The sequence below is a fragment of the Solanum dulcamara genome, chromosome 7 (assembly GCF_947179165.1).
Source record: "Solanum dulcamara chromosome 7, daSolDulc1.2, whole genome shotgun sequence".
Classification (NCBI taxonomy): Eukaryota; Viridiplantae; Streptophyta; class Magnoliopsida; order Solanales; family Solanaceae; genus Solanum; species Solanum dulcamara.
In genome coordinates this window covers 69,162,306-69,306,484 of record NC_077243.1, presented here as the reverse complement: position 1 = coordinate 69,306,484, position 144,179 = coordinate 69,162,306, and the positions used below count along the sequence as shown (strand labels likewise).

At 35.8% G+C, this 144,179-nt stretch overlaps 5 protein-coding genes, 1 long non-coding RNA gene, 1 other non-coding gene and 1 pseudogene across 10 annotated transcripts; 2 read left to right on the top strand and 6 right to left on the bottom strand.

Moving 5' to 3' along the window:
• Positions 1-10,732: 10,732 nt before the first annotated feature.
• LOC129895325 (uncharacterized) lies at positions 10,733-12,545 on the bottom strand. The gene is made up of 2 exons (XM_055971028.1): positions 12,200-12,545; positions 10,733-11,389 (listed from the first exon to the last, which is right to left on the bottom strand). The coding sequence occupies exons 1-2, from the start codon at positions 12,481-12,483 to the stop codon at positions 10,900-10,902; spliced, it is 774 nt and encodes a 257-aa protein (XP_055827003.1). The 5' UTR covers positions 12,484-12,545; the 3' UTR covers positions 10,733-10,899.
• Positions 12,546-55,033: 42,488 nt separating this feature from the next.
• Positions 55,034-58,481, top strand: LOC129895348 (uncharacterized). 3 transcript variants are annotated; one of them, XR_008767768.1, is made up of 4 exons: positions 55,034-55,280; positions 55,807-56,458; positions 57,500-57,887; positions 58,057-58,481. It is a non-coding gene; the product is annotated as an uncharacterized LOC129895348 (long non-coding RNA). The 3 variants fall into 3 exon arrangements; XR_008767766.1 differs by having other exon boundaries at positions 55,045-55,280; positions 57,500-58,481; XR_008767767.1 differs by having other exon boundaries at positions 55,074-55,280; positions 55,807-56,205; positions 57,500-58,481.
• Positions 58,482-59,259: 778 nt separating this feature from the next.
• LOC129894328 (4-hydroxy-tetrahydrodipicolinate synthase, chloroplastic-like) lies at positions 59,260-65,170 on the bottom strand. Of its 2 annotated transcripts, none has more exons than XM_055969969.1 (3): positions 64,801-65,170; positions 64,605-64,688; positions 59,260-60,477 (listed from the first exon to the last, which is right to left on the bottom strand). In XM_055969969.1, the coding sequence occupies exons 1-3, from the start codon at positions 64,860-64,862 to the stop codon at positions 59,550-59,552; spliced, it is 1,074 nt and encodes a 357-aa protein (XP_055825944.1). In that variant the 5' UTR covers positions 64,863-65,170; the 3' UTR covers positions 59,260-59,549. The 2 variants fall into 2 exon arrangements, with proteins under 2 accessions (XP_055825944.1, XP_055825943.1); XM_055969968.1 differs by having other exon boundaries at positions 64,605-64,691; positions 64,801-65,163.
• A 7,268-nt stretch (positions 65,171-72,438) lies between these two features.
• Positions 72,439-72,510, bottom strand: TRNAK-UUU (transfer RNA lysine (anticodon UUU)). Its single transcript has one exon. It is a non-coding gene; the product is annotated as a tRNA-Lys (tRNA).
• Positions 72,511-97,305: 24,795 nt separating this feature from the next.
• On the bottom strand, positions 97,306-97,893 carry LOC129894840 (uncharacterized). Its single transcript, XM_055970463.1, has 2 exons — positions 97,560-97,893; positions 97,306-97,364 (listed from the first exon to the last, which is right to left on the bottom strand). The coding sequence occupies exons 1-2, from the start codon at positions 97,891-97,893 to the stop codon at positions 97,306-97,308; spliced, it is 393 nt and encodes a 130-aa protein (XP_055826438.1).
• Positions 97,894-121,415: 23,522 nt separating this feature from the next.
• On the top strand, positions 121,416-126,294 carry LOC129895214 (patatin-like protein 3). The gene is made up of 6 exons (XM_055970896.1): positions 121,416-121,661; positions 122,641-122,822; positions 123,435-123,618; positions 123,731-123,892; positions 125,069-125,371; positions 125,884-126,294. The coding sequence occupies exons 1-6, from the start codon at positions 121,485-121,487 to the stop codon at positions 126,100-126,102; spliced, it is 1,227 nt and encodes a 408-aa protein (XP_055826871.1). The 5' UTR covers positions 121,416-121,484; the 3' UTR covers positions 126,103-126,294.
• Positions 126,295-126,525: 231 nt separating this feature from the next.
• LOC129895215 (probable pinoresinol-lariciresinol reductase 3) lies at positions 126,526-131,048 on the bottom strand. The gene is made up of 2 exons (XM_055970897.1): positions 130,893-131,048; positions 126,526-129,072 (listed from the first exon to the last, which is right to left on the bottom strand). Exon 2 carries the CDS (start codon positions 128,996-128,998, stop codon positions 128,069-128,071), a length of 930 nt encoding a protein of 309 aa, XP_055826872.1. The 5' UTR covers positions 128,999-129,072; positions 130,893-131,048; the 3' UTR covers positions 126,526-128,068.
• Positions 131,049-134,240: 3,192 nt separating this feature from the next.
• Positions 134,241-135,306, bottom strand: LOC129894839 (L10-interacting MYB domain-containing protein-like; annotated as a pseudogene).
• Between the last annotated feature and the right edge of the window lie 8,873 nt (positions 135,307-144,179).

Sequence of the window (144,179 nt, the reverse complement as noted above, 5' to 3'; positions counted from 1 at the left end):
ATTAGTTGCTCCTCTTGGCTCGTGGTTTTTTCTCTTATTTAAAAGAGTTTCCACATAAAATTCTTGGCGTCATTTTCAACTATTGTTATTTACACTATTTTTGACCATATATATTTTTGTGTTAGTCCGTATTTTTTCCAACATATTTCATCTTCTAAGCTAAAAGACTACTCGATCAATCAGTTACCTCTTTTTGAATAATTTTCTATTTATGTCCTCGATTGTTTAGAGAAAATTGATCCAATGATCTAGACATGATTAACGTATAGTTTCTTTTGTCTTTCTCAGCTTAAAAACTTTTAGCTGAAGCACTATGTTCTACTTGAACCGAAGACGACATGAAGTTATTGTTCATTACATTGTAGGCAATGTGAAGGTGACATTTTTTGTGATGTACAACTTGTTTTGGGCCTTAACTGTAAAATACCCCCTTTCCTTTAACACTTTGATCTACCTTGCACTCATACCAGTAAAAATCCATGGTAGTTTTTCTCCATTTTTATGCTTATAATACATAAATATGTCTTTTGGTTCTGACTATGTATGAATTTTTAATATAAATTGAGTGTTGCAGCAGATAAACTCACTCCATTTCTACAACACTCAATTGACATATGAAAACATGCTTCTAATTCAAATGTTGTTAACTAGGGAGTTAGTTAGGCAAGCTACCATAGTTAGTTAAACTAACTAAGTCTGTTAGGAAGTTGTTAGAAGTTAGAAGCAATTAGTGGAACAACTTCTACATGGACTCTATAAGTACACATGTTACACACATGTATTAAGTGAATAAGAAAAATGAGGTACTGAAGTTCTTTCTCTTCTCTTTTTCTTTCTTCCCTTCACTCTTTTCTCTTCAATTTTTGCTCACAATCAAACTCCATCAATAGAGTTTTAACATGGTATCAGAGCTTCACTATGTCCTGCAGTGTAGTGCACTCAATTATTGAGATTCGAAGCCAAGAAGCAGTAAAATCGATAGTCAGCAGTTAAGAAGAAAAGCAAGTCTCGAATCTATGAAACAATGGCAATTACAGCTGAGTTTGATGCTGGATCAATGGAAACCAGCAATCCAAAAACAAACACAACAAATACCACCATCGAAGTAGTACATTTCAGTGCTCTGATTATAGATCACAATCATCCGCTTTATCTTTAACCTAATGACACTCCAGGAAGTTCTCTAATCACTTTGCAACTCACAGGATCAGAGAACTGTGCAATATGGAGTAGATTTATGCGTATTGGACTACTAGGTAAGAGTAAACTAGGGTTTATTGATGGTAGGTTTTCTAAATCTAAGTTTGGCCCTGAGTATTTTGATATTTGGGAAAAATGCAATTCTATTTTTTTTATCCTGGATTATGAATGCTATGAGGCCAGGTCTGCTTAGTAGTATAATGTACAGTGATGATGCTCACAAAGTGTGGTGTGATTTAAAGAAGAGGTTCGACAAGATTAATGGTGCACATGTGTTTCTCATCTTCATAAGGAGATTCACAGCCTCAGCCAGGGAACTCTGTCAGTAACTGATTACTACACTACACTTAAGAGTCTATGGAATGAGTTCGACTCTATCATGCCCTGTCCAGGATGTTCTTGTGATGAGTGTAGGAAATTCAAAGAACATTGTGAGTATCAAAGACTACTTCAGTTTCTAATGGGATTGAATGAGTCCTACTCAGCTGCTAGAGGCCAAATTCTACTTCAAACTCCTACTCCTAATCTAAATAAAGCCTTCTCAATCATCTTAGATCATGAAAGTAGAGAAATCTGATTCATACAAGCTCAGATGCTTCTCTTCATAGAGCTATTGAAAGTATAACTCTATTCAGTTAGAAAACTTATACTCATGAGAGTGGTAATTCTGGACATCAACAAATAGGTGGTGATAGTCATCCAAATAGAGGATATTATGACCCTCAATACAAGTCACAGTCCCAGAAGCCTCAGAAAGTTGTGTGTGAAGTGTATGGATATAGGGGACACACTAAGGAGCAATTCTTCAAAGTTAAAGGCTATCTTGTTGGCTGGAGATCAAAGAAGGAAAGTGGAGGCACCAGCTCCTATGCCAATCATATTAAAGCCTCTCAACCTACTGACAATGCTACTTCCTCTCTGAATCCTCCAGCTCTAGCAACTTTCTTCACACAAGATCAATATCAACTAATTATTAAAATGTTGGCAAAAGAAAGTGAAAATGCAGGAGAGCATTCAACCAATGCAGCCACTGTAGGTAGTACCTTATCTGCTTTAATCTCCAAATATGTGCCTATGAACTGGATAGGTGACACTGGAGCCACAGACCATATGACAGCTAGACTTGATGTGCTTGAAATAATTCAAATAGTGCCCAGCTCTGAGATGAGAAAAGTTCATTTACCTACTGGTAATGTGGTGTCAGTCTCACATACTGGAAGAACAAAAGTATTTGATGGGCAAAGTATTAATAATGTGCTGTTTGTTCCAGATTTTAAGTGTAACTTGCTATTTGTGTCACAACTTACCAAAGAACTTCATTGCATGACAACCCTTTTTCCTGATTTTTATATTTTTCAGGATCTCTCCACTGGACTGATTAGGGGAATTGGTAGAGAAGATCAAGGTCTCTACATCCTCAAGGAAGGCTTCACTAACTCAGTTCCAGTTTCTCCTCATTCAGCACATTCAACCACTAGCTCTTCCTCTTCATCAAGTCAATTTGAGTCAATCTGCTTGTAACACAGAAGACTAGGACATGCACCCATAGATATAATAAAGAGATCTACTAGTCTTCATATTGTACATACTACTAGGCATTTACCTTGTACTGTCTGTCCCTTATCTAAACAAACTAAGTTGTCTTTTCTTGTTAGCTGTCATGCCTCTAAATCTGTGTTTGAACTGGTTCATTGTGATATATGGGGTCCTTACAGAGTACCAACTCATTATGGAATAAAGTACTTCGTTACTATAGTAGATGACTTCTCCAGATTTACTTGGCTATTTCTTATCACATCTAAAGCTGATACTATACTTGTATTGAGAAAGTTATTTTCACAAGTTCACATTTTTTTTTCTACTACTGTTAAAACCTTTAAGTGTGACAATAGAAGTGAGTTTCTTAATCATGATGTTCAGTCTCTTTTGTCCACTCTTGGCATTCTTCATCAGAGTACATGTGTTTATACACCTCAGCAAAATAGTGTTGCTGAAAGGAAACATAGAACTATCCTAGATATGGCTAGAGCTCTTAGATTTCAAGCCAGCATTCCTTTGAAATTCTGGGGTGAATGTGTCACCACAACTGTTTATCTTATTAATAGACTCCCTTCTAAACTGCTTCATTACAAGTCCTCTTTTGAAAGGCTATACTCCTCACCTCCTACACTCTCACATATAAGAACCTTTGGGTGCTTATGTTATGCTGCATGTCCAAAGGTCTTGGACAAGTTCTCTCCTAGAGCTATCCCTGCAGTCTTGCTGGGGTACTCTCTATCACAAAAGGGCTACCTCTTATATGATTTACATTCCAAATCTCTGTTTGTCAATAGAAATGTAGTGTTCAAGGAGGATGCTTTTCCATTCAAAGACATGTAAATCTCCTCTGATCCTATTTTTCCTGTTCTCACTCTTTCTACACAAGCTGTTAATTCTTCTCCTATTCCTCAGTCCCCTATTCCTGTGGTATCACATTCATCTTCTCCCGCTACTTGTTCTCTATATCTCCCTTGTCCAGACTCCTCTCCCTCCTCAGACCTTCCTTTTGCCTCTTATATATACCTTTTCTTCCTCCTAGAAAGTCCTCTAGCCAAACTAAACCTCCCCTTTGGCTTCTGGATTTTGTCACTGCCCATCACAATACTTCTCTCTCATTTCCCATGTCTGATCATCTGTCCTATGCTCATTTGTCCCCCTTATATGTCCATGCTCTAGCGGCCTACTCAGTCATAACTGAACCTACTTCCTACTCTAAAGCATCTCTTGATCCTCAATGGGTTCAGGCAATGGAACTAGAGATTGCTGACTGCAGGATAATCATACTTAGAATGTGGGGGACTTACCTCTTGGCAAGCACCCAATTGGCTGCAAGTGGGTCTACAAGGTGAAGTACAAGGCTTCAGGAGAGGTAGAAAGATTTAAGGCAAGGCTAGTGGCCAAAGGATACAGCCAAAAAGAAGGTTTAGACTATAGTGAGACCTTCAACCTTGTTGCCAAGATGGTTACTATTAGATCCATTGTTTCCCTTGCTACTTCTAAAGACTGGTGCATTTATCAAATGTATGTTCACAATACCATCCTCAATGGTAATCTCTTGGAAGAGGTGTACATGACTATACCTACTGGTTTTGCAAGATAGGGGTAGCATGGTAAATTTTGCAAAGTCCCTTTATGGCCTCAAACAAGCTCCTAGACAATGGAACCTGAAATTAACAAAAGCCTTGGTACAACTAGGATTTATTGAGAGCCACTATGATTACTCATTATTCACTAGACAAGTTGAAGGTGACATAGTTATTGTATTAGTCTATGTAGATGATCTCTTAATCACTGGCAATAGGCAACCACTTATAGATTGCACCAGAACAGACCTGCAACAACAATTCAAGATGAAGGATCTAGGAGAACTTAAATTCTTTCTAGGCATTGAAGTTGCTAGATCCAGTCAAGGTATACATTTGTCTCAAAAGAAATATGTATTGGAGTTAATAGTTGAGGCTGGTATAGGGGGAGCTAAGCCTGTAGGTACACCACTTGAACAAAATCTGAAGCTAACATCTGTAAAGTATGATGAACATGTCTCTCCTAAAAGAGAACATGCAGATCTTGTACTGAAGGACCCTGATAGATATCAGAGGCTAGTTGAAAGACTTCTCTATATTACAATGACCAAACCTAACCTTGCATTCTCAATTCAGAAGTTGAGCCAATATATGCATTGCCCCAATGAGTCACACATGGATGCAACACTCATGGTGGTAAGATACATTAAGGAAGCTCTAGGCCTTGGACTCTTCATGCCAGCAGAGACTTCAGATCAACTCCTTGTATACTGTGACTCAGACTGGGGAGCATGTATAAAGACTAGGAGGTCTGTCACTAGATACTTAATCAAATTTGGTGGAGCTCTCATCTCTTGGAAGTCTAAGAAATAAGAGACAGTCTCCAGAAGTTCAGTAGAGGCTGAATTCAGGAGCATGGCAAACTGTGCAGCTGAGGTAACTTGGTTAATTGGCTTAATCAGAGAGCTTGGTATTCAATTTGATCTACCAGCTAGAATGGTGTGTGATAGCAAGTCGGCAATACAAATTGCAGGAAATCCAATCTTCCATGAAAGGACCAAACACATAGACATAGATTGTCATTTTGTAAGGGAAAAGATCTGTCAAGGAATTCTGAAAACTGAATTCACCCACACTAAAGTTCAGCTTGCTGATCTACTCACAAAGAGTCTTGGCAAAGCACAATATCAACTACTCCTAAGTGGTTTAGGAGTCATGAATTTGTTTAAACCATGAGCTTGAGGGGGAGTGTTAACTAGGGAGTTAGTTAGGCAAGCTACCATGGTTAGTTAAACTAACTAAGCCTGTCAGGAAGTTGTTAGAAGTTAGTTAGAATCAATTAGTGGAGCAACTTGTACATGAACTCTATAAGTACACATGTTACATGTATTAAGTGAATAAGAAAAATGAGGTACTGAAGTTCTTTCTCTTCTCTCTTTCTTTCTTCCCTTCATTCTCTTCTCTTCAATTTCTGCTCACAATCAAACTCCATCAATGGAGTTTTAACAAATGCCAAGTTATGGTCCTTCTGCACTATTACCTTATGAGTTAAATGGACACGTGAGCTGAAAAATTAGAAATCATTGTTTCAAAATTTTGAATAGAAGGATAACACAATGGTATCCAAGACAGTAACAACATATGAATGAAATAAGAGAGATCTGTTGATTTGTTTTAATAATCATGTTGGGCCATTGCCTTTTCTGTTGGTTATGGAATTGTCATTTTTTATACTTTTCTGAAAGAACCAAGGAGTTATGGTTATTTTTGCTTTTGCACCTCAAGGAAATCAGTTAATGCTAAGTCAAGTTGCGAGCGATATTGGATATATAGTAGTTATTATATTACTAATTGTTGGAAGAACTTCTCATTCTTGATAACAAATTATAGTAGAATTTATCCCTTTATGGACCTATTAATGTGTCAACTAACCTACTTGAGAGTTTTTTTGCGGTTATATTGAGAATGATATTGATAATTCATGCCTAAGGCAATGCCTTTTTAATGTATCTTTCTTAGTATCGTAATTGAATGTAATAATATTTGATTTTTGCTATAGTAGGTTTGAGCAAAAGTGGGAACTCTATGAAGGCGCATTCATTTCATCGTTTCAGTCTTTTTTTTAACAAAGAGGTCGAAAGACTTTGTTGATAGATGATTCTTTCCCTATCTTTTGAATTGATAAGCTTGAGCCTTGAAATATAATGTAACTTAGACTTTTCTTCTTTTCTAAAAAATTCTGACTGTTTTTATGTTGTCCAATCGCAGAAAATGTCTTACTAATTATTTTGAATTTTTTAGTTACTAAAAACAAAATCTAATTAGGTTTCTTAGATGAATGATACAATCTCGCTCAGTATTGGATCATGATCAATCATTAGGAACTATGTAGGATGGACTAGAAAAATATGTGTGCTACTTATTTAAGATTTTTGCTGCCTCAGTGGCTGATTTAACAACATCAACAACATACCTAGTGAAATTCCACAAGTTGATTCTGGGGAGGGTAGGATGTACGCAGACCTTACTACTATCTCATGGAGATAGAGAGGTTATTTCCGAAAGACCCTCTGCTCAAAAGTCACAGTCCCAAGTAAGAGAGAAAAATAATATATATAGCATAATGGCAATAAAACGAAAAGCGATTGCAAATTTTACAAGACAAGAACAATAACGATATCAAAGTAATGTGATAAACAAAGGCAATAACAACACAACTATAAAAGCACGCCTAGACCTATGACCACTCTAAATCGACACACGGCAAGACACCATTCTATCCCTACTAGCATTCTACCCTAATCCGCGATCTCCACTCCTTTCTATCTAAGGTCATGTGGTGATACTCCATATCTTGTCTAATCACCTCTCTCAAATACTTTTTTGGTCTACCTCTACCCCTCCGCATAACCCCCAAATCCAACTGCTCGCACCTCCTAACTAGGGCGCCGACACCCCTCCTCTACACATGCCTAAATCATCGCAGTCTCGCTTCTCTTATCTTGTCGGCCACAGAGGCCACTCACATCTTCTCTCAAATAACCTCATTCCTAATCTTATCACTCCTAGTGTGTCCATACATCCATCTCAGTATCCTCATCTCCGCACATGCGTCTTATGAACATGAGAGTTCTTTTCTGGCCAGCACTTCGCTCTATATAACAACGCCGGTCTAACCACCATTCTGTAGAACTTACCTCTAAGTTTAGGTGGTACTTTCTTATCATACAAGACTCCAGAGGCAAGCCTCAATTTCATCCATGCTTCCCCAATGCGATGTGTGACATCATCATAGATTTCTCCACTATTCTGGATGATGGATCTAAGATATTTAAAGCTTTCTATCTTGGGTATAGGTTGAGTGACAAGCCTCACTTCCATGTACTCTTCATCTATCGCAACACTAAATTTGCACTCCAAGTATTCTGTTTTGGTCTTGCTTAATCTGAACCGTTTGGACTCCATAGTTTGTCTCTAAACTTCTAATCTATCATGAACTTTGTCCTGAGTCTCATCAATCAAAATTATGTCGTCCACAAATGACATACACCATGGAACCTTCTCCTGAATAGACCGTGTCAGCTCATTCATCACCAAGGCAAAAAGAAAAGGACTCAGCACAGATCTCTAATGTAGTCCCATCTCAATAGGAAAATGCTCTGAGTCACCTCCCACCGTTCTAACCCAAGTCTTGGCTCCAGCAAATAGGTCCTTTACTGCCCTAATATACATCATCGGGACACTTTTAGCCTCCAGACACCTTCAGAGAACATCCCTCGGAACTTTGTCATAAGCCTTTTCAAGGTCAATGAACATCATATGGAGATTTCTTTTTCTTTCTCTAAATTTCTTCACCAGTCTTCACATAAGATGGATTGCTTCAGTAATCGATCTCCTCAGCATGAATCCGAACTGATTCTCTAAAATTGACACTCCCCTCCTCACCTCATCTCCACCACTCTCTCCCAAATCTTCATAGTGTGGTTTAGCAATTTGATACCACTGTAATTATTACATTTTTGGATATCACTCTTGTTCTTGTACAATGGAATCATAGTACTCCACCTTCATTCATCGGACATCTTAGCAGTCTTCAAAATAACATTAAACAATTTAGTCAACCACTCCAAACCTGCCTTGTCAGTACTCTTTCAAAAGTCCATCGGAATCTCATCAGGCCCAGTTGCTCTCTCCCTCCTTATCCTTCTAATAACATGTCCAACCTCCTCAACCTTAAAATACCTGCAGTACCCAAAATCTCGAAGACTATGAGAGTATGTCAAATCACCCAATATAATATCTCTGTCTCATTTTTTCATTTAAGAATTTGTGGAAGTAAGCCTGCCATCTTTGGTGATTTACAAGTAAGTTAATATACCACTTTTTGTTAGATTATCTAAAATAACTTTGACTTTAACCAAATGAGATTAGTTGATTTTAGTAGATATTTGCGTCTATTTAGATTTGATGTTTCATCTTATTATGACAGTTGAGAATTATGAAAGGCTACTATTTCAAATGCTCTGTATAGTGTTATAATTGGATAAGATGGTTTCATTTGGATTATGTGAAATTTTTTCCTTTGCTGTGTGAATCCCAATGTCCATTTGGATATGAGAACTTATTAACAAGTGAGTATATTTTTGTTAGTACTGGACCATGTTCTATAGTTAGTACTTTGAAATTAAAAAAATTCATTCTCAAACTGATATTTTCATTCCAAGTCTTAAAAGAAGAGAGAATCAATGAAAAGATGAATGTGGGTTTGTATTGAGGAAATTGGGCCGGGTCTTGGCCGAATGAGATTGAAATGGTCTGACTTTTGAGCTAAATTCAATCACTTTAGAAACAAGGCCGAGGGACCAGGTTCTTTAGCTGTTTTTATTGATAATTTAAATTCGATGAAATAAAAGTGAGATGAATCACAATTAATTATGAACTTTTTAATTTTAATAAAAATAAAATAATTATCTAATTATTTGAAATAAGAAACTAATTAAATTACTAAGATTGCAACTTAATTAGTTTGAAAAGAAATATAATATGTACATAATCTAAACACTTTTTTTAGATCGTTTTCTAAGTATCTATAACAATGAAATCCATGTATGAAATATATATATATAACAAAACTACCTTGAAATAAACTTGAAAATATTTTTGGATTTTCAAAAGTAATTATTTTAAATTGTATGAAATTGAAGAAGCTCGTTAATTAATTTATGTTGTACAAGGTCAAAATTTGGTGTCAACAAGATATTTACTTCAACTTGTTGGTTTTACTATCGAGGCTTGATTATTTCGAGAAAAATACCATTTTTATGAGAAATCGAGTAAAAAGGAGGATTTTTTAAAAATATATAGACTCCTACGGATTTTTTGTTGGAAGATAGATTGTTTTACTTGATAACGTGAGCCCAAAGGGTTATTCTTGGTTACAGTTCTTGCATACTACATATGTTGATGAGCTCCAACTGTCCGTAAATTATATATTGTGTTTTACTATTGTACATATGTTGATGAGTTGAGGCAGGTCTACGGAATGCTTGGGAAACCTACAGGGCAGTCGATGAGGCGATTTCAGGACCTTTTACTTTATATATACATTGGCCACATATGCATTGCATCGCCTTGCGTTATATATTTGTTTGTGATTGATTTGGATTTGTATGCCGAGTGTCCATTATTATTATCTTCACTATCTGCCAGCGTTGGTATGTATATTTCTAGTTAGCTATTGTTCCATAGTATTAGCACTATCATGCTTCTTCTTGTTATATATATAATCTTTCTGAGCTCGATCATCCTATGATGCCTATAGAATATTCCGTATTTGGTACTTATACTACACTTCTATATATTTTCCTGATGCAGTTCCTAGTACGAGTCATTCTCGCTCAATTTGGATCTCCCATGGCCGTTACAGATTTGGATCGTGGTGAGCTCTTGACATTCAGAAATTTGTTGCTTTTCGTACTTAAATGCTCTTGTACCGGTGACACCAGGTCTGAGGTTGAATTTCTATGTATAGTTTTGTCTTTCTCGATCACTTTCAGACCCTTTTTATATATTTTGTTTCATTTTATATATATCTATACTATGAGCCCCTCTTATCCTTATAATTGTTTTCACATAGTTTTGTTTAAGTATTTTTACTACTTTCCCTTTCCCTTTGGATTTTGATTTGCCTATGGGGGTTTCTCGTAGGTGCCATTATGATATATTTCGGATTGTGATAGCGAAGTTCATAAAATAGGTGGAAAGTGTAGAGAAGGGGACACATAGGAAAGAAAAAAACTAAACGACAAAAATAAAGAAGATTGACGATCAATAAAATACGAGATATACAATCATATTTTTGAAGCAACTGAAATCTTTTTCAAAACAAAAGAAAAAAGAACTAATTCCAAGTTGAAAAGAAAAATAGACAAAAAAAGATACGGATAAATGAAAGGATGAGAGAGAACATGTCAAGTATAGTCACAAATTTCAATTAATAGTTTAACTATAAAACAAGATATAAAATGAAAGAAAATGTGTCATATAGTTGCGTGAAACTCAACTATTTCAGCTAGTATCTGCTGCTTTTAATCATCATAAATACTGAATAATCCTGATCAGACGAAAATTAAATGTGTCAAATATACTCCAACTCCTTAAGATTTTCTTCAGAAGCATCAATAGTTGGAAGTTTTATCCTAAGTTGTTCTACATTTTCATGATATTTTCCGTAAGAGAAAACAAGATAGCAATAATCATCTTGGTAATTATTACTAGCCAAGCTATAAAGTTGTTGTCCTGCTGCAAAGCCACCAAGAAGTTGATATGATCTTTCTGATTGATCCATAGTTACACAAATATCATCACCACAAGCAGCAACTTCTATTTGTGTTGTATAGATGAAATCCAAAACTTGAGAAATTTCTTTCTCAAACTCATAAAATGGTCCATTTTCAAAGTTAAATTTTCTAAGCTTACATAGCCCTTCTCCCAATTCCATCATTGCTCCTTTATGATTTTGGTTGAATAAGTGATGGAATCCTACTGCACATTGAAGAATTCCATGAAGTAGAGTTCGAATTGGCTCTTGGGATTCATTCCAAAGGGCTTCAAGAACGTCGTGACATCTATTAGAGGTGGCAAAATAAATTCATCTTTAGTAACATGTTTAATCCGTCTAAGTTTAAACGGATTGAATTGGGCTTATTTGCATCGAACTTCAATTTTTAAAGAGAATTTAGATTTGGTGCCTGTTACCCTAGTTACTAATTTTGTCTGAAATAAAAGAAAAATCCATCAAACTACTTTTAAAGACTAAATTTATAACCTGTTTGACCAAGTTTTTGAGAGGTCAAATAAGTTGATTTTTTTTTTTCAAATTCAAAAACTGCTTATTTTTAAAAAGTGAGGTGTTTTACCAATTTTTGGGAGAAAATAAATATTTTTGGCGAGTAACATCAACTATTTTTCAGAAGTTAATAGGTAATTTTTCTCCAACTTAGAAACACTTTTATAAAGCTTGGCCAAACAATAATTGCTGCTTATAAGGACTTTTAAAATTTATTGATCAAACATAAACAACTTCTTACCAAAAGTTTTTTTTTTAAAATCTCTTTCAAAATAAATTGATTTTAAAAAATTAGCCAAACAAACTACTAATCTCTATTCCTAACAGTTCAAAACGCAAACCCAGTCCAGACATACATTATCAAATTCTGAAATTGGGAATTGTGTAAATTTAAAAGAAATTAAACTAATAATTAAGAGAAAAAGTAGATTAACTTTCACATTTTTTATTTTAAAATTTTAAAACAAGATAGATAAGGAAAGAAGAGTGGTCATATAATTGGACGGAACCAATTTTTACCTAAGAAAACTTCAAACACGTTACGTAACGAACCATTTAATAATTTGACTCGTTCATTTGTAACCTTTACCTGTAATAATCTCTACTATTAAAAAGCTCCACAGCTTCTTGGAAATTGTAGGTTTTCGAATTAAGATCGTCTTCTTCATCTTCGTCTTCCATAAAACTCCTTCGAGAAAAGAGACGATAACCATATGATGATGTAGTGTAATTGGTCTCCTTTTTGAATTGATGATAATATTGGTTATGTAAATGAACCTTTGAGTATGGAAAATTAGAGAGTGAAGATAAGTTGGTAAAGGATATTAGAGTTTGATTGAATTTTGGGAGACTGATGGAAATGTTATTTGCCATAGAAGAAAGATTTTTCCCATCTACATCTTTTCCTCTATTTTATTGTGATGGTTTTTATTTGTGGTTCACTTTTTCTCTCACTTCAAAAATCACACATTTTTTTTATAAAAATATCTCCCAAGATTTTCTTTTTAGTTCATTTTAAAAAGAATGTTGCTTTTCTTTTTCGACATTTGTTTAATTTTAATTTTTAACACTACAAATGCAATGTAAGTTCCTTACTTCTTTTTTCTTTTTTAAGAAAATAATTATAATAATTCATTTTCTATGAAAACAATATACGACTTAGCTTATGTTTATGAAAAACAATATCTTTTTCGTATCAATTTAAGTGTCTTACTTTTCTTTTAGAATATAATTATAATAATTTATTTTTTAAGGCGACTAAAAATATAAGATTTGGCTTATGCATATGAAAACTAATATCTCATTTGTATTAATATAAGGGTCTTACTTTTCTTTTGAAAAAATAATTATATTCTTTTTTAAGACAATAAAAAATATAAAATTTAGCTTAAATTGATACAAAAAAAACCTTAGTATCAATTTAAGTATCTTAGTTTTTTTTAATTATAGAAAATAATTAAAATAATTCATTGTATAAGTCAACAAAAAATATATGACTGAGCTTATGCTTACCAAAAATAACATCTAGATCGTACGTATCAATTTAAGTACCTTACTTTTCTTTTTAAAAAATAAATTGTAACTATTTTTTAACACAACAAAAATTGAAAAGACATAAATTCCCCCTTGAACTTGTTTTGAAAAGTCAGTTACACGCTTAAACTATTATGGTGACCTATTACACACTTAATTTTGTTCATAGTGATATTAATACCCCCTTCTGAACACAATCTCAATTTTGTGTAAACATTGTTATGCATGCGTTTTGACGTGTAAATAATATTATTTTAATTTTTTTAAACCTATTTTCTCTATATTTTCTTACACTTTTCCAAAACCTACTCCTTGGGCGTTCTTCCTCCTCTCACCATACATATCCCTCTTTTTTAAAATTTCTTTCTTCATCCTTCTTCATTTTTCATAAATTGAAGGAAAAAAGAGAAATTAAAAGAGAAAACAGAGTACAGTAAGACGATTATGAAGTATAAAAATATTGGCGGCAACATAGGGTGGGCAACACTATTGTTGCCGGTGAAACAAATAAAAATTTTCAAATCTGTAACATTCTTTATTTTTTTTGACAATTATGGATGAAAGTCAAGCATTTCATTTGTATTTTTTGTGTGTAATGAATAATCAAATATGCTATTGGGTGGCTTGAATCAAAAATGACATAGTGATAGTTGTGGGTGGTGCTCCGGCGATTTTCTTCGATGAATTTTTGATAAATTTAGGCAATATAATCAGGAATTTTATGCATAAATGTCATAGAATTTTCAATAGAAGCCATTATCTTTTTCATGAAATTTTTCGGTGATCTTCTCCGGTGGATCTTTCTCATGGGTGATAGCATTGGAAGTTCGGCACATAAAGAAGTTGATACAGATTCATGGTGTGGAGGTGCTTCATACACTCAGAGAAGGGAACAACTTAGCAGATGTTTTTTCTAAAATATCTGTTTATTTTGCAAGTACAAATAGACAACAATTTCATAGCATGCAAGAGGTTCCACGAAAGGCTAAAGCTATAATACAATTGGATAAGGAAAAGTATCCTACTTTGAGAAAAAAAAGGTTCAAAATAAAGCATACAGAAATTGAAGAGCAGATTCTAGTTAATTCAGCTACTTTAGCAGCCTAATTGAACCTTCATCTTCGAAAAATACTTTTTTAATTTCCTCTTCAGCTTGATTGTTCGCATCATCTGGTACTTGTTGTCTTAGACAGTGGTATAACTCCTTGTGGGGTTCAACCTGTTGAGGCAATGAGTTAAGGATTGTGTATCAAACACTAATAGAGAACTAAAAAGGTATGAACACTTACAGTGGTAGATCTTGAAGAGGAAGACAGATGACCTATCAATTTTGCAGATATGAGCTTCTCAAGTCGTCGAGCTGCTAGTAGGAGCCATTACATTCACTCACTTGTGTATCTAGCTCACATCGATAGTTTCCAAAGTTGAAGAAGTCTTCAATGGCTTTGAATCATGACATCGGTGAGAGGTTTGATGTAGAAGTGATTACAACCCGCACTTTGGATCTTTTCTCGATAGTGTTTTGCTTATCAGAGGTGTGTGATTTTGCTGAAATGCTGGAACAGATTTGCTTCATCTTAGAAGATGGGAGGCTTTGGTTGTTGGTGATATCGATTTACAACTGAGAAGTCTCTAGACATTCCTTAGCTGATTTTTTGTTGCTTTTTAGAATAGGATTTTTTTGTTTCCTTTTTAGTTTGGGTTGGGCTGCTTTTAGGCCTAAACTCTTATTTTTTTTATTGTGTTTTTGATTTTCAATAAGAAGCTCATTTGGGTGATGCTTTGACTTAAAAAAAAATCTTCCGATGAGTTTGAGCAAAAAGATTATGAACTATGAGTCGAAATATTATTAACTTTTCAATGAAATTCGTCGTCTTCTCCACTCCTTTTTTTTATATAGAATTCCTCTTTATGGATAGAGTGTTGGATATACTTCCATGGGAATAAAGTGAAGAAATAATCAATAGTGACAAATAACAATGAATTGTTGAAGAAGAAGAAGAACTCAAAAGAAAGAAAATGTAAAAGCTTTAAAAAATGGGGGCCACCAATAAAAAATAAAAAATAAAAAAATTGACATCATTAATATATTAGAAATTATAATATTTAATTATATAATGACCAATAAAATAGTGCCACAGATTCAAATTTGTCATTTTAACAGATTTTTTTCTTCTTCTCCCGCACCTTAAGAAAGGTACACTTTATCTGTCATGTCACCTTCTAAGAGCGTATTAATATCACTTTGAACAAAAGTAGATGTATAATAGATAACCATAATAGTTAAGCGTGTAATTGACTATTCGAAACACGTTCAGGGATCTTTTCCCACAACAAAAGACATAAGATTTAGTTACTAATTAAAGTCCGTATAAATCTTATTAAAATTTTAATCTAAGCACAAAACTAGATATAAAGAATATCTGCATTTCTATGTCATTGAAAATTGAAATACTTTGAAATATATTTGCATTCTATGTCATTGGAGATCCTAGTAGTTTGAAATGTATTTGCATAGCCCACAAATTCTTCAGATGAACACATATTTGGAGAGGACTTGAAACCCTAACATAAGAAAGGCCAAATATTAACTTATCTTATTTTAGTTTTTTCAAGAATTTCAGTATTTCATTGTTGTTTTAAGTAAAATCGGGGCGGGTTGCGAGTTGTTGCAGATTTATGCGGGTTTAAGGTATCAAATAGAAACTCGAAGAAAATTAAATCTTTGTAATTAGTAAAAATCAAATATATAAACTTTTATATTAAACTTTGACTTTAATTTTAACTTTTTTAAAAAAAATTTAAACTAGACAAATGTTAATTAAAGTTAATTAGCGATTAAGAAATAATTATTGAAATGTTAATTAGAAACAATTAATTAGCGAAAAATGAAAAAAATAATTATGTGGGGCTGGTCCATATGGGGCAGGGCGGGGCGGGTTGAAAATGGAAAAAATTATTATGTGGGGTGGTTTAAAAAATTAGCGAGTTGAGGTCAACCCGCCCCGCCCCATTGCCATCCATAAGTCATTGTCCTTGTCAAGCTACCCTCTCCGTCTTCTCTAATAATTTTTTAAAGTCAAATTTTAGGTTCGAAAACCAATTTTATTAAGGGATAATAGACAAGTACCCTCTCAACTATAATCGAAATTGGTAGGACACATCTTAACTATACATGAGTCCTATTACCCTTCTAAATTATTTTAAAGTGTAATAAACACACCCTAAAACCTATATAATAACTCATATGAAGGGAGGTGTTTTACACTCGCCTAGACATCAGTGCCACGTCAGCGCATCGTTAGATCTAAAATAAAATTAAAAAATCATCAGATCTAAAAAAATAAATTAAAAAATCATTAGAGCTAAAAAAATTAAAACATTATTAGTTTTTTTTAAAAAAAGAATTTAATTTAAATTGTGCTCACCATATATTACCTAAACAAAATCTCTAATATGTATTTTTTTCCGAATTTTATGTTAAGTGTTTGAGTAAAAAAGAAAAAGAAAAAGAAAAATTCTTTCGATATTATATAAATTGATGAAATATCTGAACAAATATCACAAGCAATTTAAGTGTAACAACTCGAAAATTTCTATGCCAAGACCCGAACCATTCTTCGAAGGCGTATAGGCTTGAACTCATCAAATTCTAATTTTACATATGAGTTAGGATCCATTTCTAAGTATTTGACATGTATTAGATGTGTTTTAGGGTCATCAGGAATCTCTAATACCAAGCCAAGTTCAAAAAATTTCCATCGGCGAAGTTTTCGTATGAGTCTGGAATAGGGTAAACTTCAAACACCCATATCTCCTATTATAAATGGAATTAGGTGTTCCATAACCTATCAAATTAAAAGACTTTGAGTCCTCTTTCCAACGCCACTAAGTTTACCTTATTCCGAGTTCGAAGTAAAATGTTATGATCATTTTATCAAAGACTACCGCTGCAGCAGTTTTGGGCTTGGAGTGGCGCGTTAGTGGAGCGTCCGAAACTAGATGCAGTAGTTTGGGTGATGGAGCGGCGCTCCACCATCGCGCCAGCAAGGTTTTGAACCCATTTTCCAGATTTTTCTTATGAAGGGAATTTTGGACAATTACCTAAACAAATATATACGAATTTGGACATGTTTGGGGGTCATTTTTCAGTCTTTTACCTCCCCAAAATCCTAAAATTCATCTTCCTCTCTCTCAAATCATCCCCTCCAATTTTTCTCTCAAACTCAAAGGATTCAAGGTTCCTCATTGAAGACCAAGAATCAATCTTTCTTCAAGCTCCTCTCTAAGGTATGTGGGTTTTCATCCATTGGTTCTTCTACCCATAGAGCCTAAATGTTTTTCTAAACCTAGCATTTCAATTCAGAATGATGAAATCTTATGGTCTTTTACATAATGGTTCCAAATGCATAAATTATATTATATTTGAAGTTTATTTACCTATGTTGGTATATATATATATATATATATATATATATATATATGTATATATAGACTCTCAATTCCAAATGATGAGTTTTTATGGATTTTCATACTACAATTTCAAATGTATAGATTCTTGAATATTTGATGTTTGTTTGTCTATGTTGACTTATGGTGATACTTATTTATGTGAAATGGATGATTTATCAAGGTCCCTCTATGAAGGCTTGATAGTAGTTTTAAATTATATTGGTGGGTTGTTTTAAGATGTTTAAATGATAATTTTTTTCACTCTCATGCATGCTAGCATTGATTTAAATGACTTGAAGGTTGATTACTTTGAACCCACCTAGTTTCCTATGATAAAGTAAAGTTGAAATGAAGTTTAACTCTAATGAATATTATGAAGCAAATGCTTATGAAGGGGAGTCTTTATGAAATGATTGGCTAATGAAAGGGCTTCTTAGTCAAAGTAAGGTTTCAATGTGAAAGGACAATTCTTACATTGAATCAAATGAAATGTTTAAAGTTGTGATATGACATGTATGACATCCCTATAGGCCGCCAATGCTTTTGAATATTTTTCCAAAAAGGAAGTTCCGATTTGCATGGTACTCGGAATACCATCACCGATTGTAGACCTAATGTTCTTATAAATCAAGGTTCATTAGTAGAACGTAAATAGGGCATGACAGTCATGATGATATTATAAACCAAAGGTTTTAGTGAGCTATTCTATCGATGATGATTTGATTTCTAAAGTTATACAATGCTTATGTTATTATGATATATAAATGTTATTCTATAAGATTGACTTATCACCGGATGTAGCATGTAGATGGGGACTAAACCTAAGGGGTTCTTAAGTAAAGTCTCATGTTGAATTAACTATGTGCCACCATATGAGCCCTTGTCATCTAGGACTTTGTAGCCACCAAATGTTAAATAATATAATATAATTTGAATGGAGTTCTACCCAACAAGTAGTCCCCCTATGCCAATGTAGGGGCTTATGTTGGATTCCATGTAATAGCTCGCATGGTCTTAAATGTTGGTTATGGTCACTTTCCCACAAAATAAATATTTTAAGGTTTCATATGATGATGTCTAATACATGCATTCACTTATGCATATTGCTTACTCAGGTCTCTCTTATGTTCATCATTTCATAGCATACTCACATACTTAGTACATTCAAAGTACTAACACATATTTTTGCGTACATGATATCACCATGTAGGAACCGACGTCGCTCCTCGACCTCTCCACATGGCTAGCTCGAATTAGTTTAAAGATTGCTTGTGGTGAGTTCCCATGGTTCGGGAACAACATTCTTTTTATTCTAATCTTATGTTATATAGAACATTAAGACTTTTATTAAAGTATTTCTTGACACTTATTTTTAGGGTGAGCTAGGGACATGTCTTAGCCCCTGCCAAGTCGTTAATGTAGAAGGTATGGTTGGACATAGAAAAATATGTTATGTTGTCTTTGATTCTTATTAAATGTGAAGCTTCTTAGTCCCTACATCCCTTTTGTTTTCTGCTTGATTGTTTATCATTACTAATAAAATGCTTAATGAATGCTAAAAGGCTTGGGTGAGGTACCTCCGGGTGTCTCATTCTCCATGTCACGTCTAGGCCCTAGGCTTGAATTGTGACAAATTTGGTATCATAGCATGAAGTTTTGAAATGGTCTTCGAAGTCCAACATACCGCATCAAAAAGGGTCTTATTCATGGTTGTGAAGTGCGCCATAATTATGAATAGGAGAGTATGAGGGGTTTAGAAAAGTTTCCCCTTCTTTCATGATTCACGTCGTCCCTTAGAGTTGTCCTAAGACTTTCATTATCTAACAAATTATTTCGTGTTCTCTAGATAGTACCTCGAAGAAGAGTACCTTCACCTAGAGCAATGGTTGCTATCAAGGACCGAGTTACTCCAGTTCTGGAGGCTCCAGTTCAAAGAGGGGTTGATTCTAATGGGGAAAAAACTCTAATGACCCTCTAGCCGAACAAGTGACTAATGCAGAATTTTGTGATGCCATCATGTTATTGGCTCAAAATATGACTGTTCAGTTGAATCAACAAAAAGTGACTCCTATAAGCGCGGGTAGTAAGAAAAGGAAATGGGTGAAAAAAAGGAATGCTATAAAGGAGAAATATAGGGACTTCAAAGGGGAGCGAACCAATAGTGGCTCATCTTGTGCTAATTCCCAGTGTCTAGGCCTAATAAGGAAGAACGTCCTTTTTCCCCTTGTGGAAGATGTGGTAGGACTCACCAAGGAGAATGCATGGCTGGAAAGGAGGGTTGCTACAAGTGTGGTGATATGGGGCATAAGATGAAGGATTACCCGGTGGCTACTAAAAGAGGAAGGGAGATGGCTCGGGCTGCTTCATCCGATAAGTGTGGAAGCCCTTCTTTGAAATGGTAATAATTGGTATCGATTGGTTTCATGCATCTTATACTTCTATAGATTATAGAACTCGTTGAGTCAAGTTTCAATTCCCAAATAAGTCTATTCTAGAATCGAAGGGTCATGATTCCGTAGTTAAGGGTAGGTTATTTCTTGTCTTAAGTCCTGAAAGTTGATTCTAAGGGTTGTATTTATCGTACTGTGTAGGTTAGGAATATTAATTCCAAAAGTCCTTCTCTTGAGTCGACTCCTGTGACTAATAATTTTTATGACATGAGTGTGTATTCTCATCCATGTAAGGCCAATGTGTGGCCGGTGCACTTAGTAGGGTGTTTATGGAGAGTGTGGCTCATGTTGATGAATGGAAGAGGGAGTTGTAAGGGATGTCCATCGGTTGACTAGATTGGGGGTGAGGTTGAGTGGTTCTGATTATTATAGTGCAAATTTGGTTCGAATCATCTTTGGTAGTAGATGTTAAGTCAAACAAGACCGTGATCCATCATTGGTAAAGTTGAAGGAATTGGTGGGAAATAAAAGAGAAGAAGTCTTTCCCCAAGGGGGAGATAGAGTACCTAGTTATCAAGGTCAGTTATGATTCTGTTGTTGATGATATTAGACGAGTCATGATAAATAGAGAAGGAGTAGGTTTTACGTATTGTGATGATTGAAGTATGCTTATTCCATTTAAGGCTATGGACGTAGAGAAAGAGATACACAAGATCTTGTTGTGTGAAATAGATAGGTAAGAGTATATTGGTGTTCTCTTGGTAGGATTTAATGAAAATATGGATGTAGAGATATTAAGGTAGGCATGAAAATTCTTATTGATTACGACTTCAAAGGAGCTATAAAATGGTTAAAATGGTAGGCTTGAATACGTGGTTATAGGTATACGGGTTTCAAATGAGTATATTAGAATGGTTATGGAACTAAATTTGAATGTGGTATTAATGGCATGTGGGTGAATACAATATATTGGGTGTTTCATTATTAGGTCTCGAGGTTTGTGGAATATGATAGTAAGGGGTAATACTCCCGGGATAGATTTTCCTATAGAGGTATAGGATCCTAAGGCTTTTTGGTAAGGTGGCCTATGAATTTGATTTTTCATTGGAGTTTGTCCCGGTTCATTCGGTATTCCATGTGTCTATGTTGAGGAAATGCATGGTAAATCCTAGTTTCATTGTTCCATTGGAGATAGTGAATATTGATGATAATTTGACCTATGAAGAGGTTTCAGTTAAAATACTAGACCGGCATGTCAAGAGATTGAGGAATAGGGAAGTTCCATCCGTCGAGTCCTTTGGAGGAATCAACAAGTTGAAAGTTCTACATGGGAAGTTGAAACGGATATAACGAAATATTACCCTCATATTTTTCACTCTACTCAACCCTAAGGCACTAAGTTACTCATTCTCAATGTTTAAGACTCCTACATTTTAGTTCTTTTAAGTCCTCATATGCATGCATGTTAATGAAGTTTAATTTTAAAGTCATGTTTTGTGCTAAGTTTAAAGATCTCATGTTTTATGCATTGCGACTGTCATTTTGTTCTTGTTGGGTTGCTATTCCTCGTGCCATGTCCCCTTCTAGGCTAATGATTCACATTCGAGGACGAATGTTCCTAAGGGGGAGATATTGTAACACCTCAAAAATTTCTATGCCAAGACCTGAACCATTCTTCAAAGGCGTATAGGCTTGAACTCATCGAATTATAATTTTATATATGAGTTAGGATCAATTCCTAAGTATTTTACATGTATTAGATGTGTTTTAGGGTCATAAGGGATCTCAAACACCAAGCCAAATCCAAAGAATTTCCATCGGCTAAGTTTTCGTATAAGTCCAGAATAGAGTCAATTTCAAACGCCCATATCTCCTATTATATATGGAATTAGGTATTCCATGACCTATCAAATTAAAGGTCTTTGAGTCCTCTTTCCAACTTCACTAAGTTTGCCTCATTCTGAGTTTGGAGTAAAAAGTTAAGATCATTTTACCAAAGACTACCGCTACAACAGATTTGGGCTTGGCACGGCGTGCCAGTAGAGCACCCGAAACTAGCTGCAATAGTTTGGGTGATGGCACGGCGCACCACCATCGCGCTAGCAGGGTTTTGAGCCTGTTTTCCATATTTTTCTTATGAAGGGCATTTTAGACAATTACCTAAACAAATATATACGAACTTGGATGTGTTTGGGGGTCATTTTTCAGTCTTTCACTTCCCCAAAACCCTAAACTTCATCTTCCTCCCTCTCAAATCATCCCCTCCAATTTTTCTCTCAAACTCAAAGGATTCAAGGTTCCTCATTGAAGATCAAATATTTTCTCAACCTAGCATTTCAATTCAAAATGATGAAATATTATGGTCTTTTACATGATGGTTCCAAATGCATAGATTATGTATATATATATATATATATATATATATTGACTCTCAATTCCAAATGATGAGTTTTTATGGATTTTCATACTATGATTTCAAATGTAGAGATTCTTGAATATTTTAAGTTTGTTTGTCTATGTTGACTTATGATGATTCTTATTTACGTGAAATGGATGATTTATCAAGGTCCCTCTATGAAGTCTTGAAAGTAGTTTTAAATTATATTGGTGGGTTTTTTTAAGATGTTTAAATGATAAATTCTTTCACTCTTATGAATGCTAGCATTAATTTAAATGACTTGAAGGTTGATTACTTTGAACCCACCTAGTTTCCTATGAAAAAGTAAAGTTGAAATGAAGTTTGACTCTAATGAATATTATGAAGCAAATATTTATGAAGGGGAGTCTTTATGAAATAATTGCCTGATAAAAGGGTTTCTTAGCCAAAGTAAGGTTTCAATGTGAAAGGATAATTTTTACATTGAATCAAATGAAATGTTTAAAGTTGTGATATGACATGTATGACATCCCTATAAGCCTTCAATGCTTTTGAACATTTTTCCAAAAAGAGAGGTCCGATTAGCATGGTACCCAGAATACCATCACTGATTGTAGACCTAATTTTCTTATAAATCAAGGTTCATTAGTAGAATGTAAATAGGGCATGACAGTCATGATGATATTATAAACCAAAGGTTTTAGTAAGCTATTCTATCGATAATGATTTGATTTCTAAAGTTATACAATGCTTATGTTATTATGATATATAAATATTATTCTATAAGATTGACTTATCACCGGATGTAGCATGTAGATGGAGACTCGACCTAAGGGGTCCTTAAGTAAAGTCTCATATTATATTAACTATGTGCCACCATATGAGCCCTTGTCGGCTAGGCCTTTGTAGCCATCAAATGTTAAATAATTAAATGTAATATGAATGGAGTTCTACCCGGGAAGTAGTCTCCCCGTGCCAACGTAGAGGCTTATTATGGAATCCATGTAATAGTTCGTATGGTCTTAAATGTCGATTATGGTCACTTCCCCATAAAATAAATATTTTAAGGTTTCATATGATGATGTCTAATGCATGCATTCACTTATGCATATTGCTTACTCATGTCTATCTTATGTTCATCATTTCATAGAATACTCACATACTTAGTATATTCAAAGTACTAACGCATATTTTTTCCTACATAATATCACCATGTAGGAACCGACGTCGCTCCTCGACCTCCTCCACATGGCTAGCTCGAATTAGTTTGAAGATTGCTTGTGGTGAGTTCCCATGATTCAAGAACAACATCCTTTTTATTCTAAGCTTATGTTATGTAGAACATTAAAACTTTTATTAAGGCATTTCTTGACACTTATTTTGAGGGTGAGGTAGGGACATGTCTTAGCCCTCGCAATTCGTTAATGTAGAAGGTATGATTGGACATAGAAAAATATGTTATATTGTCTTTGACTCTTATTAAATGTGAATCCCCTTGTCCTTACATCCCTTTTGTTTTCCGTTTGATTGTTTATTATTACCAATGAAATGTTAAATGAATTCTAAGAGGCTTGGATGAGGTACCTCTGGGTTATTCTGTTATACAAGCGGTAACTGTCCATTTTTTCTTTCCTACCCACCAATTTTTGTCCCCGTACTTTTCCCTACCCAATTGCATTACAACTTGTTTTGTTATTATTACTCCCTCCCCTTCCCCAGCTATAAATAGCCTATATGTCTTGATATTAATGTATACAGATACAAAAATTCTCAACTCTCTCTCTCTCTTTTCTTACTATTTCTTCTTATTAATTTGCTAATTTTAGTTTGTTTCATAACACGTTATCAGCACGAGCTTCCATCACTTTGAGCTATTTAAAGAAGGTAACAAAAGGGTAAGCTTTTTATTTTTTCTTAAAAGGTCTAATATCTCTAAACTTGAATTTTTTTCTCTTGATATATCTGGAAAATGCTACTCATCATGGGCACTAGATGCCTAAATAAATCTAGAATCGATGGGTCTGGCAAACACCATCAAAGATGACAATATTGCATCTAGTCAAGACCGTGCCAAAGCCATGATATTTCTCGGCCACTATCTTGATGAGGTGTTAAAATTATAGTACCTCACATGAAGACCCCCTTAAACTGTGGAAGAATCTAAAAGAAAAATATGACCATCTGAAGTTGGTCATCCTTCCACAGGCATGTCATGATTGGCTCAATTTGAGATAAATGAATTTTAAAAATATAACTGAATATAATTTTGCCTTATTTAGAATTATAGCACAGTTAAATTTATGCGTAGAACAAATCACTGAGCAAGACAAACTTGAAAAGATATACTCTATATTTCCACATGCGAATATGGTCCTACAACAGAAATATCACGAAAATGGGTTTAAAAAATATTTTGAATTACTTTCTCACCTTCTTATTGCTGAACATCATAACGAATTGTTGATGAAAAATTATGATAGTCGGATTGTTGGTTCTTTGCCACTCTTTGAAGTGAACCAGGCAAACTATAACTAACGAAAAAGAGGTCATGGCCCCAGTCGTAGTCGAAGAAGAAATTATAATTATGATGTCCGTCTGGCACCGAGAAATGATCAGCAATTTAAAAAGAAGAGTGAAAAGCAAGAAGCTATACCAAAGAAAAATTCAGAAAGTATATGCTATAGATATGGAGGTATGGGCATTGGTTACGGATCTGTCGGTCATCAAAATGTTTGGTTCAGCTATATTAGTCATCCTTAAAAAGAGCAAAAAATTATTCAGAGGCAAACTTCATCTATGAAGATAATATTGAGCCTATGCATTTGGATGTAGCTGATTTCTTTAATTTTTTAGAGGAATATATATATATATTGATAAGCTTAATTATATTTAAATAATTTTTTTATTAATTTTTTTTATTTTTCTGCACTAAATAATATGTTTATATTTTTCTGATTTAGGTAAATAAATAAAATTTGTATAATGAGCTATGTTTTAATTATAATATTTACTTTATTTCTTTTTGAAGAAAAATATGGATATGCCTCAAATCTTTTTTGAATCAATGATCAATCACGAGTATATTTGTGTAATTGATAGTGGAATGACTCATGCCATTTTTAAAAATGAGAAATGTTTTTCCTACTTTCTTAGAAGAAAAGCAAATGTTACTACAATTTCTGCTAATTCAAAAATTATTGAAGGCTTCAGAAGAGCTACTATATTTCTGCCTAAGGGGACAAAGATTGTTATAGAAGATGCACTATTTTCTTCTAAATTCCCAAAAAACTTGTTAAGTTTTAAAGATATCCGCAGAAATGGATATCATGTTGAGACACTAAATGAAATGAATATTGAATACCTTGGTATAACCAAGAGTGTCTTAGGCCATAAATATATTTTGAAAGAATTACCAACTTTGTCGTCTGGCCTATATTATACAAAAATCAATGCAATTGAAGTACATTTGATCATCAACTAGAAGTTTACTGATCGAAATATATTTGTGATATGGCATGATCGAATAGGTCATCCTGTATCAATAATGATGAGATGAATTATTGAAAATTCAACTGGACATCCATTAAAGAACCTAAAGATTCTTACGAATGACGAATTTTCATGTGCTACTTGTTATCAATGCAAATTAATTGCCAGACCATCAAACCTGAAGGTTGTCATCGAATGTCCTGGCCTTTTAGAGCATATACATGGAGATATATGTGGACCTATTTATCCACCTAGTGGATTGTCTAGATATTTTATGATCCTAATAGATGCATCATCTAGATGGTCTCATATGTGCCTTTTATCATCTCGTAACCTGGCGTTTGCGAAGTTTGAGCACAAATAATAAGATTAAGGGCGCAATTTCCAGATTATCCAATTAAGGGTATTCGCATTGATAATGCTAAAGAATTTACATCCTAAGCTTTTGATGATTATTGCTTATCAATTGGGATAAAAATTGAACATCGTGTTGCTTATGTTCCTACTCAAAATGACCTTGCAGAGTTATTTATTAAGCATCTACAATTGATAGCAAGACCTCGACTTATGAAAATAAAATTTCTGATTACTGTTTCGGGTCATGCTATCTTACATGCAACAACACTTTTACGTCTCAGACCAACAAACTATAATAAATATCTCCATCACAATTAGTATAGGTCATGAGCCAAATATAGCCCATCTATGAATTTTTGGTTGTGCGATATAAATGCATATAGCACCACCACAACGTACAAAAATGGGCCGTCAATAAAGATTGAGCATATATGTTAGGTTTGACTCACTCTCCATAATGTTCTACCTTGAACCGTTGATAGAAGACTTATTTACTGTTTGATTTGCAGATTGCTGATTTGATGAAACAACTTTTCCGCAAGTAGGGGGGAGAGAAAAAGAAACTCGAAAGAGAAATTACGTGGAAAGTTTTATCACTATCTTATTTTGATCCACGTACCCGCACATGTAAGCAGGAGGTCCAGAAGATCATCCATTTATAGAAAATAGCAAACCAAACATCAGATGCATTTCCTCATTCCAAATGGATAACTAAGTCACATATCCCTACAGTGAATGTGTCTGTCTGGATTGATGTCCTAAAAGGACCATCTACTAGTATAATAGCTTCTGAATCTCAAACACGCCTGAAGTGTGGTAGACCATTAGTTTCAAAGGATAAAAATCTAAGAAAGAGAAGCATGAGAAATAATAAAGATGATACTACGAAATAACCTCTTGAATAAGGTCAAGATTTGAGTAATCCTGATATTCATGAAGAAATCAGTGAACCTGAGACTCAAGTGAATGAAGAACTTTCAATAAGTTCTACCGGTGATGAGATAAATTTAGATCGATCGAAAATCACTATTGATAATATTTTTGCATATAATGTTGCACTTAACCTCATTCAAGATAGTGAAAGTCTTGAGCCTAAACCCCGTCAAAGAATGTCAACATAGATGTGATTGGCCAAAATGACAAAAGGAAATTCAATCAGAATTAGACTCACTTGCTAAACGTGAGGTTTTTAGACCTGTAGTCCAAACCCCCGAAGGTGTAAAACCAGCTGGTTATAAATGGGATTTTATGCGAAAATAAAATGAGAAAAATGAAATTGTAAGATACAAGACACGCCTTGTTGTACAAGGATTCTCTCAAAAACCCGGGGTCAACTATGAGGAAACATATTCACCTGTTATGGATGGAATAACTTTTTGATATCTCATCAGTTTAGCTGTACATAAAAATCTTGAAATACATCTAATGGATGTAGTTATAGCTTACATTTATGGTTCACTTGATAATGAAATTTACATAAAAATTTAGAAGGATTAAAATTGTCTGAAGCATGTACCAAGTCTCGGGAGCTATACTCAATCAAATTTCAAAGATCATTGTATGGTCTGAAATAATCAGGGCATATGGGGTATAATCGTCTTAGTGAGTGCTTGATAAATGAAGGTTATATAAATAATTTTATTTGTCCATGTATTTTTCTTTAGAAAACGGAATCAGAGTTTGTTATACTAGTTATTTATGTTGATGACATATATCTTATTGGAACCCCTTAAGAGGTCCAAAAGGCGATTGAATCAAAAGAAAGAATTTCAAATGAAAGACCTTGGAAAGATAACTTTTTCTGGGTTTACAAATTGAATATTTAGCAGATGGAGTATTTGTCTACTAATATGCCTATACTGAGAAAGTCTTAAAATGATTTTACATGGACAAAACACATTCATTAAGTACTCCAATGATTGTTCGATCAGTTGAAGTGGACAAAGATCCATTTTGACCTCCAGAAGAGAATGGAGAATTTCTTGGTCCTGAAGTATCATATCTCAGTGCTATTGGTGCACTTATGTATATTGCTAATGCAACCAAACCTGATATAACATTCTCTATTAATTTACTAGCAAGGTATAGTTCATCCCCAACGCGAAGACATTGGAACGGTATCAAACATATTTTGCAATAACTAAAAGGTACCATTGATATGAGTTTGTTTTATACTAAAAAAAGTTGTGCAGACCTTATCTGTTATGCAGATGCAGGTTATTTATCAAACCCACATAAAGCTCGATCTCAAACAGGCTATCTATTTACATACGGAGAAACTGCTATATCATGGCGATCTACAAAGCAGTCTATTGTTGCTACTTTTTTAAATCATGCTAAAATAATAACAATTCATGAAGCAAGTAGAGAATGTGTTTGGTTGACAACAATGATACAGTTCATCAAAGAAAGATGCGGCCTAAAAAATGATGTCAAAGTACCCACAGTTATATTCGAAGACAATGTCGCGTGCATAACTCAATTGAAAGATGGCTTCATAAAAGAAGATAGAACGAAATATATTTCACCAAAATTATTCTTCACACATGATCTCCAGAAGAATGGAGATATTGATGTACAACAAGTTTTTTCGAGTGATAATCTTGCAGATTTATTCACAAAAGCATTACCAACATCAACTTTTGAGAAGCTAACATATAAGATTGGAATGCGTCGTCTCCAAAATATCCAATGAAGTTTTCATCAGCGGGAGTAAAATACGTGTTGTACTCTTTTTTCCTTAACTAAGGTTTTGTCCCACTGGGTTTTCCTGACAAGGTTTTAATGAGGCAACATTCAAGGTGTATTACCGGATGTGTGTACTCTTTTTCCTTCTCTAGGCTTTTTTCCACTGAGTTTTTCCTAGTAATATTTTAACGAGGCACAATATCTATGGGTGTTCAATATAACTATGTATATTATTTCTTGTAAAGTTTTTTAATGAGACAATTTCACGTGGACATCCAAGGGGGAGTGTTATACAAGTGGTGGTTGTTCATTTTTTCTTTCCCACCCACCAATTTTTGTCCCCTTACTTTCCCTACCCAATTGCATTACAACTTGTTTTGTTATGATAACTCCCTCGCCTTCCCCTACTATAACTAGCCTATAAGTCATGATATTAATGTATACAGATACAAAAATTCTCAACTCTCTCTTTTCTTACTATTTCTTCTTATTAATTTGCTAAGTTTAGTTTGTTTCATAACATATTGTTCTTAATATGCAATATCTAAAAAGCATGAGATTAAAGTTAGTGTTAATGTCAAGTTATTGTTGTTATAGTTTAATTCTCCCAAAAGCGAAAATAAAAAATTAAAATTTTCAAGACATATATTTTTATCATTATTTTTATTTAGGAAACTATATTCAGTAAAGTTAAAAGAAAAATTAGTCATCAAGTAGGTGTTGCTTTGTCACTATGATCTTTTAATTTTTCACTATTACTTTTATTCCTATTATCTTATTTTTTATATTCGTGGATCTTACCAAATCACAACTAAAATAAAAAATATTTTTATTTTCTTCAAATAAGAATTAAAGTTTTTGATGAGGTAACGGGAGAAAATACCTATGAATTAACAAATAAAATTCATAAACTATCAAGTTCAACAATAGATATTAACAAAAGCATGAACTTGATTTTGAAATGTACTTACTTTGAAAATTAAGTGAACTAGTTAAACTTTTATTATAATAATACTCGTGGTCATTTCTATGTTTTTACGTGCTTTTACTGTTTGCCTCTTTTCGTAGCTTCTTTGTAGCTTTTATGTGGTGTTGGAATGGATGGCACGCTTTCCGAGGTGGTCGGGTGAGTTTTGGGTTATTAGGCTATTTTTGAGGCTTAAGGCGTGGAAGAGTTGATTTTAGTCAATATCCAAAGATTTTAATATCGGATAAACATTCTGTCAATTCCATCAGATTTGGAAGGGCCATTTTGGTCTAGTGTGATGGTTGGTTTGGGTTTCGGTGCTTTATTTTAAATTTGTGCAATTAGGTGTTTTAGCTTCAAAACTTTGGCCAAAGTTTGAATTCGACCAACATTCTTGGTAAACATTCTCGAATTGAAATTATGTCAGCACGGTCAGCTCCGGAATATTGAGTTTAATTTAGAACGACCTTCAGTTTGATTCTCGGGGCTTTTGGGGTGAGTTTGTGGCTTTTAGCATTTTACTTGGCTTTTCTTTGTAAGTGTTGAGAGGAAATGGGAGCACATCACCATGTACTTTATTGTGGGGTTGCCTCGTACTTCCAGATGTATTGATAATATTTGGGTCATCTTTGATCGATTGGCCAAGTCAGCATACTTTCTTTCGGTTCATACTTCCTTCAATACTGATAGATTGGCTTGTATCTACATTTGGGATGTGGTTCGTCTCCATGGTGTGCCTATTTCTATCATCTCAAACTGAGGCTCATAGTTCACGTTCAACTTTTGGAGGACTTTTTAAGAGGATTTGGGGACTCGTGTCGATCTTAGCACATCTTTTCACCTACAGACTGATGGTCAGTCAGAGTGCACTATTCTGGTTCTTAAGGATATATTGCAGGCTTGTGTTTTAGATTTTGGAGGCTAGTGGGACCAATTCTTGCCTTTGGCAGAGTTTGCATACAACAACAGCTACCACTATTGTATTCAGATTGCCCCGTTTAAGGCCATATATTATAGGCGTTATCGCTCTTTTGATGGTCAGTTTGAGTCTATGGAGCCTAGGCTACGTCATACAGACTTGATTCAGGAGGCCTTAGATAATATGGGGGTGATTTAGGATAGGCTCAAGATAGCTCAAAGTAGACATCAGAGTTATGCGGATCGCACAAGTCGGCTGTTGAGATTTGTTGTTGGTAATCGAGTATTCCTCCAAATATCATTCATAAAGAGCGTGATGAGATTTGGGAGGAGGGGAAAGCTTAGTCCCAGATATATTGGCCTTTTTGAGATCTTAAGGACAGTTGGTGAAGTTGCCTATAAGTTAGACTTACCTCCAGCATTCTCAGCTATTCATTCAGTTTTCCATGTTTCAATGCTGCACTTGTATATTCCAAATGAGACACATATGCTACAATAGGATGTGGTTGAGTTAGATAACTGTATTGTAACACCCCTCAAAATTTTTCCCTAAGATTCGGACCTTTCTTGTATTCGGGTAGGATCGAACTCGAGTATTGTGGGGCATTTGCATGAGTAAGATGAGTCTCCAAGAAATTGAGCAGTGTTAGAGGTAATGTGGGGTCATGAAGGACCCCTAGGACCAAATCAATCCAAAAGATTCGTCGTGGCTAAGTTTGAGGAGGAGTTCGCATGAGGGGTTGACTTTTAATGACCCTATCTTTTGATATATGACGATCTGGGTGGCCCACGACCTATTAAATTAATGGTCGTCGAGTCTTCTTTTCAATGCCACCAAGAATGTACATTTTGGAGTTTGAAGTCAAAAGATATGACGATCCTAAGATAAACTAGCACAACAGAGATTTTCAGGCCTAGGTTGCAATTGCTAGAAAACTGGGCTTGGCGTCGTAGTGGCGCAATGCACCACTATCGCGCCAGAAACATGCCTCAGAAGATTGGTCTCTGGCGCGGCGCGCCACTAAAAGGTGTGCAGGGTTTTTCAAGCCAATTTCCAGAACCTAAGAAATATTAGCCTTGGCGCTATAAGGGCGCGACGCGCCACTATCGCGCCAAGAATGTTCCTCAGTAGTTTGGTCCTTGGTGCGGCGCGCCACTACGAGATATGCAGGTTTTAGGCGTAATCAGCCTGGCGATGCAATGGCGCTACGCGCCACTATCGCGCCAGGAGCATTTTTGCCTATTTTTCAGAACTTTTGAGAAGAGGTAATTTGGGAATTCCCCCAAATTATATATGTATCAATCTTAGAACATTTTGGGATCATTTTAAATCCCTCACTCTCTCTCTAAAAAGCCCTAGGAGTTCCTCTCTCTCTCTCTCTCTTCTTCTTCTTCTCCATTTCCAACAAGGAGAGTTCCAAGAGCTTCAAGATTTGAGTTCCCCATTGAAGACCCAACATCAAGGTTTTCTTCAAGTCTTCACTAAGGTATGTAAGGCTATCCAAAACATGGGTTAAGTCCACCTATGTGCCATACTCTTGCTTTGAGGTTAGATGCCCATGAAAATGGAGTTTCTTGGTATGGTTTATGTTTGAATGAGTTTTGTCCCCTATTTATTTGATGTTATATGTGTTGATGTTGTTGAGATAATAAGTTTCTAAGAACTTCATATTAGTATGAGTTGATGGAGATGACTTGTTATTATGTTTTGTTGATCTCTTTAACCATGTGATTATGTTGCATAGGTCAATTCCTTAAATGTGTTATTCTACTTGAATTGTTGAGCTAAAGCCATAGAGTTGTGATGAGTCTTGAGGAGATGTCATGAATGCTTATCTAAATGAGGCTTGATTGAGTTAATTGGGGGATAGAATTGACGAGTGGACGAGGTTCTAAATGGAACTTGTCATTATGACTTAATTGAGTTGAAATGAGAATAGAGTTGATGAGTTGGCAATGACCCATATGAAACTAGCCGTGAGGGCTTATTTAAGATGATTGGAGGGAGTCTTATGAGTATGGAGTCATGGGAGGAGTATAGTCCATACTCGAACTCCAGAAACTACGCCGCCAATGTAGGTAGGGATGGAACCGTTAAAGTCGGATGCTTCCCATGGGATCGAACCGTTAAAGTTGGATGTTTCCTATTTTATTATCTTGAAATGATTGGACTTGACTAATCGATGGTATCAATGATTAGGGAGGCGTTCATGCCCTAGCAAGGTATGGACGGACGTGGCAACGACGTCTGATTGTTGTACTGTCACTAGCTCATAAGTGATGGTTTTCGGATAAAAGAAACTCCCATTTAGGTCTTGCTAGTACTCTGAGTCAGTTGAGTTGAGTGGCATGAGATTTGGTTTGGTCTAAAACACTTCTTGTTAGACTTAGGGCACTTGAGTGAGTTGTTATGTATATATATATGAGTTGAGATCCTGAGTTGATATCAATGCTTTCTTGATGTTTGTTTCCTCCGGCTATTTTACATACTCGTACATTTCATGTACTAATGTTATTTGGCCTGCATCATTTTATGATACAGCGACAGGTACTAGAGATCATCAACCGGCGCTTCGTTGAAGATCCACATACACTCCCAGCTAGTTGGTGAGTCCTCCGAGTTTCCGAAGGATGTTGAGCTTCCTTGTATAGTTTTGTTATTGTCGTTTCCTTTATCTTGATTGTTGGTAGCCATGGTCTTGTCATTGGCACTTCCAAACTTTGATAGAGGCTTCATAGACTAGAGTGTGGGGAGGTTGGACTGTTATTTTGAGGAGTCCTATTATACTTATTTTGTTAAGTTAAATATGTTTGGCCTTCGGGCCCCATATTGTAAATAACATGTTATAATTGAGTCTTCCTTTGAGCGTATATGACTGAATGATGGAATGATTGAGTTAGGTGATTCGCTTGAAGGTCAAAAATAGCTTTCAAGTGCCGGTCACGTCTAGGGCACCCTCCCGGGGCATGACAAACATGGTATCAGAGCATAGAGTTCAAGTGTCCTAGGGAGTCTATGAAGCCGTGTCTAGTAGAGTCTTGCTTATAGGTGTATTGTGCACCTTACTTATAATCAGGAGGCTATAGGACATTAGGAATTGTTTCACTTCTTTTATACTCTGACTTCGTGCGATAGAGTTAAACTCTATAAAACTCCTTTCTAATTCATGCGTTTGTATGTTACAAATAATGCCTCCTAAACGTACGGCTAGCCAGAGAAACGTTGACAACGCTGAGATGCCCCAATCAGAGTTACGCCTAATAAGGGCTAGAGGCCGACCTACGAGGTATGCGGAGGCAACCCAAGTGCCTGCTACTCCGCCTGCACCCACATCAGAGGCAGAATTTCGAGGGGCGATTGCAATGCTCACGCAATTAATGGCTGCCCGAAATGGTAACCAGAGTTCCCCGACTCTTAGCTCTAGTCCCCAAGAGTCATCTGCTGCCACTAGAATTTGAGACTTTCTGATAATGAATCCGCCGGCATTCACGGGTTCTAAGGTTGATGAAGACCCCCAAAACTTTAATGATGAGATATGGAAAATTCTGAAAGCTATGTATGCTACGGAAATTGAGGGGGTTGAGTTGGTGTCCTATCAACTCAAAAATGTGGCGAACATATGGTATAACCAATGGGAACAGGGTAGGGGTGAGGATGTTGAACCTGCTAGGTGGGATGAATTTGAAGGAGCTTTTCTTAACCACTTCTTTCCCCGAGAATTGAGGGAAGTGAAGGTGGAGGAGTTTGTAAATTTGAAACAAGAAGGTATGATAGTTAAGGCGTATGGCCTGAAGTTCATCCAGCTGTCCAGGTATGCTCCAGAAATGATCCCAAATATGAGGTCAAAGATGAGAAAGTTCATCTTTGGAGTAGGGAGGCGTGTGAAGAAGGGATGCAAAGCAGCATTGTTGATCTCGGATATGGATATTTCCAGATTGATGGTGTATGCTCAACAGGTAGAGGATGAGAAGAGGAAAGACAGAGAGGAGCATCTGAGCAAGAAGGCAAAATCCACGGGCCATGAGAATGAACAGAGGCAAACCAAGGGTAACAGGTCCTTCTTCCAGAAGAGGCCTCCCAATTATGCCCCATCTACCGCCAGCGCACCTATGCCGCAGAGTAGGTATGATCGATAGGGATAGAGTCGCCAGAATTTCAGACCCTAAGGTTCTCAATCCCAGGCAAGTGTAAGTCAAGGATCGACGGGAAAGCCACCATGCGGTAAGTGTGGTAGGCTCCACTTGGGAGAATGTAGAGCGGGAAGGGTTGGCTGTTATAAATGCAGCCAAATGGACCATTTTCAGAGGGAGTCCAATAGGAGGAAACAGAGTCCAATATTCTGCCACCGCACTGCCGGCTAGGGGTAATCAAAGGGGCACTACTTCAGGTACGAGTGGAGGTACAAACCGCCTATATGCCATGGGTAGTCGTCAAGACCAAGAGAACTCTCCAAATATCGTAATGGGTATGATACGAGTCTCTTCTCTTGATTGTTATGTATTGATGGATCCGGGTGCCACCCTATCTTTTGTGACTCCTTATGTGTCTAGAAAATTCAATAAAGTTCCTGAATATTTTTGTGAGCCTTTTTGCATAGCTACTCCTATCGGTGATTCTGTTCTAGCTAAGAAGGTCTATAGAGATTGCACTGTGTTGATCCATCACAGGGACACCTTGGCTGACTTAATTGAATTGTACATGGTCGATTTTGATGTGATCCTTGGCATGGATTAGCTTTATGTCTGTCATGCCTCTATTGATTGTAGGACTCGGATTGTCACGTTCAAATTCCCGGATGAGGCAGTCATAGAGTGGAAAGAGAGTCTTTTCACGCCTAAGGGTAAGTTTATTTCTTACCTTAGGTCCAGGAAGCTAATCTCAAAAGGGTGTATCTATCACCTTGTCCGAGTAAAAGACGACAATGTTGAGTCTCTATCCCTTGAGTCGGTTCCGGTTGTCAATGAGTTTCCCGAAGTCTTCCTTGAAGATTTGCCTGGAGTCTCTCCTGATAGGGAAATTGACTTTGGGATTGATGTTCTTCCTGATACCCAGCCTATCTCAATTCCTCCATATAGAATGGCCCCAGCTGAGTTGAAAGAGTTGAAGGAGCAGTTGAAGGACTTGCTAGATAAGAGATTCATTAGGCCGAGCGTCTCACCATGGGGTGCTCCCGTCCTATTTATGCGAAAGAAAGATGGGTCCCTTAGAATATATATTGACTACAGGCAGCTGAATAAGGTCATCATAAAGAACAAATACCCTTTCCCCAGAATAGATGATTTATTTGATCAACTTCAGGGTGCCACGTGTTTCTCAAAGATAGACTTGAGATCCGGCTACCATCAGTTGAAGGTGAGGGAGTGTGATATTCCGAAGACCGCTTTTCAGACTCGTTATGGCTACTTTGAATTTTTGGTCATGTCCTTTGGGTTGACCAATGCCCCCGCAGCTTTTATGGATCTCATGAACCGAGTATTCAAACCATATCTTGATATGTTTGTGATTGTATTCATAGATGATATCTTGGTCTACTCCAAGAATGAGGAGGAGCATGCCCATCATCTTAGAGTCGTCTTGCAAACTTTGAGAGAGCAGGTACTATATGTAAAGTTCTCCAAATGTGAATTTTGGCTTGCATCAGTGGCCTTTCTGGGTCACATTATATCTGGAGATGGTATTCAGGTTGACGCTCAGAAGATTGAAGCTGTGAAGAATTGGCCCAGACCCATATCCCCGACAGAGATAAGAAGCTTCTTGGGTTTGGCCGGCTATTATCGAAGATTTGTAGAGAGATTCTCATCCATATCATCACCATTGACTAAGCTGACCCAAAAGAAGGATAGGTTCCAATGGTCTGATGCTTGTGAGGAGAGTTTCCAGAAACTAAAGGCCAAGCTAACCACTGCTCCTATCTTGACTTTGCCCGATGGAACAGAGGGCTTTGTGGTCTACTGTGATGCATCCAGGATTGGTTTGGGTTGCGTGTTGATGCAAATGGGGGAAGGCGATAGCCTATGCTTCAAGACAGCTTAAGATTCATGAGAGGAATTACCCAACTCACGACCTCGAGCTGGTAGCGGTGGTGTTTGCGCTTAAAATTTAGCGCCACTACTTGTATGGAGTGCATGTTGATGTATTCACCGATCAAAAGAGCTTACAATATGTTTTCAGCCATAGAGAACTCAACTTGAGGCAAAGGAGATAGCTCGAGCTACTAAAGGACTACGACATGAGCATCCTCTACCATCCAGGTAAAGCTAATGTTGTTGCTGATGCTCTTAGCAGGCTGTCTATGGGTAGCACTACCCATGTAGAGGAGGGGAGGAGGGAATTGGCAAATGAGGTACATAGATTATCCCGATTGGGAGTTCGTCTGGAAGAGAACAATGAAGGCGGAGTTACCGTTCAGGATGGGTCTACATCCTCACTTATGGCAGAGGTAAAGGAGAAGCAAGACCAAGACCCCGTCTTTCTCAAATTGAAGGGAGTTGTTCACAAACAAGAGGTAATGGTTTTTACCAAAGGGGGAGATGGTGTGTTGAGGTACCAAAATAAATTGTGTGTGCCTGATGTCGATAATGTTCGAGAGAGGATTATGGCTGAAGCGCATAGTTCCAAATACTCTATTCATCCGGGCTCTACGAAAATGTACCATGACTTAAGGGAAATCTATTGGTGGAGTGGAATGAAGAGAGATATTGCAGAGTTTGTTTCTAAGTGCCTGAATTGTCAACAGGTGAAGGTGGAGCATCAAAGGCCATGTGGTTTAGCTCAAAACATAGAAATTCCGGAATGGAAGTGGGAGATGATCAACATGGACTTTATTACGGGTTTGCCAAAGTCTCGAAAGCAACATGATTCGATTTGGGTCATTGTGGATAAAATGATGAAATCAGCCCACTTCTTGGCAGTTAAGACTACTGACACCGCAGAAGATTATGCAAAGTTGTACATACAGGAGATCATCATATTGCATGGGGTCCCTTTGTCTATCATCTCAGACAGAAGAGCCCAATTCACTTCCCAATTTTGGAAATCATTTTAGAAGGGATTAGGTTCGAAGGTGAACTTGAGTATGACCTTTCATCCCCAGACAAATGGCCAAGCAGAGCGCACCATCCAGACATTGGAAGATATGTTGAGGGCATATGTGCTCGACTTCAAAGGAAATTGGGACGATCACTTACCTCTCATAGAGTTTGTATATAATATTAGTTATCATGCAAGCATTCAAATGACTCCTTGTGAAGCTTTGTATGGGAGGAGGTATAGATCGCCAATTGGGTAGTTTGAAGTTGGTGAAGCCGAGTTGATTGGGCCTAATTTTGTTCATCAAGCCATGAAGAAGGTGCGAGTTATTCAAGAGAGGCTAAAGACATCCCAAAGCCGCCAAAAATCTTACACCGACATAAGGAAGAGAGACTTAGAGTTTGAGGTAGGTGATTGGGTGTATTTAAAAGTGTCACCCATGAAGGGTGTCATGAGGTTTGGAAGGAAAGGGAAGCTCAGTCCTTGATATATTGGTCCTTACCAGATTTCGAGGCGGATTGGGAGTGTTGCCTATGAGTTAGAGTTACCCTCAGAGCTAGCCTCTATTCATCCGGTGTTCTACGTTTCGATGTTAAAAAAGTGCTTGGGTGATCCCTCATTTGTAGTCCCTATTGATAGCATTGGAATTAAGGATAGCTTGTCTTATGAAGAGGTTTCGGTCCAAATTCTTGATCGCCAAATCCACAAATTGAGGAACAAAGAGGCCTTCTTAGTCAAGGTCCTCTGGAGAAACCAATTTGTTGAGGAAGCCACATGGGAAGAGGAGGAATCTATGAAATCTAAATATCCACATCTATTCATGCCTACCGATGAGAATGTTGAAGGTAATGAACATTTCCTTGATTTGAATTCATTTGTGCATTTTGAGTCTTGATTGATAATTGATTAAGAATTTGATTGATTAAATGACTAAATTTTGATTATGATTTGTACCCCGAGTCCATTGTTGATCACTCATCATTCGAGGACGAATGATCCCAAGGAGGAGATAATGTAACACCCCTCAAATTTTTCCCTAAGATTCGGACTTTTCTTGTATTCGGATAGGATCGAACTCCAGTATTGTGGGGCATTTATATGAGTAAGATGAGTCTCTGAGAAATTGAGAAGCATTAAAGGTGATGTGGGTCATGAAGGACCTCTAGGACCAAATTAATCAGAAAGATTCATCGTGGCTAAGTTTAAGGAGGAGTTCGCATGAGGGGTTGACTTTTAATGACCCTATCTTTTGATATATGATGATCTGGATGGCCCACGACCTATTAAATTAATGGTCATTGAGTCTACTTTCCAACGCCACCAAGAATGTACATTTTGGAGTTTCGAGTCAAAAGATATGACGATCCTAAGATGAACTAGCAGAGTAGAGATTTTCAGGCCTGGGTTGCAATTGTTGGAAAATTGGGCTTGGCGGCGCAGTGGCACGATGCGCCACTATCACGCCAGAAACATGCCTCCGTAGTTTGGTCTCTGGCACGGCGCGCCACTAAAAGGTGTGCAAGGTTTTTCAAGCCAATTTCCATAACCCAGGAAATATTGGACTTGGCGCTGTAAGGGTGCGACGCGCCACTATCACGCCAAGAATGTGTCTCAGTAGTTTGGTCCTTAGCGCGGCGCGCCACTACGAGATGTGCAGGTTTTAGGCGCAATCAGCCTGGCACTGCAATGGCGCGACGCGCCACTATCGCGCCAGGAGCATTTTTGCCTATTTTTCAGAACTTTTGAGAAGGGGTAATTTGGGAATTCCCCCAAATTATATATGTATCAGTCTTAGCACATTTTGGGATCATTTTCAATCCCTCACTCTCTCTCTAAAAAGCCCTAGGAGTTCCTCTCTCTCTCTCTCTCTTCTTCTCCATTTCCAACAAGGAGAGTTCTAAGAGCTTCAAGATTTGAGTTCCCCATTGAAGACCCAACATCATGGTTTTCTTCAAGTCTTCACTAAGGTATGTAAGGCTATCCAAAACATGGGTTAAGTCCACCCATATGCCCTACTCTTGCTTTGAGGTTAGATGTCCATGAAAATGGAGTTTCTTGGTATGGTTTATGCTTGAATGAGTTTTGTCCCCTATTTATTTGATGCTATATGTGTTGATGTTGTTGAGATAAGAAGTTCCTAAGACCTTCATGTTAGTATGAGTTGATGGAGATGACTTGTTATTATGTTTTGTTGATCTCTTTAACCATGTGATTATATTGCATAGGTCAATTCCTTAAATGTGTTATTCTACTTGAATTGTTGAGCTAAAGCCATAGAGTTGTGATGAGTCTTGAGGAGATGTCATGAATGCTTATCTAAATGAGGCTTGATTGAGTTAATTGGGGGATAGAATTGACGAGTGGACGAGGTTCTAAATGGAACTTGCCATTATGACTTAATTGAGTTGAAATGAGAATAGAGTTGATGAGTTGGCAATGACCCACATGAAACTAGCCGTGAGGGCTTATTTGAGATGATTGGAGGGAGTTTATGAGCATGGAGTCATGGGAGGAGTATCGAGCACCGAAGCGGGTAAGAGTATAGTCAATACTCGAACCCCAAAAACTACGCCTCCAACATAGGTAGGGATAGAACCATTAAAGTCGGATGCTTCCCATGGGATCGAACCGTTAAAGTTGGATGTTTCCTATTTTATTATCTTGAAATGATTGGACTTGACTAATCGATGGTATCAATGATTAGGGAGGCGTTCATGCCCTAGCAAGGTATGGACGGACGTGGCAACGACGTCTGATTGTTGTACTGTCACTAGCTCATAAGTGATGGTTTTCGGATAAGAGAAACTCCCATTTAGGTCTTGCTAGTACTCTGAGTCAGTTGAGTTGAGTGGCATGAGATTTGGTTTGGTCTAAAACACTTCTTGTTAGACTTAGGGCACTTGAGTGAGTTGTTATGTATATATATATGAGTTGAGATCCTGAGTTGATATCGATGCTTTCTTGATGTTTGTTTCCTCCAGCTATTTTACATACTCATACATTTCATGTACTAATGTTATTTGGCCTGCATCATTTTATGATACAGCGACAGGTACTAGAGATCATCAACCGGCGCTTCGTTGAAGATCCACATACACTCCCAGCTAGTTGGTGAGTCCTCCTAGTTTTCGGAGGATGTTGAGCTTCCTTGTATGGTTTTGTTATTGTTGTTTCCTTTATCTTGATTATTGGTAGCCATGGGCTTGTTATTGGCACCTTCCAGACTTTGATAGAGGCTTCATAGACTATAGTGTGGGGAGGTTGGACTGTTATTTTGAGGAGTCCTATTATACTTATTTTGTTAAGTTAAACATATTTGGCCTTCGGGCCCCATATTGTAAAGAGCATGTTATAATTAAGCCTTCCTTTAAGCGTATATGACTGAATGATAGAATGATTGAGTTAGGTGGTTCGCTTGAAGGTCAGAAATGGCTTTCAAGTGTCGGTCACGTCTAAGGCACCCTCCCGGGGCGTGACACGTATGACCTTTATTGACGAGTCTATTGCCATCCTAATTAGATATGTGAGGCGGTAGTTATCCAGATCCATTCCTATGATTAAGGTCCATCGGAGAAATCATCCAGTCTAGGAGGTTACCTGGTTGAGTTAGATAACCGTCTGACCTTTATTGAGGAGCCCATTTCCATCCTAGTTAGAGATGTGAGGCAGTTGTGATCCAGATTCATTCCTGTGATTAAGGTCCATCGGAGAAATCATCCAGTTGAGGAGGCTACCTGAGAGACCAAGCAGCAGATGCGGGATAAAATCTCGAGTTATTTAAGCTTTTAGGTACTTCTTAACTTTTACTTTCGTGGATAAAAGTTCTTTTAGTAGTGAATGTTGTAATCACCCTCTAGGTCATTTTTGAGTTAATGCATTTATTCTGTCATTTAGCGCATTCCTATAGCGACTCCAAGTCATTTATGACTTGATGGCACTGACTGTTTGATTTCTTGGTCATTCTTTAGATTTTAGGACCATTTCCCTATTTTGGAGCTTTTGAAGCTTGAAAAGTTAATTTCAATCATAACTCTAGGTAAACAATCTCAAAACAAAATTCAGATGATTCCATCAACTCCATAATAACCAAATTAGGCTAGTATCATCATCGTTATGAACATTGAGGTTTTCGGTGTGAGTAAGGGCCATTTGGCATTTTAGCCTTTGAAATTTGGCATAAGTTTGACTTTGGTCAACATTCTTGGAAAACACGCTCAGATGAAAATTCCTTCAGCATGATTAGTTTTGAAATGTTGAGTTTGGTTTAGAACGACCTTTCATATGTGTGCCGAGGTTTCCGATCTAATCCCGAGGCCCGTTTTGGATTTGGCTAAAAATGGCACTAGGATGTGGGACCCACCTTTTGTCAAAATGACCTCACATGGGAATTTAGACTGCATCATTAAGTCTAAAATATCAAATTTGGTAGGGTAGCATATCTCATTTGCACACGCGGGGATTCCAAATAAATCTCGAGCACTCCGTCGGAGACTTGGGCACTATCAAAACTCCTTTGCACCAGCTGTGTCTATGGTCGTCGCTAAATCTACCCTGGGTCGCTAAAGTGACTAGAGTGTCACTAAAGCAACCAGGCCCCCTGGGATGGTACCGCTAAAGTGATAGATGGTCGCTAAAGTGGCCCCACGCTCAAGCGACACGGTCATCGCTTTAGCGAGGCCCACCTCTTTGAGGTGGTCGCTTAAGCAACCTTCGGATTCGCTTTTGCGACGCCTGGAGATTTAATTTAAGTCCCGAATTTTAGTTATTTGATCCAACTTTAAACTCTCATATCTCTCTCATTTCTTGGCGAAATTGAGTGATTCAAAGGTCAAATTGTGTGCCGTTGCTAGGACAAAGTGTTGGGGGCTTTGGAAAGTCGTTTATAACCTTTGTTAGAGGTAAGATCGAGCATATACATGTGGCCATTGTGTGTTTTAAGCTAAATTAAAAAAAATCTTGCATGCTTTGATTCTCGTCGTTTTGCGCCCCAAATTGTGTTTCATTTTGGGACACAAGTTCAAAAAGGTAATTTGAACCTTTTCACGAAGTCAATTTCAGAATTACCAGAGTGGATCCCAGATTCTCATTTTTTACTCTGAAATTGCTCTGTCTCTATTTTTAGTAATTTTAATGTCAAAACAGTCATATTAACATTATGTACCTATATTTTATAGTGTGGTAGCATTCGAAGGCTTTTTGGAAAGGGAAAGCTCCGGTTTTTTGATTTTGGAGCACGTGTGATCGGCCTACAGGTAGGCTACCTCTTCCCAATTCTTAGATTGAGCTTGACTATGTAAATACTTGTTGAATAGTTGGAATTTGGGGTGCTTAGCTATTGACCTGTTATAACCCGTATTTTGCACATTAGGATATTTTGGAGATAATGGTAACAAGTCAAGGACAAGGCTATATTTGATCTTGTTGGATACAAAATTCTTATGACTAAATTGAAATTTCAACTTGGAAATATTATAAAAGGTGAGGGGCAAAAATTGGAATTTCTCATAGAGAATGTTATGTCCCATATTTTATACGGTTGGATGTTTTAGGGTAGCTGTGGTAAAGTTAAGGGAATGACCATCTTTCAAAATTTATTTAATATACAAGTTGGATATGAATATTATTTATGATCATTAATAGTGTGGAAATAATGGAAAAGGCAAAGGGCAAAAAGGAAAGTTGGCAAAGTGGCCTATGGTAATATTGTGGAAGGCTAGGGGTAAAATAGGAATTTCATAAAGTCTTCAAGAAGATTCATGTGCCCCCCCCCCCCACATGCCACGTGGCAGCCCGTGATTGGAGGAAAGGGGTGTGTTGGACCAATGAGATCTTGACACGTGTCACCACTTAGGTCTTGACATGTGTCGCCACTTAGGACTTGACACGTGTCACCACTTGGGGGATGACATGTGTCACCCCTAAAGTAGTATATATATATATATATATATGAGTCTTATGACTCATTAATTTCCACACTCATCTAGAGTGTTCAAGAGCAAGGAAAACGAAATTACAAGAAAAAAAAAAGAGAAGAGAAGAGAAATTAAGGTAGAAAGAAGGAAAGAGCTACGGTTTTGGGAGGAGAAAAAGGTAAGTTCTCCAATTCCGTTCCAAGCATTAATTATATGAGTTATACCATGATGTTATGAAGATATTAGTAATGAAATTTTATGGTTTGAAACAGCCCAAAACGTTACCAAACAGCCAATAAGTTTCAGATGCGCTAAAGGAAATTCTGAGGCGAGTTTTGGCGAGTTTTGGTGAATTTCGGGAAAGGTAAGGTTTTATCTTTCAATTTAACTTTATTAGGATGTTATGAAGTATATTACATGTCTTAATATATGATGGAAGTGTAAAAAATGTATAAGGATGCTTGACGTTAGAAACAAACTAAATGGAAGTCGTAGTAGTTAAATCGAAGTCGCGTAGTGTGTTGTTTGGTGGTGCTGCAGTTTGGTGGTGGTTTAATTGCGTGTTGCAGGGATGTAAAGTACTCAAAAATGAATGTGGGTGCTGCTGGTTGCAGCCACATGACCCTCCATTTGGTATGATTAAATATTTTACGAAATAAAGGTTAAAAACTCTACTTTGGTATCGTAGTTTTGAACGAGTTATTTGGAGCTTGTATTGTGTAAATTTGAAGTGATTTACTTGTATACATGCTGCTGGCTGTTGTTTTTGGTATGGTTGTTGACATGATGGCCGAGTTGAGAACTCGGGGATGTTGAAGTTATAGGGGAGATGCTGCCCGATTTTCGGTAGATTCGGAGCTAGTAATGAATAGTTGAGGGAAATGAATAAGGAAAGGACCTCTATGGAGACTTGGTTGTAGAGTTGGAATTGGAAAGTGAAAGGTTATTAACCTTAGTATTAATTTCATGTTAAATAGGTTCAAGAGACGACGAGGCGAGCATAGTTAAGAGTAATCCGTAAGAGGTATGTAAAGTCTATCCTTTCTCTTCGTTTGGCATGTCTTTGTCATAAGTATGTAAAGTCTATCCTTTCTCTTCTTTTGGCATATCTTTGTCATAAGTATGTAAAGCTTATTCTTTCTCTTGGTATGTTTTGGCATAAGTACGTAAAGTTAATCTTTCTATGGTATTTATGAAACAAAAATATGTCTTTTATATAATTTCAAATAAGTTCCTATTCCTAGAGCCACTAGGATGGCCAATTTCTTGATTTCCGAAAGGTATTTTATTATGCTTTGATACATGTATATGATTCTAGAAGATTTATTTTGATATAATCCAGGGTAACTTTCGAAAGGTAATTGACATGACTCTTGTCTCGATTTTTACATGATAGCTCATTCTGATTATTCCATCGAGTCTTAAATATGATTTAATTTGCATTAGTTTCTCACTACTCCACTCGTGGATACCCCAATGCTTCCTTCACCGAGCCCGGGCTAGGTTTTGTTATCGTGCGTATTTCTCTGCATTGTTCGTCGTGTCCCGATGTGAGGGGGCAGGTATGACATGTACATGGGGTGGTAAATGTTATGCCACGGAGTTATGCTGTGCCATGTACATATATGTTTGTGATATGATATGATATGATATGATTTGATATGGCCATCTGATATGATATGATTTGTTACAGAGATATTCCCTACTCTGGTGTTATGCTGTGCCGTGGTGCCGATGATGGAAGGGCGACCACACTTTGTTCACCGAGTCCCATAATGGGGCCGGATATGGCATATATTTTTCTGCATACATTATCTGAGGTTTTGATCAGCATTTGATATTTTTGGATATTTTGCTCATTTTTGCACATTCTGCTCTGGTAATGACTTTACTGATTTCAGTCCATGCTTTACATACTCAGTATATTTTCTGTACTGACCCCCTTTCTTCGGGGGCTGCGTTACATGCCCGCAGGTACAGACGATTGGTTTGCTGATCCGCTCGCTTAGGACATCCACCATGTTGGTCGACAGTGCTCCTTTGTTGGAGCCCTATTTTGGTACTGACACTTTCTGTTGTATATATATATACGTTGTTCAGGGGTACGGTGGGGCCCTGTCCCGTCATATGACTAGGATATCATTCTGTAGAGGTCTGTAGACATGAGATGTGGGTTTTGTATATATGTTTTGAGTTTTTTTGTGTTTCGTGATGGCCTATCGGCCCTCGTGCATTATATCTGTTTAGAGATCTCTTCTAATCATTACCTATGTTTATTCGATTAATGTACTAAGTGGGGCTAAGGGTACGTATGGGTGCCCAACTCGGGCACCAGTCATGGCCTACGGAGTTGGGTCGTGACAAAAGTGGTATCAGAGCGGTCCTTCCTCGGAATGTCTACAGACCGTGTCTAGTAGAGTCTTGTTTATCGATGTGTTGTGCGCCACATCTATAAGCAGGAGACTACAGGGCATTTAGGATGTTACCTTTCTTTCATATCTAAGATCATGCGATAGAGCCCATCCATAGGACATGAAATTCATTTTTCTAACATTTGATTTCAGCTAAGGAACGATATCGATAGAGGAATGCGATGGATGATATTGGGAGCTACATAATATACGGGTAAGTAAAGGTATGAAAGCGATATGTTGAGTAAGGTGTTGAGTTTGAAATGTAAAGTTGAAAATTTAAAGGAAAGTAGATAGGAAAGTGCAATAAATGAGTTTGAGGTAGACACATGAGGTAAGTCCATTATTTTCATACGGTTATTGATATTGAAAGCTCTGTGTGACTGTGATATAAGGTGATATAAAAAAAATATATATGTTGGCCCTGTGAGGCATTGCTGCTATCTTCTGCGTGCAGGTTTTGAGATAGTACAAAATACAGAGGAAACTATTCCCAATTATTTTTTTGAGAATGGAACAAAAGCAAGGAAGAGACTGAGACATACATTTAGAAGATGTCTTAGAAGTTGATATCGATAGGGTAAAATTTATAACGTTGGACTAAAACTGAAAGAGATTCCCTCTATGTTTTCGGTAAAAGGAGTACCATTTTTACTTGGAGAATCATAATTCGAAAGAGAATTTCGGTTGGAAGGAAAAGTGTCCAGCGATTGAGTTTCATTCTTGCTGGAAAGTACAAAACCCTCAGCTGTTATTTGAGGACTAGAAAAACATTGTTCACGACTCAAGACCATGTGAGTCAAGTACTAGGAAGTACTCTGATGCTTAGTGGATATTAGTTCCTTTCTGGTGGAGGTTGGAAAAATGTTTTATGGGGACATCTTATCAGTTCCTAGTCGACTAATTGGAGGTGTAACTTGTGAATGGAAAAACATAAATTTGTAGGCGATTCAAGGTCACATGTTTCATGTGGTGGAAAAATGCTGGGGTGATTCATTAGGGCCTGCGATACGGAGGGATGATTTAGACAAAGGTTGAATACGTTTGCCTCACCAACTAGAATTAACCTGTAGCAAGAATTGTGAGGAAGGTGAAGAAGTGTTATACGAGTAGGGTATACTGTGAATATACGAGAATCGTTATGGAAATAAGTAAAGCTTAGTAAGGAAGCAATTACAAGATATGGTCGTGAGTAAGATTAGGAGTTAGTATCGGGTACACGATAAGGATGAAAGCTCATGAGGCAGAAAAGGGTATTATGTATATGTACCTCCATATTGGAAAATAGTGGGATACCTAGAGGAGAAAGAACAGAAATTACAAAACAACCGAGGCATTATGAAATTATTAAAGGAACAAGTAGTATCCATTGGGAAAAACTGTGATAACAAAATGTGAAACATGTGTCATCAAAGTATAAGTGCCCCGAATGGAGAATCGGACACGGCCATAAGCACTAGTGACGTACTGATTGGGATGAATTGAATGTAGCTTCGACTAAACTACTACATTAGTTATATGACTCGAGTACCAGTACTTGGACTAGATTGTGTACTATTCATCGAGAATACTAAGCAACCCATGGTTGTACTAAGGTTTCTTATAGAGGCAACCTAAAGTATAGATGTTCTAATAAAAGGTGTAGACATGGTGCGGTATGTTAAATATGTTAAAACAGAATCATTTGCGCATGAATAGTTGAAAATGAACAGAGGATGACATGGGTACACCCTAAAGGGGGAAGTGGACAAGAGAAATACAAGCGTAAGAGAAAATCAACTGATGCTATCATATATATATGGGAACGCTTACACTCCAAACGAGATCTTATAACAGATGGATGGATCTCGAGGCTAATAATAAATAGATATAAGCTGCGGTATCTGAGACCGTGTGAAGAATCATTGGTAGAGACCTTGATAGATGGTGCGATCACTACCCTCGGGAATCTGGTAGTCCAGGACGAAAGATAGTCACGCACGAAAGCAAAAAGTAAAGATTAAGGATCAAAAAGGGTAAAACAGTAATTGTAAAAGATGGATGTGTTACGAAAGTGTCTCAGAATCTGTTAGATCTCGACTCGCTCCCAATAATGTAATAAAGGTAAAATGAGGAAATGGATGCGATTATATCAACATTAACGTACCCAATTCCATCAAAGTTATGAGGTTAAGCGTGCTCAGGTGGGAGCAATTTTAGGATGGGTGACCCCCTGAGAAGTATGCAAGAATTCTATATATTCAGACGTAAGACACAAATGAGAGGCTAGAGTAACTTAAGGGAAAACTAGAGTTTATGGAATGGCTATAAACCGTAAGAGGCCGCGTAAGACGATGTAGACTAGGCTGGTGAAGAGACAGAAAGTACATCACAGCTCTAGAACAACGATAGGCTTGAACATCGTTTGGAGCTATTTTGTAGTCTAGTTGATAGTGAATATATACATATATATATATATATATATATATATATATATATATACGATGTAGACTAGGCTGGTGAAGAGACAGAAAGTACATCACAGCTCTAGAACAACGATAGGCTTGAACATCGTTTGGAGCTATTTTGTAGTCTAGTTGATAGTGAATATATACATATATATATATATATACATATATATATATATATATATATATATATGAATGTGTAGGATGTCCCACGTACGATTATATCAGTAGACATGTGAGTTCCAACAACTGGTGTCACAGTAAGGAAGGCATTAACCACGCTAGGGTACCAAAGATCGAGCGACAATAAGAATAAAAGGTACAACTGTTGCAACGTACTCTACTATTATTTGACTGTAGGTTAAATTGGAGATTTTAGTATAGCGATATTTGGGAAATAAAGAGGGTAAGTAGATAGAAAACAAAGAGATCAAACTATTAGAAGGAGGTGAAAAGTAAGGAAACCTCAGTAAGTGAAACTCCCGAGAGAAATCACCAGCAAGGCGCGAGACCATATTATATTAGGCCAAAGAGGGATCACAATATTCTCAAGTACCAAAAAAGGAAACCCATAACGGGGAGGACTCGTGTAAGACCTAGTAGTTCGAGTATATTTTCAATTCTCAGGAGAACCAGTGATGGAATGGGCAGTTAATACAGCATCGCCGAGAGGGAAGTTTATTTCCTACCTTAAGGCGAGAAAAATGATCAGAAAAGGTTGTGTTTATTACCTGGTTCGCATACAGTATTTGGAAGCGGAAGCGCCAACCCTTCAGTCAGTTCCCGTAGTTAATGAATTCTCATATATATACCCAGACGAGCTTCCAGGCCTTCCTCCCGAACGCGAGATAGACTTTACCATAGATGTGCTGCTAGATACCCATATGATATATATTCCTCCATACAGAATGGCATCTGCAGAATTAAAAGAGCTGAAGGAGCAGTTAAAAGACTTACTGGAAAAAGGCTTCATCAGACCAAGTACTTCACCTTGGGGAGCCCCGGTATTATTTGTGTAAAAAAAAGATAGGTCGCTGTAGATGTGTATTGATTACAGGCAGCTGAATAAGGTAACCATTAAGAATAAACACCCCCTTCCCAGGATTGATGATTTATTTGATCAGTTGGAGGGTGCTAAGTGGTTTTCAAAAATAGACTTGCGATCGGGTTATCATCAGGTGCGGGTAAGAGAATCAGATAAACCAAAGACAACATTCTGGACCCAATATGGCCATTACGAGTTTAGAGTGATGTCTTTTGGCCTGACAAATGCTCCAGCGGTATTCATGGACCTGATAAATCGGGTATTTAGACCATTCTTGGATATGTTCATGATTATATTTATTGATGATATTCTGATTTATTCTCGGTCAGAAGCAGAGCATGCAAATCATCTGAGAGCGGTACTTGTAGTACTCTGACACCAGAAACTATATGCTAAATTTTCCAAATGTGAATTTTGGTTGACTTCTATGGCACTTCTGCCATATATTGTTGGGGCTGATGGTATTCGAGTAGATACACTGAAGATCGAGTTCGTAAAGAACTGGCCTAGGCCGACGACACCTACAGAGGTACGCAGCTTCTTGGGATTAACAAGTTATTATAGGATATCTGTAGAGAAATTTGCTTCAATTTCAGCACTACTGTCAAGATTAACTCAGAAGGGAGTCAAATTCTAGTGGACTCGTGCCTGTCAACGAACCTTTCAGTTATTGAAAGAGAAGTTGACTACAGCTCCAGTTCTAACTTTTCCAGATGGACCAGATAGGTATGTTATTTATTGTGATGCTTCGGGTGTAAGAATAGGTTGTGTTTTAATGCAGCATGGTAAAGTTATAACTTACGCTTTTCGGCACCTTAAAAGCATGAAAAAAAGGGATAAGGAATGAGCATGATTAAAAGGATAACAATAAGAGGAACCGCCCGAAGTATGAAGACACCCCATGAGGTTAGTTTAACATTCGAGAACGAATGTTCAAAAGGGGAGAAGAATGTTATAACCCGTATTTTGCACATTAGGATATTTTGGAAATAATGGTAACAAGTCAAGGACAAGGCTATATTTGATCTTGTTGGATACAAAATTCTTATGACTAAATTGAAATTTCAACTTGGAAATATTATAAAAGGTGAGGGGCAAAAATTGGAATTTCTCATAGAGAATGTTATGTCCCATATTTTATACGGTTGGATGTTTTAGGGTAGCTGTGGTAAAGTTAAGGGAATGACCATCTTTCAAAATTTATTTAATATACAAGTTGGATATGAATATTATTTATGATCATTAATAGTGTGGAAATAATGGAAAAGGCAAAGGGCAAAAAGGAAAGTTGGCAAAGTGGCCTATGGTAATATTGTGGAAGGCTAGGGGTAAAATAGGAATTTCATAAAGTCTTCAAGAAGATTCATGTGCCCCCCCCCCACATGCCACGTGGCAGCCCGTGATTGGAGGAAAGGGGTGTGTTGGACCAATGAGATCTTGACACGTGTCACCACTTAGGTCTTGACATGTGTCGCCACTTAGGACTTGACACGTGTCACCACTTGGGGGATGACATGTGTCACCCCTAAAGTAGTATATATATATATATATATATGAGTCTTATGACTCATTAATTTCCACACTCATCTAGAGTGTTCAAGAGCAAGGAAAACGAAATTACAAGAAAAAAAAAAGAGAAGAGAAGAGAAATTAAGGTAGAAAGAAGGAAAGAGCTACGGTTTTGGGAGGAGAAAAAGGTAAGTTCTCCAATTCCGTTCCAAGAATTAATTATATGAGTTATACCATGATGTTATGAAGATATTAGTAATGAAATTTTATGGTTTGAAGCAGCCCAAAACGTTACCAAACAGCCAATAAGTTTCAGATGCGCTAAAGGAAATTCTGAGGCGAGTTTTGGCGAGTTTTGGTGAATTTCGGGAAAGGTAAGGTTTTATCTTTCAATTTAACTTTATGAGGATGTTATGAAGTATATTACATGTCTTAATATATGATGGAAGTGTAAAAAATGTAAAAGGATGCTTGACGTTAGAAACAAACTAAATGGAAGTCGTAGTAGTTAAATCGAAGTCGCGTAGTGTGTTGTTTGGTGGTGCTGCAGTTTGGTGGTGGTTTAATTGCGTGTTGCAGGGCTGTAAAGTACTCAAAAATGGATGTGGGTGCTGCTGGTTGCAGCCACACGACCCTCCATTTGGTATGATTAAATATTTTACGAAATAAAGGTTAAAAACTCTACTTTGGTATCGTAGTTTTGAACGAGTTATTTGGAGCTTGTATTGTGTAAATTTGAAGTGATTTACTTGTATACATGCTGCTGGCTGTTGTTTTTGGTATGGTTGTTGACATGATGGCCGAGTTGAGAACTCGGGGATGTTGAAGTTATAGGGGAGATGCTGCCCGATTTTCGGTAGATTCGGAGCTAGTAATGAATAGTTGAGGGAAATGAATAAGGAAAGGACCTCTATGGAGACTTGGTTGTAGAGTTGGAATTGGAAAGTGAAAGGTTATTAACCTTAGTATTAATTTCATGTTAAATAGGTTCAAGAGACGACGAGGCGAGCATATTTAAGAGTAATCCGTAAGAGGTATGTAAAGTCTATCCTTTCTCTTCTTTTGGCATGTCTTTGTCATAAGTATGTAAAGTCTATCCTTTCTCTTCTTTTGGCATATCTTTGTCATAAGTATGTAAAGCTTATTCTTTCTCTTGGTATGTTTTGGCATAAGTACGTAAAGTTAATCTTTCTATGGTATTTATGAAACAAAAATATGTCTTTTATATAATTTCAAATAAGTTCCTATTCCTAGAGCCACTAGGATGGCCAATTTCTTGATTTTCGAAAGGTATTTTATTATGCTTTGATACATGTATATGATTCTAGAAGATTTATTTTGATATAATCCAGGGTAACTTTCGAAAGGTAATTGACATGACTCTTGTCTCGATTTTTACATGATAGCTCATTCTGATTATTTCATCGAGTCTTAAATATGATTTAATTTGCATTAGTTTCTCACTACTCCACTCGTGGATACCCCAATGCTTCCTTCACCGAGCCCGGGCTAGGTTTTGTTATCGTGCGTATTTCTCTGCATTGTTCGTCGTGTCCCGATGTGAGGGGGCAGGTATGACATGTACATGGGGTGGTAAATGTTATGCCACAGAGTTATGCTGTGCCATGTACATATATGTTTGTGATATGATATGATATGATATGATTTGATATGGCCATCTGATATGATATGATTTGTTACGGAGATATTCCCTACTCTGGTGTTATGCTGTGCCGTGGTGCCGATGATGGGAGGGCGACCACACTTTGTTCACCGAGTCCCATAATAGGGCCGGATATGGCATATGTTTTTCTGCATACATTATCTGAGGTTTTGATCAGCATTTGATATTTTTGGATATTTTGCTCATTTTTGCACATTCTACTCTGGTAATGACTTTACTGATTTCAGTCCATGCTTTACATACTCAGTACATTTTCCGTATTGACCCCCTTTCTTCGGGGGCTGCGTTACATGCCCGCAGGTACAGACGATTGGTTTGCTGATCCGCTCGCTTAGGACATCCACCATGTTGGTCGACAGTACTCCTTTGTCCGGAGCCCTATTTTGGTACTGACACTTTCTGTTGTATATATATACGTTGTTCAGGGGTACAGTGGGGCCCTGTCCCGTCATATGACTAGGATATCATTCTGTAGAGGTCTGTAGACATGAGATGTGGGTTTTGTATATATGTTTTGAGTTTTTTTGTATTTCGTGATGGCCTATCGGCCCTCGTGCATTTTATCTGTTTAGAGATCCCTTCTAATCATTACCTATGTTTATTCGATTAATGTACTAAGTGGGGCTAAGGGTACGTATGGGTGCCCAACTCGGGCACCAATCATGGCCTACGAAGTTGGGTCGTGACATGACCCATGCTTAGGTGTTTAGAAATCATGTCTTAGGTTTATTTCGGGGAAACTCGGGAACTTGCAAGCATGTTGTTATTCTTACATTGATCATCCATACCTTGTGGCCTTGGTTATTGTTATTTTCTATTAATATTGAGCATTTTGGCCTTAGCCTAAGCTTCGACTAGTGTTGTCATAGCCTTGTCATAGTTGGAGCTTTTTAGGCCTTGCTTTTTCTACGACGCTGATTCGGACGATTTAGCTCCATGTAGACTGGAATGTTAGATTTGGGTCTAGTAGTTTGAGCCTTAGATCAGGCGTTGCCTCATCTTGACGACCTTCTACACTCTTTCCCCTCTTATTATGGCACGTTCGAGGATGATTTGAGCTTTTGGGCCTCGCTTGGCGATTCAGGAATGTGTTGGGTCAAGCTTGGAGAGTTGGATTGATTACCTAAGGGTGGATGGCGTTTCATAGTAGCTTTTGACCATAGCTTGATTTGGACACTCTCAATAGCTACATTGATACTTTTGGGCAGGCATCCAGATTCAAGGTCTGGCCTCGACTATATTAATATCTTAGACGACCATCTGAATTCATGTTTCGGCCTCGATCCCATTGGTACCCTTAAAGAGAATCTAGTTTAAGGTCCGTCCTCTATGATTTCGGACTCTATTGGTTTATGTTAAGGTTCTGGTACTACATTCTCCATCTTTTGAATTTGCGAGTTCCATTCTCTGTAGTTCTAGCTATTTTGTGTGCCCGTCGAGCTTATGAGGGTTTTCTCGGATTTTTGTTTAAACTTGCGCATGAGTGTACCTTTTGGGTTTATGGGGGCCCAGTTAGGTGTAGTTAGTTTGTAGATTACCTTATTTAGTTCTTTCTACACTTGTGTGCATTACTTTACTTTACTTTAGACTTTTGTTCTTGACCTCCGTTCTGATCTATTCCTTCTTTTCATATTGCCTTTACTTTTCAAGCTCAGTCGGCCTATAATACCTACTGGGTACCTATTGTTTTGGTACTCATACTACACTCTGCATCTATTTTTGTGATGCAGGTCGGAGCACCAGTTACCAACGCTGATTCGGGCCAGCTACAGTCTGCACCAAAGACGAGGGTGAGCACTTGACGTTTTGGAATCTTTCTGTCTCTATTTGTACATATTTGACTTGTCTTTTATTTTTGAGACGATCTTTATTTTCGTGGTCTACTTTTGAGACTTATATCAGTATTTTGTAGCAGTTCTGTACTTGTGACTTCCAGGTTCTTGGAGAAATCTGATATTTTCCTGTATATATGTTATTCGTTGTGTTTCCGCTTATTCCTGTTTTTCCTATTATTGTTTTAGTATTATTTAGTTTCTCCCCTTAATCTCATTACTCGCAGTTCCGGTGTACAAATTGTGTTTTCTACTGGTGGGTTATAGTAGGTATTATCATGATTCGAGAGGTCTGGTCGTGACATATATATACACTGGACGACTTAATTACGCAATAGATTTTAATTTTCTTTTACATTTGGTATCAACATGTCTGTTCAAAGACTATTTACGTTTGTTTAAGGGTATTCTAAACTTTTCACCTACACCAAATAGCAACGTGTAATTTACCCTAGAATTGAAGAGCCGCCGCAACAAAGCATAAGGAAAATCTCTCTCCTCTCTCCTCTCTCCTCTCTCTCACTCTCTCTATCTCGTTAATAGAAGCCTAGTCTCATCTGGAAACAACATTTGCTTTCCTTTCAAGGTATTTCTATACGGTTGCAGTTCATCTTTGTTTTTCAATTTCGGTGAGTTAATTTTTTCAACTTTTTCCTGTTCACAGAATGTAGAATTTTGTTTAATCTTTCTTCATTCAAATATATTGAAATTTTAACAAGTGTTCTTTTCTGGGCCAGCTCTTCCTAGCAGCGTTTGATCTTTCTCTCTATCTCTCATCAGATGCAATCTCTTTAGACTACATTCCAATTTTGATGCAATGTTATCTCGGGCGTTCTATGTAGCAATTGATACAAGATATTATTTTAGTTCTGTTTTCTTTTCCTTCTATTTATGATTTTCGATGTTCTAGTTCGTATATAATTTGGTCACTGTCTTCAATAATGTAATTAGATCATTTAATTAACATCTAGAAATGCATTTTGAAGTTGTGATTTTAATGTTCTCATGCAGTTGGATCATCATCATCATCATAACAATGCATTTGTTTTCTCTTCGACAATATAGCTTCACAAATTTAACAAATTTATAAATATTAAACCATTCAATTATTAATTTGTTATGTTAAGTGTAACACTCTATATTATTCTATCCTAGATTAAGTTTGAAACGAGTGCACAAGGAAAATTGGCCGCTGGAGCTCGCCATCACGTTTGGCGATTTGCCAATACTATTGGGCGACACGCCAAGTTCCCCCCTGAAGCTCGCCAAAATGTCCTAAGAAGTTTACTCAGGGATCAAAGACTTTTATCAAGGCGAAGGAGGATTTGGTGACCCGCTGAACGGGTTCTACGAGCTGGAGGACCTTGCCAAAAAGTTCAGAGAGTTTTGCTCAGAAACAAGGCCTATTGGCGAGACAGGGGAAGGGAACGGCGACTCGTCGATTTGGTTGGCGAGCTATATCGACCTCACCAAAGATTTCAGAGAAAATCTCTTCAGAGTTCGAGGACGTTTTGCGAGCAAGGCTAGGAGATCCGCGACTCGCCGATCAGGACGGTGAGCTCGACCGATCTCGCCCACTGGGCCCTGTCATTTATTTTAAGTTTATCTTGGTCTTTTTCAACCTTTTTCAAACTTAACTCAAGCCATTTTGGGACTAGAATTAAACCCTTATCAGTACCCAACAAAGTCTTTCTCTCATTAACACAAAAAACCTTTTGAGAACATGAATTAGAGAGAAGGAGAAGAGCTAGGGCTTAACAGTTTCAAGCCAAAACATCGAGTCTCACCTAGATAATCTTCATCCCAGGTATGTAAGGCTATCATAACATTGGACTAAGTTCGTCCTCGTGCCCTACACCTCTATATAGTCAAGTTGAGTTTCAAATTTGAATTTTCAGTTTCAATAATGCAAAATTCTCAACCGATTTATATAAATTACATTGAGTTCTTATATGTATATTAAATTTTACATTGATAATTTTCATGAATTGGATTTTTGGGTTTATGAATTCTTGTTTGCATTCACATGAACCCTAATTGAGTTTTGCATTTAATATTTTATGCATTGTTTTGAGTAACGAATAATTATTTTCATCATATGATTGAGAAAGAGTTGAGCACGAGTTAAGTCAAGTTTGAGAAGTCACTTAACCATTATTTTGAGCACGAGTATTTATATAAATGATTGAGCTTTAATTCACTTAAATATATATTTTTAGATTTAGTTGAGAAGCAAATTCATATTTTTATGTATCCATTGAGTTGAGATCACATCCTATGAAGAGAAGAGATGAGTCGAGTTGAGCTAAGTCCAAAAGAGACTAAATGAGCAATTGAGCAAATACGCTTGCTTGAGTTATAAGCATAATAAATTATATTTTGGGAGTAGTACTAAGCACTAATTTGGATAAGAGTATAGTACAAATCGAACCCCATAAACTACGTAGCCAACGTAGGATAGGATCGTACGGTTCATTCAGGTGACTCCCCATTATCCCAAAAGAGGACTTTTATTGGATCCAGAGATGAGTTTGCGTCCCTTACCCTGACAAGGTATTGGACGGTTGTGGCAACGACAGCAGTTCGTTGTATCATCACATAGCTCATAAATGATGATTGTCGGTTAGTGAAACTCCCCAAGAAGTAAAGTGTTATATTTTCATATACTTAGTTGTATTTATTATTTCCTGCATTTTTAAAGCACTGTCTTTTATTATATTGCCTACTTATTTGAGTTGAGCTATTTTAAGAGTTGAGTATCCTGATGTAAGTTTTCTTTTTGGCCATTTTACATACTTGTACATTCCATATACTGACGTCATTCGACCCGCATCATTTTATGATGCAGATACAGGTGTTAGGGATCATCAACAGACGAACCGTTGAGGATCTATCTTCCATAGCTTTGGTGAGACCTCTTTGCATTCAGAGGATCTTCTTCATTATCAGCTTTATGTTGTTTCATTATTTAAGATGGTCATGGGCTTATCTCGACACCTTCAATTGGTAGAGGTTTCATAGACTGAGTAGAGTGAAGCTATGTTGAGCCTTTCAGAATCTGTTTTGAAAAATACGACTTTCATTATTGAGTTATAATATTGACTTACATTTTTATATGAGTACTTTAAGTTAAAGTTATTATTTTATATGAGTGCTTTAAGTTATTTTTAGCTCCCTCCATATCAATCTTCTGCCAGTGGAAGGCTAGAGGATTCAACATATCAGAAATACTCCAAGTATGTTTCTTATTGCTCAGACCTATTTTCTTTTATACCCCTTTTAATCCTTTTTTCCTTTATGTCAACGATGAGGGATATTTTGCCCTTGATTTTTTTTATTTTTCATTTATAGCACCACATTGACAACAAACAGGATGATTAACTCCTCTCTTTTTGACATTGTAAGTGGAACATATGGAAGGCAAAATACAGGCCTCAAAAATCCGAGTTGAGCTAAAGCTGTATTCAGAGCAATGGAGTTTGGCTCATGAAACAACCATTCATGATTCAATCAATGGCATTAGCTTTGACTTCAGGCAGTGCAATATCATTTTTTTTTTGCTTCCCCTTTATGGCAAATGGAGAGACTATTGCTATAAAATTTTGAGTAGAAAGTAGCATATTCTACTTTTGATTTCAATCCTTTCTCAGTTTCATCTTCTAATAAATAACCAAGTATAGTAACTTAATAGACTAACACTGGGGATATAGTATGATCCTAGTTTAATATGATGAAATTCAGCTAGTGGGGACGATTGTGTATGATCCTCGATACAGTGGACAACATATGTAATTGGCAAAGGAAGACGATGTTTTTTCACAATGCATCAATTATATGTTGATGTTTGGAAGACTAGCATTTTACTCCAAATCTCAAAATGAACTTCTTCATGATAGGAATACTAGCACCTTTACCTAAACAGGAATGGATTAGACTAATCAAGAAAGACGCGAAACTAAAGAGGAATCAAGGTGGTCACACGATACTTATGTTCCCAACTCTATACAGAAAGTTGCTTGAGTAGCTAAAGTTAATTGACCATAATTTCTTTGCATTGTGAGAAGGCAGATTCTGCTCATGTTGCAAAAGTGAAGTCACCTAAGTTATAACCTTAACTTTATCTATAATAAATACTTTATTCAATCTTTGAAATTCAACAGCTACTATATTAATATGTATTTAGTTTTTATTCATTTTATTTACCATTTGTTTGCCCTCATGTATCCTTTTCTAAAAGCAAGTTTTAAATACATGAAATCAGTAATAAAATCATTTTCATCATTCATAACAATACCATGCTTTTTTCAACAGATAAATCACTTCATGATTCAATGGAAACTCGATTCTTATCTATAACTTCAGAGAAACTAGTGCTCCATCCGTTTCAATTTTTTTGTCATACTTTGATTTTTAGTCTATTTAAAAAAGAATTACACTTTCTTTACACCAAACATCCAACATGATGCCCATAAACTTTCTTTATTCTCATTGGAGAAAGACTACCGTGGCTAGGCTTTAAGCGTAAGGCAAGATACTTTCTTTATCTCACTTGCCATTAACTAGTTCAAACACAAAAGTAAACTATATACAACAACCCACGAAAACAAATTATAGCAACTCTTCTCATCTACATAAAGTACGTTGGAGAAATATGACCAATACACCACAACATGCCGAGGCAGGAGAAGATTAACCAGGATCTAATTTATAGAAAACAGAAGAAAATGATCCAGTCCATAAACTAACAGCTACAATGTACATGCCTCCCAAAAGAGAAGAAAACAAGAATGCATGGTAAAAAAAAAAACATAAAAAAGATATCTTCATGTCAAAAAAACATAAATCAAATTAAGCAGCTAACAACAAAAACTTACTTCTCAATACCGATTGGGAAAAGGCTAATACCTACCAACTAAAAAAAAATCATTATCATCCAAAACATGAACATCTTTTTCCCCAATAAAGTTTTCCCGTCCAATTTCCCCAACAATCTTCACAAACGCCTCTCTCTTAGCCTTTGTAAGTGGAACATAGGGAAGGCGAAAGACAGGCCTCACAATTCCGAGTTGAGCTAAAGCTGTATTCAGAGCAATGGGGTTTGGCTCATGAAACAACCATTCAACCAATGGCATTAGCTTTGAGTTCAAAACAGGGTTCTTTCCTCCAAACATAAGTTCACGCATCAGACCAGGAACCAAGTTGCCGGTGACAGAAATAACTCCTGTAGCACCATGATACCACCTTGAGTCATGGCATTCATCATCATTCCCACTCCACACGACCAAACCATTACTTGTATACTGCTCCACTCTATCATTTCCAACACACTCTTTGACACCAGCAAGGTTAGGGCTCTTTGCTAATGTCTGTATTACACGTGGGGGAATGTCTTGACCAGTTCGTGATGGCACATTATAAATGATAGTAGGGCCCATAGGGAGTACACTGTTAAAGTGAGAAATCAAACCCTCTATGGAGGTCTTCCCATAATAGGGATTAATGTGAAGAGCTGCATGCATACCTACAGCAAATCCTTGTTCTGTCGCATGGATTGCTTCACTCGTGGAGTTGCTTCCTGTGTTTCCAATGACTTTGATTGATCCACCAAAACAATTGATTGTGTGACCAATGAGCATGATGTGTTCATCCCAGGTCATCAATTGACCTTCACCTGTAGTGCCACCAACAATCACACCCTCGACGCCATTTTCGATTTGCAAATTTACTAAGGCGTCATAAGCCTCAAGATCGAATCTTCCATCTGGTAGATATGGAGTTTTGATTGCAGTAATCAATCGAAGTGCTTTTATGTCGTCGGCAAACGTCCTGCATAAGAGAAAGTTAAATGAATTTATGTTAACATTGTGTGTGCATGCATCTCTTGTAAATTTCCTTGATGCTGATATTCACTTATTAGCTGTTTGTTTTAACTACAAGGGAAATGTTTATTCATTTCCAATGCATGTATCATTTATTGCTGCCTACAAGGAAAATGCAGATCCATTTCCAATGCACGTATCATCGATTGCTGCTAATAGCTCATCAGAACAAGATGATAATGAATGTCCCATTTTGTTGACACAGCAATACCTAAGCATTCAATATACTAGATAGTTCCTAATACTGTTTATTCACAGAAGACTGACAGTATGAAATCAAAAACTGACCTCATTACAAGGCTAGGAATAACATGTCAAACAGATGAACAATTCATCAAATTACACACATAAATAGATGATGAAACTATAATCAAGGAACCACCGGTGCCTTCTAATCTCTTATTCTGGTTTATTAATTTGATAAAATTATTGGGTTTGGCTTACCTATCGATTGGAAACATAGGTACCATAAGACTTGTGATTTTGGGTCGTGACAATTTGGTATTAAAGTAGGCAAAAGAGTTTTGACAGTTCAAAATCGCATGATTAGGAGATAACCAATCTTATCCAAGAATAGCATCAAATTCTACCATATCTAAGACCTTCAAATCCGCCTGAGTATCATATCTCATCAAAGTAACTACACAGGACCGATGTACCACTACAGAATCTCCATCAGGAGTAGAAACATGTACATGCAAATCAAGTGACTCACATTAACATGTGCAAACTCAAAGCAAAGTATGTAGACACATAAGAATAGCTAGTGCCTAGATCAAATAATATTGTAGCCGACCGATGACAAACTAAAATAATACCTGTGATAACATCTGAAGCCTATGCCTCTACCCTACTTAGAAAAGCATAACACAAGGCACGACCGCTCTCAGACTTAACACGACGGGAAAGGAATCCACCTCTGCCCCGTATGAGAACCACCTCTACCACTCTGTGCACCTCCCCTAATCGAAGGTTGTGTAGCCCTACAGGTCAAAGCATGAGAACCCTGATGTGAACCATTACGTCTGTCCTGGGGCAATTTCTCACGAAATGTTCATTGTTCACCACACTCAAAACAACCCCTACCGACATAGACTAATGCGAGGAACCTGAATACCCTCCACAGCCTAAAGGCCTGGATGATGAGCCCTATGAAGTATATATTGAACTGGAAGTACTATGCCCAACATAATCATATTCGGACGACGACATGAATGGGTTTGTTAGACTGAGGGTGATAACCCCTCCCTGAGTAACCTCGGCTCATACCATAATCACCTGCCTAACAGGCCATTTTGCCCTTACACTGAATCAATTTTAACTCTTTGGCAGCATCTACCACTTTTTGAAATGGAACCCCAGAATCAAAAACATGATAAACTCCCATGCAAATCAAAATAATCAATCATTTGACAAACCTTCTCACTCTCAATGGGAAGTATCATCAAAGCGTGCCTAGCCAAGGCATGAAATTTAGTCTCATACTTAGTAACTTTCATATCCTCCTGCTCTAATCCCTCACTATGTGTAACAAACTTATACAGAAACACCTGAGTAAATTTAGCCGATGAAAGTGGAGGTGATACGACTGCCTACTATCAATATAATCCATCCACCATTGATTGGCAGGGCCAATCATCTAAAATGTTGTGTCAACTACACTAATCCAAGATTGTGCAACCTGTCATGACAATTGATTATAAACTCATATGCATCCTCACTCAAGTCACTAGTGTAGGACGGAGGATTCAACATCTTAAACCTTTCGATCATCTTTTGCTCATCAACGCCCATGATTAGTATATTAGCCAAATGTGGTGCAACACCATATTATCTAAACGAGGAGCTAGAACAGCAGTTGGCTAAGTCCCTAGAGTTTGAAAACCTGAAGCAAACATCTACTGTGGAGTATGACCTCCAGCACGAGCCTGTGAACCATCAAATGCAACAGGCAATATTTTCGCATGAGTCAACCCCTCAAGAAATCCCAACATACGAACCAAAGTATCCTGAATCACTAAAGCGAAAATAAAACCAACCGGAGCCTGAATTGGTCCATACTCTTAAACATGATCCGACCTATCCTGTCCATCACTAATGACTTAAGTGAGGATGCATATGAATTTATAATTAGTTTTCATGAGAGGTTGCACAACCTTGGATTAGTGGAATCCCACAGAGTTTACACAACATTTCAGATGATTGGCCCTACCAAGCAATGGTGGAAGGATTATATTGATAGTAGGCCAGTTGGATCACCTCTACTTTCTTGGACTTAGTTTACTCACGTATTTCTAGATAAGTTTGTTCCATGCAATGAAAGGGATAAGTTTGAGGATTACAACAGGAGGGTATGTCAGTTACTGAGTATGAGACTAAATTTCATGCCTTGGATAGGCACGCTTTAATGATACTTCCCACCGAGAGTGAGAAGGTTTGTCAAAGGATTGATGATTTCGACTCGCATGGTAGTTTAATAGGTTTTCGCTTCTGGGATTCCATTTCAAAAAGTGGTAGATGTTGTCAAGGAGTTAGAGATGATTTAGCATGAAGGATTTGAGCTGCGTGAGAGCAAGAAGGCTCTTCAGGCAGAGCGATTATGGTGGAGCTCCACCTAGGTTCCAAGGTTACTTAAGGAGGGGTTATCACCCTCAGTCTAGCAGACTGATTCATACCACTATGCCAGCCTCCAATGTTGATTATGTTATGCATAGTACTTCTAGTTCGATACAGACTTCATAGGGCTCATCATCCTGACCTTTAGGCCATGAAGGGTATGTTGGTCATTTAGGTTCCTCGCATCAAGCTATGCCCCATAGGAGTTGTTTTAAGTGTGGTGACATGGGATATTTCATAAGAGATTGTCCAGGATCAGACATTGTAGTTCGTATCAAGGTTCTCATGATTTGACTTCTAAAGATGCACAACCTCCGATTAGGAAAGGTGCACAAAGTGGTAGCGATGGTTCTCATATGGGCTGAGGTGATTTCCATTCCGGCCGGTGTGGTGGTCATGGAGATTCATAAGCTAAGGGCAGCCGTGCCCAATGTTATGATTTTTCAAGTAGGCCAAAGGCATAGGCTTCAGATATTGTTATCACGGGTATTATTCCAATTTTTCATCGATCGGCTATAGCATTATTTGATCTAGGCTCTACATATTCTTATTTATCTACATACTTTGCTTTGAATGTGGATATGTTATGCGAGTCACTTGATTTGCCTGTACATATTTTTACTCCTGTTGGAAATTCTGTAGTGGTATATCGGTAGTGTGTAGTTACTTTGATGAGATATAATACTCAAGCAGATTTGAAGGTCTTAAATATGGTAGACTTTGATGTTATCCTTGAAATGGATTGGTTATCTCCTTATCACGCGATTTTGAACTGTCATAACTCTTTGATTACTTTGATACCAAAATGTCAGGATCCAAAAACAAAAGTCGTTATGACACCAATCTGGGTGGTATTTTAGTTTTTCTGCATTACATTTTGTGAAAGATTTAAGTGTTCATGATATTTTACGTGTCACTTAATTTTCCACTTGGTTTATTAAATTGAATCGATGAAATCATTAGGATTGACTTACCTATTAGTTGAGAACATAGGTGTCATCACGACTTGTGTTTTTGGGTCATGACAGCAACATGTTTTACAAACATTAAATCTGTCAACTACAAATTGTGTTATCTAATACAATTAAGTCAATTCTGTGTTTAGCATACTTATTTTCGCAAGTAAAATTAGTGAATATACTGCATTCTTTCTTCTATCATCTCCAATAACCTGTGATTTTTCCAAACCTTTTTGCCACTTCATTTCAATTATACAAAATTAATCAAGTTGTCATGTAGTCTTGTCTGGCATACCCAAACAAGAACCACAAGAAGTGGCAATATCCAATACGCAGAAGTGTGCACTTTCAACCATTCAATTGAGCAACACCTAACTAATGTGATTTCCTCAAACCAATTGAAAAAAAATAAGAATACGGAAGGAAAAGAAGAAGAAAAAAACTTGTTTATGTACGATATCACATTTAATCCCGAATCAACTCTGTAAGTGGATATTACCTATTTTTAACTTCATTACTGCGCATTGGAAGGTGGAAACTTGGAATTACTGCTGCTCTTGGCGACTTCCATATTGCATTTCTCCTACTAACAAACAGTATCAATTCACAGAACAGAAATTAACAACTTGATCACCATTTGCAGGGAATAAAACGATAAGGCACAAAATTCTGTTGATCTCCAGCAACATACATACCTCTTTGTAGTTCCGGCAGATTCAACGTAGAAATGGCAGCAACTTGTAATTGAGGATGACATTTCTTAAAAATGGCCAACGGCGAGAGGGAAAAGAGGAGCACGACGAAGAGGCTTAGGGTTTTATGGCGGTAGTTTTTGTCTTGAAATTTTGTTGTTTCTATTTTTTATTTTACTTATTATATAAAAGAGTTGAAGCTGATCAAAGGCATTTCAGTCATTCACGTGTTTGTAGGCTTTGAATATTTCAACAAAACACGTTGCTAATTTACTTGGCTCATTTTATTTTTCTTAGAGAGAGACTATGTGGCCCCTCTTTTTGTTGTTCCGGATCACTCTTTTTTTTTTCTTCCCTTCAATTATTTGTGTCAACAAAACAGGAGCCACCGTTAGATTTGCAACATGTGTCAATTAATAAAATCAATAATTCAGATTTCTTTTCTAACTAGATATTACAACAGTCAATCAAATTTTTATATAATATTTAAATATTTTAAGATCTTAATTATTGTAATAAATAATATATGTTACTCTCTTTGTCTCGAGAATTAATCACATTTTAATATATTTTTTAAATTATTAATTATTGTGATTTATAGTATATTTAATGTCATTTTTAGATAATACATATTACTTCCTCAGTCCTAATTATGTAGCACATGTGAAATTTCAATAGTTAACCAATCCCAATTTATGCGTTACATATAAAATTTTGAGAGTTAATTATATTTTAATATGTTTTTCAAATATTTTAAGTTGTTAATTATTGTGATTTATAATATTCTTAACCTAATTTTCAAATAATATATGTCACTCTCATGGTTCCAATGATGAACTACGGGTGAAATCTCAAGAGTAAATCATATTTTTTAATATATTAAAATAAATAAGATAAATAAATTAAAATAAATAAAATAATAGAAAAAATTGAAGGGAAAGAGCAAATCCGCCAATTGATCGGCTGACAAAAAGGGTTGGAGCTCCTAGAAAGAGATTTAAAAAAAAAGTTACTAAGCAATGGAAACATGTAATTGCAAACAAAATTATTTTATCATGTTATTTTTAAATTTTACAATCTTATCCAAAGTCAATCATATTTCAAATTACTCCACAAAAATAACATTCAATAAAATTTGATAAAGTAAAATTTGTGAAGAATAGAATATATGCATTAGACCTTACTCCTAAAGAGATTGTTTTTTAAAAAAATTTGACTCACATAAAAAAAAAAACATTGCAAACTACTCCACAAATGAAAATATTAACTAACACTATAATTTCAATAATTAATTAATTAATGTGAACAACGAAAATAGAAAAAAGGTCACCTCTTGAGTGAGCCCTCTCCATTTTTTTGGTATTTCATTACCTCCTTTAATTTTTCATTGAGTATCATCATGATATCTTTTTTAAATCTCATACCATATATTTAAGAAGTTTACTCTAAAAAAAGACTAAGCAGATTCCTGAATATGTAAATCAAAACATGGACTCTCCAAGAGAGAAGTACAAAAAAATAGATGATTCGGCAAATGTTTAGGTGTGCTTATAAATCAAAAATTATAAGTTAGGATCTTATTTTACCTTTTAGCTTATTTTAATTATTTTATCTTAAAATAAGAGCTTTAAAGTATTTTTTTTAAAAAAATCTTACTCAAATAATACAAAAAATATTTTAAAATTATTTTAGTCTAAAAGCCCCTGAAATAAATAAGTCAATCCAAATATGTTCTTAGACATATTATCAAACACCTTCAACATATCAATTCTTTTTTTTTTTTAATTTAAGACATAGTAGAGCTAATAAGGTGAATTTTTCTATCTACCAACAAGTGATTCTTCATCCTGTTAGGCAAAAAAAAGAGCTTCATGTATCATTTAAATATCATAAGATGATACATAACAAAAGAATTTTAAGGCTAAATCAATCTTTTAAAGTTAGCACCAAGTTTCACTTAGACACCTTAACTAAGTGATGTTCATTTTAAACACCTCATGTAGAATCCACTGTGTCATTTTGATACATTTTGCTAATATGGCAAAGTGAGTGTGATACACTCAACAATAATGCGTGAAAGGTTTTATTTAACCATTTTTTATTTTATTTTCTCTTCTTTTTCTCCATTTCTCAAGCCACCATCTCCCATCATTTTTTCAAACTTAAACTTCTTCAAATGGAGGTCAAATTTTTTATTCAAATCCGTTTTCAAGCCATATTTTTTCTTCTTCATTGTATTGCTTCTCTAAATCTACCACCACCACCTCCCTCCATAATTTTTGCTGGAAAAATGGATACCAACACTTATATTTCATATTTCTTCTCTCTTTATTTCTTCCTCTCACTCTTTTCTTTCCACCATCGCCATTAATTTTTTCACTATAGTAAAATAATTTATTTTTTTTCAGATTTAAAAATCGCATCCACCATTATTTTCTTCTCTTTGTTTTTCTTTTGATCCAACAATTATAATTATTATTACCTTATTTGTGTATTTTATAATTTTTCGGAGGAATTTATAGCATCCATCTGCTAATGTGTAATGTGTTGTCTGGTGACAAATCACCAACTCAGGAGTCCTTGAAAGCCTTGATCTACTTTCGTAATTGAAAATTCGAGGTTGAAATGTCTATATGATATTGCTCTAAAGCACATTTTTCATTTATTACAATAAATTATATTTGTTTGATACACTGTTGTCAATATAAATATTGAATATTGAAAAAAAAAGTGAGATTGATGATTAATGGCGGGGGTCATATATTTCTGTGCTACACACCATTGTAGACCCATCACACCCACCAAGAGCATACCGACATCAATTATGAAGTTAAAAGTAAATAACAAGACAATGTTCATTCAAATCGAAAGAGGCTACAAATAACGCATAATTTGTGCTCCTATTTAAAAGCACGAAATTGATAAGAGCAAATTAAATCTACGGTAAAACGTGAAAATTTAAATTTAATGAAAACCCTTAAAAACAGAGAAGAAATTAAGGGTTCAGGGGAGGCGCTGGGAAAGTTTGGAAAGAAATGAGGAAGGAGGGGTGAGGTAGTTGTGGTGGGATTTAGAAATAAGTATTTTTATTTATTATTTGTGGCTGAAATTTAATTTTTCCCTATAATGTAATTTTTTCCTTCCCTGGACCATGTCGCATAGCGGGAACTTTAGTGCACCGGACTACCTTTTAATGTATTTTTGAAATATTATTTTGCACTCAAATACCACGTGTTCTTATTTAATTAATTGTAATATCAGGTCATTCGCGAGTGTGTTACACGCACTGTATAATTTTAGCTGATTGTTAAAAAAGTGTTAAAATGACACTTGATGCTAATTTTAACATGCCACCAATGAATTTAAATACAACAACAACAACAACCCAGTGAAATCCCACATCGTGGGGTCTGGGGAGGGTAGAGTGTACGCAGACCTGACTCCTACCAATGTAGGACGGCTGTTTCCGAAAGACCCTCGGCTCAATAAAAACATAGAAAAAGGTCAGACAAGAATATTAGAATAAATAAGTAGATGACAAAAACGGTCCAAACAATAGTATAATCAAAGCACAGAAAATAGTAGATATTATTATTGGATAATAACATAAATACCATAAATAAATAAATACCATAAATAACATACATCAGAGTATAAGAAATCATAGTGCGTTAATACGCCTACGAATAAGGGGGAATAAAACCACTATGTACTAGCCTTCTACCCTAATGTGTGTCCTCCACACCCTCTTATCTAGGGTCATGTCCTCGGTAAGTCGTAAATGCGCCATGTCCTGTCTGATCACCTCTCCCCAATATTTCTTCGGCCTACCCCTACCTCTTCTGAAACCATCCATGGCCAGCCACTCACATCTCCGCACTGGTGCATCTGGGACTCTCCTCTTCACATGTCCAAACCATCTCAGTCGCGTTTCCCGCATCTTGTCTTCCACCGAAGCCACTCCTACCTTTTCTCGAATAGCCTCATTTCTAATCTTGTCACTCCTGGTATGCCCACACATCCATCTCAACATTCTCATCTCGGCAACCTTCATCTTTTGCACGTGGGAGACCTTAACTGGCCAACACTCCGCCCCATACAACATAGCTAGTCTAACAACCACTTTGTAGAACTTGCCCTTAAGTTGTGGTGGCACCTTCTTGTCACATAACACACCTGAGGCGATCCTCCATTTCATCCATCCTGCCCCAATACGGTGTGTGACATCCTCGTCGATCTCTCCGCTGTCTTGCATGATAGAACCAAGGTACTTAAAACTACTTCTCTTTTGGATGGCTTGGTCCCCGAGCCTAACTTCCGCACCAACCTCTTGAGGTGTCTCACTGAACTTGCACTCTAGGTACTCTGTCTTGGTCCTACTCAACTTAAACCCCTTAGACTCCAAGGTGCGTCTCCAGTCTTCCAGCTTAGCGTTAACTCCGCTACGAGTCTCATCGATGAGGACTATGTCGTCCGCAAAAAGCATACACCATGGCACCTCACCTTGAATTTGTCGCGTCAATCCATCCATCACCAAGGCAAATAGGAACGGGCTAAGAGCTGATCCTTGGTGCAACCCCATCATAACTGGGAAGTGTTCTGAGTCCCCTCCTACTGTCCTTACCCTGGTTTTGGCACCCTCGTACATGTCCTTGATCACCCTTATGTACGCTACAGGTACACCTTTAGCCTCCAAACATCTCCATAGTATCTCTCGTGGGACTTTATCGTAAGCCTTTTCCAAGTCGATGAACACCATATGCAAGTCTCTTTTTCTCTCCCTATATTGCTCCATTAGTCTCCTCATAAGGTGGATGGCTTCTGTAGTTGAGCGTCCCGACATAAATCCGAACTGGTTCTCTGAAATAGACACTCCTCTCCTCACCCTCATCTCTACCACTCTTTCCCACACTTTTATAGTATGGCTTAGAAGCTTAATACCTCTATAGTTGTCACAGCTCTGGCTATCCCCTTTATTTTTGTAAAGCGGGATCATGATGCTCGATCTCCATTCTACGGGCATCGTTGTCGTCGTAAAGATGACATTAAATAACCTAGTCGGCCATTCCAAACCTACCAAGCCCGCACTCTTCCAAAATTCTCCAGGGATCTCGTTAGGTCCGATCGCTCTTCCCCAGCGCATCCTACGAACAACATACTTAACCTCATCGACCGTAATACTCCTACAACCCCCAAAATCGTGACTCCTTCCTGTATGTTCCAAATCTCCCAACATAATTTCTCTGTCCCCTTTGTCATTCAAAAGTTTATGGAAGTATGACTGCCATCTTTGTTTGATAAGGGTCTCCTCTACCAATACTTTTTCGTCTTCGTCTTTAATGCACTTCACTTGATCCACATTGCGTGCCCTTCTCTCCCGGGCCCTGGCTAGCCTGAATAATTTTCTGTCCCCACCTTTCTCTTCCAGTTCAGCATAAAGACGTTCAAAAGCTGCCATTTTTGTCGTTGCAACCGCCGACTTCGCCTCCTTCCTCGCTATCTTATACAGTTCTCCATTCGTCCACTTCTCCACCTCATCCTTGCTCTCCATCAACTTAGCATACGCTACCTTCTTTGCTTCCACTTTCCCTTGCACTTCTCCATTCCACCACCAGTCCCCTCGATGCCGACTACGACTGCCTGTCGAGACTCCTAGCACTTCCTTTGCTATAACCCTAATATAACTAGCTGTCCTATCCCACATATCGTTCGCATCCCCACTACTATCCCAGGCCCCCATATCCTTCAATTTCTCTCCCATCTCAAGGGCACTAACCGTTGTCAAACTCCCCCATCTGATCCTAGGTCGTTCTTCCCCGACCCTCCTCGTCCTTGTCATCTTTATCCCTAAATCCATCACTAAGAGCTTATGTCGGGTTGTAAGGTTGTCGATCGGGATGACCTTACAGTCTTTGCACAAACCCTTATCATCCTTCCTGAGGAGTAAAAAATCTATCTGAGTTTTAGCCACTGAGCTACGGAAGGTTACCAAGTGGTCCTCCTTCTTTGGGAAACTCGAGTTGGCTATCACCAATCCGAAAGCTCTTGCGAAATCCAACAGTGCGGTTCCTCCTCCATTTCTGTCCCCGAAGCCAAAGCCCCCATGCACATCATCATACCCTCCCGAAATAGATCCGATGTGCCCATTGAAATCCCCTCCCACGACAAGCTTCTCAGTAGGTGGTATGCCTCCCACTAACTCGTCCAACTGCTCCCAAAAGCGCCTCTTATCCTTCTCGCTTAAGCCCGCTTGCGGCGCATAAGCACTAATAACGTTCAACGTGATCCCTTCAACGATCATTTTAATCGACATCATCCTATCATTGACTCTCCTAACCTCCACCACCTGATCCCTTAAATCACTGCCTATTAAAATGCCTACCCCATTTCTATACTTCGATTTACGAGAAAACCAAAGTTTATACCCGTCTACCTCCTTAGCTTTAGAGCCGACCCATTTTGTCTCCTGGACACAGGCTATATTAATCTTCCTCTTCTTTAGAATCTTAACCAGTTCTATGGATTTACCCGTTAACGTCCCTAATGTTCCAAGAACCTATTCTCAGTCTAGACGCTCCTTTAACCCACTTACCTCTCCTTACCCTCGTCCCCGTCCATGAGCGAGAACATGACCCTAGTCTACCATCACTATCCAAAGCCACGAAAATGCGTATGAACTAATAAATTATTCGGGGGTTTAAAATCGGCAAAATATAACTACCAGTATATGAACAAAGGATAGAATATAAAGATATAAAAACAGGAGGTACCAACTCCGGTAGAAATGAACCTGGTTGCCGCCGGAAAATACTGCTCACGTCGGAATATTGTTCACGTCGGCGTACTTAGTTGAGTTGCAACGGTTTTTTATCACCGAAAATACAGATTTGTACACCTGAAAAAAAAAATACTTTGCCGGAAAAACTAGAGCTTCGCCGGAAAAACTGAAGCTTCGCCGGAAAAACTTGAGATCTGGACAAATATCAGTTTCTCTTCACAATTTTCTCGGCAATACATACAGTCGTTTCTTTTTCACTCTGAGAGTCTGAATATATCTGCTTTGGTGATTAAATCGGAGCTCCGAATCAGGAAATAGAGGAGCACGTTGACAGTTCGGATCCTAAAGGGGAGTCGTTGATGGAGAAGATCGCCAACAAATTTTACGGTGACGACTCCTCGTCGTCTTCGGAATCAGATACCGAGAAGAAGAAGCCCGCAGCGAAACCGGAGGTAGAGGCGGCGGTGGAGCCGGAGACGGAGCGTTCTTCGTTGAAGAACAAAGTTTGGTTCAAATCAAGTCTTCCTCTTTCCCCAAATTTTCCAATTGCAGTAATGGTTCAAATCAAGTTCAAATCAAGTTCTAAACGTTCTTGATTATCAAACTCAAAAAAGGAAAAGAAAAAGAAAAAAAAACTATTCAACCGTAACAGGAATCAAGAAACCAAACCCAAGGGAAACCGCTTACAACTAAAAGCTGTTGATCGCGATAGACATAAAAAAAAAAATGAATTTAAATGAATTTTAATATTTCAGATTTTTGCACACTAATTTTGTAGTATTTTGTTCAAGGAAAATACTGACAAAATGACATTAGAGGATTTTGGAATTTGACATATGATGAAGATCACATAAAAATAACAACGCCGTCTGTGGGGATCGAACCCACGACCACGTGGTTAAAAGCCACGCGCTCTACCACTGAGCTAAGACGGCTTACAATTTTTACTATTTCCTTTATATTATATAAATCTTTACGTCTTGCTTTCATATATATATATATATATATATATAAACTTCAATTATTTGTCCTTTTTTAGATTTAAATTTTAAATATTGTTATAACAATGGTAAAATATTTCTCTATTAAATTAGCGTAGCATTCAATCTTAAGTTTTATTTTATTTTGAGTATTGTGGAGTTAGAAATTAAGGTCAAAATAACAAATAAATATAGATCCATCTACTAAGTCTAACAAAATATTTTCGATTTTGACACCATAATCTTAATTAACTATATTGATGGAACAATTACTTGGCCTAAGGTTCTATTCTCGTCCAAAAAAGATAAAACAGATGCTTTTACTTTTATTCTCACCCAATGTAGTAATTTGCATTAATTGAAAAATATTTATTTTGTTTATTTTCACATTATTATTCAAAAGAAGTTCAATATGGGCACAGTTGCTTCTTACTTATCTTTGTACTGAAAACAGAAAATACTCCAAAAATTGCACTTAAGAGAAATTTTAAGAAAGAAAAAATTAATCCGCAATTTCTCATTATGCAGATAACAAATGTAGCAGAAAATAGCGATCGTATTATACTGAAAGCGACAAAAATTGATAATGTCACCATATATAGGAAGACTGAGTTAATATTGATGAACTGTGTGATTGAAAATCTATGTTAAGCCTCATGATGTCTTGTCTTCACAATCAAATAGATGTTGATAAGCTTCTATTGAAAATGAAAAAAAAAAAGAAGAAGATTTTATTAAGTATACAAGAGTAAATATCATGTTATCATATAAGCACCCTCCAACAACTCAGAAATTGTGGACTTGAGTCAGGGAGCAGAAAAGGTCGGTAGCTCCTAAAAAAAGTAGGAAAAAAGTTATTAAGCAATGAAAACATGAACAAAAAAAAAGCAATGAAAACATGTAACTGCAAATAAAATTATTTTATCATATTATTTTTAATTTTTATAATCTTATTTGAAGTTGACCATATTTGAAGAGGAGCCTTGGAGTAACTGATAAAGTTGCTGCCATGTGACCAGGAGGTCACAGGTTCAAGCCTTGGAAACAGTCTCTGGCAAAAATGCAAGGTAAGACTGCGTACAATACACTCTTGTGGTCGGGTCCTTCCCCAGACCCTGCGCATAGCGGGAGCTTAAGTGCACCGGGCTGCCCTTTATTTGAAGTTGACCATATTTCAAACTACTCCACAACAATAACATACCCAATGAAATCTCACAAAGTAAGGTTCGAAAAGAGTAGAGTATACGTAAATCTTTTAGTCTTATATTATAGAGATAAAGAAATTATTTTCGGAAGTCCCTCAACTTGCTTGAAGTAATATTTTAAACTACTTCACGAATCAAACTATTCACTTACACTATAATTATCGACAATTAATTAATGTGAACAGTGAAAATAGAAAAAAGTCACCTCTTGAGTGAGCCCTCCCCCTTTTCTGTATTTCTTTACCTGCCTTAATTTTTCATTGAGTATCACATCATTTTTGAATCCCATATATTTAAGAAGTTTAAGCTCAGCTAAATGAACAAATTTCTGAATATGTAAATATAACGATCTATTCAGTCATTACTGAAAATATCTTCGATAAGGATATATGAATATCATTCGCCATAGGGTTAGGATCAATTTCTTAGTATGTGAGTGTATTAGTTATGAATTTAGGTCGTACAATGCCCCTACCACGAAGTTAAGTTATAGTGCCTTATCGCTTTAGTTTCGGACTTAAGTTTAAGCTAAAGTCAACTTTCAATGACCATATATCTCAGTCTATAATGAATTAGGTGTCCAATGATCTATTAAATTAAAGGTTTATGAGTCTTTATTCCAACGCCACCAAGTTTACATCATTTAAAGTTCGAAGTAAAACTTTATGATCATTTTACTAAAGATTGTTCATGCCGAGGCCGCCATAGCGAGGCCACTACAACGGGCTGTGCACAGTTAAATGTTATTTTCAGACCTAAAATATTATTTTACTTTTAAAACTCGTCCAAGGTCAGACTAGGGCAAGGGATGACCAATTTCTTCAGTTTTTCATTGATTTTCTTTTTCAAGGTAAGTCATTCCATAAATCTAACACTCCTTTGATTCTTTAATCTTTAGAATAACATTGGACTGATCATGGTGGGAGTAGAAAGTTAACCTAGGTGGAATTTTATGGAGTAAAGTGAATTAATAAGTTGAAAATCTCTTGAATTGAGTTAGTACGAATAGATTATGTCCTTTGGGGCTAGAAATTGATCTAACCACTTCAAATATAGAATTTTTGACTAGATTAGAGAGTAGAACTAGTGGTTTTGAATCCAAGAGTATTTGTTGGAGTTAACTACTCTTATAATTTTTATTATTAGATGATTTAGTCTTCGAAAAAGTAAAGATGAAGGAAGATAATTAGCGGCACAACATACTTGTTGCAGCAGCTTGATGCCCAGATAAGCTAGGTTTCTTAACTGAGTAATTATAGACATGTTCTCACTGCATAATCTATTGTAGATTGTCGGAAGATTTCATGTATAGGTCATGGGGCACGGAGTCTGAATGGCTAAATGTGTTGTTATTGTTGTTTAGGGCAAGCATATACTATGTGAATTATGATTATTGTGTGACTAGTGGTGATAGTCTAGTTGTTGATTATTAACCTTAATGCTTGTTGTGGAGATGATTGATGGTTCTTGTAAGGTTTATGTGTAAGAAATGGTTGGGTTATAATGAGATCCTGAGACTTGTGATAATCATGGGGGTCCAGTATTGGGGTGTGTATATATATATATATATATATATATATATATATATATATATATATTGATGTGTGTTAATGTTGACTGTTTCGTGTGAAATACTTGAGTAATGCGTATTCATGAAATAAATGGGTGAATGTGAAATGACTTCATGTTGATAATCTCATACAATGATCCCGTTGATTTACTTGTGGCTTCAAGTGCGGTGATTGCATTGTGATTGTGATGTGTGATTTTTTGTCGCAGGTGCCACGCCGACACAATTGGATCGAATATCAGGCCGGTATATTTGAAATGGATGTCACACCAACACAATTGGATCTAGTACCACGCCGGTACATTTGAATCAGGTGTCACACCGGCATAATTGGATCAGATACCACGTCGATACACCAACTATGTTTGGAATCGAATATCACGCTGATAATACTAATCGTTTGGGTTTGGGTCATGAGAGGACTGTTGTATGGCAGTGGATTCTTATGTACCACTCCCTTTGATGGAAGGAGAAGGAAAATTTACTCAAAGCCATAGAGCGGTATTTGTCAAAAAATTTAATGGGGTGTCATCTGGCTATCTACCTTCCCGCTCTGTTTTATTTTCTGTGTTATTTCTCTGTTGTGCACACAAAAGCATGAGAGTGGTGAAACAATCTTTCTTCTTTACAGATTTGTTCTTGGAGACTCTGACTGGGCAGATTTCACACCACAACTGAACCAGAAGACTTATGAAGAAATAAACGAGTACATAAAGTTATCAACTTTGAGTTTTTGTATATTTCTTTATTTCTCTATCATAGACTGCTCCTGATAAAAGAAATGGACCACCATTAATGTGTTGACTAAATTGTTTCTGTATCTATCTCTCTCTCTCTCTCTCCTGTAAAAGGATTCTTTAGTGAGAAATGCAGTACATGCCTTTCAACGAGACAACAATAATAAATTCAGTGTAATCCCATCAGATGGGACTTGGGAAGATAGGACAGGTTGTACGCACACCTTATTCGTACCTCATGGACGTAGAGAGACTGTTATTGAAGGACCCTCAACTCAAACAACTCATAACAAAGTAATTTCAAAAAATAACATACAAACGCAAGACAAACATAGCAACTAATATCAAAATCGTTACATAACATTCAGAAAAGGAACCGTAACAACAATAAAATAATGTGATGATCGAAGTAACATACAATAGGTATTAATAGAAATCGAAAAGCAAGAAACTACGAGATTAATACTAATACTACTAGAAGGCAAGAAGATAATATTCGACCACCTACTAACCTTCACAAGTGTTTGACTTGCTTATCTTACAACTTGTTATGAATATCACGGAATTTTTCTGCTGCATTGTTTCAGATTTAGAGGTAGAATCGTGAACAGTTATGGAGCGCGTAACTTCATCACTAATTTTTTCTTTCCTGCCACAAATTAATTACTTAAAACTCATGCTATCAGATAAAATTGTATTCTCTTTGTTTGTTACATCTAATACAGGGAATGAATGGATAGGATGGTACTTTAAAGTGGTGTAGTACTGTGCACAATTTCTTTAATGATTCCTCATAGCATTACGCTATCAGCCGAGTAAATTTACATATTTTTGTTGATATATTTTTGAATTGTTGTGATTCTACGCTGATTGAAAATTAAGAATTTGATTTTCATCAGCCTGTTCTTTACGCTTGTTGGGTTAGCTTGGTGGTAATATGATCAAAGTATGATTTGTTTTTGTTTGATTTTGGTTCTCTTCATGTGTGGCTGTTGAAATTGAGAAGACAACAATATCAGAAACTTACTAGAATTTATTGACGGAAGTCTCCAAATAAATAGCAGGTTACAAATGAAACTAACTCCTAAAGATTAGCAACAAACTGATCTATAAATCCTAAGCTTATGAGATTCTCCTAAAAATCATGAAAGCATAAAATCTTCCTAAAGAATAGGTCCACCAAGACCAATTCTTTTATTCTGCTAAACAAAATAAAAAATTAAACGACCTAAACAAATTAAAACACTCAACACCCTCCCTTAAACTAGATGTTATTCATAACATCAGTTTAAAATCGTTCTCTGGGAGACACCAAGTAATCCGCGCAGCTTCACAAATGGACCCAACTTGAGAGGCTTAGTTAATAAATCTGCAACCTGGTCTTCACTTCTGCAAAACACAAACTCTATCGTTGACAAGATCTCGAAGAAAATGATATCTCACATCGATGTGTTTACTTCTTCCATGTAAAATTGGATTCTTGGAGAGCTTGATTGTAGAACTATTGTCACAGTAAATCCTTGTCAGTTCTTGCTGAAGCTGATGTAGTATTTCAAGTATTCCTTTTAACCAAATAGCTTGACAAGCACATGACGCTGCAACAATATACTCCGATTCAGTTGTTGATAGAGTAACAATTTGTTGTTTCTTTGATGACCACGATACAACCCCTAAACTCAACATGAAAGCATAACCAGAAGTACTTTTCCTCCTATCTAAATCACCTGCATAGTCACTGTCGCTAAAACCAATAAGATCAAATTTTCCTTCTTTCTTATAAAAAATACCAAAATCAATGGTACCCTTCACATATCATAGCACTCTTTTTGCAGCAGCAAAATGAAATTATGTTGGACATCCCATATATCTACTAATTAAACTCACAGCATATGCTATGTCTGGTCTAGTAGCAGTTAGATACATTAAGCTTCCAACAATCTGTTTAAATAAAGTGTTGTTAACCTTCTTGCCTTCAAGATCCACTTTGTCAACCTTACTCCTGGATCAACTGGAGTACTAACCAAGTTACAACTCCTCATCTAAAATTTTTTCATGATTTCTCGAGCATACTTCTTTTGCATAATAAAAATTCCTGTAGAAGATTGTACAACTTCAATACCAAGAAAGTAGCGCATCGTACCTAGATGGAACATCTCAAATTCTGACATCATAGATTGTTTGAAATCATCCATCATACTTTTATCATTTTCTGTATAGATAAATCATCTACATATAGGCAAACAATCAAACAAATTGAGATACCAGATTTAGTAAAGAGTGAATGCTCATATGGACATTTATGAAATCCCGTCTTCAAAAAATGAGCCTCTATGCGATTGTACCAAGCTTGAGGTGCTTGTTTCAATCCATATAGAGCCTTTTTCAGCCTATATACTTTCTCTTCACTACCTTGATGCACATATCCAGGAGGTTGATCAATATATAACTGCTCATGTAACTTACCATGAAGAAATATCGATTTTACATCCAATTGATAAATTGACCAAAAATTTTGTGCAGTCATAGCTATTAACAATCGAATAGTATCAAGCCTAGCAACCGGAGCGAACACTTCCTTATAATCAACACCAAATTTCTGAGTGTAACCTTCGCCACCAACTGTGCTTTGTACTTGTCAACTTCTCCTTTTTCATTTAGTTTGGTCTTGTAAACCCACTTTACACCAATGGTCATCTGACCTTGTGGAAGATCCGTCAGCTCCCAAATATCATTTTTGTTTATTGACTCAACTTCTACATCTATAGCTTTCTGCCATTTTGAGTCTTTTGTTGCATCTTCATATGTAATGGGATCACAATCTGCAAATAAAATAAGTTTGGCAGTAGCATCATCATCAGATAGTTCATCTCCACTTACATAATCATTCATCCAAGATGGCCTCTTTCTTTGACGTTGATTTTGTTCAGTTGACACTCGTGATGATTTTTCTTCATTTGAGGTGCTTGCATCATGATTGGTTATCACATCATTAGATAGCCGCTGCTGCACGTTTGATCTATCTTGTTGATTTGGCCCTTCACTCTTTTTTTCTACTTCTTCTTCATCAATATGTATTGAGGATGATCGTCTTTCTGCACTATTCCAATCCCATGATTCTTCTTCATAAAAAATGACATCACGGCTCAAGATTATTTTCTTTGTGATTGGATCATACAATCGGTAAGCTTTAGACTCTTCGCTCACTCCAAGAAAAATACATTTGATTACCTTGTCATCGAGTTTTCGTCGCCTTTTATCAGGAATATATGTAACACCCCTCAAAAAATTTTCTTAAGATTCGGACCCTTCTTGTATTCGGGTAGGGTCGAACTCGAGTATTGTAAAGCATTTGCATGAGTAAGATGAGTCCTTGAGAAATTGAGAAGTGTTAGAGGTGATGTAGGGTCACGAAGGACCCCTAGGACCAAATCAAATCCAAAAGATTCGTCGTGGCTAAGTTTGAAGAGGAGTTCGCATAAGGAGTTGACTTCTAACGACCCTATATTTTGAAAGACGACATTCTGGGTGGACCACAACCCATCAAATTAAAGGTCATCGAGTCTTCTTTTCAATGCCACCAAGAATGTAATTTTTGGAGTTCGGAGTCGAAAGATACGACGATCCTAAGACGAACTAGCACGGTAGGGATTTCAGGCTTGGATTGCAATTGTTGGAAACTGGGCTTGGCGCCAGAGTGGCGCGATGTGCCAGAGTGGCGCATCATCGCACTAGAAACATGCCTCAGTAGTTTGGCCCCTGGCGCAGCGCGCCACTACGAGGTGTGCAAGGTTTTCAAGCCAATTTCCAGAACCCAGAAAGACTTGGCCTTGGCGTTGTAAGGGCGCGACGCGCCACTATCGCGCCAAGAATGTGCCTCAGTAGTTTGGTCCTTGGTGAGACACACCACTATGAGATGTGCAGGTTTTAGGCTTAATCAGCCTGGCGCTGCAATGGCGCGACGCGCCACTATTGCACCAGGAGCCTTTTTGCCTATTTTTTAGAACTTTGAGAAGGGGCAATTTGGGAATTGTCCCAAATTATATATGTATCACCCTAGACCATTTTGAGATCATATTTTTAGCCCCCACTCTCTCTCTAGAAAAGCCCTAGAAAACTCTCTCTTCTTTATCATCTTCTTCTTCTTCTCCATTTTCAACAAGAAGAGTTTCAAGAGCTTCAAGATTTGAGTTCTCCATTGAAGACCTATCATCAAGGTTTTATTCAAGTCTTCACTAAGGTATGTAAGGCTATCCAAAACATGGGTTGAATCCATCCACTATTGCACCAGGAGCCTTTTTGCCTATTTTTTAGAACTTTGAGAAGGGGCAATTTGGGAATTGTCCCAAATTATATATGTATCACCCTAGACCATTTTGAGATCATATTTTTAGCCCCCACTCTCTCTCTAGAAAATCCCTAGAAAACTCTCTCTTCTTCATCATCTTCTTCTTCTTCTCCATTTTCAACAAGAAGAGTTTCAAGAGCTTCAAGATTTGAGTTCTCCATTGAAGACCTATCATCAAGGTTTTATTCAAGTCTTCACTAAGGTATGTAAGGCTATCCAAAACATGGGTTGAGTCCATCCATGTGCCCTACTCTTGCTTTGAGGTTAGAGGTCCATGAGAATAGAGTTTCTTGGTATTGTTTATGTTTGAATAAGTCTTGTCTCCTATTGATTTGATTTTGTTTGTGTTGATGTTATTGAGCTAAGAAGTTCCTAAAAACCTTCATATTAGTATGAGTTGATGGAGATGACTTGTTATTATGCTTTGTTGATCTCTTTAACCATGTGATTATGTTGCATAAGTCAATTTCCTTACATGTGTTATTCTACTTGAATTGTTGAGCTAAAGCCATAGAGTTGTGATGAGCCTTGAGGAGATATCATAAATATTTATCTAAATGAGGTTTGATTGAGTTGATTGGAGGATATAATTGACGAGTGGATGAGGTCCTAAATGGAACTTGCCATTATAACTTAATTGAGTTGAAATGAGAATAGAGCTGATGAGTTGGAAATGTCCCACATGAAACTAGCCGTGAGGGCTTGTTTGAGATGATTGGAGGGAGTCTTATGAGCATGGAGTCATGGGAGGAGTATCGATCACCGAAGTGGGTGAGAGTATAGTCCATACTCAAACCCAGAAACTACGCCGCCAATGTAGGTAAGGATGGAACTGTAAAAGTAGAATGCTTCCCATGGGATCGAACCATTAAAGTCGGATATTTCCCATTTTATTATCCTGAAATGATAGGACTTGACTAATCTATGATATCCATGATTAGGGAGGCGTTCATGCCCTAGAAAGGTATAGACGGACGTGGAAACGACGTTTGATTATTGTACTGTCACTGGCTCATAAGTGATGGTTGTCGAATAAGAGAAACTCTCATTTAGGTCTTGATAGTACTCCGAGTCAGTTGAGTTGAGTGGTATGAGATTTGGTCCGGTCTAAAACACTTCTTGTTAGACTTAGGTCACTTGAGTGAGTTGTTATGTATATATATATGAGTTGAGATCCTGAGTTGATATCGATGCTTTCTTGATGTTTATTTCCTCCAGCCATTTTACATACTCGTACATTCCATGTACTGACGCCATTTGGCCTGCATCATTTTATGATGCAGCAACAGATACTAGAGATCATCAACCGGCGCTTCGTTGAATATCCATATACATTCCCAGCTAGTTGGTGAGTCCTCCTTGTTTCTGGAGGATGTTGAGCTTCCTTGTATAGTTTTGTTGTTGTCGTTTCCTTTATTTTGATTGTTGGTAGCCATGGGCTTGTCATTGGCACCTTCCAGACTTTGATAGAGGCTTCAAAGACTAGAGTGTGGGGAGGTTGTACTATTATTTTGAGGAGTCCTATTATACTTATTTTGTTGAGTTAAACATGTTTGGCCTTCGTCCCCCATATTGTAAATAACATATTATAATTGAGCCTTCCTTTGAGCGTATATGACTGAATGATGGAATGATTGAGTTAGGTGGTTTGCTTGAAGGTCAGAAATGGCTTTCAAGTGCCGGTCATGTCTAGGGCACCCTCCAGAGGCGTGACAAACATGGTATCAGAGCACAGAGTTCAAGTGTCCTAGGGAGTCTATGAAGCCGTGTCTAGTAGAGTCTTGCTTATGGGTGTGTTGTGCACCACACTTATAATCAGGAGGCTATAGGACATTAGGAATTGTTTCACTTCTTACATACTCTGACTTCGTGCGATAGAGTTAAACTCTATAAACCTCCTTTCTAATTCGTGCATTTGTACGTTACAGATAATGCCTCCTAAATGTACAGCTAGCCAGAGAAACGTTGACAACGCCAAAATACCCCAATCAAAGGTACGACCAATAAGGGCTAGAGGCCGATCTACGAGGTATGCGGAGGCAACCCAAGTGTCTGCTACTCCGGCTGCACCCATATTAGAGGCAGAATTTCGAGGGGCGATTGCAATGCTCACGCAATTAATGGCTGCCCAAAATTGTAACCAGAGTTCACCGACTCTTAGCTCTAGTCCTCAAGAGTCATCTGCAGCCACTAGAATTTGAGACTTTCTGAGAATGAATCCGCCGGCATTCACAGGTTCTAAGGTTGATGAAGACCCCCAAAAACTTTATTGATGAGATGTGGAAAATTCTGAAAGCTATGTATGCTATGGAAATTTAGGGGGTTGAGTTGGTGTCCTATCAACTCAAAGATGCGTCTAACATTTGGTATAACTAATGGGAACATGGTAGGGGTGAGGATGCTGAATTTGCTAGGTGGGATGAATTTGAAGGAGCTTTTCTTAACCACTTCTTTCCCTGAGAATTGAGGAAAGCGAAGGTGGAGTAGTTTGTAAATCAGAAACAAGAAGGTATGACAGTTAAGGAGTATGGCCTGAAGTTCATCTGACTGTCCAGGTATGCTCCAGAAATGATCCTAGATATGAGGTCAAAGATGAGAAAATTAGTCTCTAGATTAAGGAGGCATGTGAAGAAGGAATGCAAAGCAGCATTGTTGATCTCGAATATGGATATTTCCAGATTGATGGTGTATGCTCAACAAGTAGAGGATGAGAAGAGGAAAGAAAGAGAGGAGCATCTGAGCAAGAAGGCAAAATCCGCGGGCCATGAGAATGAACAGAGGCAAACCAAGGGCAACAGGTCCTTCTTCCAGAAGAGGCCTCCCAATTATGCCCCCTTTATCGCTAGCGCACCTATAGGGTAATCAGAGGGACTAGGGGTAATCATAGGGGCACTACTTCAGGTACGAGTGGAGGTACAAACCGCCTATATGCCATGGGTAGTCGTCAAGACCAGAAGAACTCTCCAAATATCATAACGGGTATGATACGAGTCTCTTCTCTTGATTGTTATGTATTGATGGATCCGGGTACCACCCTATCTTTTATGACTCTTTATGTGGCTAGAAAATTCAATAAAGTTCCTGAATATCTTCGTGAGCCTTTTTGCGTAGCTACTCCTATCGGTGATTCTGTTCTAGCTAAGAAGGTTTATAGAGATTGCACTATGTCGATCCATCACAGGAACACTTTGGCTGACTTAATGGAATTATACATGGTCAATTTTGATGTGATCCTTGGCATGGATTGGCTTTATGTCTGTCATGCCTCTATTGATTGTAGGACTCAGATTGTCAAGTTCAAATTCCCGTATGAGGCAGTCATAGAGTGGAAAGGAAGTCCTGTTATGCCTAAGGGTAAGTTTATTTCTTACATCAACATGCACTCCATACAAGTAGTGAAGCTGTGAAGAATTGGCCTAGACCCACATCCCCGACAGAGATAAGGAGCTTCTTGGGTTTGGCCGGCTATTATCAAAGGTTTGTAAAGGGATTCTCATCCATATCATCGCCATTGACTAAGCTGACCCAAAAGAAGGCTAGGTTACAATGGTCCGATATTTGTGAGGAAAGTTTCTAGAAAGTCCAAGCTAATCACTGCTCCTGTCTTGACTTTGCCCGATGGAACAAAGGGCTTTGTGGTCTACTGTGATGCATCCAGGATTGGTTTGGGTTACGTGTTGATGCAAAGGGGGGAAGGTGATAGCCTATGCTTCAAGACAGCTTAAGATTCATGAGATAAATTACCCAACTCATGACCTCGAGCTGGCAGTGGTGGTTTTTGCGCTTAAAATTTGGCGCCAGTACTTGTATGGAGTGCATGTTGATGTATTCACCGATCATAAGAGCTTACAATATGTTTTCAGCCAGAGAGAACTCAACTTGAGGCAAAGGAGATGGCTCAAGCTACTCAAGGACTACGATATGAGCATCCTCTACCATCCAGGTAAAGCTAATGTTGTTGCTGATGCTCTTAGCAGGCTGTCTATGGGTAGCACTACCCATGTAGAGGAGGGGAGGAGGGAATTGGCAAAAGAGGTACATAGATTAGCCCGATTGGGAGTTTGTCAGGAAGAGAACAATGAAGGCGGAGTTACCGTTCAAGATGGGTCTACATCCTCACTTGTGGCAGAGGTAAAGGAGAAGCAAAACCAAGACCCTGTCCTTCTCAAATTGAAGGGAGTTGTTCACAAACAAGAGGTAATGGTTTTTACCAAAGGGGGAGATGGTGTGTTGAGGTATCAAAATAGATTATGTGTGCCTGATGTCGATAATGTTCGAGAGAGGATTATGGCTGAAGCGCATAGTTCCAGATATTTTATTCATCCGAGCTCTACGAAAATGTACCATGACTTGAGGGAAATCTATTGGTGGAGTGGGATGAAGAGAGATATTGCGGAGTTCGTTTCCAAGTGCTCGAATTGTCAACAGGTGAAAGTAGAGCATCAAAGGCCATGTGGTTTAGCTCAAAACATAAAAAATCCAGAATGGAAGTGGGAGATGATCAACATGAACTTTATTACGGGTTTGCCAAAGTCCCAAAAGCAACATGATTCGATTTGGGTCATTGTGGATAGAATGACGAAATCAACTCACTTCTTAGCAGTTAAGACTACTGACACCGCAAAATATTATGCAAAGTTTTACATAGAGGAGATCGTCAGATTGCATGGGGTCCCTTTGTCTATCATCTCAGATAGAAGAGCCCAATTCACTTCGTAATTTTGGAAATCCTTTTAGAAGGGTTTAGGTTCGAAGGTGAACTTGAGTACGGCCTTTCATCCCCAGACAGATGGCCAAGCAAAGCATACCATCCAGGCATTGAAAGATATACTGAGGGCATGTGTGCTCAACTTCAAAGAAAATTGGGACGATCACTTACCTCTCATAGAGTTTGCATATAATATTAGTTATCATGCAAGCATTCAAATGGATCCTTATAAAGCTTTGTATGGGAGGAGGTGTAGATCGCCAATTGGGTGATTTGAAGTTGGTGAAGCCGAGTTGATTGGGCCCGATTTTGTTCATCAAGCCATAGAGAAGGTGCGAGTTATTCAAGAGAGGCTAAAGATAGCCCAAAGCCGCCAAAAATCTTACACCGACATAAGGAGGAGAGACTTAGAGTTTGAGGTGGGTGATTGGGTATATTTAAAAGTGTCACCCATGAAAGTTTTCATGAGGTTTGGAAGGAAAGGGAAGCTCAGTCCTCGATATTTTGGTCCTTACCAGATTTCGAGGCGGATTGGAAGTGTTGCCTATGAGTTGGAGTTACCCTCAGAGATAGACTCTATTCATCCGGTGTTCCACATTTCGATGTTGAAAAAGTGCTTGGGCGATCCCTCATTGGTAGTCCCCATTGATAGCGTTGGAATTAAGGATAGCTTATTTTATGAAGAGGTTTCGATCCAAATTCTTAATCGCTAAATCCGCAAATTGAGGAACAAAGAGGTCAGCTTAGTCAAGGTCCTCTAGAGAAACCAATTTGTTGAGGAAGCCACATAGGAAGCGGAGGAATCTATGAAATCTAAATATCCACATCTATTAATGCCTACAGATGAGAATATTGAAGGTAATGCCCATTTCCTTGATTTGAATTCATTTGTGCATTTTGAGTCTTGATTGATAATTGATTGAGAATTTGATTAATTAAATGACTGAATTTTGATTGTGATTTGTACCCCAAGTCCATTCTTGATCACTCATCATTGGAGGATGAATGATCCCAAGGGGGAGATAATATAACACCCCTCAAAAAACAATTCTAAGATTCAGACCTTTCTTGTATTCGGGTAGGATTGAACTCGAGTATTGTGGGGAATTTGCATGAGTAAGATAAGTATCTGAGAAATTGAGCAGCGTTAGAGGTGATATGGGGTCATGAAGGACTCCTAGGACCAAATCAATCCAAAATATTCATCGTGGCTAAGTTTGAGGAGGAGTTCGCATGAGGGGTTGACTTCTAACAACCCTATCTTTTGATATATGACGATCTGGGTGGTCCACGACCTATTAAATTAATGGTCATCGAGTCTTCTTTCTAACACCACCAAAAATGTACATTTTGGAGTTTGGAGTCAAAAGATATGACGATCCTAAGATGAACTAGTACAACATAGATTTTTTGGCCTAGGTTGCAATTGTTGGAAAACTGGGCTTGGCGCCACAGTGGTGCGATGCGCCACTATCGCGCCAGAAACATGCCTCAGTAGTTTGGTCTCTGACGCAGCACGCCACTAAAAGGTGTGCAGGGTTTTTCAAGCCAATTTCCAAAACCCAGGAAATATTGGCCTTGGCACTGTAAGGGCACGACACGCCACAATCGCACCAAGAATGTGCCTCAGTAGTTTAGTCCTTGGCGCGGCGTGCCACAACAAGATATGCAAGTTTTAGTCTTATTCAGCATGGCGCTGCAATGGCGCGACGTGCCACTATCATACTAGGAGCATTTTTGCCTATTTTTCAGAACTTTTGAGAAGGGGTAATTTGGGAATTCCCCCAAATTATATATGTATCAGCCTTAGCACATTTTGGGATCATTTTCAATCCCTCACTCTCTCTCTAAAAAGCCCTAGGAGTTCCTCTCTCTCTCTCTCTGTGTTCTTCTTCTTCTTCTCTATTTCCAACAAAGAGAGTTCCAAGAGCTTCAAGATTTGAGTTCCCCATTGAAGACCCAACATCAATGTTTTCTTCAAGTCTTCACTAAGGTATGTAAGGCTATCCAAAACATGGGTTGAGTCCACCCATGTGCCCTACTCTTGCTTTGAGGTTAGATGTCCATGAAAATGGAGTTTCTTGGTATGGTTTATGTTTGAATAAGTCTTGTCTCCTATTGATTTGATTTTGTTTGTGTTGATGTTATTGAGCTAAGAAGTTCCTAAAAACCTTCATATTAGTATGAGTTGATGGATGTGACTTGTTATTATGCTTTGTTGATCTCTTTAACCATGTGATTATGTTGCATAAGTCAATTTCCTTACATGTGTTATTCTACTTGAATTGTTGAGCTAAAGCCATAGAGTTGTGATGAGCCTTGAGGAGATATCATAAATATTTATCTAAATGAGGTTTGATTGAGTTGATTGGAGGATATAATTAACGAGTGTATGAGGTCCTAAATGGAACTTGCCATTATAACTTAATTGAGTTGAAATGAGAATAGAGTTAATGAGTTGGAAATGTCCCACATGAAATTAGCCGTGAGGGCTTGTTTGAGATGATTGGAGGGAGTCTTATGAGCATGGAGTCATGGGAGGAGTATCGATCACCGAAGTGGGTGAGAGTATAGTCCATACTCAAACCCAGAAACTACGCCGCCAATGTAGGTAAGGATGGAACTGTTAAAGTAGAATGCTTCCCATGGGATCGAACCATTAAAGTCGGATATTTCCCATTTTATTATCCTGAAATGATAGGACTTGACTAATCTATGATATCCATGATTAGGGAGGCGTTCATGCCCTAGAAAGGTATAGACGGACGTGGAAACGACGTTTGATTATTGTACTGTCACTGGCTCATAAGTGATGGTTGTCGAATAAGAGAAACTCTCATTTAGGTCTTGATAGTACTCCGAGTCAGTTGAGTTGAGTGGCATGAGATTTGGTCCGGTCTAAAACGCTTCTTGTTAGACTTAGGTCACTTGAGTGAGTTGTTATGTATATATATATGAGTTGAGATCCTGAGTTGATATCGATGCTTTCTTGATGTTTGTTTCCTCCAGCCATTTTACATACTCGTACATTCCATGTACTGACGCCATTTGGCCTGCATCATTTTATGATGCAGCAACAGATACTAGAGATCATCAACCGGCGCTTCGTTGAATATCCACATACACTCCCAGCTAGTTGGTGAGTCCTCCTTGTTTCTGGAGGATGTTGATCTTCCTTGTATAGTTTTGTTGTTGTCGTTTCCTTTATTTTGATTGTTGGTAGCCATGGGCTTGTCATTGGCACCTTCCAGACTTTGATAGAGGCTTCAAAGACTAGAGTGTGGGGAGGTTGGACTGTTATTTTGAGGAGTCCTATTATACTTATTTTGTTGAGTTAAACATGTTTGGCCTTCGGCCCCCATATTGTAAATAACATATTATAATTGAGCGTTCCTTTGAGCGTATATGACTGAATGATGGAATGATTGAGTTAGGTGGTTTGCTTGAAGGTCAGAAATGGCTTTCAAGTACCGGTCACGTCTAGGGCACCCTCCAGAGGCGTGACAAACATGGTATGAGAGCACAGAGTTCAAGTGTCCTAGGGAGTCTATGAAGCCGTGTCTAGTAGAGTCTTGCTTATGGGTGTGTTGTGCACCACACTTATAATCAGGAGGCTATAGGACATTAGGAATTGTTTCACTTCTTGCATACTCTGACTTCGTGCGATATAGTTAAACTCTATAAAACTCCTTTCTAATTCGTGTGTTTGTACGTTACAGATAATGCCTCCTAAATGTACAGCTAGCCAGAGAAACATTGACAACGCCGAGATGCCCCAATCAGAGGTACGACCAATAAGGGTTAGAGGTTGACCTGCGAGGTATGCGGAGGCAACCTAAGTGTCTGCTACTCCGGCTGCACTCATATTAGAGGTAGGATTTCGAGGGGCGATTACAATTCTCACGCAATTAATGGCTGCCCGAAATGGTAACCAGAGTTCGCCGACTCTTAGCTCTAGTCCTCAAGAGTCATCTGCTGCCACTAGAATTTAAGACTTTATGAGAATGAATCTGCCGGCATTCACGGGTTCTAAGGTTGATGAAGACCCCCAAAACTTTATTGATGAGATGTGGAAAATTCTGAAAGCTATGTATGCTATGGAAATTTAAGGGGTTGATTTGGTGTCTTATCAACTCAAAGATGTGGCGAACATTTGGTATAACTAATGGGAACAGGGTAGGGGTGAGGATGTTGAATCTGCTAGGTGGGATAAATTTGAAGGAGCTTTTCTTAACCATTTCTTTCTGTGAGAATTGAGGGAAGTGAAGGTGGAGTAGTTTGTAAATCTGAAACAAGAAGGTATGACAGTTAAGGAGTATGGCCTGAAGTTCATCCGGCTGTCTAGGTATGCTCCAGAAATGATCCCAGATATGAGGTCAAAGATGATAAAGTTCGTCTCTAGATTAGGGAGGCATGTGAAGAAGAAATGCAAAGCAACATTGTTGATCTAGAATATGGATATTTCCAGATTGATGGTGTATGCTCAATAAGTAGAGGATGAGAAGAGGAAAGACAGAGAGGAGCATATGAGCAAGAAGGCAAAATCCACAGGCCATGAGAATGAACAGAGGCAAACCAAGGGCTACAGGTCCTTCTTCCAGAAAAGGCCTCCCAATTATGCCCCATTTACTGCTAGCGCACCAATGCTGCAGAGAAGGTATGATCGGTGGGGATAGAGTCACCAGAAATTCAGACCCCAAGGTTCTTAATCCCAGGCCAGTGTAAGTCAAGGTTCGAGGGGGAAGCCACCATGCGGTAAGTGTGGTAGGCTCTACTTAGGAGAATGCAGAGCAGGAAGGGTTGGTTGTTACAAATACGACCAAATGGACCATTTCCATAGGAAGTATCCAATAAGGGGAAATAGAGTCCAGTATTCTGCCACCGCACTGCCGGCTAAAGGTAATCAAAGGGGAACTACTTTAGGTACGAGTGAATGTACAAACCGCCTATATGCCATAGGTAGTCGCCAAGATCAAGAGAACTCTCCAAACGTCGTGACGGGTATGATTCGAGTCTCTTCTCTTGATTTCTATGTATTGATGGATCTGGGTGCCACACTATCATTTGTAACTCCTTACGTGGCTAGTAAATTCAATAAAATTCCTGAATGTTTTCTTAAGCCTTTCAGTGTAGCTACTCCTGTGGGTGATTTTATCTTAGCTGAGGGAGTCTATAGAGATTGCACTGTGTCAATTCATCACCGGGATACCTTGACTGACTTGGTTGAGTTGGACATGGTTGATTTCAATGTGATCCTTGGCATGGACTGACTTTATGTCTGTCATGCCTCTATTGATTATAGGACTCGGATTATTAAGTTCAAATTCCTGAATAAGGCAGTCATAGACTAGAAGAGGAGTCCCGTCGTGCCTTAGGGTAAGTTTATTTCTTACCTTTGGGCCAGGAAGTTAATCTCAAAAGGGTGTGTTTATCACAGTGTTCGAGTGAAAGATAACAATATTGAGTCCCCACTCTTTGAGTCAGTTCCTGTTATCAATGAGTTTTCTAACATTTTTCCTGAAGGTCTGCCTGGAGTCCCTCCGGATAGGGAGATCGACTTTGGGATTGATGTTCTTCCTGATACCCAGCCTATCTCAATCCTTCCATATAGAATGGCTCTGGCCGAGTTAAAAGAGTTGAAAGAACAGTTAAAAGACTTATTAGTTAAGAGATTTATTAAGCCGAGTGTCTCACCGTGGGGTACTCCGATCCTATTTGTGCGAAAGAAAGATGGGTCCCTTAGAATGTGTATTGACTATAGGAAGCTGAACAAGGTCACCATAAAGAATAAGTACCCTCTCCCCAGAATAAATGACTTATTCGACCAACTTCAGGGTGCCACTTGTTTTTCAAAGATAGACCTGAGATCTGGCTACCATCAGTTGAAGGTGAGGGAGTGTGATATTCCGAAGACCGCTTTTCAGACTCATTATGGCCACTTTGAATTTTTGGTCATGTCCTTTGGGTTGACTAATGCCCCCACAGCTTTTATGGATCTTATGAACCGAGTATTCAAACTATATCTTGATATATTTGTGTTTGTATTCATAGATAATATTTTGGTTTACTCCAAGAATAAGGAGGAGCACGCCCATCATCTTAGAGTCGTTTTGCAAACTCTGAAGGACTAGGTATTGTATGCAAAGTTCTCCAAATGTGAATTTTAGCTTACATCAATGGCTTTCCTAGGCCATATTGTATCTAGAGATGGTATTCAGGTTGACGCTCAGAAGATTAAAGGTGTGAAAAATTGGCCCAGACCTACATCCCCGACAAAGATAAGGAGCTTCTTGGGTTTGGCTGGCTACTACCAAAGGTTTGTAGAGGGATTCTCATCCATATCATCACCATTGACTAAGCTGACCCAAAAGAAGGCTAAGTTCCAATGGTCCGATGCTTGTGAGGAGAGTTTCCAGAAATTGAAGATCAAGCTAACCACTGCTGCTGTTCTAACTTTGCCCGATGGAACAGAGGGCTTTGTGGTCTACTATGATGCCTCCAGAATTGGTTTGGGTTGTGTGTTGATGCAAAGGGGGAAGGTGATAGCCTATGCTTCAAGACAACTTAAGGTTTGTGAGAGGAACTACCCAACTCATGACCTTGAGCTAGTAGTTGTGGTGTTTGCACTTAAAATTTGGCGCCACTACTTGTATGTAGTGCATGTTGATGTGATCACCAATTACAAGAGATTGCAATACGTCTTTAGCCAGAAGGAACTCAACCTGAGGCAAATGAGATGGCTCGAACTACTCAAATATTATGATATGAGCATCCTCTACCATCTAAGTAAAGTTAATGTTATTGCTGATGCTTTTAGTAGGTTGTCTATGGGTAGCACTGCCCATGTGGAGGAAGGAAAGAGAGAATTGGCAAAGAAGGTACATAGATTATCCCGATTGGAAGTTCATCTGGAAGAGAACAATGAAGGCGGAGTTACCATTTAGGATGGGTCTACATCCTCACTTGTGGCAGAGGTAAAGGAGAAACAAGACCAAGATCCCATCCTCCTCCGATTGAAGGAAGTTGTTCACAAACAAAGGGTGATGGTTTTCACCAAAGGGGGAGATGGTGTGTTGAGATACCAAAACAGATTGTGTGTGCCAGATTTCGATGATGTTCGAGAGAGGATTATAGACGAAGCGCATAGTTCCAGATGCTCTATTCATCCGGGCTCTATAAAAATATACCATGACTTGAGAGAAATCTATTGGTGGAGTGGTATGAAGAGAGACATTGCGGAATTTGTTTCCAAGTGCCCAAATTACCAATAGGTGAAGGTTGAGCATCAAAGGCCATGTGGTTTAGCCCAAAACATAGAAATTCCGGAATGGAAGTGGGAGATGATCAACATGGAATTTATCACTGGTTTGCCGAAGTCCCGAAAGTAACAGGTTTTGATTTGGGTAATTGTGGATAGGGTGACAAAATCAGCTCACTTCTTGGCGGTGAAAACTACTGACACCGCGGAGTATTATGCAAAGTTGTACATTCAAGAGATCGTCAGACTGTATGGGGTTCCCTTGTCTATCATCTCAAATAGAGGAGCTCAATTCACTTCCTAATTTTGGAAATCCTTTCAGAAGGGACTAGGTTCGAAGGTAAACTTGAGTACAGCCTTCCATCCCCAAATAGATGGCCAGGCAGAGCGCACCATCCATACATTGGAAGATATGTTGAGGGCATATGTGCTTGACTTCAATGGGAATTGGGATGACCACTTACCTCTCATAGAGTTTGCATATAACAATAGCTATCATGCAAGCATTCAAATGGCTCCTTATGAAGCTTTGTATGGGAGGAGGTGTAGATCGCCTATTGGGTGGTTTGAGGTTGGTAAAGTTGAGTTGATTGGGCCTGATTTTATTCACCAAGCCATGGAGAAGGTGAGAATTATTCAAGATAGGCTAAAGACAGCCCAAAGCCGCCAAAAATCTTACTCCGACATGAGAAGGAGAGACTTAGAATTTGAGGTGGGTGATTGGGTATATTTGAAAGTGTCACCCATGAAGGGCGTCATGAGGTTTAGAAGGAAGGGGAAGCTTAGTCCCCGATATATTGGTCCTTACCAGATTGCGAGTGTTGCCTATGAGTTGGAGTTACCTTCAGAGCTAGCCTTTATTCATCCGGTATTCCATATTTTGATGTTGAAAAAGTGCTTGGGCGATCCCTCGTTGGTAGTCCCCATTGATAGCATTGGAGTTAAGGATAGCTTATCCTATGAAGAGGTTCCGGTCTAAATTCTTGATCGCCAAATCCACAAATTGAGAAACAAAGAGGTTGCCTCAATCAAGGTCGTTTGGAGAAACCAATTTGTTGAGGAAGCCACATGGGAAGTGGAGGAAGCCATGAAATCTAAATATCCCCATCTATTCGTGCCTACCGATGAGAATGTTGAAGGTAATGCCTATTTCCTTGACTTGAATTCATTTGTGCATTTTTAGTCTTGATTGATAATTGTTTGAGAATTTGATTGATTGAATGACTGAGTTCTGATTGTGATTTATACCCCGAGTCCATTCTTGGTCACTCGTCATTCGAGGACGAATGATCCCAAGAGGGAGATAATGTAACACCCCTCAAAATATTTCCCTAAGATTCGGACTCTTTTTGTATTTAGGTAGGGTAGAACTCGAGTATTGTGGAGCATTTTCATGAGTAAGATGAGTCCTTGAGAAATTGAGAAGTGTTAGAGATGATGTGGGATCACAAAAGATCCCTAGGACCAAATCAAATCCAAAAGATTCGTCGTGGCTAAGTTTGATGAGGAGTTCGCATAAGGGGTTCACTTCTAACAACCCTATATTTTGAAAGATAATAATATGGGTGGCACACTACCCATCAAATTAAAGTTCGTCGAGTCTTCTTTTCAATGCCACCAAGAATGTAATTTTTGGAGTTCGGAGTCGAAAGATACGATGATCCTAAGACGAATTAGCACGACAGAGATTTTAGGCCTAGATTGTAATTGCTGGAAATTGGGCTTGGCGCCACTGTGGCGCGACGCACTAGTAACATGCCTCAGTAGTTTGGCCCCTGGAGCGGCACGCCACTATGAGATGTGCAGGGTTTTAATCTAATTTCCAGAACCCAAAAAGACTTAGCCTTGGCATTGTAAGGGTGCAACGCACCACTATCGTGCCAATAATGTGCCTCAGTAGTTTGTTCCTTGGCGTGGCGCGCCACTACGAGATATGCAGGTTTTAGGCGTAATCATCCTAGCGCTGCAATGGCGCGACACGCCACTATCGCTCCAGGAGCCTTTTTGCCTATTTTTCAGAACCTTAAGAAGGGGCAATTTGGGAATTGTCCCAAATTATATAAGTATCAGCCTTAGCACATTTTAGGATTATTTTCAATCCCTCACTCTCTCTCTAAAAATCCCTAGGAGCTCCTCTCTCTCTCTCTGTTCTTCTTCTTCTTCTTCTTTATTTCCAACAAGGAGAGTTCCAAGAGCTTCAAGATTTGAGTTCCCCATTGAAGACCCAACATCAAGGTTTTCTTCAAGTCTTCACTAAGGTATGTAAGGCTATCCAAAACATGGGTTGAGTCCACCCATGTGCCCTACTTTTGCTTTGAGGTTAGATGTCCATGAGAATGGAGTTTCTTGGTATAGTTTATGTTTGTATGAGTCTTGTCTCCTATTGATTTGACTTTGTTTATATTGATGTTGTTGATCTAAGAAGTTCCTAAAAACCTTCATGTTAGTATGAGTTGATGGACATGACTTGTTATTATACTTTATTGATCTCTTTAACCATGTGATTATGTTGCATAAGTCAATTTCCTTACATGTGTTATTCTACTTGAATTGTTGAGCTAAAGTCATAGAGTTATGATGAGCCTTGAGGAGATGTCATAAATGCTTATCTAAATGAGGCTTGATTGAGTTGATTGAATGATAGAATTGACGAGTGGACGAGGTCCTAAATGGAACTTGCCATTATGACTTAATTGAGTTGAAATGAGAATAGAGTTGATGAGTTGGCAATGTCCCACATGAAACTAGACATGAGGGATTGTTTGAGATGATTGGAGGGATTCTTATGAGCATGGATTCATAAGAAGAGTATCGAGAACCGAAGTGGGTAAGAGTATAGTCCATACTCGAACCCCAGAAACTACGCCGCCAATGTAGGTAGGGATGAAATCGTTAAAGTCGGATACTTCCCGTGGAATCGAACTGTTAAAGTCAGATGTTTCTCATTTTATTGTCTTGAAATAATAGGACTTGACTAATAGATGGAATCCATGATTAAGGAGGCATTCATGCCCTAACAAGGTATGGACGGACGTGGCAACAACGTCTAATTGTTGTACTATCACTGGCTCATAGGAGATGGTTGTCAGATAAGAGAAATTCCTATTTAGGTCTTGATAGTACTCCGAGTTAGTTGAGTTGAGTGGATTATGAGTTGGTCCCGTCTAAACTATTTCTTGTTAGACTTAGGACACTTGAGTGAGTTGTTATGTATATATATGAGGTGAGATCCTGAGTTGATATTGATGTTTTCTTGATGTTTATTTCATCCGTCCATTTTACATACTCGTACATTTCACGTACTAACGCCATTTGGCCTGCATCGTTTCATGATGTAGAGATACATACCATAGATTATCAACCGGTGCACCATTGATTATCCACACACTTCCAGCTACGTGGTGAGCCCTCCTAGTTTCTGGAGGATCTTGAGCTTCTTGTATAGTTTTATGTTGTCTCCTTTATTTTGATTATTGGTATCCATGGGCTTGTCATTGGCACCTTCCAGACTTTGATAAAGGCTTTATAGACTAGAGTGTGGGGAGGTTGGACTGTTATTTTGAGGAGTCCTATTATACTTATTTTATTGAGTTAAATATGTTTGACCTTCGGCCTCCATATTGTAAATAGCATGTTATGATTGAGTCTCCCTTCGGGCGTATATGACTGAATGATAGAATGATTGAATCGGATGGTTTGCTTGAAGGTCAAAAATGGATTTCAAGTGCTGGTCTCGTCTAGGGTACCCTCCCGGGGCATGACAATATGAGCATATATTATACATCCAAAAATCCTAAAATGATCAATAATTTGTTTTGTGAGGACCAAGCTTCTTCTAGTGTTATATCTTTCACAACAAAAGTAGGACACCTATTCAATACATGAATACTCCAATTAATTGCTCCGAGTTGTCAACATGATTCTCACTATTTTCAAAATAGTACGATTCTTCCTCTCAGATACACCATTTTTTTGTGGTGTATACACTGTTGTCAGCTGCCTACGAATTCCATTCATTGCACAAAAGTTTGTGAAATCATTGAAATTGAACTCACCACCATGATCAGTACGAAGAATTTTGATTTTCTTCCCCGATTCCTTTTCAGCAAAGACCTTGAACCATTTGAATACACTGAAAGCCTCATTCTTTTCTTATAAAAATTGAACCCATGTCTTCCTGCTATAGTCATCAGTAAAAGATATAAAATACCTCTTATTGGTGCTTGAGGATGGATTAATTATACCACAAAGGTCTGAGTGGATCAATTGCAACAATTCATTAGTCCTCCACGCCTTTCCTATCAGAAAGGATTCGCGATGTTGTTTACCAACGACATAATTTTGACAAACTTTGGAAGTAGCTTTTATTTGAGGAAGACCACCAACCATATTCTTTTGTTGCATGGCTCTCAAACAATTGAAATTGAGGTGTCCATAGCGCATATGCCATAGCCATGTAGTGTCTATCATTTTGGTTGTCAAGCATGCTTGGTCATTACTATGTAAAGGAAACAATCGATTAGCTGTCATTTTAACTTCAAGAATTGTTCCCTTTTGTGGATGTTGTACTGTGAAGTAACCCTTTTCGATAACAATTTTATAGTTCCTTTCTTGCAGCTGCCCCAAGCTAAGAAGATTTTTTGTAATTCAGAAACATAAAAGACTCCATCAACTTTGAAAAAATGCCCTTTAACTTGAAATCTAACAGTGCCTTGTCCCATGACATAAATACTTGAATTGTTACCAAGCTTGACATTATCTTTAAAAGATTCATCCAAATCCAAAAATAAAGATTTTTTACCACACATATGATTCTGCAGCCTGAGTCCAGATACCACTTATTTGAATGAGGTTGCTCTTGCGCATAACCAGCCATCAACAATGTTTCTTCAGATTGCTCTTGCGCATGGTAAGCCATCAACAATGTTTATTCTTCTTCTTCTTCTTTTTGTTCTGTGAAATTCGACTTCTCTCCACTTCCCTTGTCTGAATACAAATTAGTTGTGCATTCAGACTTATAATGGCCATACCTGTGACAATGATAACACTCTATATGAGACTTGTCAAATGTCGAATCATAAGTGGAGTGTTGATCATTATCACGTGCATTTCCTCTGCCATTTGAACTCATATTTTGACCACGTCCTCTACCTCGGCCATGACCTCAACCACGTCCTCTACCTTGGCCATGACCTCGACCACGACCTCTACTGAAACCATTCCCATTGAAAGAATCAAATTGAGTTGCCACTTTCAAAGCTTGTTCTTCTGCACGAGGAGGTGTCATTCTTTGCTCATGTATTAATAATGAGCTCTGTAGTTCATCAATTGACATTGTATCAATATCTTTTGACTTCTCAATAGAGCAAACCACATATGCAAATTTGGAAGACATAGACCGTAAAATATTTTTGATAACATCGTCATCATCTAATTTACCACCATAAATACGCATCTTGTTAACAACGGTCAATGTTCTAGTGAAGTACTCATCTACTGACTCCCCTTCTTTCATGTGCAGAACTTCAAATTCTTTGTGAAGGACTTGAAGTTATTGCCATTTCACTCTTGTTGTACTCGCATACTTTTTTTTATTGAGTCCCAAATCTGCTTGGAGGTATCTTTTTGAAGAATGGTCTCTAGTATGGCACGATCTATTGCTTGGAATAGATAGATTTTGGCTTTGAGATCCTTCAATCTCTGCTCATCCAAAACCTTTTGTTGAGCTTCCTTCATCACCACACCACGATCTGGTTCACTGAAACCAGTCTCTATAATGGTCTAAAACTCCTTTGAATGCAAGAAGTTTTCCATCAGCATGCTCCAATGATCATAATGACCATCAAAGTGGGGAATAGCAGGTTGGATGAAATTTTTATTTTCAGATGCCATAGACACTTGTAGCTACAAAGTACCAGGTGAAGTTACTGCTTCTTTTACTCACAGGTCACTCTATGTCTAGCGTTGATACCACTGTTGAAATTGAGAAGACAACAATATCAGAAACTTACTAGAATTTATTGACGGAAGTCTCCAAATAAATAGCAAGTTATAAATGAAACTAACTCCTAAAAATTAGTAACAAACTGATCCATAATTTCTAAGCTTATGAGATTCTCCTAAAAATCATGAAAGCATAAAATCTTCCTAAAGAATAGGTCCACCAAGACTAATTCTTTCCTTCTGCTAAACAAAATAAAACATTAAACGACCTAAATAAATTAAAACACTCAACAGTGGTTGTATCACTTATTTGAGTGGAATATAATGGTTCAACACTTCAAATTTCACAGGTTTTTGAAACTGTACTTTTCTAGCAATGTTTTTCTCAAGCGAGAAAAGTATAGTAGTACACTGGTATGCAACAATTACAACTACTTATTCAAGTTATTTTTCACTTGAAACGACTACCGCCTGTTCACTTAGTTATAAAATTTCCTTCATTAGACAGTAATGCTCGGACAAAAACTTGAAATATGAGAAACATGACTGTGCTGAATGTTGGTTTAATTGATAGGTTGAATGGGAAATAGATGGGAAAAGAAGTGGAGGGAAAAATGAGTTGTTCCTGCTTTATGAAATAAACATTTGTCCCACATAGGTGGTGGAAAGAAAAAGTCTCCTATTTAAAAGTAGAAGCACTCCTTCATGTTGCTAAAGGGTCAAGAAGAGGGTCTCCCCCCACGCCGTTGTCGTCGTCACTTGGCTCAGCTTCAGATTGGATTTGGATTTGGATGATTGATAAATAATCTTTTTGGACCAAATTTTCTTTAATTTTAATTAATTATTATTAATTGAAAATTCTAACCAACCCGTAACCTGACTTCTTTCTTTTTCGGATTAATTTAAAACATTTTCTTTCGAAAGGTTGCAACAGGGGGAATTTTTTGAAAGGTTGCAACTTTTTTTGAAAAGTTGCAAACCTTTTTCCAAACAGGCTATATATTTTTGTTGACCCTCAGAATTGACTACAAATTTGTTTTTCCAATAATCATCATCTTTTTCTTTTTTACACTTCTTAAAAAAACCATGTGATATACTGCATTCGAGTGGTTCGCAGTCACCTTAATTTATTGTACCGCTATTTTGGTGAGTAATCATTCTATCCAGAGAAAAGATTCCAAAACCTCGTGTACATTAAGGGGGATAATTTCCTTAAGAACACACTATGCATTCAGTGGACTCGATTTTTGTTCTTATATAATTTTTCAGATATTGTTCTTATTTTAAGTTTCTGTCTTTTATTTCCAAAAATTATTGTACTATTTCAATGTATTACAATACATATTACTAACAATCTTAAGGAAATTATTTTAGTTTATTGTTTTTCATATTAAACTATATTATGTTTTGAAGACTAAAAACTGTGTGGTTTTCTACTCTATATGAAATGAATATTCTGACTTGAAAAGTATAAAAACTTCGTTGGATTATTAAAGTTCATACTTGTACAATGATTTGAAGAATATAAAAACTTCGTCATTGTTGTTGTAAAGAGTTCGATATTCTGAAGTATGAAGACAATTTATCTATTTTGACAGTGAAAAAATGGCAAGTAAAACTACTACTACTTTTGTGACTGTTGTGGCAACAAGCCAAATTGCTGTGCCATCGACGAAAAAACTAGAAAAAATTTCTAGAGCTAACTTCAAAAGATGGTAGCAAAGGGTGTTCTTTTGGCTTACCACTCTTGGTATGCAGAAGTTCAACAACGAAGACCCTCTTGTGCCTGGTCCTGATATGTCGGTCAATGAAAAATTTATGATTTCTGAGGCATAGACACAAGCTGATTTTCTATGCAAGGGCTACATTCTAAGTGCTTTGGATGATGATTTATACGATGCCTACAGTATTATTAAAACTTCTAAAGAACTATAGGATACACTTGAGAAGAAGTATAAGACTGAAGACACATGCTTGAAAAAAATTGTGGTTGCTAAGTTTCTATACTATAAAATAATAGATAGCAGAATCGTAGAAACCCACGTTCAAGAACTTCAACTTATTTTTCATTAACTTATTACTGAAGGAATGGTAGTTAATGAATCATTTCAAATGGATGCAATGATAGAAAAGTTGAGTCCTTCGTGGAGAGATTTTAAAAATTATCTAAAGCACAAGCTTAAGGAAATAAAGTTGGAAGATCTTGTGATTCGTCCCAAGATTAAGGAAGATAAAAAAATAGTTGAAAAAAAGTCGCGTGGAAATTCAATGATTATGGGAGTGAACATCGTTGAAGATGTTGCTTCAAAGAATTAAAAAAGGATGAAAACTTTTGGAAAGAATAAGGAGAAGAGCAACAAAATATTCAAGGGCAATTGCTATAATTGTGGAAAAGCTGGCCATAAAGCCTCAGATTATCGTCTCCTGAAAAAGGATAAGGGAAAGGGACAAGCCAATATGGTGGAGAATAAAGATGGCATGGATGATCTGTGTGCAATGTTATCGAAATGCAACCTAGTAGGAGATCCCAAAGAATGGTGGCTTGATTCAACAGCTACATTGCATATTTGTGCGATCCGAGAAGCCTTCGCTACTTATTCCCCTGCCGCACCTAATGCGACTATCTATATGGAAAATTCTACCACGGCTAAGGTTGAAGGATATGGTAGAGTATTACTGAAAATGACATCCATCAAAGTGATAACGCTGAACAAAGTTTGTCATTTCCAGAAATGAGGAAGAACTTGGTTTCTGCTGGTCTTCTTATCAAAAATGGATTCAAGTGTGTTCTAGTTTCAGACAAAGTAGTTGTCAGTAAGAATGAAATGTATTTATAAAAAGGCTACCTCACGGAGGGATAATGTAATGACCCGTTAGGTCATTTTGAGAATGACCTATCCTCCTTTCATACGAGACCCTTCCCATAAAATTTTAATGAGTTATTTGGACTATTCGATAACTTTAGTTAATTAGTTAAGAGATAATTTTAGAGAATTAGTTTAACTGATGGGCTAAAGTGTTAATTTATTTAATACCCTATACCACTTTTCTTATATTTATTAAAATAGGTTAGTAGGGTTTGTAAATTTTAATACATAATTAGTTTGGAAAAGGAAAAAAAAGAAAAAAGAAAAGAAAATAATATATATGTAATCTGATGGCATTAAACCATCAGATGTGCATCCGCGGCGTAAAGTAAAAAAAATGGATAAGATGGAAAAAATATGGAGGAAGAAAGAAAAGAAAATGGAAAAGAAAAATAACGGAGAAGAGAAAAATATGGATTTTCATTCCAAAGAGTCAAGGTAATTATTCTCATCCTTTCCATTAAATTTTTATGTGATTTTGAACATATTTTTAGGGTATATTGGTGGAGAAATAATGCTGAAATAAGAAAATATGACCCTAGGGTTCTTCATATAAAATCTTGATTTGGAAGTCGAATAACGATCCATTTTAGCTGATATTTGGCATGTAATTTATTTTCTCATGAGTGAACATAATCGGAAAGAAAATTTTAGATTTTACTTCAATAACATAGAATGAGTTACTTTCTGAATTTTGATATATTGAGATAGATTATTAAATATTAGGTATATCATATTTTATGAATTCTATTAAATTTATGATATTGAGGACATTAGAAACAAACCCTAAGCTTAAAATTTGGAAATATGAGAGTTGACATGTTATTTTGACATCAACATTAGGAACTTGATTATAGATTTGGGTAGGTTTTGGGTCTAGGCTAGACATATAATATATTGAGTATTGTTAGTTTTGAAATCTTATTGTGGTTATTTATTTGATTAGATTATACTTATTTGGAGGACCAACGAAAAGGGAAGGCTCAAGTACCGGAGTAATTGCTTGATTAATTAAGACAAGTGAATTTCTAAACCTCAGTTTAAGCTTATAGATGCTTGTATTTCTGTGTTATGTGTACTAGAGAGTAATGAGAATTGGACTGGGTTATTGACTGTATGATTGGCCTTAAAATAGAGATAAGGGATATAAAATGGTGATCTAATGACATGAATTGATAGAATTGATATGTTGTGATTATGGATTTATTTTGGACATGTGAAATGACTATGTTGATGTGAGATATAAAAAATTATTATTGTTGTCATATTATTATCATGAATTATATGAACATGATTTGATTTTATTGGTTCTGACATATTGTGTTGAGACTGAAAATGATATGAAATAAAAGGGGTCGGGCCACACACTCCGTGGAAGGATACGTATATTGAGGGATGGGTTATACGCTCCATGGCAGATTACATGGTCAAAAATATCCCCCATATGTTCCGTACTGTAATTCAGCGGATGTGTACCGATAGGACAGACATGCATCATCTCATTGTATTTCATCATATTTTATTGATATTTGTAATTCATGTTTACCCCTTTATTGCTCTGTATATGTTGAACTTGACTTTATATGATTCATTGATGAGACTATTGATGAGTATTCGTGGACTGTATTACTGTTATTATTGTACAAGTGGAGAGTTGGGCTGGTTTTATGCAGGTTGTAGTTAAGAAGGTTCGGTTGGGAGGATAGGAGTACTTGTATTTATTAAGCTTTGCTTAGTTTTAGTTATCCACTTGCTGAGTACCGTGTTGTTTGGTACTCACCCCTTGCTTCTACATTTGTGTAGGTTGTGAGCTCGGACTTTCTTGATCTCTTAGTGTTCTCTACCATGTCTGAGGCTATCATCTCAAGTGTTGAGGTAGTTGTTACATCCATCTAGCGGACACCTCTTACTCTTTTATTATGTTTTAGTCCTATTCTAGAGACAAAGACATTGTGACTGTATTCTCTTTCGTACTTCGGTAATGTATTAGTGGCTTGTACATGTGACAATCAGTCTTAGGGGATTTTGAGATTATTTATTTATTTTTGACTAAGTTAAACCTTGTTTTATCTCAATTACTTCCGCATTTACTTTCTGTTGGTTATTAGGCTGACTCATCTCAGTGGGTTGAGATGAGTGTCATCACACCCGGATTCAGGTCGTGATAAAATGGTATCAGTGCCCAAAGTTTATATGTCTCACGTGTATACAAGCTGAGTCTAAGTAGATTCTTGAGGATCGGTACAGAGACGTTTGTACTTATCTTGAGAGGCTATGAAGACTTTTAGGAAATATCTTCACCTTTTGATTCTCTATTGTGCATTCTTAATCCGATCTATTTTCTATTGCCTCACTCTGTTCTCTCACATATAGTGGTGACTCTTATCTGATTTTATGTATTGAAAGGTCATCACATGGTCTAGATCTAATTTAGAGGTGAAAGTAATAAACTTATGGAAAGGGTGTATGGTGGGATTTGTAATGCACGACGATTTTAAAAGAGTAAGTAAGGTTATGGTTCAATAATGTAATTTGAGGATATGGTATAGAAAGAGGAACAATGGTATGGAGGATTATATGAATGTCTTATATTTCTGAATAGTGGTTAAGAATTGAGAATGATGCTTGTTTAGCCTACCCGATGTTTGAAGTGGTTCTATAATTAAGAATGGTATAATTATGGGAATGACTATGTTGTGAGCATTGTGTCCTCAGAGACTACAGACCATGAAGTTCGTCGTGAAAGAATGAGTTACATAGTGAGTGATGAGGATGATTTTGTGTTAATCGAGATTAGAATTTCTATAGCGATTTGATAGAATAGATGTATATCAGGAAGGGTTATTATAAGTCTACTACTGCGGTACTTGTGATTATGTGGTTAGGGTTACGGGTTGTGTTGCTTTCGCTATTGACCTTACCTACTGAAGGGTGATATCGATTTTGACTGGAGACTGAAATGCATTGGTAATATATGACAGTTACGTAATGGATAGAAATGTGTAGACTATCTAGGTATGATATTTATGGTGGTATGATGTATTCTAGTGGTGGATTTATCAAACTTTCACGGTGTGGTACTGTTGGAATACAAAAACAAATACATCGATTATCAAGTGTGATTACTAACTACTTAAGGAGTTATCAGTTGTATCATCTTCTCATATGATGAGATTTAATATTGCATTCACATTTGAAAATCCAACTAGTTTGTTACTACAAACGCTTGGGGTAAGCATTGTTTATAAGAAAGATCTTAGTGGTGGATTTTGGTATGATTAATGCGTTTAGGTTGTGAAGTATATCTCGAGAATTCTAAGTGGGGACTTGTAATTTAACCATAAATTCCAAGGGAGTGGATCGATATCAAAATGATAAACTTATGGATAAAGAAAGTAGCAGTGAGTATACTTATGTGAAGGCAATTAAGAATTTTAGTGAGAGTACGCATAAAATTGGGTTATTCCATTAGAGTTGGTTAGTATAACTGGTTTTAAGGTGTCTTGTCGATTGAGAAGGTTGACTTCGAGATGATGGAATTGGTTATTGATCATAACGATAATAAGAATTTGTGATAGATTATGATCAGGACATAACCATACTTTAAGGATTTTGGGTTAAATAGATTCGATATGATAATAATGACTTGCAAGTATCTAAATTGCGATTTTCTACTATTTGGTGAGTGGCGTGGTTGTATGGAAAGTCATAGAATATGTTGAGACACCGTACAAATAGAATTGAAAGAATCTAGATTTATAAATGAAAATAATTAGTGAAATGTAGTTTAGCCTTCGAAACAAGGCGAGAACAATTATGTTTACTCTGGTTGTAAGGGCCGAATGTATCTTCAGAGAGAGTGGAGAATTAGATTTAGTGAAAAGTGGTTCTATTTATTTTGCTCTGTTTATGGCGGTAGTGTTATGTGTTATTCATATGGGTTAATAATTATTGGATAAGATTTGAGAAATAACTCTATAGGCGTTTGACTCGAGTGTGATAATAAGTTTTTTTGTGGTTTCGAGTTTGGTAACTGGTATAATTAAATTTTAATAAAGGATACAATAAGATCAATGGAGAAGTGATCAATGATAGCTAAGATACGTGAATTCATAAAGCTCTTCAATATATGAGCTAATATTGATAGATAATGGGATTGGGTTACATGGATGAAATTTGAAATTCAAGTTGTTCATTTTAAGTCTACATTATGGTGGTAGGTTTCATCAAAGTATAGATCGGCAAGATACAAATTGATCAATCACATAGGGTATTGAGAAGTTGAAAGAACTTGTGCAGGGTTTAGATTGTAGAGTTTATTGCTTTTGATCATTAAAAGGCCTAAGAAAGGGCTTCACTTAAAGTTTTGATTCAAAAGAATAAGGTTGGTAAATGAGTTAGCGAAAGGAATAAGAGTTTAGTATATTAAATAGTTCAAGGTATTTGGAATTTGCCTCATGGGAAGCATCTAAGAAATGATAAGAAATAAGACACCATGTGTAGATCCTTAGTTCAAAGTTGAAGATTGTACGAATTTTTGCCCTTATTTTCAAATATGACTATACAATGTCGATTGGTTCGACAAAGACTTATGAGGGATGTAACAACAACTTTTCTGAAGGTTTGGTTTTGGTTTGAATGAAAAATAGTAAGGTGTCGAAGATTATGTGTTTTATGTAAGGTTAGACTCTTAAATTATAGTAGGTGACTTATGGATGCACTACAAGATGGGATATAATTCATCATGGTTATTAAGGATATCGAATTGGATTGATACTACTCTGTTGATGGGTTATACTAACTATTGTAATGCATTACATAGGCACTAGAGGGTAAATAGAGGCTATGTTCTCATAGTATATAGAATTATTCAGGTGACCAAGAATTTCTCTAAGTTTTGGTATGGGGAACAGACTGGTCAACTGTGGGTAGCAAAAAAATCAAACTGATGGAGTCAGATGAATGAAAATGTTTGATATAAGCACTATGAGAGAAGTATCTTGTGTTATTCGATCTTGATTTCGTACATTCTTATGTAACTATCTATTTTGTTTCGAACATGAGTTGAAGTATAATTCGCTGCCTATGCCCACACGTGTTTCTACTTTGGTGGATGGATCCCTAGTGGTTGATCGGTGTACCGATCCTGCGATATCCTTTTGGTATGGTAGGATGCTTTTACAAACTTGGTTATTTCAGTTGTGATAGATTTGGTGTTGTTAGGGATTGTTGAAGTATAATAGTGTGAATTTACATGCACAATTGTTTTATAAGAATTTTTAGAAGAGCTACCATGAATACTTACAGTTGTCCGACAGTCTTAAAATTCAACTCTCATCGGGGTATCATTCTGGCTATGTATGATAGAATGTAGGGGGCCAATGGGTCTAGTGTTACCGCTCTTAAGGGTTGTTTACAATCACAACTACTGATCTACCATTTTCGATAGTGTTATTAGAAGTTTTGTATGCTTGGGTGTATCGCTCGCTAGGAGGGTATTCAATCATTTCATTCTTTGGGTTAGATAAATCATATTCTCCAGTAATTAGTACCTAAAGCCTAAAGATCATATTTGTATAGCTTAAGCTCGTGGGAAGCTTTGGTAGTGAGACTGGAATCTTAATAAGATCTATGATAGTCTGTGCATTATGAGTGTGGTGATTGATTCAGATTCACTTTTGGTTGTAGCCGATATTAGTCTAGAATTTTTTCGTGGTTATGTGATGAAAGATTGTCCTGATGGTTATGATAAGGTTTAGAGGGTTTCGATTAAGGTTTAGTTCATGGGTTAATCTGTGACGTCTAAATTATCCCTAATTTATAGATTTGCCAAAGTTTGATTCGAAAGTTCAGTTCTTAGAAGTTGATCTTGATGGAATAGTCTTAATGAGGAGCTCACTTGAAGGAATGAAAACCAACTTTTGAAGATTATAACTCAGGCTTTTGATAATGTTGGTTATTCTCCCTTCTCCTTTTTTTATGTTCGAGGACGAACATAATTTTTAGTGGTGGATAATGTAATGACCCGTTAGATCATTTTGAGAATGAGTCATCCTCCTTTCATATGAGACCCTTTCCGTAAAATTTTAATGGGTTATTTGGACTATTCGATAACTTTGGTTAATTAGATGAGAGATAATTTTAGAGAATTAATTTAACTGATGGGATAAAGTATTAATTTATTTAATACCCTATACCACTTTTCTTATATTTATTAAAATAAGTTAGTAGGATTTGTAAATTTTAATACATAATTAATTTGGAAAAGGAAAAAAAAAAGAAAAAAAAAGAAAATAATATATATATATATATATATATATATGTAATCTGATGGCATTAAACCATCAGATGTGCATCCGCGGCGTAAAGTAAAAAAAATTGGAGAAGATGGAAAAAATACGGAGGAAGAAAGAAAAGAAGTGAAAAAGAAAAATAAAGGAGAAGAGAAAAATATGGATTTTCATTCCAAAGCGTCAAGGTAATTATTCTCATCCTTTTCATTAAATTTTCACGTGATTATGAACACATTTTTAGGGTATATTGGTGGAGAAATAATGCTAAAATAAGAAAATATGACCCTAGGGTTGTTCATATAAAATCTTGATTTGGGAGTCGAATAACGATCCGTTTTAGTTGAAATTTGGCATGTGAGTTATTTTCTAATGAGTGAACATAATCGGAAAGAAAATTTTAGATTTGACTTCAATAACATAGAATGAGTTACTTTTCGAATTTTGATATATTGAGATAGATTATTAAATATTAGGTATATTATATTTTATTAATTCTATTAAATTTATGATATTGAGGACATTAGAACCTAACCCTAGGCTTAAAATTTGGAAATATGAGAGTTGACATGTTATTTGACATCAACATTAGGAACTTGATTATAGATTTGGGTAGGTTTTGGGTCTAGGCTAGACATATAATAATATGGGTGATGTTAGTTTTCAAATCTTATTGTGGTTATTTATTTGATTAGATTATACTTATTTGGAGGACCAACGAAAAGGGAAGGCTCAAGTACCGGAGTAATTGCTTGATTAATTAAGACAAGTAAATTTCTAAACCTCAGTTTAAGCTTATAGATGCTTGTATTTCCATGTTATGTGTACTGGAGAGTAATGAGAATTGAACTGGGTTATTGACTGTATGATTGGCCTTAAAAATAGAAATAAGGGATATAAAATGGTGATCTAATGACATGAATTGGTAGAATTGATATGTTGTGATTATGGATTTATTTTGGACATGTGAAATGACTTTGTTAATGTGAGATAGAAAAAATTATTGTTGTTGTCATGTTATTATCGTGAATTATATGAACATGAATTGATTTTATTGGTTCTAACATATTGTGTTGAGACTAAAAATGATATGAAATAAAAGGGGTCGGGCCACACACTCCGTGGTAGGTATTATGAAACAAAGGGGTCGAGCCACACGCTCTGTGGTAGGTATTATGAAATAAAGGGGTCGGGTCACACGCTCCGTGGCAGGATACGTATATTGAGGGGACGGGCCACACGCTTCATGGAAGGTTACATAGAAAGAAATTGGTTAATCGGTAAAGATAGATGTACTTGATGAATATCCCCCATGGGTTCCGGACTGTAATTCAGCGGATGTGTACCGATAGGATAGACATGCATCATCTCATTGCATTTCATCATATTTTGTTTATATTTGTGAATTCGTGTTTACCTCTCTATTGCTTTGTATATGCTGAACTTGAATTTATATGATTCACTGATGAGACTATTGATGAGTATTTATGGATTGTATTATTGTTATTATTGTACAAGTGGAGAGTTGGGCTGGTTTTATGCAGGTTGTAGTTAAGGAGGTTCGGTTGAGAGGATATGAGTACTTGTATTTATTGAGCTTTGCTTAGTTTTAGTTATCCACTTGCTGAGTACCGTGTTGTTTGGTACTCACCCCTTGCTTCTACACTTGTGTAGGTTGTGATCCCGGACCTTCTTGATCTCTTAGTATTCTCTACCACGTCTGAGGCTATCATCTCGAGTGTTGAGGTAGTTGTTACATCCATCTAGCGGACACCTTTTACTCTTTTATTATGTTTTAGTCCTATTCTAGAGATAAAGATATTGTGACTATATTCTCTTTTGTACTTCGGTAATGTATTAGTGGTTTGTACATGTGACAACCAGTCTTGAGGGATTTTGAGATTAATTATTTATTTTTGACTAAGTTAAACCTTGCTTTATTTCAATTACTTTCACATTTACTTTTCGTTGGTTATTAGGCCGACTCATCTCGGTGGGTTGAGATGAGTGTCATCACACCCGGAGTTGGGTCGTGATAGTAGTTTTAAACTAAATGTAATGGTTGTTGATGATAATAAAGTTCAAGCTTCTTCTTACTAACTTGAGTCAAATAATTTATGGCATTCACCTTTAGGACATGTCAATCATAAAACCTTGCAAAAACTGATTAACTTAAATGTATTGCCTAACTTTGAGTGCAATAAATCAAAATGTCAAGTATGTGTTGAATCTAAGTATGCTAAACATCCTTAAAAGTCTATTAAAAGGAATTCCAGTCCCTTAGAATTGATTCACACAGACATTTGTGATATGAAGTCAACATCAACTCGTGGTGGGAAAAAGTATTTTATAACTTTTATTGATGATTGCACTCGATATTTTTATACGTATTTGCTTAATAGTAAGGATGAAGCAATTTATGCATTTAAACAATACAAGAACGAAGTGGAAAATCAATCGAACAAAAAGATAAAAATGATTAGAAGTGATAGTGGTGGAGAATACGAATCTCCTTTTGCAAAGATATGTTTAGAATATAAAATTATTTATCAAACTACTGCCCCCTACACACCACAATCAAATGGAATTGCGGAAAAGAAAAACTGAACATTAAAAGAAATAATGAATGCTTTATTAATAAATTTCGGTTTACCGCAGAACTTGTGGGGGAAAGCTATCCTTACCGCTAATTGAATACTCAACAGGGTGCCCCACAGCAAAACACAATTTATTCCATATGAACTATGGAAAGGAAGAAAATCCAAATTAAAATATTTTAAAGTATGGGGTGTTTAGCAAAGGTCCAAGTTTCTTTGCCCAAAAGGGTAAAAATTGAACCAAAAACCATGGATTGTGTTTTTTATTGGCTATGCTACAAATAGCAAAGCTTGTCGGTTTTTGATTCACAAATCAGACAATACCGAAATTCATGTTAATACGGTAATTGAATCAGATAATGCTGAATTCTTTGAAAATATTTATCCGTATAAAACATAATGTAAGTCGTCAAGTGAAATATCTAAACGACTGCGAGAACAACCAAAGAAAAGTAAATCAACTTAAGAGGATCCAAGGCATAGCAAACGTCGAAGGATATCTACTTCCTTTGGACCATAGTTTGTGACATTCTTGCTTGAAATGAGCCTCAAACACTTAAAGCAGCAATATCTTCTTCTGATTCAGCATTTTGGAAAGAGGCAGTCAATAGTGAGATTCAATCAATTTTGAACAACCATACATGGGAATTGGTTGATCTTCCTCCTGGAAATAAACCTTTAGGATCAAAATAGATTTTCAAAAGGAAAATGAAATCTGATGGCACTATTGACAAATATAAGGCAAGACTTGCGGTCAAAGAATATAGACAAAAAGAAGGCCTTGATTACTTTGACACATATTCGCCAGTAACAAGAATAACATCTATTCAGGCGTTAGTGGCACTGACAGCCGTATATGGTCTTGAAATCTATCAAATGGTTGTCAAGACGGCTTTCTTAAATAGAGAATTGGAGGAAAAGATTTACATAGAACAACCTGAGAGTTTCGTAGTTTCTGGTAACGAAAGGAAAGTGTGAAAACTTGTTAAGTCACTTTATGGACTTAAACAAGCACCTAAACAATGGCATACGAAATTTGACCAAACAATATTGACAAATGAATTTAAGATTATTGAGTGTGACAAATGTGTTTACATTAAAAATACTCCAACTCATGAAGTCATTGTTTGTTTATATGTTGATGACATGTTGATAATGAATGAAGATATTGCCGATGTGAATGCTACAAAGCGTATGCTTGCTAGCAAATTTGACATGAAAGACTTAGGGGTTGTTGATTTGATCTTAGGAATTAGGATCCATAAAACTCTACAAGGTCTAGTATTATCACAGTCACATTATATTGAAAAGATACTTGATAAGTTTAAGTATTTAAATTTCAATGTTGCAAAGACTCCAATTGATGTAAGTTTTGCACTTCAAAAGAATGAAGGTGAAAGTGACTCACAATTGGACTATGCACGAGTTTTGGGAAGTTTGATGTATATTATGAATTGTACACGATCAGATATAGCATGTACTATTAGCATGCTGAGTCGATTCACAAGTAATCTCAATCAAACTCATTGGATGGCAATGAAATGAGTCTTGGGGTATTTTAAACACACCCAAAATTATGCTTTGCATTATAATAAATATCCCGCAGTAATTGAGGGATATAGTGATGCAAACTAGATCACCGGATCATCTGAAGTTAAATTCAAAAGTAGATATGTTTTCACTGTTGGTGAAGGAGTAGTGTCTTGGAAATCATCAAAATAGACATGCATTGCCTGCTCTACAATGGAATCTGAATTTATAGCTTTAGACAAGGCTGGTGAAGAAGCAAAATGGCTCAGAAATTTCTTGGAAGATATTTCACTTTGGCCCAAATCTTTGGCACTTATATGTATACATTGTGATATCCAAACGGAAATATGTAGGGCAGGGAGCGTTATGTATAACGAAAAATCGCGTCACATTCAACAGTGACACAATACTGTTAGACAACTACTCTCTAGTGGTTTTATCACTATTGACTACATAAAGTCAAGAGATAACGTATCGAATCCACTAACAAAAGGTCTATCTAGAGAGAATGTTGAAAGATCATCGAGAGGAATAGGGTTAAGGCCTAAGACAAGTCATCATGGCGGTAACTCTACCTAGTAGACTAGAGATCCCAAGAACTAGGTTCAAAGAGATCAAAAAAAGTTATGAATGATGGTTCAACATTATCAAATAACTCAACCCATTCTCGTGATGATGACAATGTTCAGAAATAAGGATAAAACCTTAAGGCTTTTTAATGAGTTAAAAAAGCATTAAAGTTTTTTAATGATTATCTAAGTCTGGAAAAAAATGGCTAGATAGTGTATCTATAGGACTACACGTTTAGAAATCACCTTTGTGAGTGTGAAGTATAAGCCGTTTCAAGGGGAATGACAGTAAAGGCCCATTCTCTATGCGTTCACAAAACCAGACGGTGTTCATGACTGAAATGAATACAACCATGAGAATCATAGATGTTTGAGGGTTAATTGTGTGACTTATATTGTCTAATTATACAACAAAGTTCGACGGTTCAAAGATATCGCATTTACCAATTGATCGAGTGTATCCTATATAAGTTCACTATGGAAAGTTCAAAGGAAAACCTATTTATCCAGATGTCATTAATCTTCGCTTGTATATCACACACTTATCCGTGCATTTCTTTATCTTATAGCCATTTCCCATTCATGTGGGGGGTTATTGGGTATAATTGATAGGTTGAATGAAAAATGGAGGGGAAACAAATGGAGGGAAAAATGAGTTGTTCTCTCTTGCTTTATGAAATAAGAATTTGTTTCACATAGGTAGTGGAAAGAAAATGTCTCCTACTTAAAAGTAGAAGCACTCCTTCATGTTGCTAAAGGGTCAAGAAGAGGGTCTCCCCTCGTGCCATCATCGTCGTCGCTCGGCTCGGCTTCAGCTTTGGCTTCGGCTTCGGCTTTGGATTTTGGATTTGGATTTGGATTTGGATTTGGACCAAATTTCCTTTAATTTTAATTAATTATTATTTAATTAATTAAAAATACTGACCCGTAACCCGACTTCTTTCTTTTCTGGATTAATTTAAAACATTTCCCTCCGAAAGGTTGCAACCTTTTCTGAAAAGTTGCAAACATTTTCCCAACATGCGGAATTTTCCGAAAGGTTGCAACATTTTCTGAAAAGTTGCAAACATTTTCCCAACAGGCGGAATTTTCCGAAAGGTTGCAACATTTTCTGAAAAGTTACAAACTTTTTCTCAAATAGGCTATATATTTCTGTTGACCCTCAAAATTGACTACGAAAAAAAATCCGATAATCATCTTCTTCTTCTTTTCTGCACTTTTTAAAAAAAAATGTGCGATATACTGCCTTCGAGTGGTTCGCAGTCACCTTAATTTATTGTACCGCTATTTTAATGAGTAAATCATTCTATCATGGGAGAAAAGATTCCAAAAACCTCGGGTACATTGAGGGGGATAATTTCCTTAAGGACACATTGTGCATTCAGTGAGTTCGATTTTTGTTCTTACAAATTGTAAAAATTTGGGCTATCCATATTCTAAAAGGAGTGTGTCCTTTCGGAATTCTAATTGGATTTAGAAGACAGAATAAAGGGTAGGCATTTGCAACAAAAAAACGAAAAATAAAAAAATGGCTCAAATAATAATAATAATAATAATATATACTTCAATTGGAGTCTCATTGTTTACTCCAACTATGTCACTCCAATCGGAGGAACGTATTAATTTATTATGTATGATGGTGTATATTAAATTGCACGACATACTATTATCGTTTAGTTATTACTTCAAGCCTAGTCTTTGTATAAAATACTTCGAAAAGATTTTAAGTAGGGGCATTTGTAAACATTAGAATTATATTGGATTTAAATCCGTAAATTAATTTAGACTATATTAAATTCATGAAAATAGTTCTAATGATGTAGCAATCCAAGTCAAATAAATAATCCACTAAAAGCACACCATGTGTCAAAATTAGGTGGCAATCCAAGTCAAATTAAATGAGTCACTAAAATCACACCACGTGTCAAAGTTATATGGCAATTCAAGTCAAATTAAATGAGCCATTAGAATCATGTCATGTGCCAAAACTATGTGGCAATCCAAGTCAAATTAAATAAGACACTAAAATCATGCCACGTGTCGAAGTTATGTGGCAATCTAATTCAAATTAAACGAGTCACTAGAATAATGTCACGTGTATATATGTGACATGTTCTGACCAATTAAATTAAAGCTTTTCACCAAAAAAATTTGATTGGTCAATCCAAACCAACCAATCAAATCACACCCTCATACCACTCCCTACAACTATAAATAGGGATCTTCATTATTCTCTAAGGTTTTTTTTTAAGAACAAGAAGCAAGAAGAGAGCTCGTGGATCAAAGACCGCAAATTCTCTACAAAGCTACAAAGTTCAAGTAATCAAATTCAAGTTCAAGTTCAAGATCAAGAACGAAGGCAAATATCAAAAAGTTCTAGATCAAGTTACTTGTTCATATTTATTACTCGTCATAACCGTACAAGTGTTCGTGACGAATAATTCAAATCTAAATTTGAAGACGAAGATTCAAGATCAAGTTGTTCAAGCCCTTGACTCTAAATCAAATTCAAGATATTTCATATTATTTGAAGAATCAGAGGATTATAATAGAGATTGTAATACACACTACATTTTAAAATCAAATATTACACTTTGTTACTCCAATTTTCCGATCTTGATTATTTATTTTTCTCGGCTCAAAAATTTATTGTTTACAGTTCGATTTTAATATAATTGGATCATAAAAAGATATTTATTGTTCAAATTTTTTTAACTATAATATTGTAAAAATTGATATGATAATTGTAGTGAAAGAGGCTATAATTTTTCAAATATATTATATTGATATATATTCAATTTTAAGAAATATATGTAATTTGAATTTAATGTATGATATGTCTAGTGTATTAATTTGGTATGATTTATGGTGTGAAAAGAAGGATTTAATTATTGAACAATATTATATTGATATATATTCAGTTTTCAAGGAAAGTACATAACATGAAAGGATGTATGATTTTTTATTTAATTTGTGTATATAAATTGATTGTGTCTAATAATTATTTTTTACTAATATATTTTGTGTTTATAAGTCGATATTATAACAATTTATATATATTTGTTGAAATCTAAAGATATATCAATATCATACAATCGAATAACTTTTATTTTGAATACCACTGAATTAAAACACAATTAATAACAAATGTCATAACATAATCAATACAAAATATCATACATAAAAACATAATTAAATAAGTTTCACGCTAATATCATATCTGGAAAAAAAAATTATAGCAATGTCATACTCAAAAAAACTGAACTAAATACAAAAGAACATAATTAAGTAAGTTTCATACAAATAGCATACATAAAAACAGATTTTACACTAATGTTATACACAAAAAATAGAGTTCAATGTCAATTTCATATTATACTTAAAAACATATTTTATACCAATGTCATTCCCAAAAATAATATTCTACCTAAATAAACATAACTAAAACAGAATTAATACCAACGTCATACTCAAAAAATATATTTAAATATCAAAAAAATAATTAAATAAGTTTCATACCAATAGAATACATAAAAACTGACTTTGTACCAATACCAAAACAAAAAACATAGTTCAATACCAATGTCATATTATACCTAAAAACAGATTTCATGCCAATGTCATACCCAAAAATAATATCGTGCCTAAATAAAAAGAATTAATATCAATGTCATACTCAATAACAGAATTAAATACCAAAGAATATAATTAAATAAGTTTCATACCAATAGCATATGTAAAAACAGACTTTGTACCAGTGTCATACCCCCAAAAAATAGAGTTTAATAACAACGTCATATTATACCTAAAAACAAATTTCATATCAATGTCATACCCAAAAATAATGGCTTACATAAACATAATTAAAATAGAATTAATACAAATGTCACAGCAGAATTAATGCCAATTCAAACAGTTGCATACTTAATAGGTTAAACCGTTAAAGTATCCAAAAATTTAATTATCTTCGAGCTAATTTCGACAATCTTCAACATCTATTTGTTCACTCTTGATCTTGGGTTGGCTTCTTAAACTTCTGTGTATTCAAAACAACTTCTTTTTTATTACTTGGTCCACCAAATTTGCTTACAACAGTATCGGTCACCTCGCTTTCGTTGATTGCACCGTCATTTCGAACCTTTCATACCTTTACAACATTTTTTTTCTTTTCTGTTTTTGGGATGCTTCAAATCGTTCTTGGGCATTTTCGATGTTGAAGCCTCTCCCTTGCATTCTTTCTTGTCCCTTTTATATTGTGAATCATCAACAAAATTGCCGTCCAAATTTGAAGACAGAGAAGATTCAACATTATTACACTTTTTCTTTTGGGTGTTTGTTTTGTGGAACTGATATCAATTGCATTATCGGAATGATCAGTTTGATATAATTGCCTACCATATTGAGAGACGTGTAAAATGAAAGGACCGAAATTAAAGTATTTTAATTAACTCGGTAACTGCTATTAAAGGGATACTTTTTATTCTCTCATACTTGCATTAAATAATAATTTATATAACAAATTAAAATTAAATTAATACAAATCGGTTATTATTAGTAATTTTTGTTGTTGTATTAGTAATTCCTAATTTGTAGTTTTATGTGAAGTAATATATGTTCTTAAATACATATATGGTGTAATAATTCCTTTAAAGAGGGTATTAAATTCATTTCGAACAACAATATGGGGGTAAAAAATTGTACTCAAAGTTATGTTGCTAAACTATGTTTAATTATCCGAATTTTCTCTTTTTTCCAGATTTCTGATACATACGAATGAAACTGATACATCGCGATTTGATACATAAGTCATTTTCATGATATATCGCTAGTTGATACAAACCAAACATTGTAATATCAATAAAACTTATGAATCAGCTTATAAAACCTAATATATCATGAACACAACAAAGATAACAGTAAAATTTATGTTTTACTGATACATTTTGTGTTTGGGTTGTATCAATTAGCGATGTATCATGAAAAAAACTTATGTATCAAATCGCGATGTATCAGCATCATTCGTATGTATCAAAAGAGAGATTTTTGAAATTTTTACAAATGGTAGGGAATAATTAAAAATATAGGAATATAAGGTGTGTAATTTGATAATTTTTCCTATTTTTTAAATGGGTAAATATGAGTTGACCTATTTCGAAAGCTCATACAAATATAGACAAAGTGGGTAAACTATGGGTATCCATATAGACTCTTAGATCACCCAAAATTTCTAATTGCACTAAAAATATTTTTAATTTTTTAAAAAAGAAAAGAAAATTGGGGTGGGTGCGGGAAGGGTGGGTGGGGTGGGGGGGTTCAGGTGGGGGTTAGTTGGAAGGGGCAAAACAATTATTTTTTAAAAAAATTGATTTTTTTAAAAAAACAATTTGGGGGGGGGGGGGGGTAGGTAGGGTGATGTGCAGGGTTGGGGGGAATTTATTTTTTTTTATTTTTTTATTTTTCTTTTTAAAATTTTTAAATTTTGGGGTGGGCTGGGCGTAGGAGTCCGATGGAGGGGGTAGGGTGGAGAGAGGGTCAATTTGTTTAATAGAAATTATTTTACTTTTTTAAAAAAATAATTGTGGAGGGGGTGGGGGGTAGGTGGTCTGAGTGGGCAAAAATATTTTTGATTTTTTTTTAAAACAAAATAGGGGTGATGGAGATAGGGTGGGCAAAAATATTGGTTGGTTGGTGGGTGGGTGGGTGGGGGTGGGGGTGGGGTGATTGGGTAGAAAAAAATTAAATTTTCAGTTTTGTATAAATTAATTATTTAAAAAAGAAATAAGTATAAAAAAATACACTTAAATTAAATATTTTTTTAAGTTTCATACCTAAACTATTGGAAGTGTGAGTTTCATACTTAAATTATCACTCAGTAGTTTGAGAAACACATGTGTGTGAAATATACTCTTTCTATTCTCTCTAGATTTTGAAAAAAATCTTGTCAAATGGATAAAATATTTCACATTGACAAAAATTAAATAAACTATTAATATTAGTTAAAATTTAAAGACTAAAGTATTTCTACCCCAAAAAAGAAATTATTTTTTAAAAAAATATCTAAAATATTTTGTTCGCGCATTCACCCCCCCCCCTCCTCCCAGAACAATGCTCATCCTTTTATTTCTTAAAACTTTTTAAAAAATTCATACTTCACCCCTTTCCTCACTCCTTTTTAAAAATGTTATTATTTTATTTTTAAAAAATAAAATTATACACACTCCATCGAACCCTCCACTCTTAATTTATATGTATTTTTTATTTTTTGATTTTGTGTTAGATATGTATATATATATTCCTAAAATCATATGTATATATCTAACACAAAACGAAAAAAAAATTAAAAAGCGTAGGGTTAAGTGGGGTGGGGTGAAAATTTTTTTTAAAAAATATATAAAAATATCTAAATTGTTATTTGAATTGGGGAGGGGGGGAGATGAAGTAAGAAATTTTATTAAAAAATTTATAAAAGAAATTTAATAAGTAAAACTAAAACTAAAAAATTGGGGTGGGTGGGATGGAGTGGGGGTGGGGGATATAGTGAGAGAAAGTGGTGGACTAGGGTAAGAAAAATATTTTATATTTTATTTTATAATTTTTTTTGGCAGGAAAATAGTAATACTTCAATCTTTAATTTTAACTAAATCTAATAATTTATTTAATTTTTGCTATGTAAAATATTTTGTCCATGTGGAGGGTGAAATGACAAAAAAAAATTAAATGAAAAAGAGAGTATAGTGCACACACCATGAAGAGAGTAAAATAAAAGAGAGAGAGGTGTGTTTCTCAAACTAATTAGTGATAGTTTAGATATAAAACTCACACTCCCAATAATTTAGGTATGAAACTCAAAAAAGAGGGATAGTTCAGGTGTGTTTTTGACATTTATCTCTTTAAAAAAAAAATTAGGAGTGGGTTGGGGATTGTAGGGGTTAGAGCATTAGCAATTTTGCTTTGATTTAATATTTTTTTGGGTTTAGGAGATTAAAGTGGATTAGAACCATTTTACCCAAATCATATTTGACCAAATCTATATTTACTCATATTTTATATAAGTGGATTGTAATCCAATTTATTTTGACCCAATTCATATTCAATCCATCCAAATCCGATAAAATTTAACCATTTGTCACCCCTAACCGAACCCTACCAAAGGTAAGCAAGATAAGGAAATAGAGTATGACCCTCAACCTACCTTGTAAAAAAGATACTTTAATATGTTCCTATATAGTTGTTGTGGTTAGTGGTGTTGACAATTTGGTTAAAAATTGCTCTAAATTTAAAATTGAATTAATCGATTAAATATATATTTAATTTTAGTTAGAATTTAAATTTTTAAAAATTGATAATATTTGATTTGATTTAATTTTTGATAAGTTACATAAACAAAATTTATTATATATAATATATTAGTTTTATAAATAATTTTAAATACTATGTATGCTTATCTCTACTAGGAACTTACTTTAAGCTCATTTATTATAAATAAATGTTATGAATTCAAAATCATTTACTCAAATAAAAAATCTATGAGATTACCTTTATATATATATATATATATATATATATATATATATATATATATTTCTTATCAACTTTATTCACTTGATTAAATTTTTATAGATATTAAGAAAAAAATTCATAATCAAAGAAAATTATAACCACGAAAATAAAGGGCTTATCACAAATTATAAGTTGGAACCTTCTTTTCTAATTACAGAGAAAAAACAAAAGAGAGAAATATTATCCAGTTTCTTAAAAATCAAAAAAATTGAACCAAATCCACAACAATCATATCAATATACGGATATGAATTATATTTGATTTGATTTAATTTTAATTAAAAAACCAACTAACTTAATTTGATTTTAATTTTACCACAAAATCGACCTAAATCAAACTAGAACAACCCTAGTTATGGTAACGTGTATATATCAAACCAAAAAATAAAATTCAAAGGTACGGACATGCATAATCAGATCATATTTAAGCCTAAGTTTACCCCTTACGCTCTAGACAATTCATTAATAACATGCTCTCATTAGAGGTATATAGAATTTAAACTTTATAGATTTAATCTTAAAGATTGTTAACATTTAACGCATTATATTTATAAGTTATGAATTGAGACATATCAATCATTACAATTTGGCACATAAATTTATATATAATTCATGTCAAAATATTAAGTTCAGGTGATTCCGTGGCAGCATCTACATCCATTTCTGACTCATGTCTGTCCTAAATGAAAAACTGAAAGCAAGTAAATAAATGCATGACATATATTTATATCCATACCTTTTTAGTACTTAGAGCCTGATTGGATTGACTTATAAGTTACTTTTAAGTTATTTTCAGGTTTTTTTTAAGTGTTTGGCTAGCCAACTAAAGTCATTTTGTGCTTAAAATAAGCCTTAATAAATAATTAGGTTTGTTTGAATAAATTTACTTTAAGCAGTTTATAAGTTGAAAACATCTTATAACTCAAAAATAATAAATTGAACTGCACCTATTTCTTTTAATAAAACTTATAAACTATTTTTTACTTATAAATTAATTAAAATAAGTTCATCGAAACAGATAATTAATTATAATTAAATAACATGTATTATCATCCGATCAAATCACTCAATTAAATATTTGCCGTGGTTAATGTCAATCACTTTGGACAAAGGAAAAAAGACAATGACGTGATGAAGTAAATCACGGGGTAATGTAAGATATTGAAAATGAAGACGACGACAAATTAAAAGGGCCATGTGATGAATGAAGTTCCACATAAACAAAGTACTATTTCATTACACCTTGTTTGGATAGTTGTTATCCGTGGTATGGTATGGTATCGTATTGATAATTTAAATATAATATTTATTTTAATTGTTATTTAAATTTTATTATATCATATCGTTTAAATCTATTGTTAGGTAACAACAAAAAATCTCATTTTTTATAAAGATCTATTTAGTAAGAATCATATCGTTATCTTAAAAAAATAATCTCATTTAGTGTTTATATATTATTTAATAATCTTATTTTATTATTTATCCTACATTTTCATAGTAACTCTATCTCGTACCTTACTTTTCTTGTAGGTTTATCATTCAAATTATTGATATATAACGTTGTGTAATGCCATAGAACGATAAAATTAATCCAAATATTATATTTATTAAAATAATATAATACAATACAATTCATTATAAAATAATATAATCAGCATTCAAATAGAGTGTAACTCTGCTCTCTTTCAATTATTATAAAAAATACAGAGGCTTAAACTTTTACTACACATTAGCTATACCAATATTACACTATGGGGATATTAACTTTATTAGGTGCACTTAGTACTCTCATAGTGAGCCTTCAAGTTGGAAATGTTCGTGGTGTTACCAATGGAAAGAAATTGGTGACAGTGTTGAGCATTGATGGAGGTGGAGTTAGAGGCATTATTCCTGGAACCCTTCTTGACTTTCTTGAATCCAAGCTCCAGGTACATATTTTTTTTCCTCTCCGTATCAATTTATGCTATGGTGTTTAATTAGAGATTTAAGTAAGAAAAATAGATTTTTGAATATGGTCTAAGTAAATTATAAATATTTGTGTAGTTATAAAAAAGAAAAAAAATTAGTAAGGATAAAATGAGAAAGTTATAGTCAAATTGTTGTTAATTAAATACTCTGGTTGTTTTAATTTATGTGTTTTAATTACGTTTGTTTTTAGTTTGTTTTAAAAAAATTACTTTATCTATGTTTAAGACCACAAATCAAAATCTAAAGGACATTATGGTACATTATAAATATTTTAAATTAATTTAAGACCATTAAACTCCAAAGTCTTTCTTATATTCTTAAATTTCATGCTTAATCAAACTAACACGGCTAAATGAGCAAAGGAGGTATAAAAAATTGTCATTTGAAAAGTCAGGATAACGAGCGCTCTATCCGTCAAGCAATAAGAGCAACCGACCGACAAGTGTTTGGTAAGCTAACATCCCAATGAACCTCACAGGACACTCAAAGAAAGGGGGCCCTCACTTAGCATGTATGAGAAAGTGGCCCTGCTCAGCTTTCTTAAAAGCAAGGAGCACTACGGTATATCAAACCAAGAATTTATGAAAGTGAAAGTTTGTCTTCGATCAATATTGAATTAAATCACAGGGGGTATAGCTTATGTTCATGCAACATTCAGATTGGAATGACTCTATGAAATTAATAAGGCATATTTTTTATTACTTAATAATCTCACTTATTACAAACAATTATATGTAGTTATTTGAGGTGATCTGATAATGAAAATAGTTCCTTCTTTGTTTGCTTCCACCTTTTTGGTCATTTCTGTTATTTCAAGTATATAAAAAGTTAAACTCTAATGGATAAACTATATTGATCGTATAATTTTATTTACGTTGTCATTGTATATAGCTAAATTCATAATCTAATATTGATCCTCAACATATTTGGGTATGTTAGGAGCTTGATGGACCTGATGCAAGAATTGCAGATTATTTTGATGTGATTGCGGGCACAAGCACAGGTGGATTAATAACAACTATGCTCGCAGCTCCAAACATGGATAATCGTCCTTTATATGCAGCAAAAGATATTTCCACCTTCTACATGGAGCATTGCCCTCACATCTTTCCTCAAAGCCAGTAAACTATTTCGTTCTATCTTTTTCGTATATAAATAACGAGTTCAATTGAACAATATACTTTTGCCTCGAGTCACTTATATATATGCAGGTGAATTTTAAAAATATAACTATACAATAAAGTATATCATATTCATTTTTGATATCGCTAACTCTAAACTCTTAATTCATCTATGCTTTTGATGATCAAAGTACTCATGAGGAACAAGTTTCCTTTGTTGAACATGTAAATATATATGTAACATGCGGGCATAGAAGTGTCAAATATTGGCAAGTCATTAACCAGTCCAAAAATTATTTAAGCTAAAATGACTCAAAAGTGAGTCATAGCCCAACTAGTTCAATTATTACAAAGTTTTAACGTCTTTGTTTGTTCTTTTATATGGTTTTAAAGTACCAAATATAACTATTTTTTTTCCTTAATATAACTATATATAATAACATATCAAATTTAAAAAATGAAATTTTTTTTGAAGAAGATTTTCCATGCCTCATGGATCAATTTGGGTTGTATATCAGCTCAATTTTAGATGGTTTGAAATAAGTTGAAGTAATAATTAAATGAGTTAGACAAAATATATTTTCATGGACTAATTTTAATGTATTCATGCAGGCGTAACAACTTTGTGAATAATATTGCACATTTGTTTGGGGGACCAAAGTATGATGGGAAGTACTTGAGATTATTAGCTAATTCAATATTAGGCAATCTTACTATAAAGCAGATGTTAACTCACACAGTCATTCCAGCTTTTGATATCAAGCGCCTTCAACCCATTATCTTCACTACTGTTGATGTAAATAATCTTCCTTATCTATTCATTTTCTTGCTACTCGTAAACTAGATTACTCAAAGACATTGGACTATAATTTTACACGATGATTATTGTTATTGAAAATTGTTTATAGGGCAGAGCAAGTGTGTCAAAGGATGTCCTAATGTCAGATATCTGCCTCAGTACCTCTGCAGCTCCCACCTATTTCCCAGTACATTATTTTGAGACTAGGGATGCTGCAGGGAAAACCCACACATTTGATCTTATTGATGGAGGTGTTGCTGCAAATAATCCTGTGAGTAACTTGTCCTCTTATTCTTCTAAGTTATTATTTCGGACTCGTTTGATAGGAGGCATAATGGATAACTACTTTAGGATGAATTTATTCCATATATAGTTGGGATAAAATTGCACAATAACTTTCTCAAGATTAATTATCCTGGAATTATAGTATTATTTTTATCCCACATTGAAGATGGAATCAAAATTCTGAAATAACTAATCTCAGAATAGCTTATTCTCAACCAAATAAACCCAAAGTGATATGGTGATAGTATATTTTTTTCCCCTTTTTATAATGTTAGTCTATAGAAATCAAATTCTTGGAAAAACAGATATATATATGTCGAGAGTTTAATTTATTCTATATACTAATTGTATGGAAAAAAAATTTTACACTAAATAGATCGCATAAAATTATCTATAGGCAACTCTTAAAAACATTAGAATTTGATTTGTAATCTTGAAAGTAAGGTAGGTTATCTATCACGACAGTAAATGTGATTTTACTCATCTAGCGGTAATTCTTCGTCATTTTAAATTTATAAGACAATAGGCAAATCATTGAGTCTTGATTTTGCTTTTTTTTTTAACTTCACTTAACGAGTCATTATTGGCGATTGTTTTCTCTTTTACTGTGCGGAATGAGAGCAGGTGCCTTTCATTTATCAGGACTGGATAAATAGCTTGTAATTGTACATAAACAAAGTATTAAAAATCGTATTTATTTTTTGTAATTGTACATAAACAAAGTATTAAAAATTATATTTATTCTTTCATTCTAGATTATTCCAGAAAATTAAAAAAAATTGTACCTAGAAAACTATACTAGAGACTAGAGAGTAGTGACCTACCCAATTTATTGTAAACACGTGATTTCTTCTATTTTCGTAGATGGAAGATCCGATAACAACATTAAATGTGACTTGATAGTGCATATATCAAATACATCAGTACTAGTAAACATGAAATTAGCTATTGAATTTGTCAGTAATCCTTAATTAATCAGTAGTTAAATAGCTCTTAGCTAATTGAATTTTCTTGTAACCTATCGGTTAATCCATAGCTAAATGGGACTAGCATGAAATTTTTGCTATTTAGCTACAAAATTTCGTCCGTCGCTAATTCCTTATTTCCATGTAGAATGGTCATTGAATGTTTTCCATTACTAAATTACAATTCTATTTGGCAGACACTAATGGCAATCACACACATTTCAAAAGAAATCATGATGGGAAACTTTAAGTATGAAGAGATGGAAACAATGGACAGCAAGAAAATGTTGGTTCTATCATTAGGCACAGGTATTGGCAAGCACCAAGGGAAGTATAACGCAGCGTCAGCTTCAAAGTGGGGCTTACTTGGTTGGGTATACAACAATGGTGACACACCAATACTAGATGTTTATAGTGATGCAAGTGCTGATATGGTGGACATACATGTTTCAACCATGTTTCAAACCCTTCACAATGAAAAAAATTACCTCAGAATTCAGGTAACAAAGCTAGACTTTACTAAGATTATACAAAAACAATGACAACATACTCAATGTAATTCCACTTTGTGGCGTAGGGAAACTGTTGCTGATAAAAACTTAACTCAAGAAAATGATTTTCACAACAGATATGATGAAAATATTGAAGACAACAATACAAATAACGAAAAGTAAAGATAATCAAAATAAGTTCGCTAAGATTATAATTAGCTTTTACTGTAAAGAAACATTGTCGTATAAGGTAAATTTCACGAATAGTAAGGATTTATAGCAATAAAAAGTTGTAAAACTAAATTTTGTATATATCCTTATATTTTGCATAAATTGAGAATTGTCGAAAATTCATCAACTTGTTGAAAAAATAATTAAGAAAATAAAGGTGTTAACATCTTAAGCTTTTAAATATGATGAGCACACACTTCAATATGGTGAGGAGGCGTGTTGAGAATATAATTATTAAGAAAATAAAGGTGTACCCTTTCGAATGTTGACTATTGTATATTTTTGGACAGGATGATAATTTGATTGGGGATGCTGCATCAATGGATATAGCAACCACAGAAAACATGCAGGCACTCGTGCAAATTGGTTACAATCTATTGAAGAAGCCAGTGTCAAGAATCAACTTAGAGACAGGCCAATTTGAACCAGTTCACAGGGAGGGCACCAATGAAGAAGCTCTAATTCGTTTTGCTAACTTGCTTTCACTTGAAAAGAAACTAAGAAGTTGACTATATTATTTTGGGAAATTCCACACTACAAATGGTGACTATTAAATTCCTAAATTGAAGGCTATGTAAAGTGAGAATGAATCCATTTCCAAGTCATAGTTGCAAAGGCCTCAACATGATTGTTACTAGCACTTGGTGTAGTAACAGAGAAAACATAAATAAATTATCCTGAGCTATCTCGAATGATACCTACCTCTAATGTCTGTCATATTCCGTTCGATTAGGTAGATTTGAGAAGGCCATGTGCCTTTCAATTTACACTTTGGAAAGGTATTGTGTAAGACAACAATAGCCTATAGATGTTGTTGATTGTTTTGCACCTCTATTCTTTGTCTTAGAATTCTCCTGATGTTCCAAATCACCTAGTTTATTCACTATAGGAGCCTCAAAGTAGTTCCAAATATACTTGGCAGTTTACCCTTCACAGAACGCATGGAGAATAGTATATTGAGAGCATCTAGATGCCATTTGATTTCAAATCTTAGCATCACTTCCTCTAAAGGAATTTTATGTCCTATCGAAAACAACCTCTCTAACTCACCTCTAACGTAGAGGTAAGGTCTACGTACCCTCTACTTTCCCCAAACTACACTGGGTATGTTGTTGTTGTAACAGCCTCCACATCAGGAATTAGAATTTGGAAGGAATTGAGTTTTTACATACCTTGCTCAATAATAGACGTCAGGCAGAAACATTACCTCCTTAGGTTTGGTTTTAGGAGGGTTAATAGCAAGGAGAGTATATGTGGGAATTGACTGTAGAATGCTTTTGATCCGAACAATAGTTTTAGGAGGGTTAATAGCAAGGAGAGTATAAGTGGGAATTGACTGTAGAATGCTTTTGATCCGAACAATAGTTTTAGGAGGGTTAATATATCAAGGAGAGTATAAGTGGGAATTGATTGTAGAATGCTTTTGATCCGAACAACGATAACATCCTTCTTTGCCACCCATTGAGCTTCTTCACTACTTTAGTAACCATGTTGTCGAAGTATGAGATCCTCTTCCTTCCCGCACAAATTGGACATCCAAGATATGTACTAAAGGGGAAGCTTTTCACTTTTCTCTATGAAACATGTACAATTTCTCACCTTGTTGATCCTGTAGGCATTAGCTTTAGGATCACTGAGAAAGAAGTTTTTTTTAAACTAGTAACTATAGTCTATATATCCACAGGTATACTGCAACAAAAGTATAGCTCCCCTTCAAAAAATATTACAACTTACAAAGAAGCTTTTGTTGGTGATGATTCTTTGCCTAAAGCCTTTTCATAAGCCTCACCATTCTTGTCTGAACATTTCACGATAGTAAACAAAATCTCCTGCGTAACTATTCCCACTGATGAGATCATGCATGCAGGTGTTTAACCCCTTCAGTGTCATTGACAAAGACTTAAGAGTAAAGCAATCACATAAATATACACAGTGATAGGCACAACAAGAAAAAGAGATTCATGTAACAGTAGGATCTCGTGTTCTTCATTCATTTTGAAAAACTTATTCAATTGATAGAACAACCATCATATCATTCCCAGCCACACTTGCCTTTTTACAAAAAATTGTCTATAATGGCCCTCAATGCTCCATAATTGAAGCCCAGCATTGCAGACTAACAATCATAGCATAATTTCACTACTGTAAGCGTGTTGCAACTTTAAACTTTTTGCATCCGCAATACAAGTGTTTGAGAAGAGGACTAAGACGATAAATGTTAATGTCCAATATGAACAACAACGATGGGAACAAGTAATTTTATATAATCAAAATAAGATGAGATAAATTAAATGCATAATCAAATAAAGTATGTCTACTGGAATTTGATTTTTTTCCATTGAAAAGGAGCGCCTCTAAATGTCAAAGCCTGAAATATTGCACGTTTAGTAATTGAACTAAACAGGAATATAGTGCATATCTCTAGGTTTAGAACAACAAAAGGTGTTTGGTCAGAAGAGTAACATGCAACAAATATTACAACAAGGTGTCTAGAAATTCGCTTACTGTGGTATATGTTATTTGTGGATATTGCTGTGTCCCTTCCAAACCACCAGAAGACTCAACGCTGAAGTATGTCTGATCTCCTTTAACAAATGCGGAGTATATGAAAACCAACTCCATATTCTCGGGATATGGGGTTTCTCGGATTCTTTTCAAGAGTTCATCTTCAGCGATGTAAATCTTTTTTAGCGTCTTTCCAATTTTTCCTTCCCAAATCCCTACCAGCTCATTCATTGAATACACATTTCCCTTTGGCCTCAGGTATATTGCTTTGTTCAGAGTACGAACATCATCCACTGTATTTATGGCAAAGGAAGCAACATCATTTTCCTTCATAAAGACAGCTTTAGCAGTTCCATCACCAAATATGCTGACTTCATCTCTCGGAGGGGCTTTCAGACCTGGTTGAACAAGTGACGGCAGTAAAACACTTGTAAAGAAGTTGCAACAGACATAAGTGTAAGGAATGCCTTCAGCTTCAATGATACGCCTAATCTCGGATTTTCTTGAGTAAAAATTGTGGTCCAAATCAGAAACTTGAGTTCTGTCAGGATCTGCCCCAAACTCTGAAGGGAGGAACCGTTTTATGCAACCAGCACGCTTTATAGCAGAAATCAGAATCTTTTGTTCGTGGACTTGCTTAGATGAAACAGCACAAATCGCGACATCAACTTGCTTGAGTGCTTCAAACAGGATATCTTCATCTTGTAGTGAACCCTTGATTAGTGTGAGGCCGGCTCCAGAAAGGGTATGAAGCTTTTGGGATTTATGTGGATCAGAGAATGCAGAGTCTCTGACAAGTCCGAACGTGGGATGAAAGGAATTGAGGCTGGCCTTCGCCAGTTCAAAACCCAAACGGCCTGTTACTCCGATTATCAGTATTTTACTCTTATTGGATTCCATTTATTGGCGTTAGTCGTCTCCTGTGAGCTGAGGTTTGAAGACTCCCGAAGCAGAAAACAATAGGAATTTGATTACTGTACACAATCACAAATGATTAGTATTCTAATGATAATTCCAACAAGCATAATTACTGATAATGGAAAGGTTATGATATTACACATAGGGCTGTTCACGATTTTGGTTAAAACCAAAACCAAACCGAAAATTTAACCAAACCGAATAAAAAAACCGATATTCAGTTTGGTTTGGTTTGGTTTGGTTTTAAATTTGAATAACCGATAATATTTGGTTTGGTTATGGTTATAGTAAAAAATAACCGAATAAATAACCGAACCAAACCGATAATTATATACATAAAAATTATAATTATTTATATGTATAATATTAGCTTTTCATAAATAATTAAAAATATTTTATACCTTTTAATTATTAATTTAATTTTAATATACTTATTATGTCCAACAATCCAAGCCCAATCCAAGCTCAACTCTCTCAACTCTCAACTCTGAAGCCCAACTATGTGAATAGCCCTAGAAAGTAAAAACCCTACTCTTTCTTTTCCTTTTACATTTTCACTTCCAACTATGTGAATAGCCCTAGAAAGTAAAAACCCTACTGTTTTGAGCATTGATTAGTTTGGAGCTTAAGCTAAGGAAGATGTACTTTTGATTATATTATGGTCTATGGATTCTCTAATATCTAGTTAGTTTAGTTTAAACATGTAATTTTTTTATTTATGGACAAAGTTGTTTGTATTTTGGAACCCCTATTTGACTTGCTCTTGTAAATATAAACTACGTTGCAAGTTTGGTGGACCTAATTTGCCATCAACATGTCTTTCCGACAATAAACCGAAAAACCGAACCAAACCGAACCAAACCGACAATAACCAAACCGTGGTTATTATTTTACTTGGTTTGGTTATGGTTTTAGACATTTAAAAACCGACTAAATTGGTTTGGTTATGGTTTTAATCAATAACCGACCCAAACCGAACCATGAACACCCCTAATTACACATAGTACTCTATTTTTTTTTTTTGCCTTTCTGTTTTGTGGTTTATATCCTTGAAAATTATATATCTGTTTTATACATTAAGTTAATTGAATATTGATTCGCCATTCATCATATGATTTTCAAATAAGAATAAAAACCAAGATTAACAAAACCAGTAATATGCCAGTAATCGCGTCTCAATTATCTTAAATATGGAGTTAATTCGACATAACAGATGAACAATGACCAACTTCATGCAGAACTAGGATTGGCAGAATTAGCGCATGAAAACATAACCCATCCACTCCATACAATAACCCGCCCATTTATTAGCTCAACCCAGTTTGATCCGTCCAAATTCAGCCCAACCCACCCATTTGAAATGTTTATGGAGAACAAAACTCAAAACTTTTGGGTCAGTAAGTAGTAGTACACCGTAGAATTATATGTGAATTCACATTAAACAAAAATCGAATTAAAACTCACCGCTTGCAAAGAACATGAAATGAGCATACTGATTCGATGCAATTGAGTTCTAAATAACGTTTAAGAAGTGAGATTGTGCTCTAATTTTGCACAGACACATTGGGTTTTCCCTATAATATACTAGATGTGTATTTCTCGTAGGCTCCATATTGTAGAAATGGTAAAACAAACCAGTACATGAGTACAATTACAATTCACTGGTGAATATCTATGAATATTTGATTCTCTGAGACTTACAAAAAAAATGTTTCTATAGTGTTTCATCTTTCTTAGTAAGAGGCTTCTATATATAGTGTCTCTTCGATCAAACGAGATTGGGTTTGTCGAGTAAGATATATGGATAAATTTGAGGAAAAAAAATTAACATTTTGATTTTTAAATTACAGATTTGAAGAGATGAGGAATGGAATACCTTTAATTCCGCTGCGATACTAGTCTCTTTTTTTTTTTTGTCTCCTTTGAAGCTTTTAGTGTTCAGGAGTAGAAATGGTGGCAATGGTCGTTTAGTTTTTGAGGCAGAGAGCTAGGGCTTGTTGGTTTGAAGAAGACGACTAGCATAAGTGGCAGAACGCACTTAGAGCCCGTTGGATTGCTTAAAAAAATAAATTTTATGTATGATGTGTTTTTAGAACTTTAAAGTGATTAAAGTTATTTTTATAAATAAGCAGTTGAGTGTTTGGATAAAAATGCTTAAATAAGGAAAATTATGTGAATTTTAGGGTTAAAAGAATAAAAATGGTAGTTTGGAAATTTAGTTAAAATATAAGGGATATAAAAGTAATTTTCATGGTCAAAGAAAATGACTTTAAGCACTTAGAAAAAAAAGATAGAAATCCTAACTTTTCATTTTTGACTGACTTTAAGAACTTTCTGACTTAAAGTTAGCATTAGGCAAATACGTCCAAAAACTGAAAAGGGGCTTTAAATTGGTTTTGACCAACTTAAAGTCAATCCAAACGGGCTCTTAGTATACAATTGAGCGTACTAGGAATGTTTGTATTAGTAATAGTTACGCTTATGAGTCCATTTGGATTGCTTAAAAAAGTAATTTTTATATAAAAAATATTTTTAAAATTTTTATTTGCTGAAAGTTATTTTTATAAATAAGCAGTTGAGTGTTTAGATAAAAGTGTTTATACTGAAAATAAGTTGATGTGTTTGGCAAATAAGTGTTGTTAAGCACTTATTTTCTGTCAAAATGATTGAAATACCCTTAAAGTTGTTAACACCATAATAAGTTGATTTAAAAGATTTTTAAACTCTAAAATTGATTTTAATCAAAAGTAATTTATAATGTAAAATCACTTCCACTATAAAATGTTTATTTAAGTTAATTTTTTATAAATACATATCTCATTTACGCTTTCTAATGAAGTTTGTTGGAGTAATGTGGTTGCTTTATATCTTTTGTTTCCAACCAAAACTACTCCACTATATTTTTTATAAATACATGTCCCATTCATTCTTTCTAATGAAGTTTGTTGGAGTAATGTGGTTGCTTTAGTATCTTTTATTTTCAATCGAAATCACTCCACTATAAATACAAGAAGTGAAAAATATTCATATAATACAAGCATCAAGCATTAGAAATGTCACTAGCAATCATATCACGAAACCTCATCCAATAGACATCATTTTGTTCTCCTACATCTTCGACATCTACATTGTTAGCTCTTGAAGTTGTGCCAATATCATCAGAATCAACCGATGGAATATAGCTCTCATTCTCGGCTGTTTGGAATGCATCATCCACATTGCATTTTTTTCTAATATAGTTGTGAATGGCCATAGTAGCAAGTACGATGTCCCTTTGTGTGTCAATGTGATAGTATGGCATGTCCCTCAAAATAGACCATTTTGCTTTCCAAACGCCAAATGTGCGCTACTACTTTTCTACAAGAAGAGTGTAAATAGTTAAATTTCTCAATGCATCCTCTTGGCTCTCGCAATTGTCGAGTTGCACCGCGACAAAATTCAGCTAGGTGATATCTTACATTATTTCCTTTGTATGGAGAAATGTATCCTTTCATGTGTGAATATCCTGAATCAACTAGATAATATATATTTCCATGTGGATGTGGAAAGTTGAGCTCTTCTCTACGAAGGGCCTCAACAAATATATGACTATCGTGAGTTGTTCCTTCCCACCCAGCCCATGCAAATTTAAAACACATATTAAAATCAACAACGGCAAGAATATTCTGAGACGGATAACCTTTACGTCCAATATATGGTATGTCTTGACCTTGCGGTAATCTAGCTTTAACATGTGTGCCATCAATTGCTCCAATACAGTCCTACAAGATATTTACGTAAATTAAGAGAGATTTTTAGTATTATGCCATATTTTGGTCAACTTGATGCAAATATATTAAGAAGGTTTAGAAGGGTATTAATTGAATTGATTGAGTCAAAGAAAACTTATGATGTTTATAGAAGAGATAGATTGAACACAATATTTTAACAAATTATGATACAGGATTTATTTAATATTTAAACTACTAATTTAAGTAAGGCATGGTCCATTTTGTTCTGTGTTAATTAGTTAGTATGTCATGAACTTTTTAGTATAATGAAATTTAATACACTTGGCTAGTAGCTATAACTAGTAAAGCATCTTAGTTAAATGAATTTAATTTTATATATTGACAATTGGACGGTAGAAAAAAAAATGTCTATATATATTCAATACTAGTAAGGGTGTACATGCGTCAGGTTGGTTCAGGAGAGGGATTTGATCGGGGAGTAGGGGTATGCACTATAAAAAAAATAGCTATAATGCAGAATAACAAATTATCACAAACGGGTTACTTACTTTAAAGAAAGGGAGATATCTTTGTTTACATGGCTTGTGAGCATCACAACCATCATTATAATTTGAATGTGGTTGAATGATATCTCTTGCAAGCATGCAAATGGCCTTTAAAACACTATGAAAGTGTCTATGAATTGTCTCTCCAGAATGTTGAAAGATATCTTGTATCATTCGATTTCCAACTCCATGTGCACAAGTCATCAAGAATATGCCTAACATTTCATGTATAGACATTCCACGATTGGGTTTAAGCCCATATTTATCAGTTAGGTCATTAGATAGATCAATGAACACCGCCTTCTTCATTCGAAAATATTTATAACAACGAGTCTTATTTTCTCGTAATATCTCTTGGATAAATTCATTTTCATAGCTCATTGATGTACGATAAGGTTCTTTGCATAGGTATCTTTCACAATACATCAAAATGTATTTACCTGTTATATGACATAAAGCCATCCACTCCTTCTGCTCTCGCGGAATCTCTTCTAGTTCTTGATCTTCGTCATCTAACAAATCACTTAAATGAGGAGATACCACATTGCTAATATCCAACTCTCCATTTAACTGAAAATGAAAATGCCTCAAATTAGTAAAGAATAAAAGTTTTTCCATAACCCAATTTCAAGATTTTTTAGAAACTCCATCGTTTCACTGCACTCATTTCTATCTTCGAAAAATCACATTGTAAATCTCAAATTACTTTTCCATCAAAGAAAAACAACACAACAATACATAAAGTTCCCATATTCATTAAAGCCAACACAACAACAATAACGATAAGGTCTAAGGATACAACCACAACGTCAACACAACATTAACAATACATAAAGTTTACATGCATAACCACAACGTCAACACAACATTAACAATACATAAAGTTTACACGTACAGCTATAATGTTCAAACATTAAACAATAAAAACATTTAACCATAGCAATGAAATCATTCCATTTTCTCAAGGTGTAACTGGTAGTTATACTCCAACCAAGATTTCCGAGCTTCATCAGTTTCCATCTTAAGAAATAGTTGACGTACATCCTTCTTAAGAAACATGTTGCAAACATAGTTGTACTTTTCACTCCCAAGAGGAATATCAGAAAAATTTATCAACATATTCATACACTTATCGATGTTGGGATCATCTATCGAAGGGGATGTAGTAGTGCTTTTACTAGACATAAACTCCACTAAAGAGTGTATATCCTCTTTGAATGATGCCGCACCAGATTTTGACTTATTTTTTTGACTTGATTGTCAGTGCCAGTATCATCAATTAAACCTCATCTTTTAAGTGACGGCTTAGAAAATATAATATAATCCACATTTTGTATATCATCACTTTCATCATTCCCTTCATCACTAAGATTGACCAAGTGTTCTTTGTCATAGCCACCAATATTATTTGTTCCTTCTTCATCAAGATCTACTCCGATGCCAGACATTTGTTCTTGATTCGCTGCATGTGCTCTTTCTCTAGTAGCAACAATATCAGAAAACAACGCATCATAGCGATATCATATAAGTGAAAGATCTATTTTCCTGAACTTATTATATCGATCATCCTCTTGTAACAAAAAAAATCAAAAACTACTTTAAACTAACCAAGCAATTTAACAATGAAAGAAAAAAGAAAGACATATAGAAAAATGTAAGAGATGAACCTTAATTTTTCACTCCCACCAATCATCATCTTCCATAATTGTATTTTTCGTGGCATCCCATCCTAAACCTGTCTCCCCTCTCATCAACTTCTTAAAAAAAATCCAATTTTTTTTTCATGTTATCCCAATGATTTTTTATTTTTTTATCGTAGTTTTTTTTCCGTGGCTCTATTGAATCCTTCGACAATATTATTCCATCCATCTCTATTTAAATGAGTGTGTGGTCTATGTCCTTGTCTAATCTCATTTTCACACAAATCTATAAATTTAATATTGAAGTCATCATCCCACTTAGCATTACTTCGTGCTTTACTAGTTTCCGGCATAATTGAATGTAAACAATCTGAAGAAAGGAGAAATAAATGTTTATGAACTCTACAACATCAAAAGAAGAAGTGGAAGTAGCAGTCGCAACCGCAGCCGCAGCAGCCGCAGCAGCCGCAACAGACTCAAGTTATATATAGCATACATATTGCATTGTGTATAGCAAGCAAGAAAATTTAGAGAAGCTTGAAATCCATAATAAGGAACTCGTGTAGTTACAAATAGCAAACAATTGACTCAATATTTCAAGAATTATAGCTCACTTTCATTGCCAAAAAAAAGGATTCAATCAACCTTAAACTTTGCATGAAACAACCAATGTCATTGCTAATTTGCTAGATATATTTCAATAAAAACTGAGATACTCAATATAAAAGAATGCACTCATACTTATCAAAAAGCTAACATATAAGCAATCAAATGACTAACCTACCTAGACTTACTGCTAAGAGCATCACATTAGAAGCAACCGCTAAAAACATCACAATATGGAACTCAGTAATAAAAAAGATTGAGAAAAAAAATTAGCAGGATTCCACAAGAGGTATTTGCCAAAAGGGGGTAAGAATGTACAGGTCAATATCACGCCACAAGCATCCAAACATATTACATCTTTACTAGATGCACCTCCTGCTACCATTACCAAAAAGTTGGAGAAACTTTAACAGAATTTTCTCTGGACACAAGATGAGATAAAAAAAATCACCTCATGAATTAGAAAACAAACACATGAAGCAGAAATTAAACAACCAAATGAAATCAAAAATGTCTAAAATTGATTCTTTTCATACCATTCAACCAAAACAAATGGAACGACAAGCTCATATATGAAAATATGAAATCTACAATGGAGAGATTGTGGAGTGACAGAGGAAGAAGTATCATCGCCTTTCTTATTTACTCTAAACTACCGTTTGGAGCTTTTCACAGTCAAAGTAAAACGTTTGTCGGTCGCAACATCGGCATGCGTTATAAGTGTAACTTGAACTGAGATTATAAATCCTCCTGCGGGTCAAGGGCTCCTTCTCCCTCCCCTTCTTCAAACTCCGATTCATATTTTTCATAGAGAAATCTCGAGGGATCTTGTTGGTGGGAGAATTTTAGACGTTGGTCTCCGTCTTCTCTTCAATCCCCTTCTCTCTCTCTCACCCAAACTGAAGAAATCTCAAGATCGACAAAAGAGAAAATTGTTAGAAATCAAAGCAAAATCAGATTTCACAATATGTCAGGAGCTTTAACAATGGCAGTTGTGGGAGCATCAAGCTCGTCTCTACTGTCGAAATTAACATAGCTATTGGCGTCTCTGTTCTTGGTGGACTTCAGCGGAAAAAATGAGGAAAGTGATGTGAATTTTAAGGTTAAAAGAATAAAAATGGTAGTTTGAGAATTTAGTTAAAATATAAGAGATATAAAAGTAATTTCCATGGTAAAAAAAATGGCTTTAAGAACTTAGAAAAAAAAAGTTAGGAATCCTAATTTTTCATTTTTGGATGACTTTAAGAACTTTATGACTTAAAGTTAACATTAGGCAAACATCACAATAAGCTAAAAAGGACTTATAAGTTGGTTTGACCAACTTATAAGTTGGTTTGACCAACTTATAAGCCCATCCAAACGAGCTCTATGTTAAGGGGTTGTTTGGTAGAATTTATTAGTAAAAATAATACATGTATTGATTTTTTGTATTAGTATTTAGTAATATCTTATTTAGTATTTTTGCATGATATGTTCACTCTATTGTATATTAAGGTGTGTATTATTAATATCATATATTTTTAGATATTAGTAATGTAAGGAGTTTTAACACATGTATTAGCATGGTTAAAGATCTCATTGACCCTCAAAAAAAAATTCTACGTCTTTTTCCACCATAATTGTGCAGAGAATCTTTGAAATATTTTTATGCAATACATGTTATTTCTAATGCACCAAACTAAATAATGCATAAGAAATAATATATGTACAATTAATGTAGGCATTACTATTATAATCTATTTTAACATTATTCTTATACACTCTACCAAACGATCCCTAATTATACATAGATTTCTTTTAAATCCAAATTGGGCTGGCCCATCTTATTACCTTAAAAGATAAGGGAAAATTTTCAAAATAGCAACATTTTAGAATTTAATAGAACCCTTTAGTTACACTTTCAATATTTATTAAAAATAGCTATATTTAGTTTGCTATTAGATCCATTTATGTATTTTTTTAAAAGTTTCAATTAACAGAATACAAATAAGAAATAACCAATTAGAGAAAATCAAGGAAGACAATCTTTTAAAATAGGTAAAAGTGCCTAAATTTCTCAATCTGTATCTTACAAAAATTAGGAGTCTCAAAATAGAAGATTCTCCTTCTTCTTCCTGAAACACAATAATCGATCAAAAATTTGTATTGGATTGAATTCTCCATTGATAATCATCATTCTTTCTCAAATTCAATTCAGGTAATCAAATATTGTTGCTAGAATAATAAAAAATTTCATCGATCTGTAACGAACCGTTAGATCATTTTGAACATACTAGACCTATTTCTTTCATAAAAGAAATGTCGTCGTATTTCTAGTTTAATCTTCTAGCTTTACTCTAAAATGTATTATTTCAAAAATTTTGTTGAATTAACCTATGCGGAAGAACAAATAAGTTTAATGAAAGAAACTATTGATTTTAAAATGATTACAAATTTCATGAAAAAAAGACCAATGTAGTATGAAGATACAACATGTAAAATTGAATTAAATACAAATACAAACCATCTATAAACTTGAATAAATACAATTTTATAAAGGATACTAAATTTTGAAAAATACAAATAGAGTGTGATAAAAATGCATGGATACAAACATGCTTAAATAAATACAAAATCAAACGACATACATATGGTAAATAATATAATTTAAGAAATGATACAATATTTTCCTTAAAAATCCTAACCCAGTTGGCATAACTATTGACTATTGTAATAAATGCAGTCTACAAATAAATACAAGTTTCATCTAAAAAACTCAATATAGTATGCAAGATACAACATAAAAATTATAATTAATACAAATACAAAATAACATAAATACCGTAAAAAATACAACTTGATAAATGATACAATATGTTGAAATTGCAAATAGATTGTGAAAAAAATCCTAAACCACTTGGCATACCTATTGTAGTGAATACAAACTAAATATTTTGAATAAATACAAATGCTATTGAAGAAAAATAGCTCACAAACAAAAGTTTATTATCAACCAAGTAAAATGGTTGTCCACTTAAAATGGTGGATAGTCCATTTACTTTTTAAGTGGGTAAAATGTCCACTAATATTTTTCTCCACTTGTAAATATGGCTATAAATATAGCCTTAAACTTCAATGTAAAAACACACAAACACATAAAAGAAAGAATTACTATTACTCTCTCTATATTACTACTCTCTCTATTAATACTTTCTATATACATATTCTCTTGTTCTTCTTCCTTTATAAAATTGTCAAGTTAGTTAATTCATAACACGTTATCAGCACGAAGCTCTAATTTTTCAGAAAATTAACTTCTATATCAGGTATATCTACTAAAGAAATTTAATTTTTAAGTTATCTTTGTTATTTTCAAATTAATTTTCATCATGTCAAACTTGTCAAAATTGGAATTTGTGGCACTTGATATTTCTGGTAAAAATTATTTGTCATGGGTACTTGATGCTGAAATTCACCTTACCGCTAAGGGTCTTGGTGATGCTATAATTGAAGGAAATACAGCATCAAGTCAGGATAAAGCAAAGGCTATGATTTTCCTTCGTCATCATCTAGATGAAAGCCTAAAAATGGAATACTTGACAGTGAAAGATCCACTTGAATTGTGGAAAGACTTAAAAGGGAGGTATGATCACCTCAGGGCAACGGTATTGCCAAGGGCTCGTTATGAGTGGATGCACTTACGGTTTCAAGATTTTAAAACCGTAATTGAGTATAATTCTGCTGTATTTAGAATAACTTCCCAATTAAAATTATGTGGGGAAAATATAAATGATGAGGACATGTTAGAAAAGACACTAACTACTTTTCATGCCTCTAATGTAATATTACAGCAGCAATACCGTGAAAAGGGTTTTAAAAAATACTCTGAATTGATATCATGTCTTCTGGTGGCTGAACAACATAATGCCCTTTTAATAAAAAATCATGAAGTCCGTCCCACTGGAACTGCTCTGTTACCGGAGGCAAATATGGTAAAAGCACATGGCCAGTCTGAAAGAAGACATAATAAATATCAAGGTCACAATAATGTGCGTAGGCGTGACAATGACAGAGGACGATATAATAATCGTCGTGGTGGTGGTCAACATAAAAGGGAGAACAATATCAGTTCTCAAAATGGCCCTTCAAAAAGTAACTGTCATCGTTGTGGCATGAAAGGCCACTGGAAAAATGAATGTCGGACGCCTGAGCATTTTGTAAGACTTTATCAAAATTCTTTTAAAAGAAAGGCAAATAGAGGTGGTGCCTCTTCTTCTAATGCTCGGATAGAGTCACACTTGGCGTTCGAAAATAATGTTGAGGCAAGACCTTTGAATAATGATAATATTGAAGCAAATATGGCCTTAAGAGATGATGATTTTAATGACCTCAATGATATTACTCATTTGGAGGTTGAAGATTTTTTTAAGGATCTTAATTGATGTTTAATTTCATGTTTTTCAATATGTTATCATGTACTTCGAATTATTGTGTTTTTACGTTTATGTATTTGAAGAAAAAAAATAATAATCAAGGTTACATTTTTATGATAATTGTATATTATTTATTACATTGTGCTATTTTACAATGTTGTAATTAATTACTATTAGTGTGCTATTATTTAATCTTAATATCATATTGTTACTAAAAATAATATTCGCCTTATTTAATGTCATTATAATAACTATTTATTCTTGTTAATGGTTTAGACATTAATAATATATAATGATTGTATTATTTTTGTCAATAAACAAATTATCTATACATGATGAATAATATTATATTAATGTTTTAATACTTGTGTATAATATTTATTTAAGGTTAATAAGTATATAATTCCATAAACTAAATTATTGTAACATTCATCATAATTGAATCATATAATTTTTTAAATTCTAAATTACCATAATTTAACTTTTTAAAAAAAAGGACTTATGTTTTTCTAGCAAAATTGTTACTTATTTTATTTCTTACAATGCATTTTTATTTTATGAAGATAAATAAATTTATCAGTCTTCAATTGGATTCAAGATGAATAATGGATATATGTGCATTTTGGATAGTGCCACAACTCATACGATATTAAAAGAAAAGAAATATTTTTGTCATTTGATTATGAAAAAGGACTATGTCAATACAATATCTGGTAGTACAAAATTAATTGAAGGCTCTGGAAAAGCAACCTTATTACTACCTGGAGGAACGATATTGGTAATTGATAATGCATTATATTGTAGTAAGTCTCAAAGAAACTTGTTAAGTTTCAAGGTTATTCGCCAAAATGGCTATCATATTGAGACTGCAAATGAAGGAAAGGTTGAATACCTTTATATTACTACAATAAATATGGAGAAGAAAATTGTGCACGAAAAATTACTTGCACTTTCTTCTGGGTTGTACCATACAAATATTGGTACTGTTGAATCACATGCCATTGTAAACAAAAGGTTTACTGATTCTGATGATTTTATCATTTGGCATGACCGGTTGGGCCATCCCGGTTATAATATGATGCGCAGAATTATTGAGAATTCACATGAACAAACTTTGAAGAATCAGAAAATTCTTCAATCTAAGGAATTCTCTTGTGTTGCTTGTTCCCAAGGAAAACTGATTATCAAACCATCAACAACTAAGGTTGGGATTGAATCCCCTGCGTTTCTAGAACGTATACATGGTGATATATGTGGGCCAATTCACCCTTCATGTGGACCATTTAAATATTATATGGTCTTGATAGATGCATCTACAAGATGGTCACATGTGTGCTTATTATTAACTCGCAATATGGCTTTTGCGAGATTGTTAGCTCAAATTATAAGGTTAAGAGCACAATTTCCAGATTATGCAATAAAGATAATTCGTCTTGATAATGCTGGTGAGTTCACATCTCAATCATTTAATGATTATTGTATGTCGATTGGAATAAAAGTTGAGCATCCGGTCGCTCATGTACATACACAAAATGGTCTAGCGGAATCATTGATTAAACGCCTCCAATGGATAGCTAGACCATTGCTAATGAGGACAAAACTTCCTATTTCAGTATGGGGGCATGCTATTTTGCATGCAACAGCACTTGTGCGCGTAAGGCCAACAAATTATCATGAATTTTCCCCATTACAGTTGGCGTTTGGAAGGGAGCCAAATATATCCCATCTTAGAATATTTGGGTGTGCGGTATATGTCCCAATTGCTCCACCGCATCGCACAAAGATGGGTCCCCAAAGAAGGTTGGGAATATATGTTGGGTATGAATCTCTTTCTATTATAAAATATCTGGAACCTATGACTGGAGATTTATTTACGGCAAGATTTGCTGATTGTCATTTTGATGAATCAGTATACCCAACATTAGGGGGAGAACATAAGTAGATGAAAAATGAGATAGATTGGAATTCATTGTCACTATCTCATTTAGATCCTCGAACAAATCAATGTGAGCAAGAAGTTCAAAAGATGATTTATTTGCAGAATATTGCAAATCAACTGCCGGATGCATTTACTAACCTTCCACGGGTTACTAAATCGCATATCCCAGCTGCTAATGCTCAAGTTCGAGTTGATGTCCCAGTAGGACAACTTATTCAGGCAAATGAATCTAGACCACGCTTAAAACGTGGAAGACCATTTGGTTCCAAAGATAAAAATCCTCAAAAAAGGAAAGGAATGAATGATCAAGATGATCATAATTTGGAGGCGAGTGCTCAAGAAGAGCCAGAGACACAACAAATGGTGATACCACCGAGGAGGTCCAAGTACCTGAAAATAATGAGAATGAAGAAATCTCAATAAGTTATGTCTCGACAGGAAAACGGTGGAACCGAAATAATATTGTGGTCGATAATATTTTTGCTTATAATGTTGTCATTGAAATAATGCAACAAGATAAGGATCTTGAACCAAAATCTGCCGATGAATGCAGACAGAGAAATGATTGGCCAAGATGGAAGGATGCAATTCAAGCAGAGTTAACTTCACTTGAAAAACGTGAAGTTTTCGGATCAATAGTTGAACACCTGAAGGTGTCAAGCCAGTAGGGCACAAATGGGTTTTTGTGCGTAAACGAAATGAAAAGGGTGAAGTCGTAAGATATAAAGCACGACTTGTAGCCCAAGGTTTTTCGCAAAGACCTGGCATTGACTATATGGAAACATATTCCCCTGTGGTGGATGCAATTACTTTCAGGTATCTAATGAATTTGGCAGTTCATGAAAAGCTTGAAATGCAGTTAATGGACGTGGTCACTGCCTATTTATATGGCTCATTGGACCACGACATTTTTATGAAAATTCCCGAAGGGTTCAAAGTGCCTGAAGCATACAAGGATTCTCGAGAAAATTGCTCAATAAAACTTCAAAAATCCTTGTACGGGTTGAAACAATCAGGGCGAATGTGATACAATCGTCTTAGCGAATATTTGCTAAAAGAAGGATATAAAAATGATCCAATTTGCCCTTGTGTCTTTATGAGAAGGTCTGGATCTGAATTTGTCATAATAACAGTATATGTTGATGATTTAAATATTATTGGAACTCCAGAAGAACTTTCAAAGGCAGTAAAATGCCTGAAAAAGGAGTTTGAAATGAAAGATCTTGGAAAGACAAAATTTTGTCTTGGTCTACAAATTGAACATTTTACAAATGGGATATTTGTCCATCAGTCAACATATACTGAAGATATTTTAAAGAGATTTTATATGGATAAAGCACACCCATTGAGTACTCCAATGGTTGTGAGATCTCTTGATATTAATACAGATCCGTTTCGGCCTTATGAAAATGATGAAGAACTTATTGGTGCTGAAATACCATACCTTAGTGCAATTGGTGCATTAATGTATCTTGCCAACAATTCTAGACCAGATATAGCTTTCTCAGTAAACTTGTTAGCAAGATTTAGTTCTTCACCAACACGCAGACACTGGAATGGAATTAAGCATATATTCAGATACCTTCGAGGTACCATTGATATGGGATTGTTTTACTCAAATGATTCCACGTCACAATTGATTGGTTATGCAGATGCGGGATATTTATCTGATCCCCATAAAGATCGATCGCAAACAGGCTATTTATTTGCATGTGGTGGTACAACTATATCATGGCGTTCAACAAAGCAAACTATGGTTGCCACTTCCTCAAATCATGCAGAGATAATAGCCATTCATGAAGCAAGTCGAGAATGTGTTTGGTTAAGATCAATAACTGAACACATTCAAGAAACATGTGGTCTTTCTTTGACAAAAGACGCTCCAACAATATTGTATGAAGACAATGCTGCATGTATAGCTCAACTGAAGGGAGGATACATCAAAGGAGACAGAACAAAACATATTTCACCAAAATTCTTTTTCACTCATGATCTTCAAAAGAAGGGTGAAATAGATGTCCAACAAATTCGTTCAAGTGACAATTTGGCGGATATGTTCACCAAAGCATTGCCAACATCAAACTTTGAGAAAATGAGATACAAAATTGGAATGCGTCGTCTTCGAGATATTAAGTGATATTTTCATCAGGGGGAGCAAAATACACGCTGTACTCTTTTTCCCTTAGTCAAGGTTTTGTCCCACTGAGTTTTCCTGATAAGGTTTTTAATGAGGCAGCACTCAAGGCGTATTATCAGATATGTGTACTCTTTTTCCTTCATTAGGCTTTTT

What these genes read in the sequence shown, in the direction of transcription:
- LOC129895325 (XM_055971028.1), bottom strand. Translation starts at nt 12,483, where the DNA reads ATGGCAAATAACATTTCCATCAGTCTCCCAAAATTCAATCAAACTCTA. An exon ending in AATAGTAGAGATTATTACAG is followed by an intron (nt 11,390 to 12,199) that starts GTAAAGGTTACA and finishes CACCTCTAATAG; the next exon opens with ATGTCACGACGTTCTTGAAG.
- LOC129894328 (XM_055969968.1), bottom strand. Translation starts at nt 64,862, where the DNA reads ATGTCATCCTCAATTACAAGTTGCTGCCATTTCTACGTTGAATCTGCC. An exon ending in TCTGCCGGAACTACAAAGAG is followed by an intron (nt 64,692 to 64,800) that starts GTATGTATGTTG and finishes ACTGTTTGTTAG; the next exon opens with TAGGAGAAATGCAATATGGA. An exon ending in AGTAATGAAGTTAAAAATAG is followed by an intron (nt 60,478 to 64,604) that starts GTAATATCCACT and finishes TCTCTTATGCAG; the next exon opens with GACGTTTGCCGACGACATAA.
- LOC129894840 (XM_055970463.1), bottom strand. Translation starts at nt 97,893, where the DNA reads ATGAAAGAAGGGGAGTCAGTAGATGAGTACTTCACTAGAACATTGACC. An exon ending in TGGTCGAGGTCATGGCCAAG is followed by an intron (nt 97,365 to 97,559) that starts GTAGAGGACGTG and finishes ATTTGTATTCAG; the next exon opens with ACAAGGGAAGTGGAGAGAAG.
- LOC129895214 (XM_055970896.1), top strand. Translation starts at nt 121,485, where the DNA reads ATGGGGATATTAACTTTATTAGGTGCACTTAGTACTCTCATAGTGAGC. An exon ending in TTATCTTCACTACTGTTGAT is followed by an intron (nt 123,619 to 123,730) that starts GTAAATAATCTT and finishes AATTGTTTATAG; the next exon opens with GGCAGAGCAAGTGTGTCAAA. An exon ending in AAAATTACCTCAGAATTCAG is followed by an intron (nt 125,372 to 125,883) that starts GTAACAAAGCTA and finishes ATTTTTGGACAG; the next exon opens with GATGATAATTTGATTGGGGA.
- LOC129895215 (XM_055970897.1), bottom strand. Translation starts at nt 128,998, where the DNA reads ATGGAATCCAATAAGAGTAAAATACTGATAATCGGAGTAACAGGCCGT.